This window comes from Salvia hispanica, chromosome 3 (genome assembly GCF_023119035.1).
Source record: "Salvia hispanica cultivar TCC Black 2014 chromosome 3, UniMelb_Shisp_WGS_1.0, whole genome shotgun sequence".
In the NCBI taxonomy this organism is placed as follows: domain Eukaryota; kingdom Viridiplantae; phylum Streptophyta; class Magnoliopsida; order Lamiales; family Lamiaceae; genus Salvia; species Salvia hispanica.
This window is the reverse complement of record NC_062967.1, coordinates 4,942,700-5,078,003: the sequence shown is the minus strand read 5'-3', so window position 1 is coordinate 5,078,003 and position 135,304 is coordinate 4,942,700. Positions and strand designations below refer to the sequence as shown.

At 37.6% G+C, this 135,304-nt stretch overlaps 24 protein-coding genes, 2 long non-coding RNA genes and 1 other non-coding gene across 28 annotated transcripts in view; 14 read left to right on the top strand and 13 right to left on the bottom strand.

Moving 5' to 3' along the window:
- Positions 1 to 3,537, bottom strand: part of LOC125214501 (ABC transporter B family member 4-like) — a 6,006-nt gene extending 2,469 nt beyond the window's left edge. Inside the window, exons 1-8 of the mRNA XM_048115550.1 lie at positions 3,090 to 3,537; positions 2,887 to 2,941; positions 2,605 to 2,780; positions 2,306 to 2,527; positions 1,985 to 2,223; positions 1,321 to 1,846; positions 954 to 1,227; positions 47 to 852 (exon numbers count right to left, since the gene is read on the bottom strand). Of these exons, the coding sequence (XP_047971507.1) occupies positions 47 to 852; positions 954 to 1,227; positions 1,321 to 1,846; positions 1,985 to 2,223; positions 2,306 to 2,527; positions 2,605 to 2,780; positions 2,887 to 2,941; positions 3,090 to 3,359 (2,568 nt within the window). The 5' untranslated portion in view covers positions 3,360 to 3,537. The remainder of the gene's footprint in view (positions 1 to 46; positions 853 to 953; positions 1,228 to 1,320; positions 1,847 to 1,984; positions 2,224 to 2,305; positions 2,528 to 2,604; positions 2,781 to 2,886; positions 2,942 to 3,089) is intronic.
- A 2,903-nt stretch (positions 3,538 to 6,440) lies between these two features.
- On the top strand, positions 6,441 to 6,511 carry TRNAG-CCC. Its single transcript has one exon. It is a non-coding gene; the product is annotated as a tRNA-Gly (tRNA).
- Positions 6,512 to 7,966: 1,455 nt separating this feature from the next.
- Positions 7,967 to 16,380, top strand: LOC125214080. Its single transcript, XM_048114958.1, has 11 exons — positions 7,967 to 10,302; positions 10,477 to 10,716; positions 11,419 to 11,548; positions 12,311 to 12,463; positions 12,558 to 12,799; positions 12,892 to 12,958; positions 13,647 to 13,853; positions 14,364 to 14,596; positions 15,070 to 15,148; positions 15,224 to 15,361; positions 15,626 to 16,380. Exons 1-11 carry the CDS (start codon positions 8,246 to 8,248, stop codon positions 15,815 to 15,817), a joined length of 3,738 nt encoding a protein of 1,245 aa, XP_047970915.1. The 5' UTR covers positions 7,967 to 8,245; the 3' UTR covers positions 15,818 to 16,380.
- Positions 16,381 to 18,760: 2,380 nt separating this feature from the next.
- On the top strand, positions 18,761 to 20,213 carry LOC125211916 (glucan endo-1,3-beta-glucosidase-like). The gene is made up of 2 exons (XM_048111878.1): positions 18,761 to 18,907; positions 19,164 to 20,213. The coding sequence occupies exons 1-2, from the start codon at positions 18,838 to 18,840 to the stop codon at positions 20,099 to 20,101; spliced, it is 1,008 nt and encodes a 335-aa protein (XP_047967835.1). The 5' UTR covers positions 18,761 to 18,837; the 3' UTR covers positions 20,102 to 20,213.
- Positions 20,214 to 23,662: 3,449 nt separating this feature from the next.
- Positions 23,663 to 24,952, bottom strand: LOC125215979. The gene is made up of 2 exons (XM_048117572.1): positions 24,544 to 24,952; positions 23,663 to 24,237 (listed from the first exon to the last, which is right to left on the bottom strand). The coding sequence occupies exons 1-2, from the start codon at positions 24,950 to 24,952 to the stop codon at positions 23,663 to 23,665; spliced, it is 984 nt and encodes a 327-aa protein (XP_047973529.1).
- Positions 24,953 to 29,353: 4,401 nt separating this feature from the next.
- Positions 29,354 to 30,829, top strand: LOC125212421 (glucan endo-1,3-beta-glucosidase-like). The gene is made up of 2 exons (XM_048112595.1): positions 29,354 to 29,481; positions 29,727 to 30,829. Exons 1-2 carry the CDS (start codon positions 29,412 to 29,414, stop codon positions 30,674 to 30,676), a joined length of 1,020 nt encoding a protein of 339 aa, XP_047968552.1. The 5' UTR covers positions 29,354 to 29,411; the 3' UTR covers positions 30,677 to 30,829.
- Positions 30,830 to 31,495: 666 nt separating this feature from the next.
- Positions 31,496 to 33,868, top strand: LOC125213483 (RNA-binding protein Y14A-like). 2 transcript variants are annotated; one of them, XR_007174948.1, is made up of 5 exons: positions 31,496 to 31,822; positions 32,345 to 32,481; positions 32,899 to 33,044; positions 33,548 to 33,647; positions 33,739 to 33,868. XR_007174948.1 is itself a non-coding variant. In XM_048114056.1 (4 exons), exons 1-4 carry the CDS (start codon positions 31,564 to 31,566, stop codon positions 33,591 to 33,593), a joined length of 588 nt encoding a protein of 195 aa, XP_047970013.1. In that variant the 5' UTR covers positions 31,496 to 31,563; the 3' UTR covers positions 33,594 to 33,868. The 2 variants fall into 2 exon arrangements, 1 of the variants encoding a protein (XP_047970013.1); XM_048114056.1 differs by having other exon boundaries at positions 33,548 to 33,868.
- Positions 33,869 to 34,020: 152 nt separating this feature from the next.
- LOC125213482 lies at positions 34,021 to 37,994 on the bottom strand. The gene is made up of 9 exons (XM_048114055.1): positions 37,298 to 37,994; positions 36,937 to 37,031; positions 36,790 to 36,852; positions 36,462 to 36,714; positions 36,197 to 36,377; positions 35,331 to 36,127; positions 34,556 to 35,155; positions 34,398 to 34,463; positions 34,021 to 34,325 (listed from the first exon to the last, which is right to left on the bottom strand). The coding sequence occupies exons 1-9, from the start codon at positions 37,784 to 37,786 to the stop codon at positions 34,218 to 34,220; spliced, it is 2,652 nt and encodes an 883-aa protein (XP_047970012.1). The 5' UTR covers positions 37,787 to 37,994; the 3' UTR covers positions 34,021 to 34,217.
- A 2,610-nt stretch (positions 37,995 to 40,604) lies between these two features.
- On the bottom strand, positions 40,605 to 44,211 carry LOC125210751 (protein RETICULATA-RELATED 4, chloroplastic-like). Its single transcript, XM_048110333.1, has 8 exons — positions 43,589 to 44,211; positions 42,495 to 42,563; positions 41,801 to 41,932; positions 41,657 to 41,710; positions 41,514 to 41,558; positions 41,117 to 41,256; positions 40,917 to 41,042; positions 40,605 to 40,835 (listed from the first exon to the last, which is right to left on the bottom strand). Exons 1-8 carry the CDS (start codon positions 44,129 to 44,131, stop codon positions 40,781 to 40,783), a joined length of 1,164 nt encoding a protein of 387 aa, XP_047966290.1. The 5' UTR covers positions 44,132 to 44,211; the 3' UTR covers positions 40,605 to 40,780.
- Positions 44,212 to 53,290: 9,079 nt separating this feature from the next.
- Positions 53,291 to 55,892, bottom strand: LOC125212905. Its single transcript, XR_007174793.1, has 3 exons — positions 55,800 to 55,892; positions 54,064 to 54,127; positions 53,291 to 53,543 (listed from the first exon to the last, which is right to left on the bottom strand). It is a non-coding gene; the product is annotated as an uncharacterized LOC125212905 (long non-coding RNA).
- On the top strand, positions 54,856 to 56,490 carry LOC125212904. Its single transcript, XR_007174792.1, has 2 exons — positions 54,856 to 55,662; positions 56,367 to 56,490. It is a non-coding gene; the product is annotated as an uncharacterized LOC125212904 (long non-coding RNA).
- Positions 56,491 to 58,418: 1,928 nt separating this feature from the next.
- LOC125215959 (putative late blight resistance protein homolog R1B-23) lies at positions 58,419 to 58,763 on the top strand. Its single transcript, XM_048117545.1, has one exon. It carries the CDS (start codon positions 58,419 to 58,421, stop codon positions 58,761 to 58,763), a length of 345 nt encoding a protein of 114 aa, XP_047973502.1.
- Positions 58,764 to 62,576: 3,813 nt separating this feature from the next.
- On the top strand, positions 62,577 to 65,139 carry LOC125210642 (phenylacetaldehyde reductase-like). Its single transcript, XM_048110193.1, has 6 exons — positions 62,577 to 62,731; positions 63,415 to 63,584; positions 63,665 to 63,856; positions 63,958 to 64,120; positions 64,255 to 64,441; positions 64,766 to 65,139. The coding sequence occupies exons 1-6, from the start codon at positions 62,626 to 62,628 to the stop codon at positions 64,914 to 64,916; spliced, it is 969 nt and encodes a 322-aa protein (XP_047966150.1). The 5' UTR covers positions 62,577 to 62,625; the 3' UTR covers positions 64,917 to 65,139.
- A 435-nt stretch (positions 65,140 to 65,574) lies between these two features.
- On the bottom strand, positions 65,575 to 69,467 carry LOC125214376 (sulfite reductase 1 [ferredoxin], chloroplastic-like). Its single transcript, XM_048115376.1, has 8 exons — positions 69,223 to 69,467; positions 67,635 to 68,417; positions 67,246 to 67,542; positions 66,926 to 67,123; positions 66,594 to 66,728; positions 66,371 to 66,487; positions 66,131 to 66,289; positions 65,575 to 66,055 (listed from the first exon to the last, which is right to left on the bottom strand). The coding sequence occupies exons 1-8, from the start codon at positions 69,403 to 69,405 to the stop codon at positions 65,849 to 65,851; spliced, it is 2,079 nt and encodes a 692-aa protein (XP_047971333.1). The 5' UTR covers positions 69,406 to 69,467; the 3' UTR covers positions 65,575 to 65,848.
- Positions 69,468 to 71,091: 1,624 nt separating this feature from the next.
- Positions 71,092 to 71,649, bottom strand: LOC125215952. Its single transcript, XM_048117540.1, has one exon. The coding sequence runs from the start codon at positions 71,647 to 71,649 to the stop codon at positions 71,092 to 71,094; it is 558 nt and encodes a 185-aa protein (XP_047973497.1).
- Positions 71,650 to 74,786: 3,137 nt separating this feature from the next.
- LOC125212586 (two-component response regulator ORR4-like) lies at positions 74,787 to 75,891 on the top strand. The gene is made up of 4 exons (XM_048112795.1): positions 74,787 to 74,945; positions 75,054 to 75,139; positions 75,264 to 75,341; positions 75,543 to 75,891. The coding sequence occupies exons 1-4, from the start codon at positions 74,846 to 74,848 to the stop codon at positions 75,810 to 75,812; spliced, it is 534 nt and encodes a 177-aa protein (XP_047968752.1). The 5' UTR covers positions 74,787 to 74,845; the 3' UTR covers positions 75,813 to 75,891.
- Positions 75,892 to 76,982: 1,091 nt separating this feature from the next.
- LOC125212585 (uncharacterized protein At5g39865-like) lies at positions 76,983 to 78,686 on the top strand. The gene is made up of 2 exons (XM_048112794.1): positions 76,983 to 77,725; positions 78,252 to 78,686. The coding sequence occupies exons 1-2, from the start codon at positions 77,132 to 77,134 to the stop codon at positions 78,507 to 78,509; spliced, it is 852 nt and encodes a 283-aa protein (XP_047968751.1). The 5' UTR covers positions 76,983 to 77,131; the 3' UTR covers positions 78,510 to 78,686.
- A 4,504-nt stretch (positions 78,687 to 83,190) lies between these two features.
- On the bottom strand, positions 83,191 to 85,535 carry LOC125215929 (rosmarinate synthase-like). The gene is made up of 3 exons (XM_048117510.1): positions 85,161 to 85,535; positions 84,704 to 84,800; positions 83,191 to 83,618 (listed from the first exon to the last, which is right to left on the bottom strand). The coding sequence occupies exons 1-3, from the start codon at positions 85,533 to 85,535 to the stop codon at positions 83,191 to 83,193; spliced, it is 900 nt and encodes a 299-aa protein (XP_047973467.1).
- A 2,477-nt stretch (positions 85,536 to 88,012) lies between these two features.
- LOC125215395 (glutathione gamma-glutamylcysteinyltransferase 1-like) lies at positions 88,013 to 92,171 on the top strand. Its single transcript, XM_048116801.1, has 8 exons — positions 88,013 to 88,136; positions 88,602 to 88,758; positions 89,235 to 89,473; positions 89,762 to 89,925; positions 90,300 to 90,351; positions 90,856 to 91,083; positions 91,278 to 91,685; positions 91,872 to 92,171. The coding sequence occupies exons 1-8, from the start codon at positions 88,062 to 88,064 to the stop codon at positions 91,956 to 91,958; spliced, it is 1,410 nt and encodes a 469-aa protein (XP_047972758.1). The 5' UTR covers positions 88,013 to 88,061; the 3' UTR covers positions 91,959 to 92,171.
- Positions 92,172 to 92,510: 339 nt separating this feature from the next.
- Positions 92,511 to 94,312, bottom strand: LOC125212041 (momilactone A synthase). The gene is made up of 3 exons (XM_048112066.1): positions 94,157 to 94,312; positions 93,904 to 93,969; positions 92,511 to 93,492 (listed from the first exon to the last, which is right to left on the bottom strand). The coding sequence occupies exons 1-3, from the start codon at positions 94,174 to 94,176 to the stop codon at positions 92,688 to 92,690; spliced, it is 891 nt and encodes a 296-aa protein (XP_047968023.1). The 5' UTR covers positions 94,177 to 94,312; the 3' UTR covers positions 92,511 to 92,687.
- A 904-nt stretch (positions 94,313 to 95,216) lies between these two features.
- LOC125215918 lies at positions 95,217 to 96,238 on the bottom strand. The gene is made up of 2 exons (XM_048117498.1): positions 95,951 to 96,238; positions 95,217 to 95,768 (listed from the first exon to the last, which is right to left on the bottom strand). The coding sequence occupies exons 1-2, from the start codon at positions 96,236 to 96,238 to the stop codon at positions 95,217 to 95,219; spliced, it is 840 nt and encodes a 279-aa protein (XP_047973455.1).
- Positions 96,239 to 97,203: 965 nt separating this feature from the next.
- Positions 97,204 to 102,500, bottom strand: LOC125211326 (protein LONG AFTER FAR-RED 3). The gene is made up of 15 exons (XM_048111059.1): positions 102,346 to 102,500; positions 102,044 to 102,189; positions 101,841 to 101,942; positions 101,118 to 101,190; positions 100,737 to 100,843; positions 100,531 to 100,654; positions 99,993 to 100,187; positions 99,712 to 99,797; positions 99,335 to 99,442; positions 99,042 to 99,137; positions 98,843 to 98,941; positions 98,686 to 98,760; positions 98,160 to 98,291; positions 97,948 to 98,063; positions 97,204 to 97,587 (listed from the first exon to the last, which is right to left on the bottom strand). Exons 1-15 carry the CDS (start codon positions 102,434 to 102,436, stop codon positions 97,392 to 97,394), a joined length of 1,746 nt encoding a protein of 581 aa, XP_047967016.1. The 5' UTR covers positions 102,437 to 102,500; the 3' UTR covers positions 97,204 to 97,391.
- A 3,345-nt stretch (positions 102,501 to 105,845) lies between these two features.
- On the top strand, positions 105,846 to 113,115 carry LOC125213294 (sphingoid long-chain bases kinase 1-like). The gene is made up of 9 exons (XM_048113754.1): positions 105,846 to 106,029; positions 107,061 to 107,600; positions 107,687 to 108,043; positions 109,311 to 109,404; positions 109,493 to 109,530; positions 110,091 to 110,237; positions 110,715 to 110,814; positions 111,180 to 112,111; positions 112,576 to 113,115. Exons 2-9 carry the CDS (start codon positions 107,181 to 107,183, stop codon positions 112,723 to 112,725), a joined length of 2,238 nt encoding a protein of 745 aa, XP_047969711.1. The 5' UTR covers positions 105,846 to 106,029; positions 107,061 to 107,180; the 3' UTR covers positions 112,726 to 113,115.
- A 1,015-nt stretch (positions 113,116 to 114,130) lies between these two features.
- Positions 114,131 to 123,880, top strand: LOC125214157 (E3 ubiquitin-protein ligase KEG). Its single transcript, XM_048115059.1, has 16 exons — positions 114,131 to 115,109; positions 115,503 to 115,865; positions 115,967 to 116,194; positions 116,404 to 116,529; positions 116,616 to 116,952; positions 117,157 to 117,314; positions 117,980 to 118,137; positions 118,268 to 118,389; positions 118,523 to 118,657; positions 119,499 to 119,623; positions 119,717 to 119,821; positions 119,939 to 120,187; positions 121,004 to 121,337; positions 121,435 to 121,623; positions 121,712 to 122,017; positions 122,318 to 123,880. The coding sequence occupies exons 1-16, from the start codon at positions 114,352 to 114,354 to the stop codon at positions 123,527 to 123,529; spliced, it is 4,905 nt and encodes a 1,634-aa protein (XP_047971016.1). The 5' UTR covers positions 114,131 to 114,351; the 3' UTR covers positions 123,530 to 123,880.
- Positions 123,881 to 124,057: 177 nt separating this feature from the next.
- On the bottom strand, positions 124,058 to 127,337 carry LOC125214158 (aspartyl protease AED3-like). Its single transcript, XM_048115060.1, has 3 exons — positions 126,775 to 127,337; positions 124,821 to 125,295; positions 124,058 to 124,592 (listed from the first exon to the last, which is right to left on the bottom strand). The coding sequence occupies exons 1-3, from the start codon at positions 127,258 to 127,260 to the stop codon at positions 124,234 to 124,236; spliced, it is 1,320 nt and encodes a 439-aa protein (XP_047971017.1). The 5' UTR covers positions 127,261 to 127,337; the 3' UTR covers positions 124,058 to 124,233.
- A 3,891-nt stretch (positions 127,338 to 131,228) lies between these two features.
- Positions 131,229 to 132,915, top strand: LOC125216671 (NADPH:quinone oxidoreductase-like). The gene is made up of 3 exons (XM_048118429.1): positions 131,229 to 131,393; positions 131,959 to 132,147; positions 132,324 to 132,915. Exons 1-3 carry the CDS (start codon positions 131,297 to 131,299, stop codon positions 132,629 to 132,631), a joined length of 594 nt encoding a protein of 197 aa, XP_047974386.1. The 5' UTR covers positions 131,229 to 131,296; the 3' UTR covers positions 132,632 to 132,915.
- Positions 132,916 to 133,670: 755 nt separating this feature from the next.
- LOC125216343 (sigma factor binding protein 2, chloroplastic-like) lies at positions 133,671 to 134,405 on the bottom strand. The gene has a single exon (XM_048118034.1). It carries the CDS (start codon positions 134,324 to 134,326, stop codon positions 133,859 to 133,861), a length of 468 nt encoding a protein of 155 aa, XP_047973991.1. The 5' UTR covers positions 134,327 to 134,405; the 3' UTR covers positions 133,671 to 133,858.
- Positions 134,406 to 135,304: the final 899 nt, after the last annotated feature.

Here is a 135,304-nt window from a genome sequence, read left to right as displayed (position 1 = left end):
AGAGAGGAAACGTTTTAACAACTGAGCTGTTCTGATCGAAAGTTACCTGCGAGTCGCCACTAAAACCGAGAACGAACTTCATATGAACATATCCATGTAGCCCAATAAGCGGCAGCATCGCCATCACTATAAGCGACAGCTCCCAGCTCGCCTCGAACCCGATCAGCAAACCCGCAACCGCCGTTGCAACATTCTGCACCACCAAACCCAGCGATTCTCCGACCAGGCTCCTCACGCACTTGACGTCGGACGAGAGCCGCAGGCCCACCGCGCCGCTCGAATTCTCGGCCTTGTCGAACCAGCTGATCTCCATATGCGCAACCTTATCGAAGCACATGAGCCTCAGGCGCTTGATCAGCCTGCACCCGGCCACGGCGAACAAGTACGTCTTCGCCGGCGTCGCCACCAGAGACGCCGCGCCGAGGGCGACGAACATGCCCGCCCAGAATTTGGACTCTCGCCGGAGCTGGTGGGGCGGGTCGTAGAAGCTCTTGATGGCGCCGGAGAAGAGGAGGCCGAAGAGGGGGAGGATTATGCCGTTTGCTACTGCGGCGGTGGACCCGAGGATTAGCGCCGGGAGCTCAGGTTTGTTGAGAAGGGCGAGGCGGTAGAGGGACAAGTTAGGCTTTGATGAGCCGGGCGTGGTTTGTGGCGCTGCCTCTGTCATCTCCGTCTCCGTCTCCGTGTTGAACGGATGGCGTGCGCTATTGCTCATTTCCGACGAGGATGAGATGCGGTGGCGGCCGGAGGCTTCGTTGGTGTCGGCCTCAGGGTTTTGTTTTTCAAGTTCTTGAAGTTGAGTTAGTTGAGTGTAGGGTCCGTATGGATTTTGGATTAGCTCGGTATGTGTACCTGCACGATATAAATAAACGTATGAAAAAATTTAATTAGACTGTACTCACGTAAAGTATGTAGCATAATATTTTTAAGTCTTAAAGTGTTACTAATAATACCTTTTTCTACGATTTTTCCATTGCGGATCACGGCAATGGAATCTGCATTCTTCACCGTAGTTAGACGATGGGCAACGATGATGGTGGTCCGATCTATCATGACCTTGTCTAGCGACTCCTGCACAATCTTCTCCGACTCTGCATCAAGGGCGCTTGTAGCTTCATCCAATAGCAAAATCCTCGGGTCTTTTATAATCGCCCGGGCTAATGCTATCCTCTGCTTCTGCCCTCCCGAGAGCTGAGTTCCATTCACTCCGACCATCGTGTCAAGCCCCTATAACATATACACAAAAATCCAATCTGTCCCACATCGACTTTATAAGGTAATCTGATTCTCAATTATTAAATTTATGTGTTTGATACTTACTTGAGGAAGGTTGTTGATGAACTTAGCAGCATTAGCAAGCTCTGCAGCACGCCTGATTTCTTCGAGGGACGCCCCGTCCTTGCCATAGGCAATGTTGTCTCTTATTGTCGAGGCGAACAGCACGGGCTCCTGGCTTACTAGACCAATCTTCCCTCTAATCCACCTCACCTGAAACTCTTTGATATTGATCCCATCAATCAAGATCTCACCTCTCTGTGGATCATAGAACCTCTCAACAAGACTGATAATGGTTGATTTCCCACTCCCACTTTCCCCAACTAAGGCCAGTTTGATCCCACTTGCTACTCTAAGAGAGAAGCCACTGAAGATCATATCATTAGGCCTAGATGGATAGCTGAAATCCACATCCCTTAGCTCTACATCCCCCTTTAAGTCTTCCATAACGCGCCCGTCTCTACTGTAGGGATCGATATCTGGCTTCCTGATTATCGTCTCAAAGATTTTGAAAGCGGCAACTTGGCCGGCCGAGAATGCACTCAAGCATGGGGATATTTGCCCCAAGAAACTGGAAGACAAGATTGCATTTCTCTTTAGTTTTAAATTTGTTATGTTACATTCCACTAATATGAAGATAAAAGTATGAAATTATGTATCTTATCAATCATGAAAAGTAAATGTTTGCAAAATTAGGAGAAAAACTTACAATGATCCCAACAGAATAGCCATCATGATGTTCAAAACATGGCCTCCAGTATAGCCTTTTTCAATGATCATTTTGGACCCAAACCAGACCGCCAACGCGTAACTGCAGTAGAGGGCCAACATAGAAACTCCAGAGCCTAATCCGGCGAACAAGCCCTCCTGCACACCGGCTTTATAAGCTGTATGCAGAGATTTTTCGTATCTGTCAACCGCTCGCCTCTCCCCAGTGAAAGATGCTACCTGCATTCGATACGACAACAATTTTAATGATCCAAATATATAATACTACATGTGATGATCAGAGGAAAATTCTAGTTATTACAGTTCTTATTGAGGCAATTGTCTGCTCAACCAAAAGAGCGGCCTCTGTGTAGGCCGTCTGGCCACGGGATGCCAATCTTGTCAACACAATGGTCATGAAAGCGGCTGCAACGACGAGGACAGGGATCACCGAGATCAGAACAAGAGTGAGAAGCCATCCTCTTGCAAAAGCTATGATGAAGCCTCCAACAAATGATGATAGAAGCTGTATCAGCTTCCCAATCTGTGTGAACACCCCAAACGATGAGACAAAATCGACCATTTACTCTATGATAAGCTATAAATGAGGGTTAATATGACCTTCTCTCCCATAGCATCTTGAATGATAACAGTGTCACTAGACATCCTCTCCACAATTTGTGCTGTGTTTGTCTCTTTATCAAAGTATCCAATATCTTGTCTCAGTATAGCTTTGAGGTATAAGTTTCGAATCCGAGCAGCCTGCCTTTCTCCAGTGATCATCCAGCAAGACACCTCTGCCAATATTTGACAAACAAAAGTAAATGTAGAAATATATTAATTGCTTATTTTGTGTTATATTTCAAATATATACTATATGAACTAATTGTTTTCAATACTTACGAGAAAAAGCAGCTACTCCTGACCCCAAGGCAAGATAAAAGAACCTTAAGGCCACCTACAAAAATTCAGTCATCATATCACTTAACATTGTTTCAAGCATCGGGCCCTAATTTTCCCTTAGGGCCGAAAACGCTATGGCATGATAAATTTGTTTTATCTAATTTTCTTGTGATAAATTTGAAACCAAAGGGATTTTGTAGTACCTTGGAGACTTCATGGACAACGGCTTGGTTACCTACGTTGTGGCCGAACGCGTTGGCTAATTCTCCGTAGAGGAAAGTCATGGCCGGCAACGCCAAACCGCTCGCCACGGATGTTATCACTCCGATCACCATCAGCACCCAATCCGTGGCGTCTGCAAAGGAAAAGAGTTTGTAGTATGCAACTTTTTCGATGGCTTTGCTCTGTTTCTCGGAGATTTCTCTGGCATTTTCCGGCGATTGTTGCTCGTCGGAAGGGCTAACTTCGGCCATCGCTTGTTGCTAGTTTGTCTTAATTTTGAGATCAACACTCCATTTCTAACCTGAAAATGTGTAATGAATTAAGAAAGAAAGAGGTTGATCGTTAAAATTGAATAATAAGAATGAATTAGATTCATGCTTTTGAATCTTTACTGTGATCGATTTTCTTCACGAAAAGTGGTGTGCGTTGAAAAACTATGAAGGTATAGCTTATATAAGGGAGTACAAATATTCATGTCACCATAGTGGGAATTTACGAGGGAAGAAAAGGATTTGATATATAACCACATTTGTTTTAATTAGTGAAATAATACAGATGGAATAGTTTTTTGATTAGTTAAACGGATCAAATAGTTGAACTTTACAGTTAATGAATTGCCAAATATATTAGGTAATCAACTCTATTACCTCCAAATCATTATATAAACCTACATTTTTTATTAATAATAATGAAAGTTAGTAATCGTTATTTAACTCGATTATATTTTTATTGATATACATAGTAGATAAGTAAATTAATTTCTTCATTTATTGATTATGCTATAATGTGCTTGTTTTCTTCAATCACACATATTCTCTTCATTCCAACACTCTCTAAAATTGAGTATCGATTTTTTTTATACTTAACTTGCAACGATGTTCAGTTTGATAAATAGTTTACTCATTTTTAGGAGTTCTTCAATGAAAATTGATAGTTTATGAGTGTGCAATGGAGCTTTGTTATTTTTCATTGAAATTTAAGTTCTTTTCAAGGAGTTTTTGCAATTTCATAGATAGTTTAAGCTTCTATCAAGGAACTCATTGGTATTGGGTTGACGAATTTGACTCAGAGAATTTCAGTTTTCATCACTGATAGTTTTGCTAATATCCATGGGTCACTTCAATTTGAAAATTACAATGAATGAACTAGTCATTATTCATATATTGTTAACGGATTTGATACCATCATAGATTATAGTATACTGCATAAATGAAAATAGTAATGCATAAAATAAAAGACTTGAAACATTGTATACTATTATGTCTGGGTAATCAATTCTATTACATCCAACTCTTTATGTAAACTTCAATTCTACAGAAAATAAATACTAGTACTCATTTCTTACTAGATTATCTTTGATTGATCTAAATTAATTTTTCCCTTTCTTAAATAGCAATTAGCTACAATCATTTACTTCGATCACACATATTCTATTCATTCTAAACATAAATTAGTTGAGACTCTGCTGTGTATTTGCCACTTTACACATGCTTCCATGACAAACAAAATCTCTGCCATATTAATAAGGGACAAACATAAAACCAAAAATGTCACTCATTCATAGCACCAAGAAAGTGAAAAAGAATCGTGTAAGACCAGAATCAGTTACTTTTCATAATGATTAATTAGTTGGGACTATGCATCAAATGTTATATGCCTTGACAGAGAGCTTTGTCATATTATACGTATGCAAATAAGTAGCTCGAATAATTAACTAGAAAATAAAATGTCACAAAATTAAGTTGAAAGTTCAGTCTTGACTTCACTAGCCATTTCTATAGTTTGGACCACAATTTTTTTAGTACCAAATCAATATCATGGCTACGACTAAACAATTTCCGACATATATATAAATCAATATCTCATCTTACTTGATAATGATAATAATAATAATAATATTAATATTAATATTAATATTAATATTAATAATATTAATGTGTACGATATAAATCATAATATGATCAATGCTAAAATCATATTTAATGGCCTTCTCACCAAATATATACTTACTATACTTTTATTCAAACTTGTCACAATGGCCCAATTTTTCTAGAAGATTTTCAATCTATGTATATAGTATAGTAGTAGTATATTTAAAGGGCGTATTTTATTTGACGAAAAAAATGTGAAAACCTAGAGAATATAAGGTAAGAAACCTATAGGCTATATGCCTTTACATGAACAAAAACTAAAGAGCAAGATTCCAACAACAGATGCTAAAAGTAAATCATTGGATCATCAATGCATCTCCATATGAAACATGGAATATATTACTATTAAACTTTTCAAACAATTCGTAATTTTTAAAAAAAGATAGGAGTACATTTTCTTGAAAAATATTCCAACCACCTAAGTGGTCCATTCTTATAAGCTAGTCCCTTCCGGCTCGGGAGCGGCACTATTTTTTTGTTTTATTTCATGGAATTAATTCCAAAAATAAATAAATCATGGCATATATTCAAATTGATATTTTGACTCGCTTTAATGCAAACCCTGTGCATAATTAATTGAGGGAATACAATGCTCGAGGATCACTGCATTTTTTTTGTCTTAAATAACTAGTGAGTGTTATATACGATACCGGTAGCATAATCGAACAGAAAATCCAAATCTGATTATGGTTTTGTCAAGTTTATTTCAAGAAATCGGTTTCAAATTTGGAAATATGATTAGTTTCGGTTGGTTTTTATGGGTCCAATTACTAATTCGGTCATAACCTAATCAATTAGAAGCCCGAAACTCATGTATTACTTTATAGTAGTGTATATACTGATTTGTTGTACATCAGCAAAAGATTTGAATGCCAACAAATATTTAGATATATATTGTAAAATATGATGATGAATTTGTCAAATTGAAAGAAGGGTTGCTATCAGTTGAAAAGTATATAGTACTAGTATTTATTCAGCAATTATTGAAGCCTATGCGTGATTGTTACTATAGCTCGATTTCATTTATTTCATGAACTCTCCATCTATCATTTGTCCTTTTAACAAGAACCCGATTCTTGTACCCTATAATGTTTTATTAAATGCAACCACTTATATTAGACTCGTAAAGAAAAGAAAATGTAAAAAAGGTAAATAAAATAAATAATTGTATTGTTTGATGAGATGAAATACTAGTACTTTAGTCTTTTGGTTCTTTTATTTCATCGTACCTATAAGGCTGAAAAGAAATTCAAATTATGTGCTTTGTAATCTGTAATTCCTCCAAGTTGTTTTTAACGAGTCATTCATCTAATAAATCACAACATATTATTCTTTTTATAAACAAGTGTTCAAATATAATGCTGAGTATAATATATTACCATATCATGAAAAACCAACAAAGCGCATCTGGTGTAGTGGTATCATAGTACCCTCCCACGGTACTGACCAGGGTTCGATTCCCTGGATGCGCAATTTATTCTTCAATTTTGAATTGCTAGAAATCACCAATATAATCCAAAAGTTTTCTCTCATTTAATAAACTTTTGAACATTTTGATTCGAAGTAAATTAGTTTATTATAATTGGCACAGATTTTTTTTTAGGGCAAAATATAGGATGACAAACATATAATGAGTTTCTAATGAACTTGATATAATAGGTTTGTTGTTTCCACAATGAAGGATGAATAAATCTTTTTGTATGTTGTGTTGTACAAAATTGTGTATATTGGTGCAATGAAATGACTACCCTATTTATAGGTGTAGTCCATTGCGTGAGGAGCATGAATGGTCAGTGCATTCATGTCAGATCATCATGGCCGGTATAGTTGTGGGAAGTTACTGACGGTATCGACTGACGTTTGAAGTAGGGATGCACTTGGATATGTGTTCATGCCGATGATTATTCATGAAACATACCTATACGATTATATGTGCATTTGTCAAACAAAAATTAATACAATTTGGCCCAAATCAAGCCCAAGCCGAACAATAAGGCTCAAAAGACAAATTACCAAGTTCCAAGTTGGCGAAAAGAGGTGAGACAGACGACAGAAGGCGACAGCACGCACGTGTGGACTTTACCATTCACCGCATGTGCACGGTGCATAAAATTGTTACATGTAACTATGAAGTATCTCACAACTTCATAATTGTTAGATTGACAGAGACTAGAATTAGAATTAATTAATCTCGCAATTTCATATGCAAGTGTATACCATACTACTAATATTTCTCATGTAGTGAGAATCGATTGAGTATTAATATTAATATATAGACCATATTAAAATGAAGTCGGTCTATAAAACGTTGTTTTGAGGCCTATGGGCCGAAAGTATAGTGGAGGCACAACTATTTATGGCCCAATCACACCCATTGAGTTAATTGAAAAACAATTGGTCACTAATCAATGACTGATTTACTAATTACTACCTAAATTACTACTACTACTACTATCATTTAGATATTGATATTGTGGATACAACAAAATTTAAATTACAATATACAAAATATTGTCATGTTGATTTACAAAATCTTTTAAATATTCAACAGGAAAGAAAACTACCTCACTGCATTAACATACAATCCGTGTGAAATTGGTTAGAAGTTAGTTTAATTTCATAATTTAAATGACAATTACCTTGTTTTAACTTTTAATTGTTGGGTGCATATTTACCGCAGTTATATAAAGGTCAAATCCTCAAAGATCAAGAACATTACGTGCTCGTACAATTATTCTAAATTTGAAGTACTAGTGACAATTTTTTTAGATTTTCAAATTTAAAATTGAGTTTAGAATTTTAAAAAAATGAGTACAATTATAATAATAAGCACATTACGTGTGTTTAATTACCACATATCTCCATTTCCTCAAATTAAACAGTGAATGATTAACAAAAACAAATGATTATACAGAAAAATTGCTTTTCTTATCGACTCTTCTTTGATCCCTAAATAATCATCAAGTTAGCCTCTCACTATTTGATTTTCCCCCAAATTCCTCCACTTTCTTCCTCAATCGGACGACCGCTATTCGCCGATCATCTTTAGCCGTCCGATTAGATGACCTATGACACCAGCCACCGTTGACGCCGAAGCGCCACCGCCGCCCTGTTCCAACGGTCAGATTTTTCTATCCGCATTTCGAGTTATTCAATTGTATCGTCGGCGATAATAGGTTTAGATTCTACCGGGTTTTTGGATCGAAATGGATCCCGGTTTCGGGTTTAGCTCTTCGTCGAAGCCCGCCGGCGGTCCTTTGCGGCCTCCGCGATTGGCCAAGCTCCGGAAACCTATGACCGGTAACCGCCCCAATTTATTCCGATCCGTATCGCAGTTGGGCGTGGGCCAGGAAGATCCTGGCTTTAGCGGAGCTAAACCCAATTTTGAACATAATCAGCAAAATGCGGGTCACGGACATGTTTTTAGGTCGAATGATGGTTTTGTGAATAATAATTTGGAGGAGGAAATGAGGAGGATGAAAATTGATAGTGAAATGGGGTATTCAAATAGTACGAATGAGGAAAGTAGTAATGTGCATTCGAGTTGCGGGGATCAGAGCTTCCGTGGCATTGATGAGAGTGTGGTTTCTGAATTGCCTGAGGATATGAGAAGGCTGTGTATTGAAAGCGAACGTTTTAGTAAATTAAGCGGTGGAATCATGGAGGAGCTTCCCAATAAGATGAAGAAACTGAATGTGGAAGATGGCTCCACGAATAGTAGCTACAACAGAAGTGATAGGACGTCTTTAGGTGGCAGCGCTGATGTGTTGCTCATGGAGAAGATGAAAAGCTTTAAAATTGAAGATCCTTCGTCAGATTCTATGAATGTGAAGGCTGACGATGGTAGCTCTAGAGGCGAGAATGTTATTGTGTTTGAGTTCAGTGGAAATGCCAATCAGCCGGTGGGCTTGAATATGACTAATGCAGGTAGAGACAGTTCTAATCATCTTAAGACTAAAACAAGTGATGTGGAAAATATGGATGATGTGCCAGCTAGGAATTTAGGCAATGTTGGTTCAGACAACAGTTCAGGGTTGTTTGGTTCAAGATTCACTTTTCAGGCTGAGCCGAAGAGCGAGAATAGTGGTACTAATCTGAAGTTTAAGAATGAAAGGAGTACAACATCGTTGCCGATGTTCTCATCCAGTGACATTCATCACACACCACTTGGGAGTGTCCCAGAGATGCCATCTGTGGACGGAGGTAACAGGCCACTTGGTTTTGGTTCTTCTAGCAAACTGGATAATATGCATGCACAAAATGTGGAGTTCAAGACACCGGATCCTAGAGCTCACTCATTATTTGGTATGAGTAAGAAATTAGATGCAAAGAGAGAACCGGTTAAGGACACTGCATTAAGAAAAAAGAAGGGTAAATCTAAGACTCCTGCACAGGTTCCACTGAACTTCCATAGTGATTCTGTCTTTCAAGAAACAATGCATCAGAATACTGAATCTTCTGAGCAATATTCGCCTATGGACTTCTCTCCATATGAAGAAACATTGGCTAGTAACACATATTCAAGAGAGACTTCTGTGGCATCAGAGGAGTCCTCTTGTCATGGTGAAAACAATTCTTCGGTAGACTCATATCCAAATGTTTCGTGTGATATTGCTGCTGAAGTACTGGTTTCGGCAACAGAAAGAATGCATATAAATGAATATGATATGAAAGGCAATGAAGGGCAAGATAGACAATCTGCGTCTCGTGGGAATGATGCTATTAGTGTTGACAGTCATGAAGAAGATGCTATTTCAGGGGCAGAGACTGAAAGCTTTAAGTCTGCTGCTGATGAGTTAGATTATAGCACTGACTCCTTTTACTCTACAGCAGACACTGAAGTGAGCTCCAGTTATAAAATTGAGAGACAAGACAGTGATGGAGGGACTCAGTTTGAACATAGCAAAAGTTCACCGGATATCTTCTCAGGTGGTTTCACTTTTGCTGCATCTTCTGCTTCTTTCAAGGATTCTTCACAATCAATGCGTATCCCAAAGAAGAAGACCCGAAGCAAAAATTCTTTTGATTCATTTAGCTCCACACCAATTGCCAAAGTTTTGCACGGGACATCCCACCTACCCTCATTTCAAGTACCTGGGTCTTCATTCTCATTACACGAGCAAGGCCAGAAAGATAGTTTCTCTACTCTGTTGAAACAGAAAAGTGATAAGTTTGAGCAAGTTCTGGAACTGGCAACAAAACAAGACAATTCTACAGCTGCTACCATTGCAGCACAAGAATCCTGTGAAAAGTGGCGGCTAAGGTACGGATAGTTATGCCCATTTGCTGAAATTTCTATGGTATTGCAATTTGATGGCGTGTGACAGCCATCTTTTCATCTCAATTCACATGATGGCATTTTTTTTTACCTTCAAGAGTTATCTAAAATTATTGATTCATGTTCTTCCTTCTGTTTTTTTTTTTTTTTTTGTGCTAGGGGTAATCAAGCCTATGCAAAAGGGGACTTCTCAAAAGCTGAGGACTATTACACTCAAGGAGTTAATTGTATTTCCCAAAATGAAACATCTAGGAGCTGTCTTAGGGCTCTAATGCTGTGCTACAGCAATCGTGCAGCGACACGTATGTCACTTGGAAGATTGAGAGACGCACTGGAAGATTGTAGGAGAGCTACTGAATTAGATCCAAGTTTCTTGAAGGTGCAGGCTCGAGCTGCAAGGTAATAAAGTACTCTTAATTCTTCTTTGTCCCTTCTTTCCTTTGAGGCACTGTCTGTGTGGTTGTACCATCTATGCAATTTGTATCATGTTCTGTTTTTATTTCTGAATGTTTAGTCTGCCATTAAGGGAGCAAAAGAAAATATATGCATCTATGGGCTAAACCAGTATTCAGTTGAACCCATAAACCCCCTTCACCCCAAAAAAATTAATAAAAACAAAAGAGATTTAGTATAAAACATTGATGAAAGATTTTATACTCTTATCTTAGTCATTCTTTTGACTAACTTCGGTTATGTCAACAAGACAGTAAAACCCAACAACATAGAAATCTTGTTTTGTCCCATTCATAGATCTTGAAGCATAGTTTATTTGAGTTACTTAAAAGTTATAGCTGAAAAGTGATTCCCTAGAGTTTGTAATATACCGTGTTCATTTATGTTTTCTCTACCTTTCTCATTGGATCATAGGTTTTGTTATAACAGTATCTAAATGTACTTTCATCATCAGTGTTTCGAAGTCCTTGTTAAATATATGTTCTCTACAAGTTATTTCACAAATAAAGCCAAACATAATAATAAAAACTCAATGCCTTATAGTTTCTTAAGGAACTGTTAATTTGTTGAGGAGGCATGTACTATTTCTATGCTTCAATCACAATGACCAATATTTCTCTTTGCGTGACTTGTGTTTTGACTATTCAGCTGTTACCTTACCCTGGGGGATATTGAAAATGCAACTGTGCATTTTACAAAGTGTTTGCAAGCAGGACCTGATGTCTGTGCAGACAGAAAGCTTTTAGTGGAAGCTTCTGAGGGTCTAGAGAAGGCAAAGGTATTTAAACTTAAAATTATTCTCCCTCCTTCCACAAAATATTTGCTTCATTGTGGACGGCAGGGGTTAGTAATATGGTTTATGGTGTGTCATGTCTGAGTGGAATAAGGGTCCCACTTTAAATAGGTGGTGAATTGTGTGAGCCCTACTACTATAAATGGAAAGTGACAAAAGTTTTGTGGACCGTGGGAGTAATTAAGATTGTGTGAGGCAGTGTTGCGACCATCATTTGATATTGGAACCTTTTCAGTCATTTGCTGGCTTAGTTTCAGAACCATTTTTTTTGTTCTCCTGGCTTCGCTATTAAGCTAGATATATTCTTCATTTGTGCTTGAAGGTGTCGACTATTAAGCTGATATAAATCTGCAACAGGAAGGTGTTTATGTGTTTTGCTGATTTTTTTTTCATAGAGTGCAGGGTTGAATATCTGTGGGTGTTCAAATATTTGATAAGACTTATAGTGTATTAAGAGCTTCTATCAATCCTCTTTATGTTCATTTGTGAATATATTGCAACTCACACTTACTATCTTGATTTCCGCAGTCTAGATGGACTAGATAAATTGTGGTTGGAACTTGAACAATTTTGCAGCAATATTTTGTTTAATTTTTTTTATTACAACTCTCATTCTCAAGTCATATCCAGTTCTCACTGGATCCCACATTACTTGTGGTAGCATAATTTGGCTCCAGTGTGTACTATTGATTGTGTAGATCATATTATGCACAAGGATCTAAGTTTGTTTGTGCAATTCACTTTCAGAAAGTTACAGACTGCATGGTCAAGGCTGGAGAACTTCTGGGACGAAGAACTAATAGTGACATAGCCTGTGCTGTTAACATTATTTCGGATGGTTTGATGATAAGCTCTTATTCTGAGAAATTGCTTCAAATGAAAGTGGATGCTCTTCTTATGGTATGTACCCATGTTTAAAAGGAACTGGTACATATACCTAAAAGACCTTTGTTTGTCATATCTCTAAATTGCTTTTCTCATATTCCACTAACAGCTGAAGAATTATGAAGAGCTGATACGGTTTTGTGAGCAACTTCTTGGTTCTGTGGAGTCCAACTTTCTGGCACCTGCTTTCGAAAGCCACTTGGTGAACACGCATGGTTTTGACTCGAAGAGAGCTCCTTTCAGGGCCTGGTGCTCGTCTCTTATCTTGAAATCTTATTTCTACTTAGGGAGATTGGAGGAAGCCCTCACATTCCTGAAAAAGCAAGATGAACAATTGTCTCTTATTGAACGGTATTCTTTTAATTTGTACAATACACTATAGGATTACTTATGCACATGGCTATGTTTGATTATAACTATTCTACCAACCTTACTCTTTGCAGTGGCAGTAGAAACTTGGAGTCCATGATTCCACTGGCTGGAACTATACGTGAGCTGCTACACCATAAGGTGAGTAGTTCTTGATTTTTTCCATAAACAATTTTCGACAAGACGCACAAAGTATATGATATGAGTGTGATTTGTTTCTATCTCACCATACAATGGAATCTTGTTTATTCCCTTTCTGTAACAGCATAATAAGAAAAAACAAAAGAGAAACCACTACCCTCTATAAGATGCCAAACTTGAACTATTGTGAATATTTCTAGATTTATTGTTCATGTTAGTGGATCTATTAACTGGAACCTCAAGGGTTTCTGTCAAAAAAGAGCAAATTGAGATAATTAAGAAACTATTATAATATTATTAGATTAACTTACAACAAAATTATGTTAGAACAATCACAAGTCAGAATCTAATGAGGTTGCTTAGTTATTGCTTACCATAGAATTAAAAAATGTAACATCTCTGCATTTTACAGTTTAAGTGCATGTTGACCACATTTTACTAGGATCTGGGTGATAGCATTCCTGCTGTGAACTTTATGTGTCATGTTCTTTTGTCTCCCAGAAACTATAAATTTTTTGTCTCTTATATAAACCTGATGTTAAACTCACTATGATATGAATAAGATAATTAGTCAAGTCTGCCTCTAGCATCTGTCTTGCTGGACCCTGATCTTTTTTCTATTTCTTTGTCCTCTCAGCATGTATATGAAATTCGTTTCTATCCATTAGATTAATTTTTTTCTGTTTAGGCTGCAGGAAATGAGGCATACAAATCAGGAAAGCATTCAGAAGCAGTTGAGCATTACACTGCTGCAATATCATGTTCCGTTGAATCACGCCCTTTCACAGCTATATGTTTTTGTAACCGTGCTGCTGCATATCGATCAATGGGCCAACCTTTAGATGCCATTGCAGACTGCTGTCTTGCCATTGCCCTAGATAGAAATTATTACAAGGTTTGCATTTAAATTATTGATGATGAGTTCAAATTTGTCTGTCGTTAATATTGTCCATTTGATTGCCCCCGTGTATAATGTAGGAATTACATCCATTCATAAATATTTTGTGGTCCGAATTGTAAAATCTACTAGGGAAGGCACATCTATTTTGGTTTGAGTCACAATGCTGGCATGCCTAATTAGGTAATCTAGAATTCCGTACAAGTCTTTACATCAGAATAGTCGTTTTAGCTGAAAATACTGATGTACTAAAGCCCTTCCATATTATGCAACTTTATCTATATTGATAAGCATTCTGGCAGTGCTTTTATGTTAAAACAAAGTGATAATGCATAATTTGGCACCAGTGAACTCATTACTTCAGGAGATGTAACTTGTAGTATAACATTGCTACTACTCATTGACAAAGCATTTCGAAGAGTTTCAAGTTTCAATTTTGATTAATCATTATGAATGTTTCTAAATATTGTTGGTTACCTTATGATAATATTTTTGTAAAACGAGCAGGCCATCTCTAGGCGAGCTGCAATATATGAAATGATTAGAGATTATGGGCAAGCAGTTGCTGATCTGCAAAATCTTATACATCTACTATCTGAAGAAGTGGACAAGAAGATGTATCCATCTGTTAAATCTGATAAAGCTGATCTTGCAAATGAGCTTAGACAAGCTAGACTGAAACTTTTAGAAATGGAAGAGTTCACGAGGAATGAGACTCCACTCAATATGTACCTCATTCTGTAAGTTCTCATTCTTATCTAGTAACTTATTTATTTGTTTTGTGGTTTTAGATTATAGAATAGATACATATTCATTGTTTAGCAGCATATATTCTACTTTCTTGCAGTGACAATTTAACTCTGCCTGTAGAGCTTATTGATTCTTGTTATTAGTTATTACTGACCAAAAGTGAGTTTTTCTTGGTTGGTTTCGAATCATAGAAATGTCAAGAATTTCTTTACCCTTAGGCTCTTTAGTGGGGTTCTTTAGCTCGTTTTTGTTTTGTTTGGGAACCCTTGTCACTTTGTACTCTCTATCTTCCATTAAACTTTTTTATGCACCTGCACTTTTGTGGAATGAAATCATATCATATTTCAGGTATTATGATGTACAGTTGAGGTGCTGAGAAGTGTAACTTTATACTTGTATCTTTTGTAAAAATGAATATAAGCATCTTATTCAATAAATTGACTGATCTCTACTTCAATTCCAGCGGGGTTGACTCTTCTGCTCCAGCTTCCGAAATTAAGAAGGCTTATCGCAAAGCTGCATTAAAATATCACCCCGACAAGGTTTCAATATACCTTTTTTTTGTTTTCTTTACTGTTTTCTGGGCAGATAATCAATTATATTGTCAACTGGTGTAGGCTGGCCACTCTTTGGCAAGAAATGACAATTCAGATGACCCCATATGGAAGGAAATAGCAGAGGAGGTTCATAAAGATGCAGACAGACTCTTCAAAATAATTGGAGAGGCATATGCGGTACTTTCAGACCCTACAAAGGTATTGATTTTTAATATCTCAACTGACTGCTGCCCACATATTTTATCAGTTTCCACGATTTATTTGAATGCTAAGGTCTTCAAAAGAAGTACTAGTTAGGTGTTAAATGTACTGGCATAGTTATCCGTTAAGCACTAGTGGAGTTGTTCTAGATGGGCAGTCATCCTGTATATCGAAACCCTGTTGGCTCTCAGTGTACTGAACTTGTTCTGGGTTCCCACTATTATCTTGAATTTGCCATGGCTTAACGCATTCCACGTGCAGCGGTCACGTTATGATCTGGGAGAGGAGATGCGAAATGCCCGCAATGGAAATAACAGCTCGAAAAATTTCTCAGATTTCCAAAGCCACACATTCGAGAGGAGTAATTCTAGGAGACAATGGCAAGAGGCTGGAAGATCATATGGAAACTCAGCTAGAGGGACCGAGAGAAGCCACTACCATTGGCAATCATAAAGGGACTCCTCTGGATGGAATCAAAATGTTCGAATTAAGGATAAGGGCATACAATTTCGTGCTGGGTTCTTACCAAAGTCCCAGAATACTTTTGACATAACTTAATCCACTCAACAGTGAGGGCTGATGGACTGGATCTGAAATTTTGATGGCTAGTCCAAGTGAGGCTCTACAATGTATAAACCGGATACTGGCAACTCCCGGGTACGAGGAAATGGATGTTTCTGGATGGAGAAAGAACGAGTCCATGTTCTTGTTTATTCACCGTGTTCAACCTTTGGTTCGAACCAGCATACTAACAGTGTGTTGCTTGACTCAGGAATTCGTGAAAGAAAAGAGGTAAAACGTTGGTAGCACAGGAACGAGGTTGAGTGTAGCTAATAATTTGTGTTTCATTCTGCTTGAGTGTATGTATTTGTCATATTCAAAAGCTCCATGTGCATAAGCTCTGATTTTTTTTGTTTTTTTAGATTATGCCTTGTTGAAATTTTTTTCACTGGAAAGAGAATCTTAGAGCCATTGGCTGTGTTGGTACTTTGATAATGGAGTACATTTTTGTGCAATAGTATGGCAAAGATATTTGTTTGTATTTTTTTTGTTGGATAAAAGTTTCAAACCACAAAAGATGGTGAGCATTAAAAGTAGTACAAAGTTTCACTCAGCTAAAAACGAGCTACAAGATTACCAACACAATGATATCTAAATAACAAGATAAACATCTAGCCAAGAATCAAGACAAAAGAGAAGCCCCCGGCAAAACTAAGACCAATGCACCTTCCACTAGCAAAGCAATAAAAAGAGGCAACTAGCAACACTACCACCAAAAGGCGAGAACTATCCCACCCACATGCAAAAGAGGGTAAAAGAAGCAAGATGAAATTCACCTTTGTATGGCTCGGCCAGTGGTATTGATTCTTCGATAATTTTTTGATAACTTTCTAACTTTGACTAACTCATCGCACAATTTTCCTAATATAAAAAGAAAATCCGGACACCACCATCTAAGATATTTGTTCGTATGATGTGTCTTTTTAAATAATCTTGTGGAAAAAATTTAACTCCAAATATGTTTTGTTCTCTAATTTGATGAAAAATAGTAGATATATTTATATTACTCTTTTTAACTTTTTTCACCTGTATTGTAGGGCTGTGTAACTTTCCTTTGATGTGATTGGGAATAATCTCATTCTCCCTTTATTTTGCTTCACCTTATAATATTATTATCACGAGACATTGATATGAAGTATAACCATAGTTACTTATGAGAATTGGAATAAAAGTATTGACTCAATAAGTAAGTGAGGTCAACGAAATCACCGGCATCAAAAAGTCCAAAGGCCAAACACGTTAGGCTAAGACCCACGGTCATAATAAGTCAAGAATTTGGGTCCTATTATTTTGTCATACATAAAAGTATCAATTAAGTCTATTTTGTTTACACTTGACAAATGCATACGAATCTCCATGTGAATTTATGAAGTTGATATTGACTTATTGAGGAGAATATGTTTTTGTAATAAAGGACTAATTGCAAATTTTCATTTATAGAACCCTCTTACATGTTGCAATATGAATCTACGTGTGAATTATGAAGTTGATATTGCCTTATTGAGGAGAATATGTTTTTATAATAAATTAATGGATAAATTGCAAATTTTCATTTATGAAACCCTCTTATACGTTGCAATTGCATAAACGTCATCTCTGAGCACCGTCATTGATTTGATTTATTTATACTGTACATTTTATTTTATAACACAAAAGTTCTTATTGTCGTTATTAATTTTGTAAATTATATCCAATGGCCGATTTGTTCATTTTCTTTATAATTTCAAATGAAAAATAAAGGAAGCATTGATTCTCATTATTACAAATAATGATGTTAATAAAAATTTAAGATATAGATCGTGGATCGGTGGTATGAATCAAGCCAAATCAACATTCTGGTGTCCAAAATGATTTGGGACTAATTCAAGATTTTAATGATATTACAATAATTTGAGATATTTTTAATAAAATGTAGTGGTACTTATAATTAGTTCGTAGAAAAAGTAATCGACATTTAGAAAAAAAAGAAGATCTAGTATACATAACTATAATATAGATTGAGGGCTGTTACTTAGAAACTGTGCAACCTTTATTTATGTATCATATAATTTCTAGATTAATGAAAAAAGGTTGGGTGGTATTTAGCAAGCCAAATCAACATTCTGGTGTCCGAAATGGTCTTAGGGCTAGTTCAAGATTTTAGTGATATTAACAATAATTTGAGATATTTTTACCTATAATTAATTACAAGTAGTTCGTAGAAAAAGTATCAACACTAAGGAAAAAAGAAAACTTGTATACGTAACCATAGGATAATATTGATTGAGAATTGATATTTATGATGAACATTAATCTAGCCGACTAAAAATCATACTACTATAAAACGGAATTGATATAATATAAAATACTCCTATAAAAATAAAATGAAAAAACGATGGCTTTTCTTTGATAATGATATGCATGCACCTATCTCGGAATCAAATTGAGAAAAATGGAATAACTTACAAAATTTTGGAAAAAATGTCCATAAACAAATTGAACTTAACGAAAATTCCATCGCAATGGATGCTAAATAAAATTAATTAATTTACTAAATTCCTGACTAAATCGTACAGGACTTGGATTTTGTAGTGTATTCTAGTTTTTGTGTTTAGATATCTATCCTTTTCAAATTAATATTAAAATAGCCCCAACCTATACGTCGATAATACATGTTGCAATAAATAACGTTGTCTATATTGTGGAAAAATGAATTAGTCTGCTGTACCCATTCAATCGCATTCCACAATTTTATTTTGCAATAAATAACATTGTCTATATTGTGGAAAAATGACTCAGTCTATTGTACTCATTCAACTACATTCCACAAATTCCTATCTTGTTTAACACTATATATACTCTTGCAAATCACAAGTATTACTCATCTCAAATACAGGTTTCTAATTAGTTTCTTGAATTAGCAACACTCAATAATGTCTCGAATATTTATTTGCTTGTTCATCTTGATTGGATCTATGTCTGCAGTAATGTGTCAGCTGCCAGGTATATATTTATAGTAATAGTACAAATTTTTTTTCACTTACAATTATTTATCTTAATTTGCATTTTCAAACAAAATTAAATTTTGCATGCAATTCTCCCTTAATACAAGAAGACGAGACTATGAAATGCAACTTAGTTAATTAGTAATATAAAATAAATGATATTACGTTACTACGTAGTAAGTACTTCATAAACAACTTTTTACGCATTCATTATTTGTTCGAAATCTAACTAAAACACTGCACTGAACGTATAGGTCATGTCGGAGTATGCAACGGGCGACTCGGCAACAACTTACCATCGGAGCGAGACGTGGTGGAGCTCTACAAGGCCAACGGAATCAAGAGAATGCGAATCTACGACCCCAACGCGAACACCCTGGCCGCCCTCCGCGGGTCCAACATCGAGCTCATCCTCGACGTCCCCAACGTGGACCTCCCCTCCCTCCAATCCGACGCCACCCAATGGGTCGAAACCAACGTCCGCCCCTACTTTCCGGCCACCAAAATCCGCTACATCGCAGTCGGCAACGAAATCGACCCCGCCAAATCAGACACGCTAAAATTCGTCCCTCTCCTCCTTCCCGCCATGAACAACATCCACAAAGCCCTCACGAAATTCCAACTACAAAACCAAATCAAGGTCTCGACGGCGACGTATTCCGCCGTGTTGAAGGACACCTACCCGCCGTCGAAATCCGCCTTCAACGACGACAATTTCATGCCTCCGGTGGTGAAGTTCCTTGCCTCGATCGGATCCCCGCTTCTAGTGAACATATACCCTTACTTTGCCCACATCGGAAACCCCTCCCAAGTGAAGCTCGACTACGCTTTGTTTACTGCTCAAGGAGTTGAGGTTTTCGACAATGGCTTCGAGTATCGGAACCTCTTCGACGCGATGGTTGACGGCGTTTACTACGCGATGGAGAAGGCCGGGGGCAAAGGCGTCGGGGTGGTGGTGTCTGAGAGTGGGTGGCCGTCGGGGGGCGGAGGAAGCGTGGAGACGTTGGGGAATGCGGAGACGTACTACCGGAATTTGATCGGACATGTCGGCGGGGGGACGCCGAAGAAGAGGGGGGCGTTGGAGACTTACTTGTTTGCGATGTTTGATGAGAATGAGAAGACGGGAGCAAAGACTGAGCAGCATTTTGGCCTTTTTAGGCCAGATAAGACTCCTAAATATAACCTAGGTTAATTAAGTTGTGTTTTAATTAAGTGAGAATTGTCTCTTATATGAGAGATGAAATATTGATGTAATGTTATTGATTGTTGCCAAAATAATGGACAAGATTATAAGGTTGTTCCAATGGTGTATTCAAAACTTAATTAGTCTGAAAACACTCAAAAATAAAAATAAAAACAAGTAAAAAATTTTTTTACAATAACACATGCATCAAATAATCATTATACTTGGACAAAATTTCACTAACATACTTAAGAAATTATGATTACCTAGATTTTTTAATAAACGTAAATAATGGGACAAAATCAAGTTAGTTGACATTTTATAAATTACTCCCTCCGTCCCGACTAAGATGACACATTCCTTAGCTGGCACGGGGTTCTAGGAGTAATTGATTAATGTGTTTAATTGGAGAGAGAAAAGATGGGTGGAAGTATTAAAATAGAGAGAGAAAGAAATGTGAATATTTTAATAGGGGTGGGAAAAAGTGGTTGAGTGTATTAATTGGAGAGAGAAAGTTTTCAAAAAAGGAAATGTCTCATTTTGGTTGGGACAAACTAAAAAGAAAAACGTGTCATCTTAAGCGGGACGGGGAGAATATATAAGAGGTTGATTTTCTGATAGATAAGTGTAATCACAAAAGAATTGTAGGACATCTTATAAATGAGTAATAAAAATGATAACATCGAGTATGCAGTAATCTATAGAAATATAAAACCACAGTTTTTGCAGGTCCATATTTGCCACCCAACTTCATGGAATTTTTATGAATCATATATTAAAATATTGAGATTTATCAAGAACTATGCATTATGTAAAAGTTAGAAATAATTGCTAACAAAAGATTGATCATTGACGTGAGAAGAGGCAAAAAATGAATAAAGTCATGTCTTGAGCATGAAATAAATCTGACATCTATATCTGTGCTATGAAGTGAGAAAGAGTGACTGCTCTGAATTGAGATGAGTCATATATATATATCTGATAGATAATGATAAGAACTAAAATGAAAATAAAAAAATAAATCTGAAGTTAGCATACCCTCAATATCTGTTGAGCAAAAATATTGGGTTCCTAGAGAAGTTTTGTAGCTTTATAAAAAGCCTCACAAGCTAGCATTGGAGAAAGACCTTTGAATCACATTTCAGGAACTGCATATTCAAATCTTGAGGAATCGAGATCCAAAGTAAGGAATAAAATATTTTGCATTTTAGTGATTTTATCAGTCATGTATTTACATGCATTATAATCATTCTTATATTTACATGCCTTATATTTATATACTGTATTTAGAAAACTTAGTATAAGAATAATTTAATTTGCTATATTCTTCAACTTCAGATATAATGTTATAAATATTGTATTTGGTGGAGTAGGTATAGAGATTCCACATAATTATCCCAATAATTTGCTCATTATCCGCCTTAATTAATAATTTTGAGATATCTACTTGAATTATATATAGTGGTCTACGAAAGTAATTGAAAATACAATATTATTAATAATAAATCTATGTTATTTAGTTTCTAACATTTGGAAGAATTTTCTGTTTAATTTATTATAATTGAATATAAATGATTTGCATATACGTCGACTAACTTAGTAACTTGATATGATATAGAGATATTTTTTTTAGTTAGATTTTAATCATTTGATGCAATATGTAAAATGATTTAGTACTTCTACTTTTTTTAATTTAATATTGAATTAAGTTCGTTGAGAAAGACTATTTAAATGAATAATATTTGTTTCATGTTTAATGTTACTGTTGAGCTATTATTAGAGCATCTCCAATGGTACATAGGCTAGCAATAGGCCAGCAATAGGCTAGTCATTCTCTCCCCTGCCACGTCAACAACACTAAAAAATCTACCTGCCACATCAGATTTAGGCCAGCCGTAGGCTAGCCATAGGCCAGCCGCAATAAAAATAATTCAAAATATACTACATTTACGGAATTAAAATTACGATTAAAATACGGAATTAAATTTACGAGACATATACGGGAAAATTAATCCATTCCATTAAAAAAAAAAGTACAAAGATTTAAAAAAAAAAGTACATGATTTTTTTTTTAAAAAAAAGGGCTTCCACACACGAGCCCCGCCACTCTCTACTCCTCATCGCCGCCGCCGTCGCCGCCGCCGCCGCTGCCGCCACCCGTGGTATCTGAGCCCACGTCGGAACCCGCTAGCCGTGCCCTCGCGATTTCCAAATCAACCCGCATGCTCTCGAGCATCGAGTGAAGAAACATCTTCTCCGTGGGGTCAGTGGCGGTCCTCCAATCTTGGAAGACCTTGTACATCTGATCCCGCGTATGGTTACGCGAATGGAGAGTGTACTCGAGTGGGGCGGGTGGGAGGGCGGAGGGGCCATGTCTTGCTCCCAGGCCCTTCCGGACCTCTTCCCGGCTGAAGTCCTTCCCGTGCGGGCAGTTGCCTCCTCTGGCGGCTCTGATCTTCGCCCACATGTTGACGACCCGGCATTTGGTTGTTCGCAACCGGCGGGCCGTCGCACACCTCCAACCACCCACCTTGCGACAACGCGACGTTCTCATCCTCAAGTCCACTTCCTCCGTACACTGTCGTCAACAAGCGGGTTGCGATGACTCGCCGACCGCCTTGGCCTTCCCCTCGTCTTCTTCTTCGGCGCGGCCAGCCCCGCTGGAGAACGGAAGTGTCCGGATCCCAGAGATCGATCCCCATATCATACAATGACAAAAGGTCATCGCCAGTGAAGCTAACGTCTCCACTTGGTCGGCGTGTGAGGCGAAGCCGTCAAAAAATCAAGCGGGGGCCGATAGACCGTGTCCCCTCCCGGTGACCCCTGCATCCGGGATGCATACCATCTTGCATCCCCCCCTGCATGGCCGCCTCCAATGATTCGGCTAGCCGATCGGCCAGCGCGAAGAATCGGCTAGCCGACCATTGGAGATGCTCTAATTTAAACGGCTTTTTATTAATATTATCTATATAAATCAATAAATATAATTTAGGAATGCTATAAAATAGAGGTTTGATTTTGATTTAAGTTATAGAAATTATTCTATAAACGGAAAAAAAGGAATTCATTATCTATTGGTTAAATTTTGTTTTAAGTTATTCTATAAACGGAAAAAGGAATTCATTATCTATTGGTTAATAAAGAGCTGGCCAACTCTAATCGAACTAATCACAACAATCTTGAGATTGACGAGAGATGAAAGATAGAAAAGTATAAATACTTTAATTTGAATTTCGGGAATACTCCTTCCGTTTTAACAGCACTCAAGAGTTATTTTTGGTTAGTCTAATTCAGAATTGGCATAGTAAGAGTGTCCACTATAGTTGGTCGGGCCTGGCCACCAACGCCTATGTTTTCCACTATAGTGAACATGCTCAAGTCACCAAATAATTTAATTTTTTTCATTTTGTTTATATTTTAATTCTACTACAATAAAAGTTATTGGACTATAATAATTAAAATAATGCATAAAAACTAAAATTAAAACAAAATCTTCGTTGTATTATACAAAGGGGTAAAATTATACAACGAAAATTTTCGACGTCTCATAAACTACATTCCCAATGCATATCACGCTCTACCCCCTCCTCCTCTACGATTCCAAACCTCTTCGACCAAATCAGCCTGCAGTGTCGTATGTGATGTTTCCCTCCGCATATCGGCGAACCGTTGGATCAAGTATGCATTACTACGCGGTACACCCATCTGCAGTGGGGCGATTGCAATACCGTGACTCGTACTAGCACCATCTTCCGATGCCCAGTTCTCTGCAGAATATCCTTCGTCATCTATTATCATATTGTGCAATATGATACATGCATACATGATAGAGGCGACATCATTTTCGTGCCATTGTCGAACCGGGCACCTTAGAATGGCCCATCGCGCTTGGAGGACACCAAAAGCACGTTCAACATCCTTCCTAGCACCCTCTTGTTTGGCCACGAAATAGGATTGTTTCGGCCCAACCGGCTGTCGGATCGTCTTAACAAACACGGGCCAACGAGGATATATCCCATCGGCTGAATAGTATGCCCTGTTGTACTGCGTCCCGTTGGCCATGAATCTGACCGTCGGACCCTCACCCCGACACTCATCATTGAAGAGATGAGACGAATGCAGTACGTTGATGTCATTGTTCGACCCTGCAACACCAAAATATGCATGTCAGATTCGCAATCGGTAGTCAGCAACAGCTTCCAGTATCATTGTTGGGTGTCTCCCTTTGAATCCAGATGTGAACTGCCCCTTCCAAGCAACTGGGAAATTCCTCCACTCCTAGTGCATGCAATCGATGCTGCCCAACATCCCCGGAAAATTATGCACTCTCCCGTGCATATCTATCAATCTCTGGCACTCATCGGCATTTAGCTTCCGTAGATACTCCGGACCGAAGATGGCCTGGATACAATTACAAAACTACCTCAGCGTCGTTAGGGCAGTTGTTTCACCCAACTGTGGGTATTCGTCGAACATATCAGCGGGACCGGCATAGGCAAGCTGCCTAATTGTAGTTGTATACTTCTGATATGTCGACAACCCGGGTCGGCCGCTAGCATCACTGCGCAGTGCGAAGCACTTGTACCGCTGCGCCAATGTAGTCGCTATACAGATGAATAATTGTTGCGACATTCTGAATCGGCGATGGAAAATCTCTGCTGGGTAACGGGGGTTACCGTCAAAGTAGTCTTCTATCAACCGCTGGTCGGCCCCGACATGGTCACGGCGGATGGTCCGCCGATGATAGAACGGGCGAACGAACGCCGCCACGTCCTCCTCTTCTGCTTCCCGTTGCACCTCTTGAGCGAGTTCATCGAACTCCCTATCCACCAATTGTTGGAACTCATCGTCGAAACTCATTTTTCCAAAGTAGAATTGGTGATAAAATGAAAAGAGTGGAGATTGGAATGGTGTACAAAATTGGGAAAAAATGGGTATATATATAGAAATTTAAAAAAATCGTAAATTAGGGGAGCCGCGGCCCGTGGCCGCTGCAATAGGAGCGTCGCGGCTCACGCCCAAGCGCCGCGGCCAGATAAAAAGAAAAGTAATTAAAGTATCGTATGTAGAGAATGAGTCTGATCTCTTTAGAGATTTTTTTTTTTCTAAAAATAAAAATCTATTTTTAAAAGATAAACCAGAATGTAAATGATTTTTATTTTTGAAGGATGAAGAAGGTATAAAACATGATTCTATGCTTTAGATTAATTAACAAAATTATTGAACTTATTAATATTTTCTTCTATACGTAATTTTTATTATGCATATCCATATTTTAATTCAATTTTAAGAATATTATCACAAAGTTTAGATGCACCTAATGAATTTTCGAACTGTTCATCTCCAACCATTTACACCAAACTCAAACCCATTTTTTTGGGGTATACGTCACATCAAAAAGTAGTTTTACTCCAACCATTTACACCAAATTCAAAATTTACACCATTTTTGAGTTTTTGTCTCACAAAAATTTTGAAGTAGCACCATATTTGGTGTTGTTTCATAAAAAAACATAAAAAATGAGTTTGAGTTTTTATATTTTTTTATGTACTACCTATGACCTGGGGTATTTGGAGCATTTCTTTTGGGCATGAGATTTAAGAAATTGATAAAGGTTTTGCTAAAAAAGGAAATGACTCGACTATCTTGGGACAACCCAAAAATGAATACGGCTCAACTACTTTGGGACGGAGGGAGTATATATTTTCTTTTGTTCTTCATTTATGAAATTTTGCTTAGTTGAATATTATAAGTTGCGATCAATTTGTATTGATTATAGTACGATTGCTTCGTACGTATTAGATAATTTAAGGTGTGCTAATCCAACATTTGTTTTTTTTTACATTTATAATTGAAATATTATTTTATTTATCTAATAAAATGTTATTGTACATTTTTTTTAAAAAAAATTTACGCAATGATATCAGTTCTTATTTCCATTGACTTATTGTAAATATGTAATTAGTATGTGAAAATTATAGGATTCGTGCATAGCACAAGTGAAAATACTAATTATAAAAATGGCAGAGCATTTTAAAATTAATAAATGTCGCAAAATAATTTTTTATAAAATCTTATTATTTGATCAGGCGGAACATAATTTTTGCCTAATGATTTTTCTTTAGTATAGAACACATTTTCAATAATAATATTCTATCTACTTTTATTTATTTTATTAATTTTGTATTAAAGTAAAAGTAATTTTTGTGGATGAGTTATTATTAAAAGTTTGTGAGATTAGAAAAAAGATCTTTTACTAAAAAAGATTTTAAGGGAGTACATTTAATAAGTGCTTTACATATGTAGTGGCAGCCCACTTTCCCTCCTCATTTGTACAACTCTCGTTTTTTCTCAAAATCCCCCAAATCTAATACTCCTTGTTAGAGCATCCGCAATGGTGCTTAGGCCAGCCATAGACCAGTCATAGGCTAGCCATTCTCTCCCCCGCCATATCAAGCAACACTAAAAAAACCACCTGCCACATCAGATTTAGGCCAGCCATAGGCCATACCGCAATAAAAATAATTCAAAATATACTACATTTACGGAATTAAAATTACGATTAAAATACAGAATTAAATTTACGACACATATACGGGAAAATTCATTAATTGCATTTAAAAAAGTTACATAGATAAAAAAAAATTACATGCATAATAAAGAAAAAAAACTATCGCCGTGCAATCCTCCGTGCCCACAACTCTTCAATTATATCCTTTTGGAGTTGAATATGAGCATCCACTTGGCGCATGTTGGCAAATTCCTTGAAGGCGGCCGGCTTCATCGAGAGGTACCCCACGTCGTATTACTAGGGGTGGCCGTTCCGTGGCTTGGACCGGCTTCATCGTCACTGACCCAACTAGTCGGGTTGTACGCCTTCGTCTTCGACGATCATGTTGTGAAGGATAATGCAGGCGTACATTATTCGGGTAACGCATCCGACATCCCACAAAACGCGTGGGACCCACTTAATTGCCGCCCATCGAGACCGGAGCACACCAAATGCGCGCTCCACGTCATGGCGCGCCGACTCCTGTCGTTCGCGCAAAGTAGGCCTTCTTTCATCACTTGTTTGTCGGATCGTCTCTCACAAAGACCGGCCCCCGAGGGTATATCCCACCCGCCAAGGAGTAGCCCATATCATGCCGGTTGCCGTTGGCCACAAATGAGACGGCTGAACCGACGCCCTGGCACTTCTCGTTGAAGAGGGGAGACCAGTTCAAGACGTTGAGGTCGTTGTTCGACCCGGCTACTCCAAAATACGCATGCCAGATCCACAGCCGGAAATCAGCTACGGCCTTGAGGATTATCGTGGGGTTCTTTGACTTGTAGCCGGTCGTGTAGGCCCCCTTCCCGGCAGTCGACCGTAGGCCAACTGCCCGATTGCCGCCGTGCACTTTTTGAATAGGGATGTGGCCGGGTCTGCCGGCCCGCATCGTGCACTGAGGCGGAAACACGGGTCTCCGGCGCTCATCGCTAACGATGCGCATAAACAACTCCTTGCGCATTCTAAAACGCCGCCGGAACATAGTTAGCGGGAAACCGCGGGTTCTCGCGAAAAGTAGTCGTCGTACGGCCGGCTGATGTGCGGCTGCGTGATCCGTCAATCAACTGCTCGGTGGTGGACAACTAAATGGAGGGCGAGGTATTGCCTGCTGAGGAATGTCCGGACATCACCTCTAATAAGATATTTGTTCGTATGATGTGTCTTTTTAAATAATCTCGTGGAAAAAATTTACCTCCAAATATGTTTTGTTCTCTAATGATGAAAAATATATATTTATATTACTCTTTTTAATTCTGTTCACCTATTTTGTAGGGCTGTGTAACTTTCCATTGATGTGATTGGGAATAATATCTGAGCATCTCATTCTCCCTTCATTTTGCTTCACCTTATAATATTATCACGACACATTGATATGAAATATAACCATAGTTACTTATGATAATTGGAATAAAAGTATTGACTCATTAAGTCAGTGAGGCATCAAAAAGTCCAAAGTCCAAACACGTTAGGCTAAGACCCACGGTCATAATAAGTCAAGAATTTGGGTCCTATTTATTTGTCATACATAAAAGTATCAATTAAGTCTATTTTGTTTACACTTGACAAGTGCATATGAAGCTCCATGTGAATTATAAAGTTGATATTGACTTATTGAGGAGAAAATGTTTTTGTAGTACTAAAAATAAATTAAAGGATTAATTGCAAATTTTCATTTATGGAACCCTCTTATACGTTGTAATTGCATAAACGTCATCTCTGAGCACCGTCATTGATTTGATTTATTTATGCTGTATATTTTATTTTGATTTTTATAACACAAACGTTCTTACCAAATGAAAAATAAAGGGAGCTTTGATTCTCATTATTATAAATAACGATGTTAATAATAATTTAAGATATACTGTAGATCGTAGAATCAAATTAACTGTATAACATTTATTTATGTATCATTTCAGATTAATAAAAGGTTCGGTGGTAGGTATCAAGCCAAATCAACATACTGGTGTCCAAAATGGTTTTAGGGCTATTTCAAGATTTTAATGATACTAACAATAATTTGAGATATTTTTAATAAAACGTACCTATAATTAATTACTAGCTAGTTCGTAGAAAAAGTATCAACATTTAAGAAAAAAGAAAATCTAGTATACATAACCATATAGTAGTATAGTATTGATTGAGAATTGTTATCTATGATGAACATTAATCTAGCCGACTAAAAATCCTATAATATAAAATATAAAAATAAAATGAAAAACGATGGCTTTTCTTTGATAATGATATATTGATATGCATGCACCGCACCTATCTCGGAATCAAATTGAGAAAATGGAATAACTTACAAAATTTTGGAAAAAATGTCCATAAACAAATTGAACTTCACGAAAATTCCATCGCAATGGATGCTAAATAAAATAAATTAATTTACTAAATTCCTGACTAAATGGTACAGAACTTGGATTTTGTAGTGTATTCTAGTTTATGTGTTTAGATATATATCCTTTTTCAAATTAATAGTATTAATATAGCCCCAACCTATACGTCGATAATACATGTTGCAATAAATAACGTTGTCTATATTGTGGAAAAATGAATTAGTCTGTTGTACCCATTCAATCACATTCCACAATTTTGTTTTGCAATAAATAACATTGTCTATATTGTGGAAAAAATGTCGTAGTCTATTGTACTCATTCAATCACATTCCACAAATTCATATCTTGTTTAACACTATATATACTCTTGCAAATCACAAGCATTCTCAACTCAAATATCAGGTTTCTTAGTTTCTTGAATTAGCTATACTCAATAATGTCTCGAATATTTATTTGCTTGTTCGTCTTGATTGGAGCTATGTCTTCAGTGATGTGTCAGCTCCTAGGTATATATTCATACAATATTTTCACTCACAATATTTATCTTTATTTGCATTTTCAAACAAAATTAAATTTTGCATGTTAATTCTCCTTTGATATATAAAAAGACGACCAAATGCAACTTAGTTAATTACTAGTATAGTAGTAATACTTTCTTTTCCATTTAATAGGTTGAGACTTTGAGTTATTATAAAATAAATATTACTATTACTTTTTGAAATCTAACTAAAATACTGCACTGAACGTATAGGTCACGTCGGAGTATGCAACGGGCGACTCGGCAACAACCTGCCCTCTGAGCGAGACGTGGTGGAGCTCTACAAGGCCAACGGAATCAAGAGAATGCGAATCTACGACCCCAACGCGAACACCCTTGCCGCCCTAAACGGGTCCGACATCGAGCTCATCCTTGACGTCCCTAACGTCGACCTCCACTCCCTGGAATTCGACGCCACCCAATGGGTCGAAAACCACGTCCTCCCATACTTTCCGGGCACCAAAATCCGGTACATCGCGGTGGGCAACGAAATCGACCCCGCCAAAAACGAAACCAAACCATTCGTCCCTCAACTCCTCCGCGCCATGGAAAACATCCACAAAGCCCTCACAAAATTCCAACTACAAAACCAAATCAAGGTCTCCACGGCGACATATTCCGCCGTGTTGAAGGACACCTTCCCGCCGTCGCGCTCCGCCTTCAACGACAGTGGTTTCATGCCTCCGGTGGTGAACTTCCTGGCGTCGATCGGATCTCCGCTTCTAGTGAATATATACCCTTACTTTGCCTACATCGGAGACCCCATCAATGTGAAGCCCGAATTTGCTTTGTTTACTTCTCAACAAGTTGTGCGTGATAATGGGTTGGAGTATCGGAACCTCTTCGACTTGATGGTTGACGGCGTTTACTACGCGATGGAGAAGGCCGGGGGCAAAGGCGTCGGGGTGGTGGTGTCGGAGAGTGGGTGGCCGTCGGGTGGCGGAGGAAGCGTGGAGACGTTGGGGAATGCGGAGACGTACTACCAGAATTTGATCAGACACGTCGTCGGCGGGACGCCGAAGAAGAAGGGGGCGTTGGAGACCTACTTGTTTGCCCTGTTTGATGAGAATCAGAAGCCGGGCAAAACGACTGAGCAGCATTTTGGCCTCTTTTATCCTAATAAGACTCCTAAATATAATAAGCTCGGATTAAGGAGCGGCTAATTAAGTTAAGTTGTGTTTCATCCTTGTCTATCTATATATACTCCATATAGATGGGTTCAAGTGAGAATTGTCTCTTAGATGAGAAATAAGAGATTGATGTATGTTATTCATTGTTGCCCAAAAATAATGGACAAGATTATAAAGTTGGTCCAATGTTTGATTCAAAACTTAATTCATGCTTTTGCAAGGATGCATTCAAAAGTTATTAATGGCGGCAGAAATTCACTTTACAAAAACAAGTTGTCCATTGTCACACAAATAGTGAAATAACTATCGTGCCACTTCGGTTGCCACATTAATAATCTGATTATCTAAAAAAATTCAAAATATTTTATTTCCAAAAATGATACAATAAATGCCACAAATAGACAATATCAACTAAAAATAATACTTCTGGAGATATTGATTGTCACATCAATATTTTAATTGTAAAAAGAATTACATATTTTATTCTTGTAATGATAATTACTTAATGGTGGGACATTTTCAAATAAACATCACAAAACAATATTGTAGTATAAAATTCTACTCTTATTGTCTAAGAAAAAGATCATCTTTATTGGAACAAATGAAATATAAGTAATTTTATTTAATAAGGTAGATCTCATATTTTTACTTACTAATCACTATTTTTTTTATCAATGTTTTTTAATTTTACCAGCTTAAAAATAAAATTTCTTACAATGCTATAATAAGAATATTATTGGTGGATAGATATTTGAAAAATTAGAAGATCTTTTTTTTATATTTTTTTTTTATAACTAAAGTCAAGTACATTTAGTAAGTGGTTTATAAAAACAGTGGCAGCCCACTTTGCCTACTCATTTGCACTACTCTCGTTTATTTCAAAATCCCCAAAATCTAAACCTAGCAAAATTTCCGCGTCAATGGCGAATGCGGAAGCGGAGGCCCTCGATTTCGAGCCGGAGGAGGACGATCTTATGGACGAGGACGTCGGCGACGGATCCCCCAACCGAGCCACCGCTCCTCGCCTGAAGTCTGCCATCACCGGCGGCGGCTCCGCTCCGAAGAAGACCAAGGGCCGTGGGTTTCGCGACGAGGCCGCTGCTGAAGCTGACCGCAATGCTCGCATGTCTGCCCCCTTCGATTCGCTCGATTCAGAAGGCGGCCCTGGCCCCGAACGATGTCAGTGTCCTAAACCCTAATTCTATTTGAATTAATTCGTTTTTTGCTTTTCTGTTGTTTGAATTCACCTTGAATCGAACCGTTTTGTTCATATCTTTGTGCGGATACTGTTGAATTGTTGTTATATTAAACATTTGAAATACCTAATTACCAAGAAAACGAAAAATTGAAAGACCTGTTAGGTTATTTTAGAATCATTTCTGTAGAACTCAAGTTATGGGGCTGCTTACTGAAATTTGAGAATTGGGGTAGTTATTACTGAAGGTTTGGTGAAAAGTGAGCTGGATAATCTCCCGTGTGTTGCTTTATAGGTAGTGTTTACATTTCACTTGCACTCATAGTGTTGAAGAAGTCGGCTTTAGAAGTATGACATAGTTTGCTCGAGTGTTTTAAACTGTTGTTTATTATGAATTCAAAGTGGAGGCGTGTTGATTGAAATGGCACCATTTTTCCTTTGTTGTACAAACTTTTAGTGGATATTGGGATACGCGTTGAGTTTTAGTTATGGTTGCACTTTTGTAGCTATTGAAGGATGGATTATTCTGGTTACTGGAGTTCATGAAGAGGCTCAAGAGGATGATCTACAAAATGCATTTGGTGATTTTGGAGAGATAAAGAATTTACACTTGAATCTTGATCGTCGTACGGGTTTTGTCAAGGTATATAAACCTTGTTTTCTCTTACAAATTGGAGTACAATTTATTGTGATAGTTCCCTGTTACATTCTAATTATGCTGACACTTCATAGAGAAATGCTATGGCATATTTTATGTAATAGCGTTTGTCTGAAAATCTTGTTCATCCACTTTTTACATTTTGTTGTTGTTGAACTCAAAATTAGCTGAACATTTTGACCCTTCTAGCTACCATACTGTGTACATGGGCCCAAAGAAAGATTATTATTCAACCTGAGTTTCATAAACAGCATATTTGTTTCTTCGAGAAGGGATTAGTGAGCATTTTTCTTTTTCTGCATGGCACCCTCGCATTTTTTCGACACTAATCCAATCATCTGTCCCTGCACTATTTGATCGTATATCAACTGTCAACTAAATGCTTTTCATGGTGTTTTCTAGGGCTATGCTCTAATTGAATTTGAGAAGTTTGAGGAGGCACAGAGGGCCATTAGCGAGATGGATGGAGCTGAACTCCTAACCCAGATCATGAATGTTGACTGGGCATTCAGCAAAGGCCCATTCAGAAGAAGGAACATAAGGAGGAGGTATGTGTTCTCAAATTCTCTGAAATGAAAATATTAGTTCCTCTGTTCCCTCTTATAACTGTTGCCCATCAGAATATAGGACTAGGAAAGGAAATATCAGTATTGAACATTATAACTCTTCCATATACTTTAGGAGCCAGAGAAAATATGCAGAGCTTGGGAAAAACTATATTGGTAATGTGGATGTTTCACTTATTACCTTAACGGACAAAACAAATCATTGTAATTTTGATGAAGGTAAGATGGAGCATGCTAAATATTCTAGTTATCAGAGGGGTTTGTAATAACTAATAATTCATTCATTGAAAAATCTTTCTCCACTTTTAATCTGTTAGATGCCTCTCTTCATGTCTATTTTTGAGTGACCTACTATTATTGGCCTCCAATAATTTTGAATTGCTTGTTTGACCGAAGTGGGAACAACCACATTATCAATATGACCTGAATTATCTATCTGACTGTTACTGTATTTTGATTAATCTCTTTATTGGAATCTTGTAAAGATCACCTCGGGGCCATCGGTCCAGAAGTCCAAGGAGGAGATTCTGATCATGGCGGCATGTGAGAACTTTTGGGGCTTTGCTCTAAAGTGAAGATACCAATGTGAATCTTTGTTAACTCTTTAACAATTGTGTACGACTGCTGTTTCTGCTGGCAGTTTTTGTTCATTGACACTTTCTTTTTATGACGTTAGGCTTCTTCGGATTGCTCATCCTGGCTTGCTATTTTTATAAGTTGGTGGTACTCTCTATTTGAAGAATGTTCCAATGTTGTGTTGTTATTGGTTCCTATCAGTGTATTCAGTTGCCTTTTTTTTGTTGGTATTTGTTGCAATGTCTTGTAACATCATAATTCTTTTCTTTATCATGTTACTAAAATTAAATCATGACTTGAAATTTAACCATGATATCCAGTTACACGAGGCAATGATATAACACCAATTCGTTATAAAGCTTAATAATTTTCATCTGTTGCATATAAAACTGCAAATCTCAGTTGTTAAGCTTTAACTCAGATAATGTACATCTGTAAATTTTTGTGTGTGTCGTATATTTTGTGTGTTAACCTATTTTATCTACATTTTCTAAGGTGGAACCTGTTGCCTAATATCTATTCCTTTGAAATGATGTCCTACTTCCTAAATTATTTGTTTCAACACATAGAACCATGCATTTATGTAGCCCACGAACTCCAGAAATTGGCCATGCATAAGCTTGTTGGAGTTCCTATTGTACGTGACCAAATCCAGTTTTTGTTATCTGTCTGTCTCATTTCTCCCAACTGCCACGGATTGTACGAATTAGATAGATAGATACACAGGTAGATAACAAGAGTATCAATTAAACAACTCACTTGGCCATCCTGCAACTCGAAAATGACTGAATCTTCAGAAAATGGAATTGGTCTTGTCGATGATACCTGCCCACATAAATGGTGATGGTCAAGAAAACATAGGGAAAAGAAAAAATAAATTCGAAGATCATACAAATATAATGTGTATGGCATCTAACCCTAGGGTCACAAAATTTGTCCAGGCCATGTAATTTATCTTCATTCTTGTGAAAGCTATCTGCAAAATCATTTTCCACACATTCAACAACTTCACCTTCCCCTTTGCTTTGATCGCCTTTGTTTGGCAGAAAAGGGAAACCACAGTGCCTCCATTTCCACTCTTGCTGGTTGAAATACCTCAGATACACATTCCCATTTGATCCTATCAAGAAAAGCTGAGTCCCACCGAAGCAAGGCCCGGGTGCCCCAATGAGTGTGACACTAGTATGTGGAGTCCCATGCTCAATCCAGTTCCATCCGTCCGTGGGACTCCACTGATACTCGACAAGCCCACCACCCTCCGACAACATGAAGAGCGACCCCCTCAGTGACCCTGCTGAGGGCCTCGTTGCAGTTCCCGGTGATGTTGACAGAACCAAGTGCTGTGACTGGTAGTGCTGGTGCCACACTTGTGTGACTTTGTTGTATTGATATAGCCGCCCGTTCCTCCCCACGACGAACACCACGTTCTCCCTGAACCCCTCTTGATCGACTATGTTCGCAATCTTGACGCCCGGTGGATTCTTACAGTCTCTCCATTTGAACTTTCTCAGTGCTACCTACACATATAGTTTGAAACAGTTCGAACATATATCAGATGTAGTACTCTATCCGTAACATTGTAAGTGGCTCGTTACTTTTGGACACGCAGATAAAAGAATGTTTCTTTTCTGAAACAAGCCACTTGGGACGGAGAGAGTAATTAGTTTTACATGTTTATGACTACTGACTTACAGTGAACTGCAAGAGCCTCCCGGTCGTGCTGACAAAGAAGATTGCATCTTCGATTTTAGCCCTAATTGGCTGGCCGGGGATCCCATCCCACGGTGGGCCACCAACCACCTGCCTACCTTTCCTCATGGCAGTGCAGTTGATCCAAGCTAAATCACTGCTGCTTCTCTCTCTAATCAGCAAGCTCCCCTGCCCATCCACCACAAACAAGCTCCCGTTGTAGTTCCCAACCGCACTGTGGATCCCAGTCACGTACTCATGCCTCAACCAGAACCAGCCACTCTCAGTGTCCAGATACTCAAATGTCATGTAACTCTCTGTTATCAGGAAAAATGACTTCCCTCCCTGCATTAACCGGAGACGAAACAACTTCTTGTCCAATCTCTCACTAACGACACCATAGTCTTCGTCTGATGCATCACCATCTGGTGTTAGGTAACTCTCTTGTGTCCTATAGTCCTTTCGCCACCGTGAGATCGATGACTCGCTCGTCTCCTCCTTGGTGCCTGTGATGCAGTTGGTGGGTCCGCGCTGTTCAATGCAGTATTCCCCGTTCCATCCTTCACTCTCAGGGGCATCAAGCAGTGACCATACATACTTGACTAGGGATTTTTTCCGGCTACTCATTTGAGCGTTGGGGCCTAAATCCTCGCCTCCGAAGCCAGAGAGATGGAGCTCTGCAAGCCTTCCATCATCCAACGGGAAGATCGTCCTCCCGGCTTGGAGCTCCACCCCTGAGATGCCTCTGGCAACTCTTGCATTAGGGGGATGCTTATGGTTTATCCATTTCTCTTCATTTTCTACAAAATTTTCAAGTTTCTTAGCACAATGTTGGTAAACAATTGATGCGGTGAGACTCCCTGGCCTACCTTCGTTCTTGTGGATTTGATATTGGAACACGAAGCCGTCTGCAGTTGTGAGAAGCAGCAACGGGTTCGAGTCATCTTGAGTGGTGCAGGTGATGGAGGTCAGTAGATGGCCTTTGGGATTGCCATGAACCACCCATTTCCACTTCCTCCGGTGCAGCCTCCGCTCGATCAACCCCTCCTTCTGTATCCACCCGAAACATTTTTCCGTTTTTGAACCATCATCACAAACATCACTAGTAGTATAGTATATCACTCATGATTTTACCTTACTCAACAAGAAGAGAGACACAGAGTAGGCTCCAACTAGTCCAGGCACAACACAGGCAGGGGACGACGACACCAAGGAAGTATGAGTACCCTGCCTGTGCACGTGCTTCCTCCACGTAGGCTTTGATACACTATCGTACTCGTACAGATCCCCTGCAGCACTCACAATGAGGAGAAGCCCGGGTCTAACCCTAGCGCCATCGCTCACTGCTGACACATTTGCCCCTGGAGGCCGCCCGTGGCTCTCCCACCTAATCACACAAACGTACAAACATAACATGTCTGATAACCAAAATCCCTCAGAGTCGAGCTATCTAGCTCCTCACCTCGGGGGATCAACCCCAACAAGCTCGAGAAGCAGTCCGCTTCTCGTGCACAAGTACATCCTCCTGAGCCAAAAAAAGGAAAATACTCAAGACACACTCCATATTATTGGACTGGACCAATTCTATACATGGTCCCATATGACTCACTCTTTGTCATCTGTAACCACCCCCGAGGCAACCCCACCGTGCACGGAGTGATCAAACTCCACCCAGAATGGTTGTACGTCATCACTCAGCTGCATCTGTGTCGATCAACCAAACCAAAACATGCACTCGCTCAAGTTATTCTTGACCATATGTGTCCGTTCACTCTGGTGTAATGAAAAACGAGGAATAAGAAATTTCCCACATCTGTATCTATAAAAAAGAATTTCACAGAAAACGAGGAATATGAAATTCTTTTTTATGAATACGGAGAGTGAGAATTTTCTTATTCTTTTATTTTTCATTATAACCAAAGTATGGATAGATAGATAGATAGATAGATAGACAGACGAGCATGTATTACTTGATACAAGGAGCCAGTCTCAGACAGGGCAAGGATACTCTGGTTAACCAAAAACACAGAAACCGCGGGGACGGGCAGGTCATGCGGCGCGATCACCCAACGGAGGCCGTTCCAAAACCTCTCGTATATCGAGCCGCTCTCTCCGGTCACCCACACAGACGCCTCGGACATCCTAGTCAACGAGACTCTCCTCCTCAGAGGGAGAGACTGATGCCGCAGAGGAGTCATCTGGCTCCCATCACCGGCTTCTTGGATCGATGCGACGACTCTGCAGTCGCCGTCGATGCAAGAAACCAGGTCGTAGGGGAGCCGCAGCTCCCCCCAAGAGGCGGACTGCTCGTTGAAGTGCCAGAATCTGGTGCTCTTCTGCTCGAAGATTTGGTCTGGCTGTGCTATGTATTGGTGAATATGGCTGCAAGAATCGCAGGTGGCGACGGCGGCGTGGCATGATGAGGATAGGATTGCGTAGAGGAGGAGTGTGGACAACATGTGTGTGGTGATCAGCTAGCATGAGGGAAGATCATGGATTGATTTGGTGTTGTGTTTTTGGAAAGAATTGAGGAAAGGAAAAAGGACAAAGGAAAGTACATAGGTGAGATTGGGCAAATATGTTGAATCTGCTTGGGGAAGGAAAACCAGACAGACAATGGGGAGAGAGAAAGAGAGGTGAGAGCTAGAGTGGGCCATATTAATATATATGGGGTTAGTAATTAGTATAGTGAGTAGATGGTACATCAATTAGGTAAATACTTAGGTATGGTATTAATTAACATGAAATTTAATTGTATGCTGATTTTTTAGTTTAGACTTGAGAGTGTTATAAATTTAATGCTACAAAAGTCAAATGTGGATGCCCAATGTGATAAAAGTGTTAGACAATGATATACATGAGTCCCATTTTATTTTTGTTGGCTATGGGTTTAAAAAATTGTTTGAATATATTGATTTTAATAAATTATGAGTGAGATAAGTTGGTGGAATATGAATCTGTTTGCTAATAATGGTAAAATAAGATATTTTTGACGAATGGAGGAAAAATGAAAAATAAAACATTTAACGGAAGAAGGAGGAAGTAACTAGATGATTTTTGAGCATCAGATATTTACTTTTTAAATTTTATTTGAGTTTATATAATTTCGATGTGTAACTAAATGCTTAAAGTCGTGTATATCAGAGTGTCAAGTCAGCTTTGATTCGAACAAAATTTGAATTCTGAAAACTTCAAGAAATTATATACTCCATTTTCAAAGAAAATTGATTCATGTATCTCTATAATATTGATTAAATCATGAGATCAGAGTTAAGATTATTATTTAAAAATAGCACAAATTAATATCTAATGTGGTGTTTTGACAACTCGATTATCAGATGGTAACATTTGGCCCATAACGTGTTCTTAACTGCAGTCAAGAATGGGAATCAATATGGCCATTAAATTTCCTGATATGATTTTAATTGAGGAGTAGTTTCTCACCTAATACCGATGACTTTTAATGCCCACCATTAATCTTTTTTACTTTAGGTAAAGTGTTTTGTTTGGTAGAAAATGGAAGAGGTGTATATCACAATTAGAATCAGCTTTTGCATGACCCAAGCCAAAGTCGATATGATGATATATATTCCTACAAATCAAATGCCACAGAACAGACCTGTGACTGTGATTCCATTATGTGTGGTCTATATATTTCCAAATATCATAAGTATGGATGGCTCATTTTGTCCTTGTATTATTGTGTATCATAACAATATTATCCATTCCAGTGTATTATTTGATCATTCCTAAAAATACTTGGGGACTACTACTTGATCTTCATGGTCATGGACCACTCATGGGATGTATTTGACCATTTTGTCTGTGTACTTTTATGATTCCATGGGAACTCATAATTCTACAGACATATAGGTAGAATTCGAACATAAAGACTTTTGATATGGAACATCCACTCAGTACTAGATCGTGGATTACTTATAACTTACCAATCCACAACTAGGCTATTGTTAATAAAATGATACTACTATCTCTTGTTATATCACTCAATATATAATATGGAATTTGTTTATGATGTCACACATATATACTCAAATGTAATGATAGGCACTTAAATGGAGTAAAATAAAAGTAGTCTATATGGCGAGGCACGTCTTTTTGAATTTTTCAATATAAAGGTAACTAAAATTATACACATCACATCACTACTCCACATCATTTCGTCGATATTAAGTAATTTGTTGAATACAACGTGACAAGTTGTATTAAATCCACATCAACATGATAGAGTAAAAGAAAATTATAAAACAAAAAACAATATTGTCAAATCCCACTTCATTTAAAGTGCAAGACCTAGGCACATTGCAGGGATTTAGTATATAAGTATTTAAGGACATGAAATAGAATATTTCACAATCAAATTGCTTGTAAAATATGATTCCAAGTTATTATTGAAAAGAAAAGAAAATGGGGTCCAATACAGTGTAAATTGACAGGAGATTTTTTAATTAGACTTTGGATCCATGGAATCTTACAACTTTCATGTTCCATATTTATTGGTTGAATGGAACATGTCAGTGAGATGATTTTGACTTTTTGAATTTACTTTCTTAATTTAATTTCTGATTAAGAAATTAAAGATTTGCACTTATATAAGTACTTAGTCAAATGAGACGTGCGTTCTAATAAGTAATTTCTATGTACAAATTATGAATTCCAATATAGTATATGTCAACCTAAAGGATTTTGTCAGGCTTTTAAAGATGTTTACATATACTAAATTCCTATTATAACAAAATGACAAAACTATATAAACTAAAAATCTAAATAAAAGCATATACCTAGAAACCAAAATAAGGTAGGAGGCATGAGTATAAAAAATTTTGTACTACTTGCGAATTAATTCTATTGTGGAAACATCATATGATTCGGTCATTGCAAACTCTAGAAAAATGTTTAATTTATTTCAATTTATTGTGACATGTCACCTAAAATTGATCAGTAATTAGGTTTACCAATCCTGACTAATTCGACTGCGTAAATCATTTAAAATTATGGGTTTTAATATTACTACACTTGTAGTTGTATTAGTATATGTGTAGTATAGTCAACGGGAGGCATGCTTTATACATTCCATCTCATTTTCCTAATAAAGACAACCTTTCCGAAATATATTTTGTTGTTCAACTATTACTAAGTATTAAACTCATAGTATTAGATTAAAAATGTAATTAAACTCATACTACTATATTAAAAATGTACTTAAACTCATACTATCACATATGTATGATCTCACACATTTACATTCTGCATAACCCATTGCAAGGCTAACTCAGCCCAAAATGAATAGAAAATTAAAATTTAAAGCAATTCATATCTCAAACAAATTATCAAATAAAAAGGGCATTAAACCTACTCTCAATCAAACTACATACTCTTACCAAGTGTTAACAACGATGTAAGCTCACATTTACCACTTTTCATCTGCAATCTTATCATTCTAAATCTTGAGCCTTTTGGATGCCTATAAGACGAGCATAATCGACCCACCTGCAGATCGATTCAAGAGATTGCGAATAAGTTGGGAGCCGAGAGGACGGTTTAGGGTTTACGGTTTAGGAAAAAACTTACAGTAATGAGCCCAGATACGTGTTTCCAGTTCTCACAGCAAAGCAAAGGGCACTGAGTAATAACTTGTGTTGATGAAGCAAGGGCTCCAGTACCCGTTGTTCGACTACACCCGCCAAAACTTGATATCTGTTGAAGACGCGAGGAAAGTTGAAAAAACAATAGAGAGACCACTAGAAACAGATGTATGATGAGCTACATACCGGAGATTGCTAGATACAGCCATATAGACACCATAGGCGACGCTAGTTGATAGTATGGGAACATTTTCCAGCTCATCTCCGGCAGACTGATCAACAGCCTTACGGGCGTTTATGAACGCATTAGTCACAACCGTACCAACCTAGTCATCAACAAATAATCAAGTTCTGTTTCATAGATTGCAGAAATACACACATCGTAGAGTCAACAAATACGAGTAACTCTACAATTCACAACCACGAAGCTTCTTAGTCGTGAATGAATGGCAAAACGATAGCAAAATCAATATTGAGTCCCAGTAGATATACGTTTTTGGGCTAAGCACCGAACAAATGAGTATAGGTACGAGGTTTTGTTCATCAAGGTATCTACAACGAAGATCTCTACAATGAAAATTACCAGAGATGAAGTGGTGCCCACAGCAAACAGCTTCACTCCATTACGCTGTGAGAAGAGAATCAAAAGATATTAGGTTCCGAGTCGAGCAACTTCATTTCTCTTTTCTTTGTCCTAATAAAAGGAACGTAAGATAGATAACATACCGCTATTGCACCTACTCTTTGCAGCAATGAAAATGAGCCTCCCGGTAAAGCAAGCTGCATAAGAAGTTAAAAAACCATGATTTCGACACTAAAGTTTATATATCTCATGTCATAGTGAAGTAATAAGCAATTCATCAAACTCACCTGAAAGGCATTGTCTGGACAACCATGAAGGAACTTAGCAAGGCGACCAGCATTGAGCGAAACAGGAGGTCGAAGAGAAACAGTAGGAGCCGGAAGGTAGACGAGCATAAAATCAGCTATTATTGCCATCATCTGAGCCAGTAACAAAAATGTCACACAAGAGCTGTACAAAGATTGAGACTAAGAAATGTCGATAGAAGTTATAACACACAATTTGTTTTAGTTGGAATTGATCCCTTTGGGTGCATTTGATATAAACTAGAAGTCAGTTTTGATTCCATTTGCATATATACTGATGTATAGGTAAGGTCAATCATACAAGTACTTAAACATGTCTAATATCACTACCCCATTTAAAACTATATATGTAAGATTGCAAAACAAGAACAATGTTATACTAAAAAGATGGATGTTTCTCCTATGAGGCACCATTTGAAGAGTTAGTATATCACTGCAGATAGAAGATCAAGTGAACCATTTATGAGTTTAGAAAGTTTGTAAAGAAATCATTCCTAAGAAACTCCTCCCAATCACACCTAATGACCCGTCCAACATTCAAGCAACTCATGCAAGTCACGGGAAAGGAATATATGAAGATCATGTTAAATCTTAGAAAGAAATCAGTAGAGAATACACATCACAAATAGCATGTGAACTCAAAGGGAAAGTGTACTCATAGAAGAAGCTTCCATACCACATCAGCAACAACAATCTCTATCTCATTGAAAAAGTTCTCTCTGCGACGCTCGTATTCCGCAGCAGTCTAGAAAACAGAAACAAATGAAAATGTCAAACAGAGAGCTAAGATGAAATTCTTGAGCTAATATAACCTTGTCATCAGAAAACCTCAAAGAGCATGTAATTATATCAGCAAACAAGAGATTCTCCAGAAAAGGTCCACGAGCAGCAAAGAAACCAAGACAGGTCTTCGAAAGACAACGCTTACAATGAAGAAGGATATCATTTTCAAAATTTTCAAACCATTTAAAATCATGTAATCTCAAAGGGATATGCAAACCACAAACCATTGCTAATTGCCAGTTTCAGTAATATGGTATTAGCACTTCAACAACCAGAATATGGAAAGGAAAATGAACAACAGAAAATGAGGAATTATGCAATGATGAGTATAAACAATCAGAAACAAAGCATTGAGCTGACATAAGCAAAGCCATCACCATGAGATAGTTTAGAAAATCATAAATTTTACTCCTATATTCTCTTGCACTAAATTTATATGATTGAAAAAGACACACAACAGAAACAGGGGTTTATCATACATAATTCCAGTATTTAACCAAGTATATAATCTTGGTTGAAAAAACACAAGTTAGTAAGTTTTGGAATTCAACATGAGTCCAATTTTAGCTGGCCGATAACTCAATAGCTTTCTATTGGCACATGTACAAGAATCCAAATTTCATATTAATAAGTAGCAAAGATGTAGTGTTTCATGAAAGCAACTCTCTGGTCATTTTCAAACCACTTTCAGTGGCCAAAATCCCAACTTTATGGCTACCATCGACAACTTTCCAATAGCACCTTCGGATTGCCCATCATACTCCAAGAATTTGAGTTATTGACCAGCAAAACTTAGACTCATGTCGACTTCCAAAACTTACAAAATTCTTGTATTTTTCTGCCAACATTATCTTGTTAGTTAAAAAAAAAACAAACTTTCGCTATAATTCGTGTAATTACGTTCAATTAACCCTAAAAATAAAAAGAAGCTACAAAAAATCGAATAAAATTAAGGCAAAGGTGAAACTAATTGGTGGATTAAACAACCTTGGTGAAAACTCCAACGCCGCATTCCATGGCGAGTTTAGCCAAGAAGAGATCGTCAGCCAACAACCTCTCCTTAAACCCTCCGAACCTCATAAGCCAAGAAAGGAAGCTAGACTTTTCGAGATCGAAATACCTCAGCAAAATCGACGCCGGAATCCTGCCTTCTTCCACGGCGGCTTTCAAATCCTTGGGCAAGCTCTCCAAACTCCTCCCGGCCTCCGCCAGCGCCATTAGGGCTTCCTCTTTGTTGCTCCTCTTGTTCCTATCGTCGCCCCCTTCATTTCCGCCGCCGTCGCCGCCTCCTCCGCCGTTGTTGTTGTTGTTGTTGCCGTGGCCTCCGCCGCCGGAGAATTTGGAGGTGATTTCGGTGTTGGCGGCGGCGGCACTGGTGGATAAGGGGCGGTGGGTTAGGGATAGGGAGAGGAGGATGGGGGTTTGGGGAGTGAGGGAGAGAGATGGAGGGGAGAGAAAAGGGGTGGGGTGGTGGAGAGAGAGGAGGCGCGGGAGGGGTGGGGTGAGGGTGAGAGTGGTGGAGATTGGCATTGCGGCGGTGGAAACTGAAACTCTGTTTCTCTCTCTACAGTTTGGATTTGGAGTGAGAGAGTGGAGGTGGAAGATGGTGGCGCAGTTCTTGTTGAGAAGTGTGTCAGGTTTTGTGTTTCTAAATTTGGAATATTTTTATTTTCTCTTAAATTACTTAAATTGGAATTTATGAATGAGTCTATGCAAGATTACTACTCCTATTAAGTATGTTTATATTCCATTTATTGATTTTATTTATAATTTCTAAAATTAATTTTCCTATGTTTCTAAAAAAGTATAAATTAAATCCTTTTTATTCCGTTCCCAAAAGGTTTATAAACTTTTTAATTTTAGAAACTTTTTTCTCTCTAGTGGAACTTATTCTTTACTATTATTATTTTAAAAATTATTCTTTCTATCTCTCTTATTTTTTTTAATTGTAGGAGTACATTAAAATTGGTGTCAAATCAAATACTTATATTCTTCGATAGACTGAGAGAGTAGTTAAAAAATCTACTAGTTCATTAAAATGTTTTTCTTAGAGTGTCCAAATAAGGTGGACACTCCGATGGACAAGCCACTTTTTTTTGTCCACAACAATAGTGGACATGCTCAAGCCACAAATCACATTATTTATCAATTATTGGCATAACTTATCACAAAAAGCTGAATAAAAAAAGTTTTTCGTCCGTCGTGTCCACGCCGACTACTCGGCAGTGGTCTGTCCGCCCCTCCCCACTGCGACTGATGTGTCCACCGCACTAGGGAGCCGTGGAGTCGGGACATCGGATGTCACCTATTGTGGACAGTCTTGCGCATGGCAGGGAAGACTTTTTTCAGTCTAGAGATATAGTTACCTAGAGAATTGTGTTCAATCCAAATGTTTATTCTTTTTGTGATAAAAACGTGTCATTTTGTATAGAATGAAATAAATTGGAATACGTGCAATGAGTAATGCGACAAAATTGTTAAGATAGTATTGAAATTATAATCAGATATTCAACCATCATAATACGTGCACTGAATAATGAGAGACAAAGAAGTAGTCCTAATTACTTAATTGATATATTCAACCTATGTATATACTCCATATTACTACAAATTTGGACTTGAAAAATATTTTACAACCACTTGAATATTTATATTACTACTATTAAATTAACTCGAATGGGATTTAGAAATTAGAATGGCAAAAGTCTCAATATTCAATATACTACTGTAGTTTGTACTACATCCATATTTCCCGTGTCAAGTGAGGCACTTTTTCAGCACATGATTTTTAAAAAATTTACTCCTATATTTAGTTAATTTAATGGAGAAAGAATAAAAAAGTAAATGCTGTAAAAATAAAATAAGAAATTAAAAATAATCATATTTATAAAAAAAAAAGAATATGATTCAATTAGAGTGAAAAGGAATATCAAACAGTTAATAAGAGACCTTATATTGCAAAAGAATCTTTAAGAGCATCCACAATGGGGCGAACGATGCGACGGACGATGCATCGTCCGCCCCTTAGTCCTCCATTGGAGCAACCCGCCCTAAGCCCATTCCTTAGTCCGCGGACTATGCACACATTTTTGCATAGTCCGGCCTATAGTCCGCCCCATTGCAGGGGGGACGGACTATAGGGCGGACTATGGACACATTTTTCTTTTTTTTTTTTTTTTTTATATTTTCTTCTATATATATCACCAATTTTTTTACTTCATTTCACACATTTCACTTTACTCTCTTCCCCATCTCAATTTCTCTCTAAATTCAATAATGAATTCCGACGATTTTCATATTTGCAAGCATAAAATATAAAAAATAAAAAATAAATACTGACAATAGGATATGCCTTTAATTTGTAGTGTTTTTATATTTTTATTCTTGCTAATTGATATATTTGCAAACATAAAAAAATAGGATTAATGAATTTTTGTAGTGTTAAAATATTCAAATAATAAGTAAAATGCTTAGGGCGGGCTATAGTCCGCCTCATTGTAGGTGGAAGAGGCGAAGGATAAAATGCTGATGGGGCGGTGTATAGAACGGGGCTTAGGGCGTCGTATAGTCCGCCTCCTAAAGCTTCTTTTTTTAAGTTCGTATTGTAAGATCTCAATTTCTTTTATTTAAGAATATAGTTGTTTCGTCACTCATATGCTTTTTATATACAGTTGATGATTATATATTAGTAGTAAATAAAATCATATTTTATATTGTAGATTTTGTGGTAGATTTGTAATAACATAAATTACATATGCACATAGCTAGTTTGTCGCATTGAGCATATATGTTACTACCATTTTTATGCAGTACTTAAGTATTTCGTAATTTAATTGTTAGAAATTTGGGCTTCCACATGACTAATTTAATGTGTATGGCTATCTTTCAGTTGCCCAATTAAAGTGATCCATTAAAGATTAAAGTTTGGGCTAAAGTGTATTTAATTGTTATGGAAATAAGTGTAGATACCATAAAGTGATTTTCTATTTGATGAGGGACCGAATAGAAAATAAAGGAGTTTATATTTAATATAAATATAAGCTAGGGTTATGGTCCCCAGCACGTCAGAAGAACGTTCAATATCTCTGTATTCTCTCGGCAGACTATTGTGAAGGACGTCTCTGATCGTTTGGAAGATCCATAGCCGCTGCAAAGCAATTCCGCCTTTAATTCGTTATGGATCAAGGTACGCTTCCGCTTTATAGTTTATGCTCCTTCTCCGTTGTTCTTGGTTAATCATCATAGAGAGCTTTTAAGTAATTGTTCACTCAATTATTCTAACAAGTGGTATCAGAGCCACTCTATTGATGATTCTCTGAGAATTGGGAATAAGGAGAATTAGGTTTTAATTCTTGCTTGCCTTGTAAATCCATAAAAATTAGGATTTATATTTTATGGATTTGTTGGTTTTTTGGTGTTTTGCTTTTCTCGATTAAGGATTGTGCTTTCATGTTGGTTTAATAAGAAAAATTGATTTTGCACGCATATCGAGCCTGTATTAATTCAATTCTTTCTTATGGTGTATCGCCGGATTGTTTATGGTATTTTTAATTATGTGCATATATCAAATTGACTTTTGATGATGAATTGAATAATTCAATTCTTGTATACATGTGTAAAGACCGAGAATTGTGAAATCTAATTAAGGAATATATATGTATATGGAATCAATTCTCGATGAATTGATATTTTGTCTTTTCTGTTTACCAATTAATCTAATATTTAATGTATCTAAATTTTGATACTTTCTGGCGAAAATTATTTGGTCAACAGATTGATGGTTAACTAATAAGGTTTTATTTGGTTAACTAATTTGGGATGAATTCTTTTGAGAGTTCAATTAAGTTTTAAATTCAATAATTTTGGTACATCTCATGTTCCTTTATGTTTTACTAATGTTCAAAATAAGTCCGAGACAAGACGTCACAATGACCTCACGAAGTATAAGGCCAAGGGCAACATAAGGAGTACATCATGCAGAGTGTTCATATCATCAACTGAAGGCGCATAAACTTGAAGTCCTCATGACTTACTTGCGTATTTGGTGCTACTCTCTTCCTACACACCGCCAATTTAAGGTCATGGCACACAAAAGGAGTGTGCTGGTCTCTAATGAGCTCATTTCATACTCAGGTACAAGAAGAGGAGAGATCAAGCAAGACAGAAGCCGAGGTTGCCTTTAACCGGCTACTAGCTCAAGCAATAAGGAAAGTGGGCTTGAAGAGAAAGCCTACTGAGAATGCTATGATGATATGATCACAAAGAAGTTAAACATATGGAAAATGGTTGCTACTGCGTGGTAAGTCTGATCATGAAGAAGAATTTGTACAAGATACGTGATGGCGTGCTAAGAAAGGTATGATTCTTGCTTTGTCCTGTTTCGGTTAGTAATTTTAGCTTCACTCAGTGATATTTGTAGATTCGTGCTACTACTCACAAGTTTATCAATGCAAAAGGGTTTGTTCTGAGTCACTTAAAGCCAATTGATGGTGAAAGATACATCTATGTGGGAGATGGCAACTCCAGAAGTTGAAGCTATTAAGCATTGATTGTTGTTAAAGACTGAATTTTCCGGATTTGAAAGATACTTTTATTATATCGCCATTTACTGAATTTGGTTTTATTTCTGCATTGGACAAATTTGTTTTTCTTGTTCATTTGGAAATAAGCTTATTTCAAATAATTTTGGTATTGTAGGCAATCAAGTTCTTTGGCGCATGTATTTATGTTCTTTACATGTTGATTCTATTACTTCATATTCAAGCTTTTACATGCTTCTAATTAAAGTGACTAAGCTAAAATTAAATAATGAAAATTCGGCAAACTTACGGCACAAGCGTTTAGGTCAGCATTCAAATCAAGAATTGAGAGATCAAATGACGTGGCATATTAAACACACTTAATTTTTCAGATCTTGATGTGTAACTTTCAATGTATCAAAGGAAAACAGATCAAAACAAAGAAATTAGGTGCCAATAAGATTAAGACGCGCTCTAGAATTGATACATACGGACATTTGTGGTCCATTCTACCGCTGAATGGCAACAATATTTTATATCATTCATAGACGACTATTCTCGCTTTGGGTACCTATATTTAATCCATGAAAAGTCTCGAGGCTCTAGACAAGTTCAAAATATTCAAGGCTGAAGTTGAGCTCCACCTCAACAAAAGCATTTTAAGTACAAAGTCAAATCTGACTCGTGTATAATACTACGTAATGACGGCTCGTGGACAACGTCAAAGACCTTTGCCTCTATCCTGGAAGAGGTGAATCGTCCTCGCACACAATGCCGTGGTCGCCAGTATGAATGGTGTAGCTGAAAGACGAAATGAATCCTTAGAAGATATGGTGAGGAGTATGATTTCTCACTCCTCCTTACCACAATCACTTTGGGGAGAGGCATTAAAGATCAGTGCAAAGATATATTCTCAATAGGGTACTCAACTAAGCAACATAAAACACCTTATGAGCTTGGAACGGGCTAAAGCCTAACAATCACACTCACACTGGGGATGTCCAGCTGGGCTAGGCTCATGTCAAATGAAAGAAATTGGACTCCAAAACAAAGGATACTTCTGCTACTTTATCAAGTTATCCGTAAAAGTCAAGGGGTTACAAAATTTTATGATCCCACCACAAAGAACAATTTTCGAGACGGGAAATGCGGTGTTCTTTCGAGGATGTTGAGTCAGTGTTAATGCACATGAACATCACTTTTGAGGAGGAGTCTATAATGATTCATGCTATCGCCCGACAATGCCGATTTCTATTCCCGACATTTAAGAAAGAAGGTATCAAGAACCTCAAGAAAATGATGTTATAATGCACGATTTCCAAGTTGATAATCTCAATGAGGACCAGCCATTATGTTGATGAGATTATTCAAGTTCAACCTCAACAACCTCAGAACCAATGCCAATAAGGAGATCCACTAGAGAAAGGAGAAATGCCATTCGGATATGATTATGGTTTTTCTCAATTAAAATCAGGATAATATCGCTCAAAAAAACAATGACTGCCATCAAGTAAGCTCAAGCAATGAAGGATCCTCATTATAGCTAATCAAGCCTTAGATGAATATAAGTCAATGCTATTTAATGACGCTTGGGATATTTACCCATTATTCTGGCGGTGTGAAACCCATCGCTGGTAAACGGATTTTAAGCACTGGTGCGGATTCAAAAGGTAATGTGGATAAATATAAGGCAATGCCTTTGTAGCTAAAGGCTTCTTTGATTTTAAGGAAGGTATCGATTATAAAGAGACTTCCTCTCCGGTTTCTTCGAAAGACTCATTTAGAATAATCATGGCATTAGTAGCACATTTTAATCTTGAGCTACATCGCTGGATAAGACAAATATTTTAAATGTGAATTTTTGAGGAAACGATTTATACGAGCAAATCCAAGGTTTTGTGGTCTGAGACCCGTGCAAAATGGTTTGCGTATCAGCACAAAATCCATCTATGGGCTTCTCAAGCAGTTCTTCGCCAATGGTACCATAAATTTCATGGAAGCGCTTCTCATTCCTGGTTTCAGCAATGTTATCGATGATCGCGGTATCATATGTTCAAATGGGAGTGTATGGTCTTCTTTGTGTTATATGTCGATGACATATTGACGTTGCCACAAATGATAAAGGCGAAATGTTGTATCAATAAGAATTTTCTCTCAAAGAAATTTGAGATGAAAGATCTTAAGCTCTCTTGTATTAGGACTCAGGATCGCTCCAGATCGCCTCGTGATATTCACGATTGTCACAAAAGGCGATATTGAAAAAGTGCTAAAAAGGTTTGAGATGCATGGTCATAAGCCTCTAGACACCCCCTCGCGGCTGGTGTCGAAGACAAGTTTGGTCTTGCTCAATCCCCGAACAAGTCTTGAGATTAATGAGATAAAAAATTTTCCCATAGCGGGTTTGGAAGCCCCATGTATGCCTATTACTAGACCCGATTTTTTTATTTTAAATTTTAAGGTATCCAAACGGGAAGGATCATTGGAAAGAAAGGGGTTATGAGATTTCGGAGAACAAAAGATTACATTTTCCATCGGAAAAAGGGATCTTTTGGGAGATCAGGGTTTTGATTGATTTCTTGGATAAGAAAAGGAGACCCATTTTGGGGTTATGTTTTTCGGGGGGGGGGCCCATATCGTGGAGAAGGCAAGGGGAAATTTGGGGCACCTTCCACTATGGGGGCAAAAATTGTAGTTGTTTGAGGCATCTTGTCATGGTTTATTTAATTTTGTCAGGGTGTATTATTCAAGGAGTTGAAAGACCCTTAAGTTTTTTTGGAAAAACTCCAAATGAATACTCCAACAAAATAGAATCCCAGTAAAAGCATATTGAGATAAAGTTCCTAGTTGAAAAAGAAAGGGTTAGTAAAAATTTCTTAGGCAATGGGACGTGAAAAGTATTAGAGTGTTGTTACTGCATTAAGTAGATATTATCAGCTCAGGCACTTAATGAGCTCGAAAATGATTATGATACAAAAACTTTATATGATTACTTAATTTTCAGTATACTGAATGTGTAAGTGTGACCAATATTCAAAAATATAATTAATTAATTGAAATTGTCGGGAACCTTATTCAAGTTACAACAATATGCATGTCTCTGTACTATTTTGTAAACTAGTATTAACAACCGTGGTGCGGATCACCTACTACTTATGTAACACCCGTACATAACATAAGAAATTCAAATAATGAATATAAAATATAATGAATATATAAAAAATAAGAATTCAAAGCAATGTGAAGATTTAAAAAAAACAGAAATGTACTTATCTTGTCTCATTCTAAATATGAAATGAAGAATTTACTACTACCTAATGAGTGAAACATTTCAAATTCGACAAACGATTTTATACAATTTTAATTTATGATCTACGTGGAGTAAAAACAATAAAATTAATTACAAAGAGAAGGTGTGTGACTAATGATTAAAGAGTATGAGTTAACTAGAATAAAATAGAAAAGGGATCGTCTCCTTCGCCCACACACAAAATCAAACACACATTCTTGCCGTCAATTCCGATCGCCCACATAAATCACAAATCGAAGACAAAGTTTACTCCTCACCTTCAAGTACGAAATCACCCATACACATCACCGACGCAGAACCTCCTACACACACTCGGCGAGTGAAGAATTTGACCAAAATTCTTCAATCGCCCACACACAAACGATCACCCACAAAAATAACCGATCGGTGACAAACGTCACATATCGGAGTTTGAAGAGCCGACGACGTGCTACAATATTTTTATATCGACAACTACAATCTGAAATCAAGCAATGTACTAAGAAAAAGGTTAATTGAAGGATTTTGGTGAAAGATCGAACGATTTTGAATCCAAGGTAAAACATCAATTTGAAATTTCATCGATTCCATTTACTAAACTGTTAAAAGTTTCATAATTGAACTACTTCTCTAGAAATAATATCGATTATAATTCTAATGTTTTGCATGTCTATAATATCGATTAGAATGGTAAAAACATGCATATCTATAATTAGTTGTTGTCAACTATTTTTTGCAGAAATCAATACAGAATTGATCAAAAGCAAAGGAAAGAATATCACAATTTAAATAGATAAATGTTTCATACTCAAACATTTCTTATGCTCTCAAATGGTTTTTATAAATTTGTAGTTAGAGTTAGTAACATTCTTCTATTTTACAGGTAAATAATAGAGAAGAATACATCACCAAAGAAAACATAAAAATTAAATTTACATTATATAGCAAATGGAGATGATAAGGTATAATATATTTCAACTTACCTGCAGTAGCTTATTTCTTTTTGTGTGATTATTGATCTTATTGATATTTGTTCTCTCTGTTTTTTTATTGTGATGGTTTTGGGTAAAAACTTGATTAAATTATGGTTTCCTCTAAATGGAAAACTTATTGTTGATTTTATGTACTTTACTTATGATGGTTTTATTGGATTATGACCATTTATGATGGTTTATGATGGTTTTATTGGATTATTTGGATTATGATGGTTCCTCTAAAACTTATAGATACTGATTCTATGTGTTTTACTTCTTTAATTATTTTATTTTGGTATAACTAATGATCTAAATGTCTCTGGTTCTATATTTTATTCTGCAATTATTATTCTAGTGTTACTACATGTGCTATGCACGGGTCTTATGATTTTAAAATGAATGAGAAGGAATTGTAAACAATTGCGAAGAAATATAAATTATTATATTATGTACACATTAAAATGTGGATAGCTCTATAATCGAATTTTAAGAGTATGATTACATATTCGATACACAATTCAATATATTTTTAATTTACCAGATGAATGGAGAAAAGTTGACACGTTGTGTAGACGAGTGCAAACCAGGCTAGAGCTATAACAGAAGGTCTTGTGGAAGTGGCCATGGTTAAGTTGAAGAATCAAGTGTTTGTGACTAAGATGCTTGAGATTCTTGCACTCCTTTCGACCAACTTGAATTCCATAAAGGAATGGTTGAGATGGATGTCATCCCGTCCTTTTGATGTCATTAATCATGCTTTGATGAACATACAAAAACGAAAATGGTTCAATTTTATTGGAACAGAGCGAGTGTCACGACCGCATTTTGCTAAGGATAGCGAAAGCGGGTAAACCGCGACTAATAAGAGGGATTTAAGAAGCGGGGAAAGAAAAGGGATAGAACTTGAGAATTTACACAAAGACTAAGTCAATTGATATCATAGAAGCCGAGTATTTCATTACATGGTCTTGAAAACAGAATGAACGTCTCCTCAAATAAATCAAAGTTGATGGTGAGATTCTACAATTCTCACATCACAAAAACACAGCGGAATAAGTCCTTACTAAACGACTTCGTGTATGAAGACACGAACCGTTGGGAGATCAACTTGATTGTTTAGCAACATCGACTCCGATCATCACTTCATCCTCTTGACGTTCAACCTACACATTTATAAATACATGCAGGGCTGAGTACTTGGTGTACTCAGTGGACACGTGCTGAAAACAAAACATACATTATATAGTTGTCAAGCCATCACAGTAACACACGGGGGTTTTTCTTAAAAGGCCCGAGCTTACTAAGTTCTTTTGTGAGCTAAAAGTTCGTCTCTAGACTAAGTTCTTTCATAAATCCTCATTCATCATTCATCATTCCATTCTGTTTCACTCATCATTCATTAATCATCATTCATCAATCATCATTCATCACTCATCATTCACCATTCCATTCCAGTCAAGTGCCGCTCCAACGGTCACCCATCATTCCATGACAGTCCATGACAATCCGTGACAATCCATGACAATCCATGACAATCCATGAGAATCATCAAAACAAAACATTTATGGCATGACAGCAATTTGAAAAGAATCATAGCTCCATTTTGAGAAAAAGATGATTTTTCATAATTTCGCAAGTATTTGATTTATATCCACACTAGTGTGCTGGATAAAGAGAGCCCACCTGGTATGCTTATTCTTCAATTCAATTATTCTTTTTGACCTCACTTGCCCTTGAGCAATTTATCCTTTGAAAATAAATAGTGTAACGCGCTAATTAGTACTTGAACTATTTCACCGTAGAAGAATGCATGCATCATATTGGGTAGCACTTATATCTCAGTCTCGGCTTATAGGATTTTCTAAATCCCACCTCGGCTTCATTACTTTGTAGAATTTATTAATTCACTTTACTAAGTTCGGAGAAGTTCCATTATCTTTAAAATAATTACTTGAGCATTTAATATGGATTCTTGGAAAATCATTTCTTAAATCTTTTCTTTGAATTTTCTTAAGGCCGCCCATTGCGTCGCGGGGCAACGCCGGTCGGCCCTTCGCATCTTCAACTTTGACATTTTTTTAATCATCGGGAACTTAGTTTTATTCGGAGATTAATTGAGTTCCAACTCATTCGTTAAATTAATTCCAACTTCTCGTAAATAATTCTTGGCTCAAATTAGTTAGACATGTAATTGGTGTATTTTTCTCCATAAAATCATCGTCCCTCTTATTTAATTCATCTCTGAGCCCAACTAATTAAATTAGGCAGCCCATCTCTTGTTAGTTAATTGGCCCAGAACCATAGTCCATTTCTTAAATAAAATAATACTTGAACCCAACTCTTAATTAAAAACAACCACTCCTCTAATTAATTACTAGAGCACAATATTATAACCTCTAGGCCCAAATCTAATTAATAGAAGGCCCAATTTATACTCCTTCCCCCATACGTGACTTTCCCCATTCACTTCCTTCTCAAATTCCAAATCCCTAAATAAGAAAGCATGGCAGCTTCTCTCTTTCTCTTCCTCTTCCTTGGCGGAAATCTCGCCTCTCCTCTGCGTCTCCGGGCCAGAGCTCCTCTCTCTCCACTCCCATTCTTCATTAGCACTACACATTCCGAAATCCCTAATTAAGAAGACATAGCAGCGGCACCTCTCTTCTCTGGCGAAATCGCGCCTATCTCGGCAGGAATTTCGGAGTCCCGTCGGTGGGAACTCCCTCATCCATTGTGTTCGCTCCCTCCGTCAAGTTCGGAGGAGTCCTCGGCTTCTCGACGAGCAGGGCTGCCGCCTGCTGCGTCGCTCGGCGTCGGCTCGAGTGGACTAGCCATCGCCGCCTGTTTCTCCGGCGTCCTCACTCTCCGTCGTTTTCTCTATTCGGTGAAGTCCTGGTTAGGGAGAAGGCATCGCCTTTCCCCTCCGCCGGTTCCTCTCTCGCTTTGTGAGCTCACAGCTCCGCCGCCGACGTCACTCGTCGTCGCCGCTCCTCTGTGTCGCCGGCCTGCTTCCTCCGTGAGCGCACAACCGAAGCTGTCTGCCAGCATGGAGCCCGCGCAGTGGCCTTTCGAGGCTCCGTCGTCAACCGTTCGTCGCCGAAAAGCCTGCCGGTCTCGGCCTAAAGCTAAGTTCTTTATCCTATTACTTGTTTTGTTCGTGGTTCTTTAATCGGCAATAGCTATGTGATTTGGGAATCTTGATGTTGGGATTTCACAGTAAGAGCTACTACAGTGTTTGCATGTCTTGTGAAAAGTTTGAGTTCTTAGTTCAGGCAGCCCCTCATGGTATGTCATACTAGATTGAGCATTTTTGTTGTTAAGAGGTTTGCTATGATTTCGGATTTAAGGCATACCTAAGTTCTTGAGCTATCTATCGTGGTTGGTCTACATGATGCGATGGAGATGGGTGTTGAAGGGATTACCTAGTTTTGATGATTCCTCTTGGAAGGGACTGATGTCCTGCCTCAACTCCTCCTTGCTCCTCCTCCACTTCTTGCTGCTCTCTTGAATATTTGGTGATCTTATAGTGTTGAGAATGAGGAGAGGAGAAGGAGATTGAGGTTGTTTATATAGTGTTCTATCTTTGGCCTTTTGTGCTTGATACTTGGAGGCAAAGGCTCCTATTTTGGGGCTGCCAGCTCCACTACTTTTGAGCTTGATGTTCATGCTATCCTTACTATTTTGGTGTATGTACGGTTGTCTCTCTTGGCTGTTTCCTCAGCCTTGATCGATGGGAAAATAAGAATCTTGCTCATGTCTATATTGGGCTTGTGTAGAGGCTCATTCTACTATGCTCTCTTGTCTTGGTTCCTCTTTGATGCTAGTTGAGAATGTGACAAAAAAAAATAGGCTGCCTTCATGCTCTAAATGGCAGCCTCCTAGCTGCACTATTTTCATCTACTACTCCACTTTCCTATTTGAGCATGTGCCTCCCTTTCTTGTTATTTGTGAGTCCTCTTCTAATCCCATTTTTGTGCTAACTTGGGCAGGTACCATAGCTGGAAATTTGGAGCTTGTGGAGGTGGAAAATCGAGGGAGAGAAGAAGAAGAAGAAGATCCTTGCTAGCCATTGTCTTGTTCATTTCTTCCTTTGACTATCCCCAAATTTCTAAGCTAGAGATAGATATAGTTGCACTCTCATTTTCATGTAATATTAGACACCGGAGCCCCTAAAGTGGAAGTGTAAGCATATACTATTTGTATTTAAATTACTCCACACATTTATTTAATAAAAGCATAGCCTTTACTTTTAACCTTGAAGTGTAAATTTTCTTGCTCCTTAATTCCAATCGTCTTTTCATCGAATTTTTTTTTATATACTCTAAAACTAGCGCATGAAAACTCGGGATGTTACAGCGAGTATTTAATTATGATTGTCAACTTCCACCGGAGAGGTTGATTGTCAACTTCCACCGGAAAGGTTTGTTCTCCACTATAAATTATACTCACTCCGTCCAAAAAAATAAACAAAGTTGTAAATGACACGGATTTTAATGTATAACTAATATTAACACCCGTGCTAAGCCTGCCCAATCAGAGTGACTCCAAACATCATCAAGGACGATCAGGAAACTTGTTTTCTCAAGAATGTCAGCATAAAGTGTTGAGATCGGTGTTTGGCTTTAACGTCGCTAAAAGATTTTCCAAATCTTTTCCATCAGTACTGTCAAAAGCATTTATAAATAAAAACAATAAATTCTATAATTCCATCAAGTCTTCAAATGCAGTGTTTAGAGTAAATTCTATTCGATTTCTCGTCGCTGCTGATATCAGTTATAATTAGAGTAAATTCTATTCGATTACCTCTGATTGTCCTTGTCCGAACTGCCCTTGTCCTCATCGCTGCTTATATCAGTGAAATTTTTCATCTGTTTAATAAGATCTTCAAGGAGTGGAATCGCATTCTTCACTTTCTTTCTAACAGCTGAGTTTTTCTTCTCTAAGAAACTATTATTAATCTCCGAAAGAATGCAATTAGTACAGCTAATGTCAAGATGCAGATTGCTGATCAACTCATTGTCGATTCTTTTGACCCCACTAGGTCTCTCATCCCTTCGCATTTTCAATTTATCCACCGTCACCTTCACCTTCTCCTTCACCGGTATCTTTTCATCATGCTGTTTATTTTTCCGGATTGAAATATAGGACACACTAAACAAATCTTCATTATCCAAAGACTTCATATAGAATGTCTCTAACTCATCCGCGGTTGGTTGCATGAGTGATATCTGCAACTGCAAAAAAATTTCAATGTAATATTGGCCAATATCATAAATTTATTTAAGCAAAACTTATGTCTGTCTGATCAAATAAAGATCCATAAGAACCATATGGGCAGATCCGTGCAGCCCTTTCCCACCTCAAACATCTCGGATGTTTGGTATCGCTGACTTTATTTCCAGCAAAACCATGGAGACTGGGAAAGGTCTCCAAACTCCAAAACTGAATTGCCCAAAAGGGACCATACATACGGTATGTGTTTACGCCTTCTTTCGGTCCAGCGTCTTTTATGTAATCCTCTATCATCTGGAAGGAGTATGCTCCCCATGGGAAACGAGACCATGCCGTTGGATCTTCAAAAAAGGCCAATGCCCAATCGTCGATCGTGCAATCCTCTCGGCACAGGATGCAATAGTAGCAAATAAGCAGATTTGCTGCTTTCACATAATTTTCAACCTCTCCTAACTCTTGATGCACGAAGACTGTTACCAATTCTTCCAGTCCTAACTTTTTACCCTTTGACATATTCAAGAGTTTAAGAAAAACACTACTTTCAGGTAAAGTAGGATTCTTGAAGTTCGGCAGTATTGGGTTTTCCCAAAGCTGAGCCTTGTGATGAGGGCATACTCTCTAGCCGTAAACTTCACTTGTTGGCCAGATATCTGAAACCAAAGCTCGTGTCGAGGGATTTTAGGACTTTTTATCTGTCGACAAGTTTCCTGATCGTCTTTGATGATGTTTGGAGTCACTCTGACTGGGACAGGCTTAGCGTTGCTATACCTCAGAAAAATAACAAGGGTAAAGTACTTAGCACTAGTCGTATGGAGGATGTTGGCGTGTTTGCTAGTTGTCCCAGACAGCCCAACAAGTTGCATTTCTTTACTGAAACTGAGAATTGGGAGCTGCTCCGCTGGGAGGCTCTCCTCAAGCTGGATTGTCCTCCCGAATTGGAAATTGTTGGTCAACTGATTGCAAGAGATTGTGAGGGACTTCCTCTTGCAATAGTCGTCATTGAAGGCATCCTTGCTGCAAAATTCTCAGCCAAGGACTCAACTGAAGTGAGAAAAGCATGGGAAAAGGTATCCATGAGGGTGAATACATATCTTAGTGAGAATGATTCTGCAAATCGCATGAAGAAGTTTATATCTCTAAGTTATGATAGATAACCTTACCACTTACGTGCATGCTTTCTTTATTTGGGAGTGTTTCCTGAAGATTGTGTGATCACAGTTTCAAGATTGGTCCGCATGTGGATCGGAGAAGGACTCATTTAGAAAAATGATAACTACAACTTGGAAGAGGCTGGAGAGATGTATTTGGAGGATCTTTGAAAGAGCAGGTTTTCGGTGTTGTGTTAATTTAAGGGTGTATCCAACTGATCAGGATAAAAATCCCAACCTAGCTAAGTCGTTGGCACGACGACCGGAACCTGGTATCAATAAAATTCCTCAACTCACTTCTACTGGCTAGTATAGTGGAGGTAAGGGTCGAATCCCACAGAGATGGACACGTTAGGACAATTGCGGTGATAATCTGGAAGGTTTTGGTTAGCTACCACGCCTTTGGGTTGAGACTCTACCTAGACAGAAATTAAAAGTGGTACTCTACTGACTGGGTGGCGTGAAAGTGATCGACATGTGGTTGTGTACGTGAGAAGAGGGGACAAAGTGTTTCAGAGACATGTGGAAAGTAAAACAGTTACTAAATAAGGCAATATGGAATAACAGAGGATATGTGGTGGTTGTGTGGCTACTCTGACAGATCTGTAGGGTACCAACTTAAAAGCAAAGGACAAAAGCAAAAAGCAACTCAAAAGTAAAAGTGGTCCTAGAAAAAAGTGGATTGTGATGTTTTCTTCTTCAACAAGTATGCACAGAAATTATATGAACGCAAACTCCATGGATGAACTCAGATTTGCAACTTCAAACATAAGACCCATAAATTAAAAAGCTTAAACTCAAAGATTAACGGATAATAACTCCAGATTAATCCTATTGGCTAACATGCAAGGTGGCAACAGTAACATAGAACGAAAAACTCATGCACAAAACCTTAAACCGAAACAAAGAAACTTGAATTTCCAGTTAATAAACCCAGATCTAGCCTACTCAAATGAAAAACATGCGTAAACACTTAGAAAATAAACGCGATAACTAGATCTAAGCTATCTAGGCAGAATGAAACAGATTCGAACCAAAAAGAGATGCGTAAAACAAACTTCATAACTAAAACGTTTGGATCTCAACGAAATACTTCAAAAGATAACAAGAGTTAAGTTGTGCAACATATCCAACGAAAGAAAACAAGTAAAGATTAAGCTAAGAAAGCGATAAAAGATTGTTTTTGCCACTCCGGACGATAAACTGCTACTACTACGAGATGAACTGGCTGGAACGGTGGATGGTGATTCTCCGGTGGACGTTTGGAACTTCAGGTGACCATGGCTGTGGCGAGGAACGAGAAGAATGTGGACAATGCTGAAGGAACTGATCTTTCCGAGAGAGAATTCTAACTAAGTGTAGTGGCCGAACTCCTTCTCTCTCTCCAAGTGGCTTCTTTTATAGGGAGGCTTGCCCTTACTTTTAGGGTAGACTTCCTTCGCGAAATGACTCTTTTGCCCTTGTTTATGGTTGATCATCCCATCAATCCTTCTTCTCCATCTCGAGCCTTCTTTCTGGCATGCATCCTGGTCAGTATTGCACACTTCTAGCGTTCTTTTCACCTAAGTTGTCTGAACCTTCTCCTACTGACTTGGACCCTTTTTCTGCACACTTAAGCAACTTCTTTGCGGATAACATATGTAAATCACGGCATACTGACCAGTAACCAAGGCTTAGAATACGACTTATCAATAGGAACTTGGTCACAATTGAAAAGCTTAAACCTAATGGTAAGGTTAAAACATGCCGAGTTCATGACGCCTTGCGTGATTTCTATAGAACTGAAGCTGGAAAAGAAAATGAAAATTTCCTCCAAGAAATCAAGTATAACAGTGGGACATGGGCACCACCAGTTTCTGACTTACATAGCTATCGACGTCTTTCTATTCATTCTAACTGTTTGGACTTTATTGCTTTAAAACCTTTGGGTTATCGTGTCCGCTCATTTGTTTGCTTTTGCAAAGATGAACTGGTCTTGTGAGCGGATCTTATTCCACACCTCCTGGGAGCTTTCAAACTTATCCGAGTCTTGGGCAAATCTAATAACATATTATAAACGAAAATATATAAGGGATTTTTTTCCCCATTCATGCGTCGCCTCAGCCAAAACCTCTAGGGCAAATCGCGCCGCTCCACCACCTCCATTGAAAAAAAAACTACACCACATATTAGCGACAACTTCATCTACTCATCGGTCGTCTTTATTCCATGTTAATTTCGTGGCTATTCAACCACCGCCCCAGAGACAAAACCCTAAATCTCAATCATGCCATGGCACAACTGGTGGTTACACTCTTTGAAGCTGGTGACTTGGCTCCCCTCGTCAATATGTTGGAGGACGATAGGGATGAATTTGGAATGAGAGAGGCCGCGACTGCGATTAATACGTTGTGTAGACTGAGTGCGAATTAGGCTAGAGCTATAACAGAAGATCTCGTGGAAGTGGCCATGGTAAAGTTGAAGAATCAAGTGCTTGTGAGTGAGATGCTTGAAAATCTTGCACTCCTTTCGATCAACTTGAATCTTCATAAATTTAGTTTTTTAGAAACTGTATTAACTGTTAGTTTAGAAAATGTCCTTTTCAGTGACACACACTATTTTTTAGGAGTCAAATTACATTTAATACGTTCAATCATAGAATGAGAGATTTAATATATGAGTTAAAATTTTTATAATATGCACAACTCACATTTTATTAAGTTAGGCGCCAAATATAGTCAAGAAAAACTGTGGCTTTATATATTTATAGATTATAGATAAGCATTGGTCTTACCTCATAATTAAAATAATACTAGTAGTAGTTATGTCATTCAACGAAGAAAATAAAATACAACTGTGATATGTTTCAAGGTTTGCAACATAAATAAATATACACTATTAACGGTACTTAGACGTGTGATTCACCTAAATCCATGCAAATAATATATAGATATACATGAGGTAATAACCAAATGACTATGTATACTAAAGTAATTTAATCATTATGAGAATAGTTAAAACAAATTCTTGAAAATTTTAGTTGAAATTTAGACTATTCAGTCATGCACCACATTATGAATCGTGCTTTATTTCAAAGTGATTCACAACATGAGTGAAATGCTCATGTAAAACCTATGACTAGGTCCAACTATATAGTTGAAATTTTGTATGTTTTTGTCTTTCTTTAAGAGGATCTCTTTGTTATGAGCCTTTCGAATTATCGACAATGATGGATCTATTACTCTTCAATTCTTACATCTACATATAAATCTACAATGATAATGTGCAAGTCTAGATTTTTAAGTTGACTTGACCAAAGTGAAGATATTTGAGGTACTAGATTATGCTTTGTGGTAGCAATTTGAATGACATTAATATTGTCCATCGATGAAATTATTTTGTCGGTTGAATTAGCCAAACAAAAACAATTGATTATTTAATAACTTTTATTAATAAATTTAAATGATATTTGCCCCACATAATAAAAGCCAACAACTTTGAAATTGAGAAGTGATTACCGACACATTTTATAATATCTGAGGCTAAGCTTAGCTACCTCACTTTATATGCGTGAGTATCCACTCCACCTCTTGAAAAAAGACACCTCATTTTTGTTGATTAGGTTCCTTTTCCATTTCATGCCTAAAAATTAAACATAAGTTTATTATGTTTAAACATACGAACTAACTTCCTAAATTGGTGTACTTAAATTTCCTTATGGAGTAGTCCAATTAATCACAATAGTATTATTTTGTCGTTTCAATTAGCCGCCACAATAATAATAATCACCAAATAATTCCAGTTAACAATGATTGAACAAGTTAATTAAGCTAAAGTAAAACACACCTATATAAGCAAATAGAGGTCCACACAGTTGCACAGTTACGAAATGAGCAGCGTTGCAGTAACCGGAGCATCGGGCTACGTCGCCACATGGCTCGTCAAATTCCTGCTCCAGAAAGGCTATACCGTCAAGGCATCCGTTCGTAACCCCAGTCAGTTTCCTTTCCCCTCTCTCTCTCAATTTTGATTTTGTTTTTGTTTGATCCGATTTTCTACCGGTTTGAATTGATGTTCTGTGATGTTTATTTCTCTATCGCATTCAGTCGAGTCTCCATTTGTAGCTGATTGTTTAATTTTTCATGTGGAAAGGTTTAATTCTGGTGAACTCTTTGTTGACCACTTGTTATAACTATTATATCCACACACATGCATAGAATTTATTCGTGTCTTACTTTTTATATTGATACCTCCATTTTAATCGAATTAAATTATTAAAATCGCAATAAATTTAATTAAATTAGCAGTAATTAAAAAGTGTTATCTTAACTTATAAAATATATTTTTGATTTTAAAAATATAAAATAAATAATGAAAGTAAAAATCGAAAAATGAAGCATAAAATATTAAGGTATAAATCGCATTTAGTGAATTATGACTAGTTATTTAGTGGTCCTATTTATAGTAATTGTAAAATATTTATTGGTTTAAAATAATTTTACTAGCTCTAAATTATGTGTTCCTTTTCATCATCTAAAGTCTAAACCTGTATCATTTTTTCACTTTGATGGATTGCTTTTAGTCTTATGCTGTGGTGGCATCTCCTGATCTTTATCCATTTTCTGCTGATAAGCTATGATTTATATGAATGCCATCTGACAATGAAGAAATGGAACAGATAATGCAAAGAAGACTGAGCACTTGCTTGCACTTGATGGAGCCAAGGAGAGACTTCACTTGGTGAAAGCAGATCTACTGGAAGAAGGCTCCTTTGACTCTGTAGTTGATGGCTGTGAAGGTGTTTTCCATACTGCATCTCCTTTCTTCAATGACGTCACCGATCCACAGGTTTCTTGTAGGCTGCTCATGGTTCATTTGTTGATCGTTTAGAAAGATTTTGTTGATCACATCACTTTGAATTCCATCAGGCAGAATTGATTGAACCTGCAGTGAAGGGAACACTGAATGTTCTTGGGTCATGTGCCAAAGCGTCGTCTGTGAAAAGGGTTGTTTTGACATCGTCTATAGCTGCAGTTGCATACAATGGGAAGCCTCTCATACCTGAAGCCGTAGTTGATGAGACGTGGTGGTCTTCACCAGAGTATTGTGAACAGCTGCAGGTAATGTTCCAGTTGAGAGATACTATGTAGTAATAGCCATTGTCCGCCCTTCTCCTTTCACTTACAAAGCACGCTAAATTCATCAACTTTGCTTCTGCTAGCTGTGGTATGTTCTTTCAAAGACACTGGCTGAGGATGCTGCTTGGAAGTTCGTCAAAGAGAAAGGTATTGAAATGGTTGCCATAAACCCGGGAATGGTGATTGGTCCGTTATTGCAGCCAACACTAAACGAAAGCTCTTCAAATATATTGAACTTGATAAATGGTGAGCATGGATGCAGAGAGTGTACTTGCAACAATAATTCACAAGTTAGCCTCTTGGCATGGTGTTGGCTTTCGTGAGTCAGCAGCTTTAGAATTTCACGTTGGCACAGTAATGCTCTGTCGTGCAATATGCAGGTACAGAAACATACCCAAATTCTACTTATGCATGGGTAAATGTCAAAGATGTTGCTCATGCACATATTTTGGCGTTTGAGAATCCTTCAGCAAGTGGAAGATATTGTTTAGTGGAGAATGTTGCACACTTCTCAGAAATCGTCAAAATACTACGCCAACTCTACCCTACTTATAAACTTCCTGAAAAGTAAGTCCTTCTGGTTATTATCTCCATTGGAGTACATTTTATGTAAAAACTTTCAAATTTCTTATTTAGATGGTTCTCCACTTAAGTGTGATGTAGAAACAACTAAAATGATCATTGGAAGTTCCTGTCCCAACCTTGATGGGGCTTCCAACTGATTGTTTATATATGACCAAATGCCCTAGTAAAATTAAGTTCTGGATTGGCCTTCTTTTGGTTGGTATATACATACTTCTAAACTTGCATAGTTTTAATAAATTTGTTAAAAATATGTACCTTCAGTGAATTTCTTGATTTTTGATTGTTTTCGGGTGTGGCCTCTTGCAGGTGTGCGGATGACAAGCCGTTTGCACCGACGTTCCAGGTCAACAATGAAAAAGCGAAATCTTTAGGCGTCGAGTTCACTCCGTTCAAAGAAGGAATCAAAGAAACCGTTGAAAGCTTGAAGGAGAAAAATCTGTTTAAACCTCCTGTCTAAATCCCCTCTTCCTCTTGTGCTCAAGGCTATATTTCTTACTATATGTGAGTATCCTATCCTATGTTTACTAAGCAACATAAAACCCTCAAATTTCTACTTGTAATATAATGTAATAATTTGAATTTGGGGGTTGAGCATAATGTTGTTGTTGGGTTGTAGAGATTAAAAACCGCTACGAATATTGATAGCCTTGATTATGTACTATTGTTTTATTTTGTTGTGACATAATTATATTTCTGGTAAAGAATATAGGTTACAGTATTCGGTAACAATATTTTTTTTTCAAAATTCTTATTTTCGGCTCAAATTGATTCCAAATTTCTAATAATTTCTATAGGGTCTGTGATATATTGTTTTGCACTCTCATATTCCTTCATATTTCTAAAAACTCGAACCGAGTCAAAACGAGATATTATATCACAGACAAGGGAAGCATATATATAATTATTTTCAATGATATTATATTTTAATAATTCTAGTCTAAGTAGTACTACAATGTAAAATGATTAAAAATTACATTTCGGGTTTTCTGACTTTCTGAAATTTGTATTTGTGGACCCAGATTTTAAATTTCCAAATATTTTAAAATTCGAATTTCGGATCAGTTGTAGTATTATGCCAAAATCCTAAACAACCACAAAAAGCCTGCTAGAGAAAGTAAGGAAGCAAGTTCAACTTTCATTGAAAGAGATCTCACAACTTCTCATCTGAAGAGAATTTGGAAGTTGAGAGATCCACCAAGGATTATTTCTCTCAATACACAACCACAAACTAAAACCAAAACTAATCCCAACCTCAACTCGAGAACAACAGCCTCTAATGTTGGAGACAGAGTTACTTTGTTCTCCACAAAAAAGAAATAAAAGAAAGAAAGTTGCAACAACACTCGCAATGCAGAGAAGAAAAATGAACTTGATTGATTCCATGGCATCTCACTCGATCTTACCGTTTTGGTTCGAGGCCACAAAGTTGCGGATTATCTCCATCGCCAACTGCTGAGCACTCTTGTCTTGAAGTTTCGCTATCGCATCCACTTTTTCATACGTCTCCTTGTCAGCGAAAAGCTTCAAGTTATACTGCGATGGCCCTTGTGGTATTCCTTCCCATTTGTCCACCAGCTCCAGCATCTTCTCTTTGCCCTGTGCAAGAATTCACAGATGGCTTTTAGTTTTGTGTTTATTGTATACATAGCTTTATCCGAATCAATTTCGTACCATGCGGTTTGTGAATTCTCCAAATGATTCTTTGGCAAGCCGCTTTCGCTTCCAGTGATAAAACAAGGGTTCTAGAACTTTCTCAAGATCATGGATCTTAACCTTCTCCTTGAACACTGTGGCAAGTGTGGTTTGGTTGGGTGTCCCTCCAAGCCAAAACTGTGACGTCATGTATAAGCACTAAATCAACAATAAAGATCACTAGCATCGTAAAATTTCAAAGCAGGCATTCGACCTTACCTGATAACTATTTGGACCATCACCAACCAAGCCTAGTTCAGCCATGTAAGGTCTTGCACAACCATTGGGGCAGCCAGTTATCCTTATAACCACAGACTCCTTATACTTCAGGCCAACCTTAAAAAATACGACAAGAGTTGCCATCAGCAAGTATCACGGAGCATCTCAAAAACGGAAATGAAATCTTTCTAGTATTTATGTTTCAAGAAATAAAAAGTTATACCTTCTCAAACACAGCTCGAACTCGCTTAAGGATGTCGGGTATTCCACGCTCAGCTTCTGCGATTGCCAAAGGACAAAGTGGCATAGCTGGGCATGCCATTGCTGTCACATTGAGAGGATCCACATACCTTGGTTGCTATTCAAAGATATGGGTCAAATTAGCGTCTTGAATATAAAGAACCGGATTTATTCAAAAGGACTTGACATAATTAAATGACCAAGACGTATTTCTTTAATCAAATGCAATCAACTCTAGGATATATTGCATTCAGAAGCAGCATTCTTAATCTCTTTTTACCTAGATTATATCTATATTCTTAGCTAACATCTCACCAGTAAACCACCCTGAGCTAGAACAGTAGTGATTGGGCGCTTCCATGCTTGACGAATGTCGCACAAAATGATGTTCTGATTTGGGGTGATGCGGACATTCAAATTATACTTCTCAATTACTTCTCGTAGTGTCGTCTTCATTGCCCCTTTGATTCGACCACTATCAACATGGAGGCCGCAAAATAATCCACCATCTCCCTATAAAAACAAGCATTTGTACAATAAACCAAAGACAAAGATAAGCTTATGACGTAAAGAAATCAATGAAAACCTTAGGAAAATACAAAATGTATCAAGCATAGTTTATCTATAAAACTAACCTGCTCATGCCAACCCAAGTAGCTTTCGAATTCCCACTTAGGCAACTCATGGCAAGGTTGAAACTTCTTTCCATAGTACCCCTCAACAACAGTCCTGAACTTCTCAATTCCCCACGAGCTAATTAGATATTTCATTCTGCTATATCTACGATCATCTCTTCTTCCATTTTCTCTTTGAGTGACCACAATAGCCTTTACAGCATATAATATATCCTCCTTTGGCACATAACCCAATGGTTCTGCAAGCCTAGGGAAGGTGTTCTCCATTCTATGGGTTCTCCCCATACCACCACCAACCTTCAATGATTATTGTATCAGAATTAGCACTGTTGAGTTTCAAAGATAGCATGCTATTAAACAATTGCAATATGAAATAGAAATCCACTTACATATATGTTAAAGCCCTGGGGTTCACCATTAGCATCAGACACAACTACCACACCAATATCATTTGTAAATAGATCAACAGAATTGTCTCCTGGTATAGTTACTGCTATTTTGAACTTCCTCGGTAGGAATTGAGTTCCATAGATGGGCTCAGGTGAATCAGTAAAATTTGTACCATGGGAATTATCATTTCGAGCTTTCACTACTTCAGGAGGCTCTGCAGACATAACTTTTTCTCCGTCCACCCACATATCATAGTAGAAACCTGATTGAGGAGTTAAGAGTGCAGCAATATTTTCTGCAGTTTCCTGGGCAAACAAATAATCTTTTCGGTGGATTGGGGCTGCTGGAGCAAGAACGTTTCGGTTCAGATCACCACATGCACCAAGTGTAGAACCCATGCTTTTAATGATCGTACTCATTACTGTCTTCAGGTCTTTCTTCAAAACACCATGAAGTTGAAAGGTTTGCCTAGTGGTCAAACGAAGTGTTCCAATCCCAAACTGATCGGCTAGATCATCCATGGCCAGGTAAAGTTCGTTTGAAACCTTTCCACAAGGGTTCTTAGTACGAAGCATAAAGGAGTAAGACCTCCCACCACGTTCATCTCTATTGTACTGCTGATAGCTACCATGGAACTTGATCAATTGTATGGCAGACTCATTAATGTTGGGGGCATCAGTTAACAACTCCTCATTGAGAGGATATCTTATAAAGTTACTGTGCTCTTTGATTATTTCGACCTTACTGCGTTTCTGCTCAACAGGAGCATCTGGCTTTACAGGCTGTGAAGAAATACAATATCATCAAACGAATGAATTAGCTGAAAATCAATCGTACTATAGCACTTTATGCTCAACCAAAATTTTGCAGGTGAGTACTAAAATTTAAACAACAGTGAGGAGGTTGAGATCATCAGTAAAAAAGCTAACTTGCTTGAAATACAGCTTACTAATAAAAAATTAAGGTAGTAGCATAAAACTGGGTATATATGAGCAGCATGATGTATAGTAATAGGGGAACATATGAGTGCATCGGAGACCTTTATTATGGCAGTGAAGATGGCACGGCATGGTAGGGTTCTTGATTAAGTCAACAATCAACAGAAAAATGTGAATGAACTGGAAATCGATTCAGTCAACAACACAGCATGAAGCTTAAAACTCGATAGATCCTCAAGCTTTAGTGTGAACAAACTGGAAATCGGTTTTGTAATTATTTTTCTTTTCCATTTCATCATCAATTTCACTCCTTTGAATATAGTATCTGCCATTTTCTACTACCAATGAATTTAGGGATTTTAAAATAACAAATATATAACCAAACAGACATTCATGAACATTGTTAAAATAATAAACAGAAAAAAGAGGAATAAAAAATGATTATTTAAACCCGATAGATCCTCAAGCTTTAGCGTGAACAAACTGGAAACCGGTTTTTTAATTACTTATTTTTCTTTTCCATCTCATAAGCCGTGTATTTGCCTTTGAATTTAGCAGCCAGTTTTGTACTACCAGTGAATTGAAGGAATTAAAAATTACAGATACATAATCAAATAAACATCTATACACATTTTAAAATAAAAAATACCGTGGAGACAGCTCTGATTAAGGAGGGATGCTGAGCGGCGGCGGAGGAACGGAAAAGCTGCGGGCGTTTACAGAGCAGAAGAGAGGTGGAAGCGCTCTTCAAGCCACTGAAGCTCGACGGAACAGTCGGGATCGAGGAATCCTTGGCTACGGCAGCAGCGGCACCCGTAAACGACGTCGTCATCTAGCGACTAGAAACACGGTGACGCAGAGAGCAGAGACAAAAGAATTTCTACTTTTTTTTTAGAGTGAAGATAGAGAATTGAGAGTGGATGATGATGAATATGAAAGCGAAGCGAAGCAAAAAAAGAATGGTGCGTAGGAAATTAGGGGTTGGTGGTGGTGGTGGCGATGAAGAGAGTGTGTGTGAGTGTGTGTCACGTGCCTACCACAAGACTCCTAATTGGGATTTGTTAGTATCACCAAAAGTGAAATTTTTGTCGTTCACTGAACCTGGACGCATTTCTGGCGTTACGAAAGGCCGTTTTAATAATAAAGGGTTTTGTTTTGTAGACTGTGGGGGATGAGTCAATTGACTGGTGCGGTCAAAAGGTCACACAATTTATAAGTGCACACCAAAAATACGATACCAACACGAAGGATTAATATCATTAATATTAAAATTTATTAGTTACCGACGAGAATTGAATTGCATCGTATGGTTATAAACATGTACTACGTGCTTATAGACCTTCTATCGAGTTTGTGTCCATGCTCAGCAAATTTAATCTTTGTATTTGTGTTTGGTACTATAATCTTGATTTGATAATCACTCAATCCAATGTTTTTTTATGTTAAAGTTTATAAACCATCATATTACACATACCAAGGAATAGAAAATTAAATGTATGATCTTATTACTTGCATGATAAAAAATTATACATATGGCTAACCAGGACGAATCCAGAAAATATCATTGCAGGGGAAAAATATATGTGGGGACATTTAAAGTATTTGAGGAGGGGCATTTAAAGAAGAAATTAATATTAATTTATTTCTACAATAGATTTTATACATAGATATGAAATTTTGAGGGAGGGCATTTGCCTCTCCTGCTTGCACATTATATCCGTGCCAGGCTAACTGTCAAATTTTAAAAACAATAACAACAAATGAGAAAATTAAATGTATAATCCATTATCCATATTTACAGCCAATTGTTATTTCGCAGTAAAAAAAATTATGTTAATATAAATATGGAGAAATATCATACTTATAAGGTTGGAGAGACAGTTTTTCTTTTATACAAATCCAAAAGGAGTATTGCAAAATGAACACGCACTTCAAATTTGTAGTACTATGTTGAACAAAATTGCTGTAAGTCTCAAATTTAATTAATAAATAAAAACACAAAATTTCATGAGTTTTTAGATTCATCCAAAATTCTGATTTCGAGTCTTCAACCACAAATGGGTTTCTCAAAATAACAATAACAATCTTAAATAATTACTCCCTCCGTCCCAAAAAGATTGTCTCATTTCTTTTTTTCACATTTATTTTGCAAAAATAATAATAAATAGTTAAAATACAGAGAGTAAGTAAAATAGAGAATAATGTAGAGAATAGTTTAACTACATTATTCTTTTTATTATTATTTTTGCAAAACGGGTGCAGAAAATGAACTGAGACCATCTCTTTCTGGGACGGAGGGAGTACATTGCAGTAAATTCCGAAAATCAGCATAGCAAGAATAGGGAAACAGTCGAATTCGCTGATAGCAAGCAAGCATCATTCAAACAATACCATCAATGGCAGCAACAAACTGAAAGATTTAGTAATTCACAATTACCAAATTGAAAAAAAAGTAAACAAGTTTCCCCAAATTCACAACACTTACAATCAGTCAATCACGACACCTGAATTCTAGCAATCAAACAACCTCCTTCGCCAGATCATCATCAATCAATTTACCCTGCGCCGGAATTGCAACGTAACCGATCTTGGCGACGTCATCGTAGTCGTCATCATCGTCGGAGGACGAGGACTCGTCGAAGTCAACGTGGTGGGGATTGAAGAGGCTCCACAGTGAGAACATGACGGCGGCGGTGACGGCTCCGCAACCGACGCCGAAGAGCAGCGCCCAGACGACGCTCAGGATGTCCATGGTGCGATCGCGGACGGAGCTGGAGACGGAGGAGTGTAGCTCGACGGGGGATTCGGACCGCAATGATCTGGAGAGTTCATTGAATCGGTTGAAGTGACGGGTTCGGAAGCGGGGAGAGGCGGTGGTGAAGATTAGGGTTATGTATTGGGAATTAGCGATTTGGGCGGAATTGGGGTGGTTAGGGTTTGGATTTAGGGAATTGGAGGGGTAATAGGTGGTTGTGGTAGTGGCGGAGAAATAGAAGAGGGTTTTGCAGGGGCGGGCGGAGGAGGTGGCCGTCAGGAAGGAGAGGATGAGGAGGAGCGGGAGAAATGAGGTCGCCATTCGCGCAATTCTTTGAGACTGAGAGAGAGAGGAAACAGGGAGTAATTTTCTTGGTTTTATCGTTTATGAATTTTTTGCACGACTATTTTTGAAAACCTAAAACTTTCAAACTTTAAAATTTGATACTACTAGGAGTACAATTTATTTTTTTACCCATAAGTATACTTTTAAAGGAATCCGACTAATTCTACTTGATCGATCTACAAATTAGGAATGAAAGTCATTAAGCTAGTAGCGGCATTTGAACTCATGACCTCAAGGTCACCACAATTCTGCGCTAACTAAAATTTGATACTTCTTTATTATTTTAGATTATTCACAATAATGACTGACAATTCAGTAATCTATTTTCATTTTTCTTCTGTCACGTCATCATTTTATTATTTGGCCTAAATTTATACTAGCGGTCCTTTTCCATTCACCACTTGTGTTTCTATAATTCATTTTATTTGTTAGTGTTTATCAAATAAAATAACAAAATAAAATTGAAGGCAAAAGTATAGAAAAACAAAATATACTTAATTTAAATAAAAAAAAAAAACATGCTACAATTAAGAAAAAACACAGAAAAAAAAGCGACTGAGACACACATCCTCGTCCAAATGCCTTCACTCATTTCAATTTCTCTCTTCACCTGGCGGGGTACCAACAATGCTCGGCTGATAAAGTGCGTCTAACTACGGGCCATACCCTCGTCTGTAACAAAACTGGTAGCAGGCATTTGCTATATCAGGGTTGAAAGGTCTACCACCACCGACGTTGGGATCACCGGAGTAAAGGGAAACTGGTGTATGGGGTACCGCCGGAGTACAAAGGGGAGCTGGGATATGGAGGTCAGGGGACTTCCATCGGGATTCACTGCTAGAGAGAAAATTATTTTAATGAGAATGGAGATGGGTGAAGTAAAAAAAGGGTAAAAATGGAGAATATATAGAGGTTAAATAAAATTTTTAAAAATGGAAAATTATGCGCACAATAGGAGCCGATCGACGCGGTGATCGCGCAATAGGCGCCGATTAGACCGCCGATTGATTAGGCGGTCGACGATATCATTTATGTGCGAAAGTGAAAGATCAGATATCATTTATGTAGTTCACTATATACTGTAAATTTAATGAATCAAACTCTATAATCCAAATAACTTTCGTAAATATATACTCCACTATTTTTATTTTTTATCTATTAATACATATGAAAGATTAGATACCATTTATGTGCGAAAGTGAAATATCCGGTATCATTCATGTAGTTCACTCACTCTTTTGAAAATTGACTTTTATCTGACTCAAAGTAAGAAATAATAACAAAAAAATTCATTGATGATTATCGATTTTTGCATCTGAACATTTTATGTTAATGTATTAGAGTAAAATATTAGTACCAAGTACTAAATAAATAAAAAATTAGTACTAATTTTCAAACATGGAATCGTGATGAGTAATACATTTACATCTGGAAATAATTACATTTACATCTGGAAATAATTACACTCCGTATTAAACACTTTTTAAAGAATACAAGTTTTGGCTCATACGCCCCACTGACTATCGGATCAATTCTAATTTCTATGGTGTATGGGGTATTCAATTACTATCAGATCAAAGTTCATAATTATTTCAATCATATTTAAGTCCGTAAAAAATACCAAATCTTATATAGTTATTTACAAGTATTTTATTTTCTGAGAAATATTTTTCACATAATATTTTATTCGTGTTACGATACTGTTGTACAGAGTCAAAGTACTATGTTCTCGGTTCTTGCATGAAAAGATTGCGTTTGACAATATTATATTATTATATTGATATGTCTGAACAAAATAAAACAATCAAATTTATTCGTGTTACGATACTATTGTACAGAGTCAAAGTACTATGTTCTCGGTTCTTGCATGAAAAGATTGCGTTTGACAATATTATATTATTATATTGATATGTCTGAACAAAATAAAACAATCAAATATGCATGTTACCGGATGACACATTAATTTGTTGTCAATTATCATATTCTTTAACTATACTGTATAAAGATATCGAATTAGGATTTTCTTGGAATTAGATTGATGATTGATCTTTAGAATATTGCAATGAAGTAGTACTCCGTAGTCCGTATAAATTATTGTTGCCTTGTTGGAGTATGACTTTGAGATATCTAGATTTATATTGTTTGTCAACTAGGACAGTAGTATATAACATTTGTCGATATAAAAATATTTAAAATGTTATATTCCATTATGCCTTATTTCTGTATGAGTCGGTTATTTTCAAAGAATATTTTATTCGTGTTACGTTGCTATTGTAAAGTATTCCTTATAAGTACTACTATATGTAGCAGGAAAAGATTTCGTTACACACATTTTTATATCGTCACGTCTGAACTAAATAAAATAATCAAAATTTGCATGTTACATTTAGTTGTCATATTCTTTACTAAGCAATTTCCTGCTTTTTCCTTATGTTAAAGCACATCTTTCATTTAAATAATCTATGTCAAGGGAAGGGAGTGAACCATTGCTAACTCATCATTTAATTGCTAACTACAACTAATTTAAGATCATAGGATTTTAGAAAACGTGTGATCTACAATTTGTCACGTGTAATTTTCGTTTTTATTAATAAAATAAAAGAGATTAAAAAAAAACTCCAAATTAGGGTCTTGGATGAAAATATCAATATAGTGTTTCGAAAATATCAACACAATGTTTTACGAATGTTAACCCATAATAATTCTTAAGTTATTATAGTTAAAATATAGTAGGAAAGCCAATAGGTGTGTTTCCAATAGACTAATTAGTATACTTAACAAAAGAGGCAATCACCACATGACCACTGTTCTCAAAGGGCTCAGCTATCCAATTTCTTGGTTTATTTAATACACAATTCAAAATAAAATGATTGATTCTTCCAAGTAAAGCAATAAAAATATAAAAATGAGAAAGTTCATTGCTTCTTCTTCAATTCAAAAATCAAGAAAATCCTGGAGATTCTCAATAATATCTGCTACGATTTCTGATCTTTCCAAACTGTCCAAATCTTTTGGTATCTCCCTTTTCTATCTTCAAAATCCCAATTCACATTTACACTTTCATATATATACACACACAATGAAAATTGAAACCTCATCACATTCATATCCACTATACTCCTATATCTTCATTTACTTCTCCATTCTTATTCAAAATTCTTAGCAAAACGAGATGATGAATGCAGAGACGCAATTCCATGTATTGGCAGTTGATGATAGCATCATTGACAGGAAATTGATTGAGAGACTTCTCAAGACTTCATCTTATCAAGGTAACTTTTTTTAAAATGTAGTATTGTTTTTCATATATAAATGTAATTGGTAATTTAGTATATTCTCAAATTTAAAAAAATAAAAATTCTGTTTATGGTGTTATGCAGTTACTGCTGTGGATTCTGGGATCAAAGCATTGAAATATTTGGGATTGCTAGATGATGACAATACAAGCACAGACACAAATAGTCATGTAACTATACATTTTTTAAATTTCATGTTTCAGCATATATTCATGTATTTTTATTTAAATAATATTGTAGTACAAACTAAAACCAATTAATTCGATCTTACATTATTATTTGAATCATGTGCAGGAAGTAGAAGTAAACTTGATCATCACTGATTACTGCATGCCCGAAATGACCGGCTACGATCTTCTTAGGAAAATTAAGGTATATGTCCTTGTATTATAGGAAAAGATAATAATTTATTAATGTAATAAAATGATTTAAGAAAACTCGAATAAGGGCTAAATTTTGAGTTTGAGATTTAAAAAAGACAATCTTATCACTAGGTAGTCTCTAATAATTCACACAAATTAAAATATCTCGATAATTTCTTTGTTCTGAATTAATCAGCATTTATTTTTTCAGGGATCGACATCGTTGAGGGATATCCCCGTAGTGATTATGTCGTCGGAGAATGTTCCGGCAAGGATAAACAGCTGCTTAGAGCAAGGAGCTGAAGAGTTCTTCCTCAAACCAGTTCGACAATCCGATGTGAATAAACTCAAGCCACGTTTGTTGAGAGGAAAGCATGAGGATTTATTGGGAAATGTTGAAGGAATCAACAAGAGGAAGAGTGTGGTAGAATGTGTATCACAAGATAGGACTAGAGCAAGATATAATGACTTGGAACTGTAGTCCAATTTTATTTGAAAGAGCTAAATGTAGCATGAAAAACTTGAAGATTAGTTATTTATAATTTTATCTTATTTTATTATTATTTTCTAAATTGCTATTTTAAGTGTTAATTCCTGGTATTTTTTTCTCAACTTCTATAAATTATTTCAGTTGAAAATAAATAAATAATTAATTTTATGGGAGTATAATATGTTTCTATGCAGATTAGCATAGCATTAGGGTGCAATGAAGTCAAATTAAGTCTAGTAACTTCATGCTAAAGCTTAATTCATTTTTAATGATCTTAGTTTATTTCAATAACTTTGACGCGAGACTATTTAAATTTTGATATTCACACCCTTTTTTCAAAATATATATTTTCATGGCTATTATTTTGATAATATGAATCGATTTATCATATATTTTGAATAGAATAAGGAATATAATGACAATATGACATCCATATTGTTGTAGCTATCCTAATTACATCCATATTTTTTCGAACAAGCTAATTTGGCATTTCACCCCGTCTATTTATTGCAAAGGAAAATGGATTTCGACTTTTAACGGTTGTTGGGCTTTGATTTCTGCATTGAGTTAGTTAGAACTAATAAATTCAATAAACTAAAATGAAGTCAAGAATGAGCCTGTTTGTAAATATAATTGGACCATTCTCCATATTATGAATAATTTTATTACTACCTCCGTCCATCAAAATTTGTCTCACTTTGACCCGGCACTGATTTTAAAAAATATAATAGAAAGTGAGTTGAAAAAGTTAGTGGATTGTGAGTTCTACTTTTATATATTAGTTATATAATAAAATATGAGTACAAATGAGTTAGTAGAAAATGGAGCCCACTACTAAAAATGATAAAAGTGAAATGAGAAAATTTTTAGAGGACGGATGAAAATAAAAAAATGGGACAAATTTTGGTGGACGGAGATAGCAAAGAAGATTGCAATCATTTCATACTCCCAATTTTTGCACCTACTATATATTAATAAAAATATTATTTCCCCAATGCAATTTATAGACACAGCTCTTCACCACCACAAAATTGGTCAAAATAAAAAAAAAGGTAAGAATATTAAACAAAATTAGAAACCTTTAAAATTACCCGCCATCTCCGGTGTCATATAAATTGATTTGTTATGGTTGCAACGATACTTCTCCTCGTTTCTCTCTCTCCTTAAAGCCATTCTTCCCTTCATTCCCTTCCTTCCACTTCTTTTTCCCATACCACGCACGCGCCTCCCTTCGCCCACCCCTCCGCCGCCGCCGTCTCCCGCCGATTGAAACCACCCCCCCAATTCCCCACCACCAACACCAGAATTTCATGTCTGATCTCAAAAATCAGGGAAATGGGGGGAGGAAGACATCCCATTCCCACCTGACCATCAAAAGCAACCCTTCCTTGGTTTACAATCGCTCCATGACGACCCTAACGCCGTCGTCCGCCGCGGGGGCGGTGGCCGCGGAGGAGAAGCACCGCAACCCCCGGTCCTACCAGCGCAACACCTCCATCAATTTCTTCAGCGCCTCCAAATTGAAGGGCAAAGTCCGCAAAATGTGCTCCCTCTTCGAATCCCCCAAACACCGCCCCTCCTCCGCCCTCGAATCGCCCTCGCAATCCCCCTCCCAATCTCCCTCCCAATCCCCGACCTCCAACAAATCCTCCTTCTCCCCGCCCGATTCCCCTAATTTGTGGGACTTTTCCCCAATCCGACTCCCCGGCACCGAGGACCGCGTCGTCATCTACTTCACCAGCCTGCGCGGAATCCGCCGGACCTTCCACGACTGCCAGAGCGTGCGGATGGTCTTCCGCGGATTCCGCGTCAATCTCGACGAACGCGACGTCTCTATGGACGTCGCGTACAAGAACGAGCTCCAGGAATTGTTTGGAGAGGACGAGGTCGTTACTTTGCCGCAGGTACAGGGCTCTTCTATCTCGATAATCAAAGGCAAACTCTAAATATTGTTCAAACTTCAAACTATGATCTGGATTGTTAGAAAATGTCAACAAATGACAAAATAGTAACAACAGAAAATGTCCACACAGTGTCAATGGTTGATGCTGTGTTGATATTGTGTTGACATTTTCTGTTGCTACTATTTTGTCGTCTGTTGATATTTTTTAACGATCATAATTTGGAGTTCATACAATATATGAGTTTGCATTTAATCACTACCCTGCTATGGAGTAATAATAACAGTGGCTTAAGTCTCTAGTGTTTCTTCTCGTGTTAATGATTATATGAGTATATAGGTATGATCAAAACAGAACATTAGCAAAATCAATAGTTGATTGAGTAATTTAAATACATATTTGGAAGTTAGTTTACAAAAGTTGGAAAATTAGGAAAGTTTAGTGATTTAAAAGTAACTTGCCCTATGGGCCTATTAGTTGGAGATGAAACGTCTTAGCAATTAGCTCAGCTTCGTTGTCTTTGCTGCAGGTGTTCATAAAGGGGAAACACATCGGCGGGGCAGAGGTGGCTTTGAACCTCCTCGAAGTCGGGGAGCTCGTAAGGATGATCAAGGGGCTGCCGTTCCGGTCGCTCAAGCCGTGCGACGTCTGCGGTGACATGAGGTTCATTGCCTGCGTGAACTGTGGAGGGAGCCGGAAAGTTTACGACGAGGAGAAGGAGCAGACGAATCAGTGCACGGTTTGCAATGAGAATGGCCTCATGCGGTGCCCCCTTTGCAGCTCGTGAATGACATTTTGTGATTTCCTACACATTTTTAAAAGAAAAGAAAGAAGAAAAGTAAAAGAATCGGCTGTGTGTTTGTCATATCCTTTTTTTGGTGGTTGTGGCTGGTCTCTTACACGTTTATGGATTGATGGGTTGTATATTGCTTAAGCTGATTAAAAAAAATGATGATTGAGTGTACACTTTGAATCATCCATATTTTGCTTATGCTTTCTGAAACAACGAAAAAAAGGTGTGAAATCAACGAACATTAATCAATTAAATGAATCACACACCACATTATTGTAGTAGTAATAAAAAAGAGTGTTACTCCTATTACATAACCAATCTAGTGCTCAAATTTTACTAATGATGCCATACTCATCATAGAGAAGCTTTGCAAAGCTCTTGATATGTTTTTAACCCAACGTTATCGCAATATAGATGCTCCCTTCATTTTCCGGATAAGAATACAGATAGCCCCTTCCCTTCAAACGTAGCCACACCGGCTCCAGAGAACACGGGCTTCCCCCATCCGAAATCCACTTTGTAAAACGGGAAGCGCAGCCAGCTCGTGATCCCGACGTTGGGGCATTCGAGAGTGACCGCAGTGCCCACAATGTCGTCACGATGCAGCTCCATGTAGTCGAGAGCCGACCTCAAATACTCGTCGTCCATCCGCGCGATCGCGTCGTGCACTCTCCCCACCGCGAACGCCAAGGGCTCCGTCACCAGCTCCCCGCACAGGGCGATCGCGTCGGTGTAGAAGATCGCGTTGCCTAGGCATCCCGGTGGGAGGTTCGGCCGCAGCCTCGTGCGCGCGTCCACGGGGAGCTGCAGCATGGTCTCCTGGTCCCCAGGCAGGCCACGTGCGGCGCTCACGCAGTGCCACACGTGTCCTGTAACTGTTAGAAATAAAGGGATAAAATTCTCAAGCCGTTACAGGCGGTACTCTAACTATTATAATCGAATGAAGATAATAACAATAAGTGGAATGAAAATTACAACGGAAATAATAAATTAAACCGAACTATAAGTCGAGTCGAGGGAAGCCCTCTTTCCGCAAGACAAATTACGCCTCGGCTAGTGCTCACGGAATGGCGTATTATCCCCAAAGATAAAACGACTTCCTCCTAGCGTGTAGAAGCACCTCAAACCCGCTAGGCACCGGCGAACTTGATGAAGTTCCGAGAATCGAGCTATGCAATGCTACTATGATGTAGAGAACTAGAGAGAAGAGAGAATGCTTTTTGTTGGTGTATTCTCCACTCCAAGATCAAGCTTATATTTAGGCTAGAGAAAGCACTTGAAAGGCCTTGCAATCAAGATTATCTCTTAATGCATTTGGGGGTTACCTAAGATGAAAGGCCATAGGTCTTGGCCACCTCAAAGGTCTCCCACATTTTTCACATGTTTTTTTCCACAATCCCCCACATTGGTTAGAGCACTGCAAGCTCAAACCAACACAAGACGTGTATGCATGCATGCAGACTCTTTGCTCAATTCTCGAGAAATAATATTGCATTTGGAATAGTAGCTTGGGGCTTTGAATTTTCCATAGTCAACACTATCGGGCATACCGGCGGCCTGGTGGACGTGATGCCTTGAACCATTCCTCCTTGGTGTATACCGAGACAATAATATTGACACAATACTATTTACAAACTCATCAGTTCTCACGTTTGTGTCCTTTACTGGCCATGGAACACCACTTTGGATTCATAAGTGATTCACATGTTGAAGCGGCCCACACTTCTTCACTTACATAGGTGATTCTTTTCCAGGTATCCTGCAATACCCACCTCCTCGAGGCTTCTAAGAATCATTAAAAGTCAAAACTTAGCCTCTTACCACATGCAGGTTACAACACTCAATGCTTTCAAAAGAATGGGCGAAGATAAAATATCTTCCGAGTGTTACAACTAGAGTCATATAGCTTTGTTTTCCCATTGAACCAAGCCCATGAGATCTCCAATCGTATGGTTGGGTTACCACTATAATCTTAAAATGTGGTTTTCAGTCCCATTCCTTTTATCAATTCATGCATTTGATCACGGTTTAAACTTTTCGTTAATGGATCCGCTAAGTTATCCACTGACCTTACATAGTCAACTGCGATAACGCCACTTGTGATCAACTGCCTCACGGTATTATGTCGCCGACGAATGTGTCGAGACTTACCATTGTATAAGCCACTATGTGCTCTCCCTATAGCCGCTTGGCTATCACAGTGTATCACTACCGTCTGCACTGGCTTCTTCCAACATGGAATATCTTCTAGGAAGTTTCTAAGCCACTCGGCTTCTTCCCCTGCTTTGTCTAAAGCGATAAACTCAGATTCCATGGTGGATCTAGCTATACATGTCTGTTTCGTTGACTTCCACGAAACAGCTCCACCCCCCACGGTGAACACATACCCACTCGTCGAGAACGAGTCTTTTGAATCAGAGATCCAATTTGCATCACAATACCCTTCAAGTACTTGGGGATATCTTGTGTATTGCAGCTCAAAGTTAAGAATATACTTCATGTATCTCAAAACCCTACGCAGAGCTTTCCAATGTTCCTTGCTTGGGTTGCTCGCATATCGGCTCAGCTTATTCACCGTACACACAAGATCTGGTCGGGTGTAGTTTGTGACAAACATCAAACTCCCTATGATCCTTGCGTATTCTTCTTGAGCTACAGGTTCTCCCGTGTGCTTACTCAAATGCACATTGGGTTCCAATGGGGTCTTAGATGGCTCACAATTAAAGGAGTGAAACTTCTTAAGCACTTTCTCAATGTAATGAGATTGTGTCAAAGCTATTCCCTCAAGATTCCTTTTAATCTTGATTCCGAGAATCACATCAGCTAGACCCATATCTTTCATGTCGAAATTTCTCTTCAACATATTTTTGGTCTCGTTGATAATGACACTATTGCTGCCCATAATCAACAAATCATCCACATAAAGACACACAATAACGAACTCATTATTTGTGTTCTTAATGTAAACACACTTATCACACTCGTTGATAGTGAACCCATTTGACAACATCACATTGTCAAACTTCAAGTGTCATTGCAACAACGCTTGTTTTAATCCATATAGAGACCTCACTAGTTTGCATACCTTCCTTTCTTGGCCAGGTACTACAAACCCTTCAGGTTGCTCCATATAAATTTCTTCCTCCAATTCACCATTTAGAAATGCAGTTTTCACATCCATTTGGTGAATTTCAAGATTGTGCAAAGCAGCAATCGCAAGAAGCACCCGAATGGAAGTGATTCTCGTAACGGGTGAATACGTGTCGAAGAAGTCATATCCTTCTTGTTGCTTAAAGCCTTTTACAACTAGGCGAACTTTGTACTTTTCAATAGTACCATCAGTTTTATATTTCCTTCTCAGGATCCACTTGCACCCTAAGGTCTTACAACCTTCTGGCAACTCTACTAACACCCATGTGTTATTTCTCATAATTGATTCAATTTCACTATTGATTGCTTCTTGCCAGAATGGCGCATCTGGGCCAGACAGCGCTTCCGCCAACGACTTTGGTTCATCATCCAACATAAAGGTTATGAAGTCGGGACCAAAAGTCTTAGCAATTTTAACTCTTTCACCACGTCTTGGTTCTACATCCTCAGGACTTGACCTCGTCCTTTTTGGAGGATTAGAACTAGTGGATTCATCCATCATTCTTTCACTAGAACGATCCTCCTGCCTCTTGTAAGGGTAAACATTCTCAAATAATATAGCATTCCTTGACTCAATCGTTGTTCCTTCAGCCACGCCAGACACAACTGACTTATGGACTAGGAAACGATAGGCACTACTATTAAGTGCATGGCCAATAAAGATGCAATCAACTATTTTAGGGCCTATTGCAACTTGCTTCGGAGGTGGCACTTCTACCTTCGCTAAGCACCCCCACACTTTGAGGTATGAGTACGAAGGTTTCTTGCCTTTCCACAACTCATAGGGAGTCACATCCCTACTTTTTAGTGGAATCTTATTCAGGATATAATTTGCCGTTAACACAGCCTCCCCCCACATGTTCTGGGGTAAACCTGAATTAATCAACAGAGCATTCATCATCTCTTTCAGTGTTCGATTTTTGCGTTCAGCAACACCATTCGATTGAGGAGAATATGGAGCCGTGGTTTGGTGAATTATACCATTTGCATGACATAATTCTGCAAACGGCGCCACATATTCACTACCTCTATCACTTCGAACACACTTAATTCGACAATTAAGTTGATATTCGGCTTCATTTTTGAAGTCTTTAAACGCTTCAAGTGCCTCATCTTTTTACTTCTTAATAAGTAAAGGTAACAATACCTTATGCAATCATCTATAAACGTGATGAAATATTTTTTACCACCTCTTGTTTGCACAAATTTCAAATCACATACGTCTGTATGGATCAACTCAAGAGGTTTTGTGCTCCGCTCTACCGAATGGAACGACAGCTTAGCCATTTTGGCTTCAACACACACTTCACATCTTTCTTGTGAGTTAAACTTATCAACTTTTAGTAAATTAAGATTTACTAATCTTTTTATAGCATTTAGATTTACATGTCCCAATCTATTATGCCATAAATCAGAGCTCTCAAGCAAATAAGAGGATGTGTCATCTTCCTTATTGCATATTCCTTTTCCACGGTGAATGACCGTAACATTCAGCTCAAAAAGCCATTCACTAGGTGGCCTTCACTTATGAAGGGTTTTTTCCACGGTGAATGACCGTAACATTCAGCTCAAAAAGCTCATTCACTAGGTGGCCTTCACTTATGAATTTTCCATTCTTGGTCAATATAACCTTTTCACACTCAAATTCTAGTGAAAATCCATGATTTACTAGAAGTGAGTCTGACACCAAATTATTTCGGATGTCTGGGACATGCAGCACATCCTTAAGGGTAAGAACCTTTCCAAATCCTAGTTTTAGGAACACATTACCCACACCAACTACCTCAGAAGAGGCTTGGTTTCCCATGCGTACTTTTCTACCTCCAACAGATTTGTAAGTAGAAAAAACGCTTCTCTCGGAGCACACATGACATGTGGCACCCGTATCAACAAACCATTCATTTGGATTATTACCATGGTCCACGTCGGAGACCATTGCGACCACCTCATGATCTTTGTTGTTTATAACAACACGTTCAAATAATTTGCACAATATTGTCTCCAACAATAAGTACACAATTATATTGAACCATATGTGCATTGGTATATTCAACACCAAATGCATCCCAATTATTACTACCAAGTCTAAATTGGTCTTGCTTGTCAAATGACAAACGATAAACACATTTCTCAAGAAAAAAGATCTCAAGGAATTAACCACTTCATTGCGCATCGACATTGCGACTGTTCGTTTCTTCATTCTAGCTTTGGAGCTCATGTTTCCTCCAACTTCGATTGGTATAACCCTGTCTTAGAAGAGTACACTAATTTGTCTTGCGATTGTTAGGAAATAAAGGGATAAAATTCCCAAGCCGTTACAGGCGGTACTCTAACTATTACAATCGAATGAAGATAATAACAATAAGTGGAATGAAAATTACATCGGGAATAATAAATCAAACCGAACTATAAGTCGAGTCGAGGGAAGCCCTCTTTCCGCAAGACAAATTACGCCTCGGCTAGTGCTCACGGAATGGCGTATTATCCCCAAAGATAAAACGACTTCCTCCTAGCGTGTAGAAGCACCTCAAACCCGCTAGGCACCGGCGAACTTGATGAAGTTCCGAGAATCGAGCTATGCAATGCTACTATGATGTAGAGAACTAGAGAGAAGAGAGAATGCTTTTTGTTGGTGTATTCTCCACTCCAAGATCAAGCTTATATTTAGGCTAGAGAAAGCACTTGAAAGGCCTTGCAATCAAGATTATCTCTTAATGCATTTGGGGGTTACCTAAGATGAAAGGCCATAGGTCTTGGCCACCTCAAAGGTCTCCCACATTTTTCACATGTTTTTTTCCACAGTAACAACCTCGTACGTTGTAAATTTCGAATTGTTGTTGCAGTTGCATTTTTGTTTGAGGGAGTTGATTTGGGCGAGGGTGAGGTTGAAAATGGAGAAAGTGGTGTGGCCCCTGTGGGGGGGGGGTTTGAGAGAGGGAGGGGGTGGGGGGAGCTCGGGCTCGGGGGCGTGCGGGAGGCGAGGAGGCAGCGGTCGAGGAAAGGATGGACGGAGGGGGTTAGGCCGCGAGCGATCTCACCCCATGACTTGTTGAAATGTTGGCCGGAGGTCCCATCGGAGAGATGGTGCTCGTTTGCAAAACCTAAGCTCACTCCACCGCATTTGAATCGAGTTAGCTGTATCAGAGTCGTAAATGAAAATTTGTTAGTGAAATATGAGGGTCATTATATAGTACTCCTAAAATTAAAATGTGACAAATTTTGTTGGATAGACAATACTATAAAAGTTGACACACTTTGACCTAGTACGGGTTTTAAGAAATGTAATGGAAAGTGAGTTGAAAAAGTTGGTGGATGTGGGTCATACTTTTAAAATAATTAGTTTTATAATAAAATATGAGTAGGAATGAGTTAGTGAAATATGATGCTATAAAAAATGGTAAAAAGTGAAGTGCGTCAGACTTTCAGGGACGGATTGAAATGGTAAACTATGTCAAACTTTCAAGAACAGAGGTAGTACTATTTATAAAAAATTACCTGCACCAGAAAGAGGGGGAACGTGGAAATTCCCCTAGAGTAATCGACGGTGGGGACAAGGCTGGAGTTAGGCTTGGAAGCGAAACCGCCCAAATCGTCGAGGGTGGCGTCGCACTCCGCCTCCATAAACAACACCCCTTCGGCGTTGCAGTTGATCTCGATGCGGCCGCGATTATCGTCCCTTCTCAGCCTCCCGGCGAAGGGGTGGAATTGAACGAGGGCCCGGCTGAGCGCGGCCTTCATCAGCGCCGCATTGAAGAAGTCGACAGCGGCGTCGCCGCAGCGGTAATAGAAGATGTAGCGAGTGTGGAAGTTGTCGGGCATAGCTAAGTCCACGCTGGAGAGCCACAAACTGCCACTCGGCGTTTTCTCCATTGGTTTTACAATCGTCGATTCCTTCACTGTGATTTTCATGCTTCTCAATGTGTGTGTGATAGAGAAAAAAGAAAAGAGAGAAAGAAAGGTGGTATTGTACAATCTCTGTCCACGAATAAATAGAGTTTTACTAAAAGGGGAGTAACTTTCTTGTATCTTGAAAATTGATAATTTTAAAACGACAGAAATAATGAAAGAAAAAGTGATTAAGTATTATTAATGGAGAATGAAACTCATTTAATTATATAAGAAAAAAAGTTTTGTTTAATTTATAATTGGTCTAATATTAATAAATGATGAAAAATACTTCTTACATTCTATAATAAGAGTCACATTTGATTTGGGTACAAGTTTTAAGAAATGTAAAGAATCATGAGTTAAAAATTTAGTGGAATATGGAAGTCCACTTTTTTGCAGAAGTATTAGTTTTATAATAATAGAATGTGATTGAATTGAGTCAGTGGAGTGTGAGACCTACTTATCATTTATGGTAAAAATGAAATACGACTTTTATTGTGGGAAGGATCTAAATGGCAAAATATAATTTTCATATTATGAGACGGAGGGAATAGTTGTTTTTAGGAGATCGGTATAATACTAGATTCTACTGTATAACAATGATTTAATTGAGTTTGAATTTTACTTATTAAATATATAAAATTTAAAATTTGGACATATTAAATAAGTTAAATATTATTTCACCATATACACAAACAAAAGCAATAATTAATCGACAGTTTTAGGGATGGTAGGATAAACATGATAATCAATGTCGCATGGCTATAAGATAAGAATAGAGATGAGTATGGAGTTGGGATTTAGATGTTAAGATAAGGATAACAAAGAATCATCTTATCTCTGTTAGATAAGAGTATGCATTCTTTTAATATTTAGTTTATCCTATAAAAATATGCACTTTATAATTTTAGAAAAAAAAAATTTTATCTATTGAGATGATGCTGATTCTCTACTAATAATACTGTAATTGCTTTTTCTTTCTATTTCTTTCTTACTTTAATAAATGTACATTAAAACTCGTATCCAACCAAAAGTGTATACTCTTATAGGACGGAAGGAGTACTAAAATTTTACAGGTTTTAAGATAAGAATAGAGATCAGAGTGAAGTTAGGATTTAGATGCTAATATAAGGATAACAAATAAATCTTTCTATTTCATTCAAGGTGAACATTTTCCTTTTTTTATTGTCCTAATTAAGATGTGAACTTTCTATGTTTTTTTTAAAATAATTTCTCTCTCTTTATTCTCCTTATTAAAATATTTAATTACATTTTTCTCTCTATTTTATTCTAATAATTTTGTCTAAAATTTCGTATCACTCAAAAAAGTAATCATATTGAATAAAACGAAGTGAGTACTAAAGCTTATTGGCTTTAAGATAAAAACAGAGATAAGAATGAAGTAAGGATTCAGATGCTAAAATAAGGATAACAAAAAGTAATACTAAAGTTTTCATAAGATGGCTTATTTTGTGGATTGAAATTAAAATGTCATTTTATCCTTGCAAAAATTTGAATGTAAAACCCTAAGGGTGTGTTTAGTTGTGCTAAAATGACAAGATAGTACTAGTAAAATTTATTTGTAAACGTTTTTTATGTAATACGAACTGTTAGTAGGAGCTTTTACATTACTACAAAGTTTGCATAAACTGAATTACTCTATAAGAACTAAAGAAAGAAAAATGAAAAAATAGATTTATTAGAGGCTAAGCCCTAATTCATATACGTGTGTCTGCCATTAATTTCGGTGGCAAAGAGTTTGATTCATGCAAGCCTGTTGAATGAGCATTGTGCCGCGGACACCTAAAGGCTGGAACGCGCAGTTTATTTGTATGGAGAAAGATACCTAACTCATTTTTGTTTAAATGTTTTATAACTAAAATTTATGTTTTACTATTGTATTTGTATAAATTAATTTATAGTAATAATTCGAATTATTATGTTATGTAGTATTGATATCAACTTATACTCATTTTAGAATGGGCTATTGGGCTTAATTGGGCCAGAAGAAAAACATGGGCAATGAATAAAAATTTTATGTACCAATAAGAAGTTAATATATCTGCTTTATCTAATCAAATCAAAAAACGAGGCCCGAATGATTAATACTGTAATGAAAAAACTAATCAGTAAAAATGATTGACTAAAAATAAGAATAAAATAAATAATTAGATATGTAGCAGTTATTTCATTATTTGAATTTTGAACCGAGCCTAGAGATTTGCTTTTGTCTTTTTGTCGTAAGTATTCTTTTGATCTTTCAAAAAGAAATTAGAATTTCACCTCAGAATATATTACTCTCTTTTTTAAATGTTCGAATTATTCTCCATCTTTCGGCCAAATGCTAATATTACATTTTTACCCCTGCCAGCGCCAGATGTCTGCTTCTCATTGGTGGCCTGCTATATGCGCAACTGGAAGCTTTTTAAAAACTGCTCGTTACGCGGGTTTTGGGATTCACGAAGAAACTGCATTTTCGCACACAGTGAAGCGTGTTTGTGCGTTAAAATGGCGGCTGCAGGATTCTACCGGCGCTCTCTTCCTTCTCCCCCTGCCGTTGATTTCTCTTCTCCTCCAGGCAAGGTATGCGATCTCACATCTTCTTCCTTACTGGAAATGTAAAATGAATGTATATTGATTTTTATACTTACTTACATATTTGAAATCTGAGTCACAAAGTTGAAAAAATCTGAAGTTGTTTGGCATGTATTATGTTGACGATGTGAATTCGAGTTATCTGAAACTGCTGGGTTCAGAGTAGCTCAAACACGAATTCTTTTCCCATCAAGTTCTGGATTCGTTAGTGTAATGAGAGTTAAAATATTAATCTTATTAATATTTTCAATTAATTAATTGTTTGGCAGTATTGCTTAGAAATATATGTTGCTCAATATTGTTTCCAACGGTAGCTACTAAGTAAAATGGACTAAGAAATACTAGTGATTTTTCACATGAATTAACAATTCTGTAACTGAATAAACAGCTGCTTGCTTTGGCATCCTTTACACCAACGTCAATTATTATTTTCTTTTCATTTTTCCCTTGCAGGAACTGTTCAAAGAGGCCCTTCACAATGGAAATATGGAAGGTTTTTTCAATTTGATCTCTCATTTTCAGACGCAATCAGAGCCTGCTTATTGTGGTTTGGCGACTCTTGCAATGGTCTTGAATGCTCTTGGCATAGATCCCTGTAGAAAATGGAAAGGTACCTAATTTTCATGTTTCGAAGCATACCTCATGTTATTAGCATTTTCTTAATGTTTTAAACAATAGAACATGGGCTTTCGCTTTTCTTTAACGAGTAAATATTACTAGTATACTTTAAATACCAACCTTTATTCATTGTCGTTCCGTGTCAACTCGAAAGATACCATGTCATCTCAGTGTTGGTGAATTTTTGGTCGTATTAGTGTTAAGATCGAGCATATATCTAACTGGTCGGGTCGTTATAAGTCACCATGACAATGATCTGATCCACATGATTTCTCAGCCCTAGGAGGTGGGAGTGGAACCTCATGTGTGAAAAAAAGAGATTATTTGCATATCGAAAATTTAACGTCTTTGCATTAATCTTGACTTCTACATTCATGTTTGGTTGTAAATATTGCCTGAATGATGGATACTTGTTGTTTGATAGCTCAAAAAGTATATAGCTATGATTTTACTGAACTTGAATAATAGGGCCTTGGAGGTGGTTTGACGAAACCATGCTGGACTGCTGCGAGCCATTGGACAAGGTTAAGGCCAAGGGTATATCATTTGGGAAGGTAATATGCTTGGGACATTGTGCAGGTGCTAAAGTTGAATCTTTTCGCACAAATCAGAGCTCTATTGATGAATTCCGCAATCATGTAGTGGCATGCTCTACATCTGAGGATCGTCACATTATTGCATCATATACTAGAAGAGCTTTTAAGCAGGTAGATTGCAATTGACTATCTTTTCTAGTTTGTTTCTTCTTAATTGTATATAATTATGCATCTCTCTTACATACATCAACTATGTTATAATGACCTTTGGATGTTTTCGATATGGACAGGGTTTAAATTTATGGAATGCATTAAAATTTATATATTTAGGCACCAGTTTTAAAGATCATGGAAAAACCAGCCAAGCACTCTAAAAAACCACCAAAGATGAAAATTTCTTGGATGTATATAGACTTGCCTTATTTGATTGCATCTTGATAATTTACTTAATTGTGTCAGACTGGAGCAGGTCATTTTTCGCCAATTGGTGGATATCATGCTGAGATGGATATGGTACTCATTCTGGATGTTGCAAGATTTAAATATCCCCCACACTGGGTTCCCCTCACACTTCTTTGGGAAGCCATGGACTCCACTGATGAAGCCACTAAACTGAAGAGAGGGTATGCTTGCTCTGATTTGCCACTACTTTCTAAGCTTTACTTGCATGATGGTAGCTTACTTATTTGCTCTTCTCAATCTTGTTGTAATCTCTTATACAAGCACTTGTCCATCTTCTGCTGTGTGTGTTCCGACTACACCCATGGTTGTGTTTCTCGAGTTTCCCTTCTGGGCATATGCTTGAGTAAATTGCATGTTTTTTTATTAATAGATGTTTACTTTGATGTGAAACATGAGATGAGATTGTGTAATTCAAGGTTAAACAAGTTCAAAACTATGAAGTCCATCAAGATAGTAGTGGCTTGAAATTTTTTTATTTATCCTTGTTATCACTCAAAGTAAATGGCTTCTTATTGTCTCAGTTACTTCCCTTCAGGTTCATGCTCGTGTCAAGGCGCCAGAGAGAACCAGCTTTGCTCCATACCCTGGTACAACCCGAATTACTTTCACTCCATTTTCAAACCTTCTAAGAAAACGAAAAAACAGATACTTCATCGGTTATAATGTCCTGCGCATATAGTTCATTTGTATTTATAGTCTTGTCTAGTTAGTAAGTTTTAAATCAAAGAATGGCAATTGATAGGTAAAGTTTGCTTGTTTATGTTTTCCAAAATATGTTGCTTTTCATTATGTTGTATCCCGATTGGTGTAAGGCTATATAAGGGAGTGTTCTTTTTTGTTGCAAAATATATCATAAGAAAATTGAGGGATAAAAGAAGATTAAAAACTCTCACAGTTAGTAGTCCTCCCACCTTCCCTAGGGCGTAAAACATAAGAAATGTGAGGAAAATTTGAGTGAAAATGAGGGGAAAGGGGTTGCCTGGAAAAAAAATTCATCATGCTTGGGAAAAATTCTCTCTTACAGAGCATGTGAAGTGAATGGAAAATGAATGAAAATATTTGTATTTCACCATTAGTACTTATTTTTGCAGAGCTGCAAACATGATGGTTGGGCCAGTATTGGGAAATACTTGACTGATGATGTCCCGTTGTTGCTAAGTTCCCGTAGCATCAAGGATGTAAGAGATGTCATTTCCACTGTTTTCTCTTCTCTACCTTCAGATATCACAGAATTCATTAAGTGGGTGGCAGAGGTTCGCCTTGCGAAGGATGGTGGTCTACCTCTAAGTGAACAAGAGAAAGTAAAACTCGAATTTAAGGTAAGGAAACAAATATTATTAAAAACTGACGCACCTAAACACTTAGTTGGAGCATTTACTTTTCATGATTGAGTATTTTTATGTCAATTACTAGGATCTCTCCAATTAATCTATATAGGTTAACTCTCAAAATTAAATACCCCATTATCATCATGTGCTTACCTAACTTGAGTGAGACTTCCAACTTTTTTTAGGAAAAAGTGTTGAAGCAAGTGCAAGATACTAGCCTTTACAAGCATGTAACAGATGCATTGTCTTCAAAGAATTGCTTTTGCAAGAGAGAACAAAATTCTTTGCCAAATACTGTAGCAAGTGCTTGTTGCAACAATGCAAGGGAAATGAGACACACTGTTGATGAGAACAATGCTTGTGCCACGAAAATCTTGAGAGCAGAAGCAAACGGTGCTGGAGAGGTCGCAGTTGATGTTGGTTTTGAGTCACATTGCTACTCCAGCATGCCCCAGGCAAGCAACCATGTGTTGACGGTGCTTCTCTTTGCCTTGCCCCCGGAGACATGGCGTGCTGTTGTAGATGAACAAGTGTGGGAGGAGATATGTGGTCTTGTTTCAATTCAGAAACTTCCTCCACTGCTTCAAGATGAGGTATATAGAGTTTATTGTAACGCTCTCTGTGTTTGTGAGCTGTTAGTCACAGGCCGGAGTATGTTTTTGGAAGAAATAAAAGTATTTTAGCACTCCTTGCTGTTGGAAGAATTCGATTTTATCTTCGTAAAACTAATTTTCTGCGTATGCCCCTGATTAGCGATTTCTTCATGGTTTTGTTTGCAGGTTTTGCACTTGAGGGGTCAACTCTTTGTGCTCAAGAGATGCAACAATGACTGCGTAGAACATGATTTAGATGCTCTCCTTATCTAGATTTTGTTATACATATTTCCATATTAAAATGTTGTAGTAGTATTTGTAAAAGGTGATATACATGAAATAAGGGCCCTAGGGTCATCACCTGCCAAGTTTACTATTCAGTAAACTATCCCATTATTGAAGAACAAATTATGTGAAGAATTGAAATACACATACTCTGGAATCTTGTTAAATTATGTAATAAGATACAATTATATTTCTTCTATACTCTAGTATTTAGCTCCTGTATCAACTCATTTAATTGATTTAGCTTGAAAATGTAATAAATTTATTAGCTTGATTCAATTACACTTCCTTTTATAATTAGTAAGAAGTGATTTAATTTTAAAATATAGATTTATCTACTAGTTACAATTATATTATCTATAAATAACATAATTTTATGAAATTATAAGAAACCAATGAATGAATCTATAGTAGTATTATTGAGGATGAAACAATCCATTTAAAATTAATATTTTAGATACTAATTTTGAAAGTTCGTTTGGGCCCAAAGAGCTCATAAGTTCGAAATATTCGATAAATAAAGTTAGATACTAAGAGATCTAATCTTCTAAAAACAATAATTTCTCATAAAGACTTGCCACTAATGAAACATATTTCAATGCTCACTCTTATACCAATTGAGAATCTCCTTCATCAATCATTATCAATTTCACTAAAGCAATAACAACTCAAGAAAGAAAAAAAAAAGAAAAAGAAAAAAAGGTTGGCATCTTTGTTTCATGAAAGCTCATCTAGTGTAGGAAGAGTGAGATTCTTAAATGCTGTGAAGCCACCATCCACCACAAGATTATGCCCACTAACAAACTTTGCATCATCAGAAGCCAAAAACAAAGCAGCATTTGCAATGTCACTAGGCTCACAAGCTGCCCCTTTCAGTGCACTAAAATCACTCACCATCTTCGCCAGCCGCCCGGGGTCGACCCCCGGGTAGTACTCCCGTATCTCGTCCATCACAAACGGGGTCGGGATGGCCATCGGGGATATGCAATTGATGCGTATCCCGTGCTTGCACATCTCCGATGCCACCGACCTCACCACCCCGATCACCCCACTCTTCGACACCGAGTAGGTGTGCTGGGCCAGCCCGCCCATCATCCCGGTCACGCTGGCCGTGCAGAGGATGCACCCCCTCTGCCTCGGGATCATGACGCGGGCCCCGTGCTTGATCCCGGCCACCACCCCCCGGACGTTGATCGCCATGGTGCGGTCGAACGTGGCCATGTCGAGGTCCACGATGCTCGGGGGCGTGCGGCACGCGATGCCCGCGTTGTTGTACATGATGTCGAGGTGGCCGAACTCGGACACGGCGAAGTCCACCGCGTCCGAGATGTCCGATTCCTTGGTGACATCGCACGGGACGAAGGCCGCGTTTGGGCCGAGATCCCGGGCCGCTGCGCGGCCCGGGTCGGCCTGGATGTCGGCTAGGACCACTTTAGCGCCATTGTTGATGAATTTGATTGCTGTTTCTTTACCTATACCACTTGCTGCCCCTGTGATTAGAGCTACCTTGCCTTCTAGTTTCCTGAAAATCAAATTAGTCATTTAATTTTGAGTTAATTCATATTTTGTGTTACCAGTTTTACACTCTTTTTTAGAAAATGTCCACAAGATATGGATCATATTTTCCCCAGAGTTGAAAAACACAATTCAACTCAATTAAACTATAATTCATGTCAATTAAACTATACTCTGCCTAAGAACCAAAAACCACCTCATTGGCCAAAAAAACGCATCTTAGTTAGTGTTGAATAAAACTATAATCCTTCTAAAAATCTACCCTAATTAAACTATATAATCCACCTAAGAACCAAAAACACCCACCTCGGTTAATGTTAATTAAACTATAATTTGGCTAATTTTTAAACTATAATCCACCTAAGAATACAAAGCATCACCAAATTATGACAAAGGGGAAAAAATAGAGCAAATTTACCTTGTTTCTTGAGAAAACCATCTCTGATAGGGTGGAGTGAGCAAAACTCTTGAAGCAGTCAACTTTCTGTGTCACAATAAACCAAACAACCATTCAAAAAGTCAGAATTATTAAAGCATTATTGGAGAGAGAAAAAAAAAAACAAATGCAAGATCTTTCAATATGAATTAAACTGTAAAATGAGGAAGAATCTTTTTAAACAAGAACATAAGTTAAGATATTAACTTTGAGAGTGAGATAGAGAGAGAGAGACCTGAATGGAGTCCTCAACATATTGATTCAAGGGAGAGATGTGAATGAGAGAAAATCACAATGCATTGAAACAAGAAAGCAAAGTCAGGATTTGGCCCTCAGAGTAGCAACTTGTCAGAATATGCTAGCGTCAATAAATCTACCAAATTTAATACAGCTAAGAAACAGAAAGGAAGAATCCTTTTTTAATTTGACTAATATTTAATTTTTTAATTTTTGTTTTGTTTAACTATACTTATCATAGGGTGTATAATAGAAATGCTAGTATTATTTTCAGTTTATTTTATTTATACTTTATTCTCTTCACACTTAAGATATAAAATCTCGTAGGGAATAAGATATGCATGTAATTAAATGGGACGAAAAGTATTTTATTGGTTCCAGGATTCCTGTTTTACAACTTTTAGATCTAATTTTTTTATATTTCACTGAGAATAAGTACTAAGTACTCCTACTATTCTTATTCTCATTGCGTTTTTTTTCTCCTTTTGCGTTTATGTTAGGACTTAGGAGTGCATAAGGGTGTCCACTATAGTTGGCCGGGCCAAGCCACAAGGTGTGGTCAGGCTACCAATGCCCATGTTTCCCACTATAGTGGACATGGCCAAGCCACCAAAAATTTTATTTTTTCCATTTTGTTTATATTTTAATTCTACTACAATAATAATTGAAAAAATGCATACGAACTAAAATTAAAACAAAATCTTCGTTGTATTATACAAAGGAGTAAAATTATACAACGAAAATTTTCGACTTCTAATAAACTACTTTCCCAACGCATATCACGCTCTACGCCCTCCTCCCCTATGATTCCAAACCTCTTCAACCATATCAGCCTGCAGTGTCGTATGTGATGTTTCCCTCCGCATATCGGCGAACCGTTGGATCAAGTATGCATCACTACGCGGTACACCCATCTGCAGTGGGGCGGTTGCAACACCGTGACTCGTACTTGCACCCTCTTCCGGTGCCCAGTTCTCTGCAGAATATCCTTCGTCCTCTATTATCATATTGTGCAATATGATACATGCATACATGATGGAGGCGACATCATTTTCGTGTCATTGTCGAACCGGGCACCGAAGAATGGCCCATCGCGATTGGAGGACACCAAAAGCACGCTCAACGTCCTTCCTAGCACTCTCTTGTTTGGCCGCAAAATAGGTTTGTTTCGGCCCAACCGGCTGCCGGATCGTCTTGACAAACACGGGCCAACGAGGGTATATCCCATCGGCTAAGTAGTATGCCCTGTTGTACTGCGTCCCGTTGGCCATGAATCTGACCGTCGGACCCTCACCCCGACACTCATCATTGAAGAGATGGGACGAATCCAGTACGTTGATGTCGTTGTTCGACCCTGCGACACCAAAATAGGCATGCCAGATTCGCATTCGGTAGTCAACAACAGCTTCCAGTATCATTGTTGGGTGTCTTCCTTTGAATCCAGATGTGAACTGCCCCTTCCAAGCAACCGGGCAGTTCCTCCACTCCGAGTGCATGCAATCGATGCTGCCCATCATCCCCGGAAAATTATGCACTCGCCCGTGCATATCTATCAATCTCTGGCACTCATCGGCATTTGGCTTTCGTAGATACTCCGGACCGAAGATGGCCTGGATACAATTACAAAACCGCCTCAGCGCTGTCGGAAAGCAGTTGTTTCACCCAATCTGTAGGTATTCGTCGAACATATCAGCCGGGTCCGGCATAGGCAAGCTGCCTAATTGCAGCGGTACACTTCTGATATGTCGACAACCTGGGTCGGCCGCTAGCATCATTGCGCAATGTGAAGCACCTGAGACCGCTGCGCCAATGTAGTCGCTATATGGATGAATAGCCGTTGCGACATTCTGAAGCGGCGACGGAAAATCTCTGCTGGGTAACGGGGGTTATCGTCAAAGTAGTCTTCTATCAACCGCCGGTGTGCCCCGACATGGTCACGCCAGATGGTCCGCCGATGATAGAACGGGCGAACGAACGCCGCCGCCGCCGCCTCCTCCTCTTCTGCTTCCCGTTGCACCTCTTGAACGAGTTCATCGAACTCCCTATCCACCAATTGTTGGAACTCATCGTCGGAACTCATTTTTCAAAAATAGAATTGGTGATAAAATGAAAAGAGTGGAGATTGGAATGGTGTAAAAAATTGGGGAAAAATGGGTATATTTGTAGAAGTATTTTTTTTTAAAAAAAAAATTCGGAAAAGGGGAGCCGCGGCTCGTGGCCAGTGCTATAAGAGGGTTGCGGCTCGCGCCCAAGCACAATGCCGCGCCACGGCACGGTGGCGCCCCACGTCCACCCCCCGCCGCGGCTCGCCCTATAGTGGACACCCTAAGACCATCTCCAACTATTTACACCAAACTCAAACTCATTTTTGAGTATACTTCACACCAAAAAGTAGTTTTACTCCAACCATTTACATCAAACTCAAAATTTACACCATTTTTAGATTTTTCTCTCACAAAATTTTTGCAGTAACACCATATTTGGTGTTGTTTCAAAAAAAACCAAAAATGAGTTTGAGTATGGTGTATGATTGAAGAAGATTTCTACATCAAAACTCATTTATGGAGTACGATTGGAGATGGTCTAAGGTTTTACTATATTTCACTAACCTTGTCTTTCTCTTTCACATGATAATATATTAATACTGTTATATTAAAATGATATACTATTAGAGTATCTATAATGTGTAATTTTATTTTTTGAATGTTTTCATAATTTTCATATTTAATTGATGTGATTGGAGTTAATTTGGAATAACGATTAATATAGTATAATTATGCTTCGTATCATGCACCATTTCAAATGTATGGTATACATAGAATCACATAAATTTGTGGAGTACTAGTCTATATGAGATAAACTTCAATATATATCGGAATTTTTATTTATAAATTTAAAATAAACAAGTTATCGCAGTACTATTATTTTACAAGCAAAATTTGGGGAACCTTAAATTTGCAACAAAATGAAAGGTCGTTGCTTATTACAACGTTTAAATTTGAAGAGATTGTATTCACAAGTTTCACAACACAAAATGAGTGAAAATTAACACGTTAAATCAGCAATTAATTAATCCAACAAAATAAACAAAATAGCAATATTACATCGTTGAAAGAAAACGATTGAGAATAACCCCAAGGCTAGATAGAAACATTGACTACTCGTACAAATGAACCTGTCATATGCATATGATGCATTGCAACTCAAAAGCTTTGTGATTTTGATCAATGCTACTATGAATCTTCTATGAGGTCTCGGGCATATGCTCTTACTCCACCAACGTATGTCGCTTCAACCGATGCAGAAACTTCTGCAGCAAACTCATCCCATGAATCCACGGACAGAACCACAAAGTCAGCCATTTTACCCGGTGATAGAGACCCGATTTCTTCATCAAGGAAGCACGATCGAGCAGCAGAAATGGTATACCTACCGGATTGTGATAAATAAATGGGTTTAACTGTAGTTTCACATAATACACACATCATAATGCGAGCAAGAAAGTGTGGATTGGGCCATTGTTGCAGCTTCCGTGAAAGTTTGGTCACTTTCTTGCATTTTCGGGCCATTTTTGCATACTGCTCCAATGTTCTTGCTATAAACTACAGCTGACCCTAATGAATGATGACTACTCATTGACAAGGCAAAGAAACATTAATTACTAGTACATGAACTCTGAAGAATTTTAGCTGGTTAATTGGCCTATGATAATTCATGTATACCACAAAATTGGTGAGGTCTGAAACTTAAATCTTTGAGCAAACAAGAACATGGGGTTGTAGTGCATACCCGTTCAATGCATCGTTTAGATCAATGCATTCAGACGAAATCCAAGCATTCCCCCAACCATGAGGCACTCTTCTCATTGATGACTTTATGCTTCTCAAAGGATTTATTTCGACAACCTATAGTGAGATAATGAATGAGCAACGTTCAAACAGGTAGCATGAAATTTTGGAATTCTAGAGAAAAGAATTGATTAACTAAAAAAATGTTCTTACTGGCCAGTCAGAGCCAAGAGCCAACTGTGCGTCCCCTGCAAGGAGCGACTTAAATAAATATGATCCTCCATTTGCCCTTTCCAGACCAAGTTTTTTTATAGCGGAGTCAGCATCATATAATAAGTGATCAGGCTGTCATGAAATGGTATTAGAAAGTTAAATCAAGAACTTGAATAGAAAGAATTATTCCATATATGCTAGTAAGCAAACAATGGTACCACGATAAGCCGATTAGGGATCTGAGGACTTCGAATTCACATTAATCACAATGTTGGTATTTCAAATTTTCCTAGTATTTATCTTCTATAATTAAAAAATGTGCATTACAAATTATTAAAAACATGTTACTTATTGTTTAGTTCTTAAAAACACATGTTTTTGTGCTGGTTCTCTTTCGGCCTTCCCATGCGTGCACAGGTGGGCAAGGAACACACTCGTTCCCACAAGTTTAACTTTAAAAATCACTTTTAGTGGTTATTTACATTTTTCAACCTTGAAATGCATGCATTAGGCAATTACACAAAACCTGCACGGAAGCAAAAATTTCTTGTTCACCAAATCTGGGTGCCGTTCCAGGAGCCAAATGCTGTGCGTGCTCGATCTGCAAACCTTTGCTGAGACAATTATGAGCAATACTCGGAACAAAGGTTAAAATTTTGAAGCAACTGAACAGCTCGACTTACCCTGAATCTTCGATCTCTGATTCCATTCTCAGTAGCCACTGATTTGTACAAGTCCAAGATCACGTCGTTGGATCTGTCACCTATGGCGTGAATGGCGACCTGAAACGAATTATGAATTCTGCAATATATGTATCTGCAGATATCTTGATGGTTTTTGCAGTAAAGAAAGAAAACGTTCGTGTAGAAAATGCAAAAGCACCTGAAGACCGGCCTTATCAGAAGCGAGAGTTAAATTGTACAGCTTATCTATGTCTGTCACTTGCAAGCCATGATTGAGTGGTTCCTCGACATACGGCTACACAAAACACACACACACCACACACAAAAGTCTCAATACAATTAACTGGTTCAAGCTTCCAGATTTGAAATGCTAAAACTGGATCTTTACATCACTTCATTGTCTTAAAAATAAGAGTTTTTCTGATTTACAACATGGATTTTACTTTTTTATAAAAGAAAGAAAAAGAAAAGAAAAAATATAACTATTCTCACCTCATAGAGTAGTGCACTACTAGAACCCAATGATCCATCAGCAAAAGCTTTTACACCACCTAAGTAAAGCCATTCGCTCAACTTCCTACCTACTCGATTTATAAGTTCCTGTACAGGAGAAAAAGGGCAAAATGGAAGTAATAATTAAGACGTTACAGGTTCAAATCAAAGATGATGCATAAAAGGAAACAATTCCAGTTGAAGTTAATTTTGGCCGTACGAAAAGTGGAGCATTGTTTGACAATAACTGACACAAATCCTACGTCCCTTTGGTCATATCTTTGAAGTTCCATATTTGAACTAAAAACACCAAGCACACAGCAGTTGTCTGAACTACGAACAAATTTACGCAAAAAGGTATGGTGAAGCTGGATTACATGTAACCGAGCCCATGTTTCGATTGGAAAAAATAAGCAAACCCTAATCTTCATCTTTCCTGATAGGTTGGCCCATTTGTAGACATCTGCAAGGACCAGAGAATGAGATTGAAATAAGAAGGCATTCATAAATTGTCTGTTAGCTTTTGTTTGAACACTTTGAGGATCAAGGAATAAACTACAAGCATTATTAATGGCTCGTAATTTGTTGGTCTTAACATACATGTCGGAAAAAAAAATCAAAACTGCTACACTTATCCTTCAGTACATCAAAGCAGAACCTGAGAAATCTTCCCAAGAGAGCTCTGTTGACGCGCCAGGAAAATATCGCCCCATATCAACAACTGTTGTGACGCCTTTGCTTAAGGCATGATCACTAGCTCTCAAAAGAGCTTCCCTCTTATCCTCCACTAAGACCTCCGGGATGCAGGAAAAGATGAGCTTCATGGCAGAATCAATCAACAGACCAGTAGGTTCTGCATGCAATAACAAAGCCAGAAGGCAATCAGCTTAATCTATATCCAGAGAGATAATTGCCCCTAAATACACCAACTTTCACCAACTCCTGGTTTTGCACACAAACTAAAAATTCTGCATCATAATACACAAACTTTAAATTTTTATGATTTTTCACACGATTGTCGCTTGCCTCCACATTAATGTTCAGATTCTCCTAGATAAAGTTATTGTGCAATGTGCATTGACCAATACAATATAAATCATCCCAGGTAAAAAAAGGATAATGTGATTCACTGTAGGTTCAACAAAGTTCAAACTTGATTATAGAAATAAAACTAGAAACAGTATGAAAGAAGGAACCTCCTAGACTGTTTCTCATGACAGTTCCACCATCAGGATCCGTCGTGTTATTAGATATTCCAGCAAGTTTTAATGCTAGAGAGTTAGCCAAGCCCATGTGACCATCCATTCTTGACAGCCACACCTACACATTAAGTTACCTAGAATCAGCTACGCGTTATTTAACTTAAATCGAATAGCACATTAGGAATGGTGACTACACTTACAGGATTCTGAGGCGTAATATCATCAATCCATGATGCTATTGGAAGTTCTCCCCCCCACAGATCATTGTTCCAACCACCACCCTGCAACCAAGTTCCAGGTGGCTTATCTGGGGAAATTTTGAACCAGACATTAGATAAGTAATCGTACTTTAATATGCTAATAAAATAAAAATAAGCTTATAAAAAATTGAAAAGGTGGCAAATAGTTTCCCCCTCAAGCTAATCAGGACAAGGAAGCACACATCTAATAGAAAAATAAACATTGAGGCCATCAAAATATCTGACAATAGGGACATTAGAGTGCAATCAGCACTTGATGAAGTGTTTCTGCTGGAAGTAGGGAAAAGTGTTTTCTATATGCATAATTAAGATAGAACTTACTTGATACTGCCTCTTTAACCTTGTTCACAAAGTGTTCTTTTCGGCTGACGCCATGGAGTTGAACTTGACCCATCTGTTTCGATTATTAGCTCAAATCCATCATATGAAAAATGGTAAAACTGTCATATTGCAGTCTAATACCACTTTTATTAAATACAACTTTTCAAGGTTTAAGTCAAACATACAACTTTTGGCTCTGCCCAGTGAACCAATCAACAGTGATTTTTTCTACTTGTTGCCAAGTTCCTCATCCATAAACATATTCTTGACACAGGTCAAGTTCCAACTTTTTCATCTGATGCAACCCAACCCCATCAAGTTCGGTTTCCCAACTAAATACTCATCCCTGCATCTACTAAGGGATGAATTTTACAGAAGGTCTATGATAGCTGTTGCCAACATCAGCTGTTCTAGTAGAGTTTTTGAAGAGACTTTTATTCTAATGAGTCTAGATAGAAGAACTCTGATGCTAAATGCCAGGTAAGAATAAAAACTCAAATCAGTACAGACATTCAAATATTTTTCATGTATACATACATCCACTGAAGAAGAAAACTGATGTTACTTATCGAAGAATGACAATGTGCAAGCAACAACTATAGAAAGGTGACAGTTCAAAAGAGATGGATAGAAAGAAGGATGCTTTTACTAAAGCTTATGAACCACAAGTATTTTTCAGCCAAAGTAAAGAGCAATGAATGCCAAAATATGCATATCCAGGACCTGTAATCCTCCAAAAAGGAAGTGCACATGTGAGTCAATGAATCCAGGAACAACCACTTTCCCCTGTAGATTCTCCATCCTAGTCATGGACCCAACCGACTTCTGCACTCACCCGTGTCAAATGTGTCATATAACAAATTCACAATTTGCCCACATCGAAGACAAATTTGGGGTTATGTGTATTCGATAGAGCAGTAATGCACCTTAATGGTGGAATAATTTCCAACTCGGAGAATCCGGCCGCGACGGATGGCCATTGAATCAGCGAAAGGGGAAGCGGCGTCGCCGGTGTATATAGTCCCATTCATCACAACCAAATCCGCCGCGTCTCGGCCGCGCAGCCATGGCTCTGTCATTGATCAACGGCACGCACATTTCAAGTTTCTTTCAAAGTGTAAATGAACGCAAAAGTAAGCTCTTTTAGCAGAACTTTCGAAATGGATATGCCCTAACTTGAGCTGCGGAAGCGTGAGGGGGAAATTAGAGAGTGATTCGTTGGACTTACGGTACAGGAAGTGAGGGTGGTAGATGGAGGAAGCGACGGCGAGGAGAACCACCAATGCCGCCGCCGTGGCGGAGAGTGACAGTGGCTTCATCGCTGCAGGGGAGATTCCTTTAGAGAATCGAGAAAGAGGGAATCGGAATCGGAATCGGAATTAGTGCTCCATTTTCTTTAGTCAAAAACTAGCAGAGTTTCACTTTCCTACTGCCACGAGTCACGATGACGTGGCTGTATAAAACCACGTCGTTTTACGCTTAGCTTCTTTTTTTTAAATCAAACGGCTTCACACCACTGCTTGATCTTGTCGCCTAAAATGGGGTCCACCGAGGCGCTGCTGGAGAATTGGGCATGTGATTTGTTTTATTCAATTCACGGTATCAGTCCACTTTCGTATTGGAATAAAAAAATCAAATCGATCTTATTGTTCGCCATTTTATAGGTGGTCATAATTGTCTTCTCAAAATATCATCTCTCATAACATTTGTATTTACTTTATCGTAATAGGCTTGAATCATACAAAATGTGTGATTAAGGACACATGTTGGACGTACCTCGTATCTGTTCTCAACTCTATCACGATTGCTTTGTGCTTTTTGTTGCCGACAATGAGATATACGCTGATATCCTCTCAAAATTCAAAGATTTGCATGTTGCGTACCTATGTAAGAATCTCCACTTCATTGTAGGATTAGTCGATTTGGATGTTATCTAGATTCTAGGGAAATAGGAAGTTATAGAAATGAAATGTTGGAAATATGAGATGTGTGTCATTTAAGTTGGAATTTGAAATAAGAGTGTGTAGGGGAAGTCGTATGTTGTAAACCACTATTAGAATTATAATAAGTCAAACTTAGGAGGGGAGGAGATAAGAGTATTTGTAGGTCAAACAAAGAGAATATCAATTAAGATACTATGCGTCCAGCCAATGTGTGCGCAACACATGAGAGTAGCTGATGCTCGTGCCTGGTGTGGTGACCCGCAACTTGTTGTCACGCCTCTTATTTCCTTCTAAGAGTATCTCAAGGGAAAATGGTACATGGAGGTATAAAGAGAAATAACTACCATATTTACCTCTTATTCAATAGAAAGGGTATTTGATGATGTATTAAACCTTCTTTAATTTTGAAAATGTATCTTAACTGTCTTTTCACACAAAAGGTAAAAGGTTGAGTTATTTTTTGGTACCAATTCAGTTTAAATTCTTCACTTCGAGTTGATTAGTACTCCACTTTTTAGGAATATATAGTTACCATTTTAATAAGATAAATGATAAATATATCTTGTCAATTAATCTTTTCCCCTCGAAGATACCTGAAGACATTCCACCGCTCTCACGTGGCCTAAATGCTAAAGCCCATGAAATGGCCCAACTCTGGGTATAAAATGGCAACTTAGTAGTAGTTCAAGACTGATTAATTAAACAAGAATTTGCATCTATCAAAATTCATAAATTCCTGAATCCATTTTGTCATTAAAATAGAATTTAAATTAATTAGAACTTTTATAGCTTTAATGTAGCCGTATGATGTTGTTGTATTAATCATTTGGTCGTGTCAGTCTTAATTGCGGGAACTTGTACACGTATGAAATTGCACAAATCTTAAAATCGGGTTCAAAATCGAGGGTTGCCTATAGTCTGTGCATTTAGTGAAAATCATTTATTTTTAAAATAATAACTCAGATTTTTTAATCCTATATAGATAACCATAAATTAGCAACAAAAATTCTAAAGAATGATTTAGGATCGTATCATGACTCGTGACTCGTGAGCTTAAGAAATCGAATTTTTCCATAAAGTATTTCTTTAAAAAAAAGTTGTAGTAGTAGCTTTTTAACTTTTTCGCCTTTATAAAAGAAGGAGAAAAGAATAATAGATTTATCTCTCTTGACATTATTGATGGACTTTGCCCACTTTTTAATATAAAAAACATAAATTAGTATCAAAGCTAATTGGAATGGTGCTTAAAGTTGCAATAACATCACCATCAATAACTAAGTAACTTTATTAAGGTTAGGTCGAGTTAGACTTCTAAGAAACGTGTCAAAATCAACCATGTTTTTTATTTAAGTTGTAAGTATGCTAACTTTATCTTGAAATCATTTTTGTTTTTCTCTAACTTCAAAGACAAGTATACTTCTTCAGCAATTTTAGTTTTATGTTCAAAATTGGTGGTTGTCTCCTCCACGCCCAATTAAACTATACTAATACATACTCACAATTTTATTTTTGGCAAAATAGAAGTTTTTGAAGAGAAAACTGAAAAATAAGTATTTATATTTTTGAAACATAAAAAATATATTTTAACTTTTATGCTAGATATGGGGGGTTGGCTTTTTCGGAATATTTTATTTTTAGGGCTCCAAATTTATCTCCAATAATTGTGTACCTATAAAAAAGTTGAACAGATAATCCAAGGAGAAAGGATAAAAAGAAACAGATAATCCAAGCGACAAAGTTGACATTTCGATTGATAATGTTGATCAATGAATTTTTTTATTTATTTATTCCAACTACTCCAATTTATATTTTTCCCTTTGCATCTTACTAAAATTTTGAAAATATTCGACTGTTGATATTAAAAAAAAAAATCTATAAATTTAATTAAAAAAATTACTTACTTGTTCCAAACATGTTACATGTGTATTATACTTTTCCAGGGACCATTCACATTTATTTTTCGTTAAGAAGGCTTTATACTTTAAAAACGATATTGCAACCACCATTAATTATGTAATAATGAGAAAAATCACGAGGCATCTATACTAACATTAGGAAATTAAAATAAAAAAATTAATCACATAAGCATAGGACTAAATTAAATTAAGTTGTAACAAACATAACACAACATAACGACGTGGATTTATTTATTTGACTTCGGGTATTAATTTGCCTCTTCTCCTATTAAAATCACATTGCTTCAAAAACTTCCACATCAATTAAAAACGGCTTCATTTATGTTAATTCTATATGGTTGCCAACATTACTATTTCATACAAAAAGGATTAAAATAGCCTATCTTCCATCTATATCGAAAATACGATCTATTCCCAAAATAAGAAAACGGTAAAAAATGTTACTAAATGACAATGTGACATTAATTCATCTCGAAATATTTAAACATACGTTTCTGGATTAAAGTTGAAACTCACCAATTTAAAGATTGATCAAATTTGTCCACTTACCCAAATAGAGAATCTATTCAAAACATAATACTGCGAAATATAGGAATGCAGTGTTGAATGTCTCAAAATTTTCAAATTTGTAATATCATCCCAAAATAAAGAGAACAATTGAATTTCCTAATGAGATTAGACTTATCCAAGTGTATACTGATTTAGCTACATCCGATTTTCCTATTAATCTGGATTGGGATCTAAAAACCAGATTATTGTGTCAAATTTCAATATATGGAATAAAATAAAAGTTCTGAAATACAGCCAAAGATATTAACTAAGCTTGCAGCAAATATCCAAAGGAGAAAAAGAAAAAAGAGTAAACGAAAATAATTGAGAGAAAGAGAGAGAGAGAGAGAAAATATTGTAAAATACAAAGACAACAAAATCAGTCTCTGGGTTTTGCTCGTTTCTCCATTTCTTATTCTTCATCCAAACCACTCCCACCCACCACCGATCTCCGCCGCCGCCCGCCGCCGGGGGAAATCTGTGGATTATCTCTTAAATAAAAAGGCAAGTCTTTTTTCCCAACGTAGGAAGTTTCAACTGGAATTCATCTGTTTGAATGAGTTGTTGCGCTTAAAGCTCGATTTTTGGGCGTTTTCTTGCAATTACGAGTTATATTGTTTCTGGGTTTTTGTTGCGGGGCTTGATCGGATTGTCCTGGATGTGGATTGAGTTGATTCATTTTAAAATTTCAATTGAGGGCCTAGTTCATCTTCTAGTTATGCTTAGAAGTTCAATGTGAATTGCATTTGGGGTTTTCTAAATGGTTGACTAGCTTCTGTTTTGGTGTGATCCAGTTGAGATTTTTTCCTTTGGGGAGTGGAAATAGGAATGGCCAAATTTGTAATCAGCTAGGAAGAAAACGCTTTTTTTTTTTTGCTGTAGTGGAATCAGGTCCTACGCTGGTTTCTCCTTGCTGTATGTAGTCAACAGGGTTCAGTGTATTTTCTTTTGATTTCTCAAAATGTTTGAAAAAGTCAGAATTTGCGATTTCTCTACGAGGCTGTAGTGTTGATTGAATCGTGTAGCTGGACTGGGATTTGGTTCACCCAGAATTTTCAATTGCTCTATGAGGTTATAGTGTTGATGCAGTGGAGTAGCTGGACGGATATTATGGTGAACCCAAAATTTGCAACTGCTCTACGAAGTTGATTAAATTGTGTAGCTGAGCGGCAATTTTGGTGCACCTGGGGACATGTTTGTCTGATCTTTTGGACATATATACATGTAGCTATGTTATATATGTTGTTACTTGTATCTATTCATGTAATTAGAAGTACAAGATGAGCTCGAGTTGTCTTACTGCATTTGAGCAACTGATTTTATTCTTTGGCTGTTCTTTTGCCTGTATTACCTTGTTGTGACCTAGTCTTCCTTCGATTGTACTAATAACTAGGCATTTAGCAATGCTAAAATGATCAAGAATTGTTTAGTCACTGTCACCAACAATTTTGCAATTTGGAATGATTGAAGTTAGATGGGATTTTTAAAAATTTTCATTTTATTTGGTCGATAATTAAAATTTTCTACTGATGCAGGCTGAGTTACAGTCAATCCTTAATTGGACCCTGGATTTTATGGTATTTGTACCATGGAGCTTGTGTGTGAGTAGATGACTTTTTCTTTTATTGTCCATCGCTTTGTGCTTGAGAGTCAATATGCAGAAGAGTGGGAGTCTGTCCAAGCATAGTTCTTTGCGACTCACAACTCAGCAGTCACTTCGTCGTCTCGGTATTTGTTCTCAAGTTTCAACGGCACAACAAACATCGCCTGTTGTCTTTCCAGAAAAACGTGGTAGTAGAGGGAAGGCCACGAAATGTGGTGAAATCAGTGTCAACAATGATGATACAAATGGGGCTAAGAGGACAGAACACAGGATTGATGTTGGAGATGAGCAATCTGATTTGCTTGGATATGAAGTTTTCACTGGAAAACTTGCCTTGGACAAGACGAAATCCAGTAAGGATTCCGTGGTACAAACTTCAGAGAATTCCAACTCGGATGCAGTTGATGCTAAACTGACAAGCAATGCATTGATTTGGGGTTCTAAGATGTTGCATCTGGATGATGTGATTTCGGTAATTCCTTTGTGTCCTTTTCTAATTCTTTCCTGATTTAATTTAAATGTAATATCTTGGTCCTGATTTCTTTTTACATTTGGCAGTTGTCCTACTGTGTTGGGCTCAGACATTTTACTGTGCATGCATATCCATTTAAAAAGGGTTCATGCCTTTTAAAGAAAAGTGGGAGAAGTCGGAAGGACTTTCGTTTTTTTGCTTCCACCCCTGAGGATGCAATCCAGTGGGTCAATGTATTTGCAGATCAGAAGTGCTATGTGAATTGTCTGCCTCACCCTATGGCTTCTAAGAAGCAGAGTTCAGATTCAATTTTCAATGAGTTTCCTCCTGAGTCATATATAAGATGTAAAAGTCCACCGAGAATGCTCGTCATTTTAAACCCTCGTTCTGGTCGTGGCCGTTCAAGCAAAGTTTTCAATGGATTGGTAGAACCTATATTTAAAGTAAGTTTATTTATGGTGCTTTCCGCTTCATATTTTATTTTGTTATGTTGTACAACAAACATAGCTTTTGGTATGGTACGAAATGAGCCAAGTTACTTGTGAGCAATTCAGGTCTTAATTCAATGAAAGCTTGCTTGAGATCGTCTAGTTAGACTTGATCAAACAAATAAACGAATCACTGGCTTGGGAATATTTGGCTTGTTGGCACATGAATATCGTAAACTATAGATATACCTATTGGGTACTTGAGACAAATAATTTATATACATGCACCTATGGTAGATGTAAGTGAACATATTATCAGAAGAAATATCCTTTAGAATATGTAATATGCTTGATATTGAATGTATAATACTTCAATTAATAATATATATGTATATGTGATTATATATTTAAAGCTTGTTTAAGCTTGGTTAGGCTCAAATAAGCTCGTGAGGCTTGAATACATTGTAAATTAGGTGTGGAGTTCAACTTGATTATAAAGAAACCAAACAAATCTTTGGGGTATTCGGTTTGGCTCTGCTCAACTACACCCTAGCTTTAGGTTGTAGACTCATAGACATAATTGTTAACGGTGCACCTAGCTGCAGGTCACTGAGTAGTTGTACAACAGTATACGATGGACACATTTTTCAAACAACACTCAAATTCAAGGCTCATACACCTAAATAATATAAACTCAACTCGTGGAACTTTTTTTCTCCCCTACCCTCTTGTTTAGTTTCTTAACTTTCCTTCTTTTCATGATCCATACATGAAGATCTGCTTCCTGCTAATGTTGCGAAGTTTTCTTCAATATGATGATAGGTTCTTCATGGAAAAGAAATAAGTAGGTAACATATTTGGAAGTTTAATTGATTCACATTAGAAGAACATAAGGAAGTTATCTCTTATTCAATTTTGAAGAAGTTTATAAAATTGGCTCTGGCTGCCCTTTTTTATGGAGAAAATTTAGTGTGTCCAGTTTCATACCTCTGGTAATTTAAGCCAGCTGGAGTGAAGGTTCCAGGAAACACTGTTTTAAAAAAAGCTGTTTGGAGATGAGTTTTACAGTTAAAAATGTTATATATGGTCGACTGCTGGTAACATTCTGGATTTGTATGCAATAATTGTTAAACTCCCTACGTCTCCCAGATGACTGGCCAGACTAAATTGGTTTTGTTCTTCATTAGTATACTATGCTCTTAGGTAATTGGCTAGCTGCCATATCTTTGTTGTTGTCATATGATCTGTAACTGTCCTTTTCTTCTGATGGGTTAAATTGCAGCTTGCGGGATTTGAGTTAGAGGTTGTCAAAACAACATCTGCAGGTCATGCTAGAAAGCTCGCAGCGAGTGTTGATTTCAGTACATGTCCTGATGGTACATCTTGCTTTTATATTCTATAATAATTAAGTACTGCAATTATACTGCTCCTGACTATTGTCTCCTTGACTTTTACTCCTTGTAGGTATTATATGTGTAGGAGGAGACGGAATCATAAATGAGGTTTACATAGTCACTATCTTCTCGTCCATTCGTATTCCTCGGACAATGATAGATACCTTATGAAGCGATCATGCTGTATCATTTCTTCAACATGTTTGTAATTGGATGTTGTTGGATTTTGGGTTGATTTCATTGGTGCACTGATGAAACAAATGCTTGTTTCCTTGATGTAAATACAAAAAAACAGTCCCAGGAAGAACTTTGAAGTTGACACACAAGTTGGAACATGCAATTTTCTAGACATGTCTGGTGATAGGGAACAGCCATAATTCCGTCACATGTTTTTGGTTGCTAAACAAGTGGCTTTCATGCATTTCTGTTGTTTTTTCAGCACTTATGAATGTGTGCTGTTACATTTTTCTTTTACTTTTACAAATTCATAGCTTTGCGTTTGACCATTGGTTCACTTGTATGGTTTATGTGATCTTAGGTCATGTGGTCCTATGCGGTTACTGTTTAATTGTCCTTCATACATGTTCTGAAGTTTGGGTGATATATTTTTGTTTTGTAGGAGTATGTTGTTTCTTAGTATCTTTAATATTGAGATCTCAATCGTGCAGGTTTTGAACGGATTACTTAGCAGGGAGAACCAGAAAGAAGCAATTTCAATCCCAATTGGCATCATACCTGCAGGTTCTGATAATTCTTTAGTCTGGACGGTTCTTGGGGTCAGAGATCCGATATCTGCAGCAATTACAATTGTTAAGGTAGTATTTTTATAAAAATTTGGACGTTCTTACATTATTTTGCTTTTTTTTTTTCTGAAGTAGGGATAGTATTCATTTTCATTATTTCAATTGCAATAGAAATGTTGTTTCATGTATATGTAACTATTAACTTTCTGTTGATGTGAGGTTCTAGACACGGGAGAAATTAAACGCTACATTTAAATCAAAGGGTCAACTCAGTGGTCGACTCCACTCATGAAGTACAATATGTTGCATCAGTGTGAAAAATAATGTCTATCACATAGAAATATCCTTCCCTGAAATCCTTTCTTTTTTAGTCATCCAAATTTGAATGACTGGAAATGATTCTTCCATTGATTCTTAACAAGATCCTAATCGCTATTTATATATGCAACACGTTGAATGAGTTTAAATGCTGAGTTCATATCTATATCTTTGTATTATTCTGTAGTCAGCCAGGTTTATATGTTGGAGTTTCTTTCTGGTGGATTTCAGGGAGGTCTTACAGCCACTGATGTTTTTGCGGCGGAGTGGATCCATACTGGAGCTATCCACTTTGGGATGACTGTTACATACTTTGGTTTCATTAGTGATGGTAATTAGCAGTTTATGTATTCATCCTCATTCAAAGAATTTCCCCAATTTCTCCAACATGAATGATTTTATCCCCTCCTTTTCTGTTTGGATCTTTATATGAAGCATTAGACAACAGTTTTATCCACTCTTTGAAGCTTGCCTATGATTACAATTGAGTGTTTGATGCTCTATAACCTACTTTACATCAGTTGAGTCTGACTGTTTCTCTTACGTAGTTTTGCTTTTGTTTTTTCTATTTTTGAATGGCTCATAAAATATTTGTTCTGTCAGACTGACTTTCGGATGAAGCTAAAACGCATTTAGTTTTCTTTATCCCTGTATCAGCCTTATTTTTGAGTCCCATCTTCTCTGTATTTGCTGTAGTATTGGAGCTCTCGGAGAAATTCCAGAAGCGGTTCGGCCCTTTGCGCTATTTTGTTGCTGGTTTTCTCAAAATTTTCTGCTTGCCCAAGTACAATTATGAAGTGGAATATCTTCCAGTACGGACTGGCTCCGGAGATGGAAAAGCTTCTGATGGTCATGAAACCTTGGAAATGTCAGAGCTCTACACTGATATCATGCGTAAATCAGGCAAGGAAGGTCTTCCTCGGGCCTCCAGCTTATCAAGTATAGATTCAATAATGACCCCAAGCCGAATGTCTGGAAATGATTTTGATACGACCTGCAGTAGCATTGAGCCATCAGACTATGTGCGAGCCATTGATTCAAAGTCGAAACGACTCTCAGTTGGTAGAAGCAACGTGACAGCTGAGCCAGAAGTTATCCACCCTCAGCCGCCACATTCGGTCACTCCAAACTGGCCCAGGACGAGATCCAAGTCGAGGACGGACAAAGGCTGGACTGGCACAATCACCATAAATGATTCCACCAGATGCTCCTGGGGCAATGCAACTACTTATGATAAAGAAGATATCTCTTCGACATTGTCGGACCCTGGGCCGATATGGGATGCTGAGCCTCGATGGGATTCTGAGCCTACCTGGGACGAACATCCTATTGAATTGCCAGGGCCGCCTGAGGGCAATGAAGCTGTTGAGGAAAAGGAAATCACCCCTCGACCAGAAGAGAATTGGGTGGTTGCGAAAGGTCAATTTCTTGGTGTCCTTGTATGCAACCATTCTTGTAAAACCGTCCAGAGTCTGAGTTCGCAGGTCGTGGCGCCCAAGGCAGAGCATGATGACAATAGCTTGGACCTTTTACTGGTTCGTGGTAGTGGGCGATTCAAGCTGTTGAGATTCCTTTTGTCTCTGCAGACGGGTAGTCACCTTTCCTTGCCATACGTCGAATATATTAAGGTAAAGAAGCTTCTCCTTACCTGCACAAACACATATCCCAACATGATAGATGCAATGAATAAAAACTGCAAAAAAAAAAGACTTTACATTATAAAAACAAGAAAGATAAAGAAGTAGAGGTCTCTCCTGCATCTGTTGAAAGATGTTAGGAGGGTTCTAAAAAGGCTCACTATTTAATAATACTAAGAAAGTTGAGATATGGTGACTTCTTATTGGTCTGAATATAAATTGCATGTACTTACTCCTCTGTTCACAACAGCCCAAGTCACAGTTTCAGGAAACTCAAGAGTTTTCGTTGTTTTAAAAAATAGTGGTATCAAGGTTGTTTGTAGGCATATCATTGGTTTTGATACCTTATTCTTGAACACACATCAGCTCAAGCTAGCTGGATAGTGAAATTTAGAGTGCAACAGGTGCTAATTTGCTTGTATTGAATTGACCTGGATGGATTCTGCTATATGCAGGTGAAGTCTGTTAAAATTAAACCCGGGAAGCACACACACAATGGATGTGGCATTGATGGTGAGCTGTTCCCAGTAAACGGGCAGGTAATCTGTTCACTACTTCCCGAACAGTGCAGCCTCATTGGCAATCCGTCGTCTTCTAGCCTTTGATCAGCAATCCGTCGTCTTGAAGAGGTGAAGGCGATACTTGAGAGACTTGGTTTTCGTTGGTGCATGTTTGGTTTTTCATTTGACAGAGTTTGAGGTCCCTGTAGATTTTAGTCGATGCTTCATTCTTTCTAAACTAACTATCACTGTATCGGGTCGTATGTACCCTTGCCCAGTTGCCTGGGGACGTGCTTATACACGCCTAGCTAATAGGAATGTAGGCCTAAATCCTTCAATCTCATGTATTTTTCATCGAATTGCCTCACATTCCAGAGTTGATCTTGTTTGTAATTTTCTCTTCCTTTTCCCCATGAAATCCTTATGCTGTATAGATGTGCTGAGGAACTGTGATGTTTGTATTATATTATATTGATATTTCCTTTTTTTGATGAACTCCCAAATTTACTGCTCCTAGTCGTATTCATTTTTCGGTTGTCCCACGGAATTTGAGTTATTTTCTATTTTGGCAAAAATTGAGATTTTTAATACCTTATTAACATTTACCAATTGCACACCTTATTACTCTAAAATTTTATTTAACTCTCTCTTCCCTCTCCCCTCTGACTCATGACTCTTGCACTTCTTCTTCGATTTCCTCTTCGGCCTGCCTTCAGCTTCCTCTGTGGATGTTGCTGACCTTCCTCGTTGATTTTCCGACATGGTTTGCCGACTGAAACCATTGTACATCTCTTCTTGCTATTTCTCTGTTTCCAATTCCTAAAGAAATCCAAATCTCCAATTAATTAGTTGAAAGTAGAAATATAGTAAATTAAAAAAAAATTATAAATTAAATTTAAATATTAAATAAAATGCTCCACAAAATAAATTATTTTTTACAATCAATAAAAACAAAAAGCAATCAATATTCCGACTTTTATATGCACTAAAACTTACCCATTCTATTATCAGTTCATATAAAAATACTAAAACGCCACCTCATACTGAAAAGAAATACCTAACTTTGGCGGGACGGAAAATGTATTTGTTATCGTATTATTGAAGTGATGTATGTAGATTTACTTACCAAGAATTGTTCCAAATGTGTTGTAGTAATCTTATTTGCATTGACTAATAAAGAATTAATGCATGATAATGTGTCATAATCTACATGCATTTAGTGAAGTACACAACAACAAACAAATTCACAAGAGGATTTTATTTTTAAATATGTCAATTGTCAACAACCAAATTGTTGAATATGTTATCCTTTGCTAATTAATTAGTCTAAACGCAAAACTACACAGTTCAAACAACTTAATCATATTATATCAAATTATTTCCACCACACCCACCTAACTAAACATTCTTATAAATTTATACTGAAAATAAAAAAAATTCTCACCTCAGTAAAAATATGTTTCACACAGGGAGAGAGAGAGTGGAAAAAACGACGGCAAAACCCAACTATCAAGTTTTCACACTGGAGCTCACCTTCCCAATTTCCTACCTTTCTCTCTCTAAAACTCTTCCTTTTTCATGGATCTGCGCTTCTCTCTCTAAAAACCAGCGATACTCGCCGAATCTTCAACTCAATTTAGCTGCTTGCTGCCGCGATTCTACCGGCGAGTAGAAAAATCAGCATTGACTAGGGGGAAAAAATTTATATATTAATTAAAAAATCATTAATTGATGAGGGTGCCGTGTTGCTCAGTTTGCCAGAACAAGTACAACGAGGAGGACCGGTGCCCTCTCCTCCTCCAATGCGGCCATGGCTTCTGCCGCGAGTGCCTCTCCAAGATGTTCTCCGCCTCGCCAGATTCGTCCCTCTCCTGCCCCCGCTGCCGCAGCGTCTCCACCGTCGGGAACTCTGTCTCCGCCCTAAAGAAGAATTACGCCGTCCTCTCCTTGATCCAGGGCGGCGAGGACGACGAGGATGATGAGGACGATGAGGATGACGAGGGTAGTGTTAATAGGGCTTTTATTAGCAACAATTTGTGTGGGAATAGTAGTGTTGTAAATAGTAGTAGCGGCGGCGGCGGTGGTGGTTGTGTTTATAGCAATGGGGGTAGGAGGGTTGGGGAGGGTTCTAGAGGGGGGAGGATTGATTTGGGGGTGCATAAAGAGGTGAAATTGGTTAAGAAGATTGGGGAAGGGATTAGCAGGAGGGCGGGGGTTGAGATGTGGGCGGCGATTGTGTCGGGGAGGGGATGTAAGCATAAGGTGGCGGTGAAGAAGGTGGTTAGTGGGGAGGATACGGATGTGGTGTGGATGCAGGGGCAGCTTGAGGAGTTGAGGAGGAAATCGATGTGGTGTAGGAATGTTTGCACTTTCCATGGAGCTATGAAGATGGAGAGTAGCCTTTGTTTAGTGATGGATAGGTGTCATGGGTCTGTGCAGACGGCAATGCAGCGGAATGAAGGGCGTCTCACGCTCGAGCAAATACTCAGGTTTGCCATTGTTTTTTTAGTGAATGCAGCAGCATAGGAAATTTGGTCATGTAATACTGAACGTGGTGTAAGTAATTAGGTTGTAGGTTTAGCTATTGGTCATTTATTTTAAGCCTGGATAAGGTATCAAGGTTTGAAAGCTCGAATATTGCATTTCCGCAGTTGCTATCTCGTCAATTTTAAATTTTGATGCAATAGGTAAAAATGTCTGCTGTTTTATAGCATTAAGTTTTCTGCTTAAGTCAAACAGACAATTTCTCATCAATTGTATTTGCAAGTGATTATGCTGCACAGTACCACAGGGAGCTTAAAGACTATTTTTTTAAACTTTCAAGCCATGTAATTGAGAATTATCATAGCTTTTTATTTACCTATAACTCTTTTTTTGCATAGATATGGAGCAGATATCGCCCGGGGAGTTGCTGAACTTCATGCTGCAGGTGTTGTTTGTATGAATATTAAACCATCCAACCTGCTCCTGGATGAGAATGGTCATGCCTTGGTCTCTGATTACGGGCTCCCAGCCATCTTAAAAAAGCCTGATTGCAGAAAATCCGGAAAAGAATGTGAGCCCTCAAAAATTCATTCATGCATGGATTGCACAATGTTGAGCCCAAACTATACTGCCCCTGAAGCATGGGAACCTGTGAAGAAGTCGCTGCATCTTTTCTGGGATGACGCCATTGGCATATCTCCTGAATCTGATGCATGGAGCTTCGGTTGCACATTGGTAGAAATGTGCACGGGTACCATTCCGTATGTTGAATTGTTTAATATATTCCATGGATACCCTGTTATTTTTGTTTTTTAAAATTTTGAGAATGAATGGGAAAAACAAGTAGGTTTCTTCTATACAGGTGGGCTGGTCTAAGTGCTGAAGAAATCTATCAATCTGTTGTCAAAGCCAAACGACAGCCTCCTCAATATAGTGTAGTTGGTGTTGGAATACCGAGGGAATTGTGGAAGATGGTTGGTGACTGCCTGCAGTTCAAGGCTGCAAAAAGGCCAACTTTTCATTCAATGTTGGCAATATTTCTTCGTCATTTGCAAGGGATCCCTAGGAGTCCACCAGCAAGCCCAGACAAGTAAGAAACTAGATCAAATCATGGAGGTCATATTGCATGATATTTGTGTGCAAATAAGTAGAAAAAAGTATAAAATGTTTGCTACAGATTTCCTCATAGTATCTTGTCCCTCAGTATCTTTTGGTATTTATTTATAGATAACCCTGTAGTTGGTACTTCATTTCATGTTTGATTAGTTTGACGTTAAAATTTACTCATGTTATGACCAGTGACTTGCCTATTACACCTGTAATAAATGGGATTCCTCCCTCCACATCAGCTGAGGTGGAGGTTCAGCTAGCAAATCCCAACCTTCTACATCGACTTGTCTCTGAAGGAAATTTCACTGGCGTGAGGTGAGGCATATTTCCGTTATTCGTGATTGTAATAGCAGATATAGTGTCTTCTTTAAGATACATATTTCACTACCCATCCCATGCAGAGAGTTGCTTGCAAAGACTGCTGCTGCACATGATCGTAATATTCTACATTCACTTCTAGAAGCACAAAATGCGGATGGCCAAACTGCTCTTCACCTGGCTTGTAGGCGGGGCAGTGTTGAACTGGTTGAAGCTATTTTGCAGTACGACGAGGCTAATGTTGACGTCCTTGACAAAGACGGTGACCCACCTCTTGTTTTTGCTCTGGCAGCTGGGTCACCTGAATGTGTTCGAGCACTCATTAAACGCAATGCAAATGTGAGGTCCCGGTTGAGGGAAGGCCTTGGTCCATCAGTTGCTCTTGTCTGTGCCTACCATGGCCAACCAGATTGCATGCGAGTATGTCTCTCTGACCCTTTTAACCTATTTTCGTGGACTAAATTTGGAGAAGACGTAGAAATGCAAAGCAGGATAATTTAACTACATAAAACATAACCCAGATTTTTCCAAAATTTCATGCGACATGTTTTTGTTTCTTAATCTTACTAACTGTTGCTTTGTTTGTTCTGATATTTATTATTTCTTACCCTCGTTTGCCAACAGGAGTTATTATTAGCGGGCGCTGATCCAAATGCTGTTGATGATGAAGGTGAATCTGTACTTCACAGAGCTGTTGCGAAGAAATACACTGACTGTGCTATTGTTATATTGGAAAATGGAGGATGTAGATCTATGAGAATCTTGAATTCTAAACATCTGACGTAAGTGTGAATTCATTTTCAAGTAGCATAGATGGGATTTTTTGGCTAGTCATATGGAGTACTAGGGTAGAGAAAAGCAAGTTACGAGAAACGTTTTTCCTTTGAAAGTCAACATGATAAGTAGAGTCCACTTTCCATTTGACTTTATTATGACTTTAGTGTAGGAAAACATGATATACAGTATATTTTTACCTCAGTAACTTTGGGTAATGCATTTGTCTTAGATTTTCAAAGAATTGAAAAAAAAATTGAGATTGAATGCTTATAATTACATACATAAAATTTAATGTGGAAACGTGTTTGCATGCTGTGGCATCTCTATACTATTAAGTGGGCTGTGGAGCAATAGATAAACTTTGAAAATGCACTATATGACAGAGGCAATATAGTTCAGCAGGCTATTCTTCATTAATTTGTTCCTGTGTTGGTACAAGTAAGGCTGCAATAGCATCCGTTGTGGAATGCCTTTGAAAGTTATGTATCTAGTTTGGTAGTCACTTTTATTAGTTTGGATTGAATCTCTGGTTCAATGGTGTAATTATCTTTGATTGTTTGTGATATAAATTAATATGAGGTTCATAAGACTCAAAGCATCTGTGTCTTTTATTGTTTGTGGTAAAGTTCCCATATGCTGGTGCATGCTATAAGGGCATCTTATTTGACAGGCCTCTGCATTTGTCTGTAATGACCTGGAATGTAGCTGTTGTCAAAAGATGGGTAGAGCTTGCATCTGTGGATGAGATTGAAGAAGCAATAGATATCCAGAGCCCTGTAGGAACAGCTTTGTGCATGGCAGCTGCCTCCAAGAAAGATCACGAACCTGGTATAAGTTGGGCAATTGATTTCAAGCCTTTTTAATCTATGCTTCTAATAGGTTTCAGAACAATTTCCCCCTTAATGCCTGCAAGTTCTGTTTCTGGCATTTACATTTTCAGTTTTCTGTAATCCTGTAGAGGGTAGAGAGCTGGTGAAGATACTGCTGGCTGCCGGAGCAGATCCAACAGCTCAAGATACCCAGCATGCCCAAACCGCGCTGCACACTGCTGCTATGGCTAATGATGTTGAGTTAGTAAGGGTAGGCCAAGCAATCACTTAATTACACCAAATTCTATTCCTTTTGGATCAATGCTAGAGCTTTAAATGATAAAAGAAAATTGGACAAGATGTTACTAGGTGTAAATACTTTATTGAGAATTTAACCGGTGCAGATCATATTGGAAGCTGGCGTGGATGTGAATATAAGGAATGAGCAGAATACCATCCCTCTCCATGTAGCACTGGCCAGAGGTGCAAAGTCTTGTGTTGGATTGCTTCTATCAGCTGGGGCAAACTGCAACATGCAGGTTTGATAACTTTGGGTCTTTGGTCTGAGTACTTGGCATAAGTTCTAGTCCGGGGAAATCATATTAAGAAAGGATAACATAATTCAAGTGATCTTTGCTTAATTGTGGTAAAAGACACAGTGCTTTTGAAATTTTTAGATCAATTCAACATGTTTGAGGACAGGGGCGGAGCCAGGATTCTAAAAATGAGTGGATGGAATTATGTTTTTGCTTTTAGGAACAAGATTAGAATGGCGAAATTATAATTCAGCACACAAAAATAAAACACAAAAAATGAAACTTAATCTCGAGTTGAGTGGAATGTTTACCAACATAATGAATGGGTCTTTGGTACCCATGAATTAAACCGAATCTCTAGTTGAGTTGACCCCGCCAACCCTTGTACTTTTTTGAATTTTCAATTGATCATACTGAATGTGTCTTCTTTTTCCATCAATGAAAAAGCTGTTCCAAATTAGGATATCATACTAATAACTCAAAAGAAGAGTCAGAAGATAAGTGATTGTGGAAAAAAAGTTCTGTCACTTCGAGTATATAGATCCAATGGCATGTTCAAGAAAACCCGTCAAAATTTGTTTGACAAGCTTTATGTAGTTATTTTTAAGTGTTTTCTGGCTTGAACTGAGCTAATTTTACCTACAGATCCTAACTTGATGTGTCTAAGTGTCTGCCACTTTAAGGAGATGGTTGAGCATACTTTTAAGTTTTCAAGATATTGGACTTGTTGATAATTGTGTACAGTTTAAATTATTCTATTGCTTGTCCTGCTACCTTTTAAAATTTCCATCGATCATCACTGAGAATATAACTAAGATAATAGTCCTACACGCGTTATCTTCAGGATGATGATGGTGACAATGCATTTCATATTGCTGCTGATACGGCAAAGATGATACGTGAAAATCTGGAATGGATCATTGTTATGCTTAGATATCCTGATGCTGCAGTTGATGTTCGGAATCACAGGCCAGTTCTGATATCTCTGAATTACTTTTCTATGTAAAGTTGTTCATGTAATGTATGGCGTAGTATAATAAATAAATGTCAAATGATTTGCAGTGGTAAGACATTACGGGACTTCTTGGAGGCTCTTCCTAGAGAATGGATTTCTGAAGATTTGATGGAGGCACTGGCGGAGAGAGGGGTCCATATGTCTCCTACAGTGTGCGTAGACAACAATATCATTACTTTGTGGTTCTAGTGTTTATCTTATAGTGTATTTGACGTTCTTGGTACATATTTTCTGTATGAGTAGTTTGATGCTGTAAAACGTTTTTGCAGATATCAAATTTGTGACTGGGTAAAATACAGACGAAGCATAACGGAACCAACTTATGGCTGGCAAGGTGCATCACACAGGAGCGTAGGCTTTGTCCAAAGTGTCCTGGATAGTGAAACCCTCATTGTAATATTTTGTTCTGGAGAAGCTCAAGTACTAGCAAACAAAGTACTAACAAATGAAGTCATAAAAGTAATTCCACTTGACAGAGGGCAGCATGTCAAACTTAAATCTGATGTCATAGAGCCAAGGTATGACCTCTCTGACATGGACATAAACCTTTTTAGAGTTTTAGGTATACTTACCAACTTTTGAAATTACTTCCAGTATATTTTTCTTCATTCTTAAGCTATGCTCATCAATTATTGAATACTGCTTCAGATATTTGTGTCATCTTTATTGTCAACTTGATGCGTCGCACATTCCTGGTTCTCTTGCAAAACTTTTAGTTTTTTTTTCTGAAGTAGATAGCTCTATCTTTTTTGATTGTTATTTATTTTTTCTCTCTCTTCCATCTCATCTCTTGATGCATTAGTATCAGTTAACCCAGTTTATATATTAGACTAGATAATGCATAACTCTGACTGTTGCTTATTCAATCAATCCCTTCTAGTAATGTAGTAATTTTTTGAACTCTCAGATAAGACATAATTCTTAGTCACAAATATAATGTTTATTTGTAGTATGCTTGGGTTTTGAAAATTTGTTAAGGTCGAACCAAACTAGACAGATTGTCCTCCATCTATTCACGTGCATTAGTTCCGTCTAGTCCATGCTTCTAAATTTGCAGAGACTTTCTGGAATATGAGCATCTTTGAACTAAATTTTGTTCTTAATTCGACAATATGACCTGCCTTTGGCCTGTCTCTAGAATTTCCATTTTGCTCTCCCTTCATCCATTAAAACATGGCATGAAAAGTCCAATTTTGCTACCACCTGCTGGGAAATATCAGACCACTTTTGGTTGTCCTTAATTTTCACTAATAAAGTTAAAATATAGGCCATATTTCTTATTAATTTCCTGTGTGTCCACCGAACTCGCATCAACTCTCTTTCTGTTAATGCAGATTTGGTTGGCGGGGTCAGTCACGAGATAGCATAGGAACAGTTTTGTGTGTTGATGATGATGGAGTCTTGCGTGTTGGATTCCCTGGAGCATCTAGAGGATGGAAAGCAGATCCTGCAGAAATGGAAAGAGTTGAAGAATTCATGGTTGGAGACTGGGTTCGTATACGCCCAACACTGACTACAGCTAAACATGGACTTGGAGCCGTGACTCCAGGAAGCATAGGTGTAGTTTATTGTGTTAGACCCGATAATAGTCTGTTATTGGAACTAAGCTATCTTCCTGCTCCCTGGCATTGTGAACCTGAAGAAGTTGAGCATGTGGAACCATTTAGGGTAAGGGCATTTCAGTTGTAATATATGAATTTAGTTTCCTTGTTTCCCGAGTTCATCTCCTTTGGTTTTAGTTACAGTAATGTCTTATTTTAACCAGATTGGTGATCGAGTTTGTGTAAAGCGGTCTGTTGCTGAACCTAGATATGCATGGGGTGGTGAGACACATCATAGTGTTGGAAGAATTAGTGAGATAGAAAATGATGGTCTTCTGATAATTGAAATCCCCGATCGGCCTATTCCATGGCAAGCTGATCCTTCTGACATGGAAAAGGTGGAAGATTTTAAGGTAAACCTGTCTTAGTTATTGGTCTATGATCTATCTGACTGATGTAAACGTCTAATTCTATTCACTGTCTAATTTTCAACTTACGCAGGTAGGAGACTGGGTTAGAGTAAAAGCTTCTGTTCCCTCACCGATATATGGATGGGAAGACGTTACAAGGAACAGTATAGGTATTATCCACAGTTTGGAGGAGGATGGTGAAATGGGAGTTGCATTTTGCTTCCGAAGCAAGATTTTCCGCTGTTCGGTTACAGATGTGGAGAAGGTACCTCCTTTCGAATTGGGTCAAGATATTCATGTGATTTCTTCTGTTACTCAGCCTCGTCTTGGATGGTCAAATGAAACACCTGCTACTATTGGAAAAGTAGTGAGGATTGACATGGATGGTGCCCTGAATGTAAGCTTCATTCTGTTCTTTTCTATTTTATTGTGTCCAACTCTCATGTGGAATAAGTTGGTTGCTGATTGAATAAAGAGTTTCTTCTTGGAGGACTGTGCCCTATCTTTTTCCTACACAGCCTCCTGGATTCAGTAAAGGAAAAAAAAAATATACACGAATAAAACCTTGTGGTATTGGAAAGACTGAATCCATTGGCTCTATTTCCTCTAATAGTGATTTCACTGATCTCCGAACATTTCTGTCTTGGCTGTGTCATGAGTTATGCCACTGAAGTATCTTCCCAATTATCTATTTCAGGTGAAAGTTACTGGGAGACAAAGTTTGTGGAAAGTTTCCCCTGGTGATGCAGAAAGACTTCCAGGTATTGAAGTTGGTGACTGGGTGCGTTCAAAGCCAAGCCTGGGTACCAGACCTAGTTATGATTGGAACACCATAGGTAAGGAAGGTTTGGCAATTGTGCACAGTGTACAGGATACTGGTTATCTAGAGCTAGCTTGCTGTTTCCGCAAGGGAAGGTCGAGTACTCATTATTCTGATGTTGAAAAGGTCCCAGCATTTAAAGTTGGACAACATATAAAATTCAGATCTGGTCTTGTTGAGCCAAGATGGGGTTGGAGAGGTGCTCATGCTGATTCTCGGGGTGTTATTGTTAGTGTAAATGGTGATGGTGAGGTGAGAGTAGCGTTCTACGGTGTACCGGGTTTATGGAAGGGGGATCCTGCAGATATAGAAGTCGAGAAAATGTATGAGGTAGGGGAGTGGGTTAGATTGGGAGATACTGCTCCTAGTTGGAAATCTGTTGCCCCCGGTAGTGTTGGTGTGGTACAAGGGATTCAGTGTGACAACAATGAATGGAGTGGAAATGTTTTGGTTGCATTCTGTGGAGAGCAAGAGTTATGGGTTGGCAATACAACCAATCTTACTAAAGTCGACAAACTAGTGGTGGGGCAGCGAGTTAAGGTTAAGAACTCGGTCAAGCAACCGAGGTTTGGTTGGTCGGGACACAGCCATGCAAGTATAGGGACTATATCAGCTATAGATGCAGATGGAAAACTCAGAATATACACACCTACTGGCTCTAAATCATGGGTGCTGGATCCTTCGGAAGTGGAAACTATTGAGGAAAGAGAACTTCATATTCGAGACTGGGTAAGGGTCAAGCCAAATGTCATTCCTACTCATCATTGGGGAGATGCAACCCATTCAAGCATAGGAGTTGTGCACCGTATAGAAGATGAAAACATTTGGGTGGCGTTCTGCTTTATGGACAGGCTATGGCTCTGTAAAACTCACGAGTTGGAAAGATTAAGACCATTCAGAGTCGGGGATAAGGTAAAGATCAAAGACGGGCTGGTGACGCCCCGGTGGGGATGGGGCATGGAGACTCACGCAAGCAAAGGTGAGGTAGTAGGAGTCGATGCGAATGGGAAGCTGCGGATCAAGTTTAGGTGGCGTGAAGGGAGGCCGTGGATCGGTGATCCTGCTGATATTGTGCTTGACGAGAGTTGAACGCTGTGTGCCTAACATTTTCTACCCATACTGAAATCTGAGGCGTCTCGACCCCATTGAGGTAACAGCGCTCTGCATAGCTATCAAATTGGAGTTGCTTCGCGGCGGAGGAGACGCCATATTGATTATATAGCCGACGATAAACTTATAGAAGAAAGGGATTGGGTTGATGGTGTGCTCAACCCTAGCTCAGCTTGCTGACCTTAATATTATTGAGTTGAAAATTTATGTGAAGCTATTTGAGCTGTAGACTACATACAAATAAAGGTATGGTTGTGGTTTATTCGTTTGTATATTCGAATAACAGAACAGTTTCCTCGTATGAGTTCCAGTGATTTCAGATTTTTTTAAGTGACCAGATTTTAATCAAGACTAACAATTTGGCCTGGAACCGGAACTGTGTCTGCACGGTCGAACCGTAAACCGTTCTCTTGGTTCTATTAGGCCGGTTATGGTTCATCTTAAATCAGAACCAGAATTGCCGGTTTTCGATTTGGAACCGGAACAACTTTTCTTGAATCGAGAGAGTTGCCAATCATCATTCCATTTTCAACTCCAATTTACTAAAGTCTCCAAATTTAGTTATTTGGATTGTTACAGCCCAATATCTGCTTAAACATACAACTCCAAATTAAATTACACATAGCTAAAAAAAGATACAAAATGTGATATATAATCACACATCACTCTCTCTCTCTCTCACTCTAAGTGCATGACTCACGCGCAATGCCGAGCTTAGAGTTGGCAACATCGATGAGAACGCGGCGGTTCTGCTGCTGGAAGGAGGCGATGACGTTGAGGACGGAGTTGACCCCGGTGTCGGGAGCTGCAGCCATGGCGAGGCAGGAGGTGGTGCCGGAGCTGCTGCGGATGAGGAAATTGTCCTGTGGGAGGCTCATGTTCAACCCCTGAAACATAAAGGTTATGGTAGGCACTGTGACCGGCACGGTGTAGCACGTGTCGAAGCCTCCGAGGGATGACACCGTGGCATTTCCCATCTTCCGCCGAACCTCGTCTCTCACCGCTGTGTAGGCGGGCTTCACAAGTACGGTGAACACCGTGCCTATCAAGGAGGTAATATCAGTTCGATCGGAAAGATAGATAAAATAAATCATGATAAGAACACACATTTTAAACTGTAATCGATGATTTATAACTTAAACTTAAATTAGTTGCTATATAAAAAATGAATTAATCAGTACTTGTTAGCGACCGTTTTAATAAATTATTGTGGCGTTCGCACCATCTACATGGTGCGGATGCCACACGAGTTCCAACTCAGAAAACTAACCTGAATCGATAACGGTTCCAGCCCCAGTAGAGGGATCAAAGGCAAATGCAGTAGGTGGGATGTTGACAACACTTCTTCCAACCCTAATTCCCATGAGATTGACATAATAGAAAGAGGATCTTCTTGGATTCTTGAGCAATGGAGTGGTTTGAATTCTTATGGGCTGGCTATTGGGCCCCAATCTCAAAGATCCACTAAAACTAGTGGATTTGTAGCCCGGCAAACAATATGAGAATATGGACTGGTAGAGGCTTGATGTTTGGGACATTAGCGATAGTGGGCCTCGGCCCAGGCCCAATAGCCCCTGCGACGGGATTGACGTTCCTGTCGCCTTCGTGATGCACCCGAAGGTGTAGCCGGGGATGGAGTCTGTCGCGAGTGTGATGTTATCCTGACCCAGGGTGGCGGCAACGGTGGAGCCGCCGTAGGTAAGGTTGAAGCCGCAGGTGGCGCCACCGCAGCTTGGATTTGGCACCTTAGTCATAATGCAATTGTAGATATTTAGTGAAAAATCATTGATTTGAGAGTAACTATAAGATGCAAGTACTACTAGTAGTAAATATGGATGAGAGAAAAAATAATACTTTATTAAAAATTAAATTTTGTTGGTTGACATAGTTAACTGATAAACGAACTCGAGGAACAACTTTTTTATCAAACTAAGAAAATATCTTGGTGTGTATTTAAATTAATAAGTTCTTCTATCTTGGTTACCAACTTTCTTGACATCTTTTTGCAAGGTTTTGTTCCCTAATTAAATGTGAGGATCTATACAATCATGATATGGATGTCATTACTTGATTTCTTATTTCTAGATAAGTGGCTTATAATGGATATCCAAGTAAGTGATGTGACAAACAATTATTGGACCTAATATGGACAAAAGAAAATGTAGAAAATATAATATATATCTCCAAAGTAGCTGGTATGCTCTAAATTCAAATCAAAACTCTTGTATAGAATCATCAAACACGAAACTTGACATGATATGTAAATATGTAATGAAAAAACATGACATGATATGATGTTATTGGTCATATAAAAAAAGTGGTGGAGTGAGATGGCATGGGTCAAGCGGGATTGACTGACCGACCCCATCGTCAGTCCATGAGAGCTCATAAATTCCATTAAATTTGACATTTAGAAACAATTTGAAACAATCCCATTATATTGAATCTAGTAGTAGTACTTTCTTTTTGAAAAAAGTATACCCAATTTCTCTAGTAGTTGTTGAAAATTGAAATCAATCTAGGATTATAGATGAAAGCAATATGGTTCACGGGTGACACTGCACTTCCACAAATGGACAACAGAGAATACTCACACTATATACAGTAGCAACCACGTGAAGAGAAAGAGACGTGAGATCCACTTTGGTAAATTAGATGTACATATTTTAAATTTTATACCTATTCTTTAGTCTACATCCAAATAAGTAGTGAAAATTGAATTAATTATTTACCTGTTCTAGACTTCTATCGTGTTATTTAAAGTAAGCGCCCCTTATATTTTATAATTATATTTTATCATCTAATTAGTTACTACTAGTAGTTTTTTTTATTAGGACTAACAAAATCCAAAATTAGAGTATACACTAGTATTTTTATAATATAGTAAAAGTTAAGTAGCTCATAATACCTCGATTTATAGCATATAAAATCCTCAGTAGATTAATTCAATTATTTTTATTCCTATTTCTCTTCTAATTATACTAATTTTATGCAATTATAAAAAATCATTTTGATAAAATAACTACTACATCCATGAAAAATAATCATTATTTATTTATAGTAGGTTTTTCTATTGAAAAAGGCAAGGCCCATTTTTGGATTAATATTTTAACCATAATTTTTTTTTCCAGTATCTCTAACTTTATGAATTTTATATTAAAATCTTAAGTGACAAAAAACAATCACGAGCATCAAGACTAAGCAAGCGAAGCCTCCGTACATACCTGAGCGCACTGCGCGGCGCCGCAGCTCACGGGCTTGAACGAGGCCGACGCAGCCGGGCTAAAACCCGCGGCGGCGGACGAGCATCCGACGCAGCCGGTGCAGGGGACCCAGGCGGCGTCGTTGCTGGTGTCGACGGCCATGAGCAGCGTCTGCGCGGGGGTGCCGATGGCGGCGCGGACAATGTAGGTAGGGTTCTGCGTGACGGCCCGGCCGGAGGCGATGGGGGCGATCCTCTTGCCGGTGGTGGCGGCGAGGAGGGTGGAGAGGTATTGGAGGCGGGCGGCGTCGTTGGACTGCATCCGGAGGACGGAATCCTGCCAGGAGAGGGGTGTTTTGGGGCGGAAGGGAGAGCATGGGCTGTTGGCATGGAGGAGCTGGAGGGTGGAGGAGTCTAGTGGGGGTGGTGCAGGTGCATGGCAGTTGAGGGCATGGGAATGGGATAGAGAGAGAATGAGGGTTACTAGAGGGAAGAAGAGAGTGCCCATTTTTGGGTTTGGGTGGAGATTGGTGATTGGGTGTGGTTTTTTATTTATAGATCATCAACTGAAGGACTCTTAGTTGAACTTGAAGTGTGTGTTTTTGGGCATCTAAGTTATAATCATAAAGTTTGGTCCTCAATTTTGTTCTTTAAAATCTAAATAAGAAAAATTTTGAGTAACACATTACTCATGCATATATACATTAAAATCTATGTTGTTTCAATGTGTTATACTCCCTCCGTCCCAAGGAAAATGACCCCTTTATTGAGCGGCACGAAAAATGCAACTTTATTTTGTGTATTCGTTTTGTAGATAGGAACAAGTGAGACAAATATTTTTATCCTCAATATTCTAACCGTTTTGTAGCCTTGACAACAAACCAAGTTAAACTTGGACATATCTAGTTTGAAATCTTTTATTTTACTGTTGAAATTGGAAAATAAATTTATCCATATGCCTCGAAACTTTTAGTCTTCCGAAGCGCTTCCCAAAACAGTGGGCCCATGTATCTAGTCTACAAAACACTAAACCCAATTTAGACTTCTTCTACTGTAATCCATACGTCTATATCCTAATATAGTTTTAATGTTGGCATATCCTAACCAGCCTACAAAATATGCCCTAAATGGATAGAGTAAAGTAAGAGAGGTGGGATAAAGTAAAGATAAAAGGGTTTCCATTTTAAGTAATGGGCCGCCTCAGTCCTCACTATCTCCATTTCAACCCCTTGTCTCTTTGAGATATTCTTCCAACCTTTCTCAATCTCTTTTAATTTCTTATCCTCTCTCTTAATCTTGTGATGTTATTGCTTTAGATCTACAAATTTTCGATCTATTAGCAAGTGAGTAATGATATTTATTTTGAGGGACTCTGGAGATGGTGATGAAACGATGCAGTGGGAAGAGATTACATAGTTGGATCTGAAAGTAAGCTGCACCGGTGGTTCCCGACGGCATCTAAATCAGTGATTTTCAGAAAAAGTTCAAAACACCGGTTCAACCGGCCGCCAGTTTCCAGCCCAACCAGCCGGTTTATCCAGTCCAAAACGGTCTAATTGCTCAACGGTTTAAATGGCCTAATCGGACCGAACAGCCTATCGGTTTGCAGCTGACCGATCGGTCTGATCCGGTTTTTAAAACACTGCTTCAAACTTCAAAGTAAAATAACAAGTGACCGATTGACGTGTCATGATTGTTAGATGTTTGAATATAATTGAAAAGGTACACTAGAGTTGATTTCTCTATTCTTTTCTACAAGGCTAGGTCTAGAGAGTTGATAAGTCGGTAGCTTAAAGAGGAAACTAATAAATTCTACTCACTTTTGTCATGTTCTCAACTTGTGATTTTTATTGCTTATTTAGAATATAGAATTGTGGATCGGTAGGTGGCTGTGTAGGCACATGTTACAAGATTGTGATTTCCATGCTTTGGTGAGGATTTCATAAATTTTAATTTAAGCTTCGTTTTTATTGCAAGATATTCGGTAATTTTGTTTTATTTGCAAATTGGAGAATCAACATAAGAAACAATCAAGAAATATAGTTCTAGTGGCTAATAGTATATTACTTAATATATACTATAGTAGTATAGTAGTAGTACTATATAGTTTTATGCGATCCAGTGAGAAATTCATGATGGTTTTATGTGGAGAGCTATCAATTTCAAGATCTTCGTTGCAAGAATATTCTAGTGGAAGAATAATACACTTGCTTTCCCACTTGAGATAACACACCCATGTAATATAACCTATAACGGTACACGTGTTAGTTCATATTTGAGTTGTTTTTGCACTGGTAGATCACTATCTTTTTAGCTATTACATCTGTTTTGAGAGTCGATCGAATCATTGTTGGCTCATGTAGGCCGCAAAACTGAATTAAATTCGATCTTTTGAGTTGTCGTCAATTTCACAGTGCGATCACTCTACATTTAGCCATTAGGGTTGGGATTTGTTTGTTCTTTGTCTGTCATTGCCTATAACATTCGCTACATAGCTTCTACTATATTCTGAATTCACGAATTTCATTTTCTGGATCCATTTTATCCATTTCTGCATTGCACATGTAATTGGTCATACAACTCAAAAACTGTCGGTATATATGGATATTATTTGATACCAGACTGTAGTCCATTTAGTTTTGTTGTATAATAATAGCATTTGAGTGGTTCATATTGGTCCAATATACATAAAAAAGAGAGACATGGAGGTGTGATCACTTTTCTTATTTAATTCAGTGAACAGCTCCATTAGTTGTACATTTTGTTTCCTTCCTTGTGTTAGTGTGTCGCAGAGAATGTGGATTTGGATTTTTAGGATGTAGACATGTATAATAAATTTTATCATAAGGGCCAGGTACAAAGGTTTTGCAAGAGGAACACATGCATGTAGTATGAGATTTGCAAGAGGGAATATATTTCAGGGTCATTGGAATAAACCAATGTGATTAAATAATTTAGAAATTTTAAATAAATAAAAGGGTGTGATTTGGGGTGTCATCGACCCTCGAATCTTGTGTGTGTGCGTGAGTGTGCCCGTGTGAGATAAAGATAGAGAATAATTGTTATCGATGGAATGATATGGTAATTCGATTTCGATTATAAGCCACTTATAAAAGTACGACTAATGCTTCGCGAGCATTATTTTCAAGATTGTCGCAAAAATCATGAAATTTTTCATACACAAATTCTCAATTATCGTATGATTTTGTGAACCTTAATTTGAGAAGGCGTGCGCTTGTGCCCGCGAGCCTAAATTAATTTTTAACGAAGGCCCAGATCAAAAGGCTTAAATATTAATTAAATAGGCCCAATAATAATCGAATAGGCCCAAATGTAACCCTATACATGTGTTCAAATATAAAATCAGCCCATAAATATGATCCCTCATTTTACATGTGTGTTTGAACTTTAAACAAAAATATCTAAACGCTCTTGCTATATCTCCTTCACAATTTTCGGTCATCTCTCTCTATTTTTCTTTAAATAATATATATTGGAAATATGTCATAAAATCTGAGGTAAAATTGAAAGAATCGACACAGAGGTATAAATCCTGTCTATTACTGTAGTAAGCATATTATGATCACTTTAACTAGTTCTATAATGATTTCAATTTTAATAATCTAAAAATGATGATATTTACTTCATTAGAAAGGAAAATAGCAGTGGTGGATCTAGGGGGCGGTCGCCCCCTCTGTACGACTAATTTCTTCTTATCCGGACGTAAAATTACCGTGTCCGCTCCCTCCATTTGTCCCGACGTCGCCCCGAAAATCGAAAAAAATTATCATTTTCGCCCTAAACCAACCTACTAAAATATATTTCGCTCCTTCCGTTTATCAATTCTGGATCCGCCACTAAAAAATACTCCCTCCGTCCTAGATTTATAGTCACATTTAGTTATGGCACGAGTTTTAAGGAATTGGTGGAGTGTGTAATAAACTAAAGAGTAAATGCCAAAATTGGTCCTGAACATATTGTCATTTTACGTTTTTGGTCCGAGATGGTGACGTGAGATGATGGAGTGTGTAATAAATGAAATGGGTTGTTGAAGGTGGGTCCCTTTTTGACTTTTTGGTTTTTTATTTTTGTTTTGATTTATTTTAATGTAGATAATGACATTTGAGTGTAATTTTAGTGAATAATGGGGTAAAATATTATGTCCAAATATAGAAAATTCTAAATGTGACTATAAATGTGGGACGGACTTTTATAGCAAAATGTGACTATAAATCTGGGACGGAAGTAGTAGTTTCTAAAATTAAAAAATGCATATTCTCGTGGGAATAGCTAAAAAGGAAAGAATATTTGTGGGAAGAACTAAAATAGTATCTAAATTTAAAAAATTAATTATTTTCTAAAATTACTCCTATAAAATAGTTTCCTGCTTAATATACTTCTAAAATGCGTTTTCTAAAATTAAATTTTATTGAATGGACCCGATTTTACGTGTGGAGTAGTACTAGATTTCTTCAACTCGTTTTCCTCGTAATCGACAGAGCCACAATAACCACAGCATCTCTGTTTTCTACTCATTTCCATCAATGGCTGCTGCAGCTATACCTTCGTCAGTGATCAAAGTCGCTGCTCTCTGCGGTTCTCTCCGCAAAGGTTCCTACAATCGCGGCCTCCTAAATGCCGGTATTCGCTTTTTACTTCTCTCTTTACTTTTTTTCTGCTCTTCTGCGCTCATTATTGCATCACATTTCGTTGCAAGGAAGCGATTTTTGCTTTCTCTACCAATTTCACTCTCATGTGCTACATTTTTTACCTAATGCTAATTTCCGAACATTGCATGGTGGTAGAAGATTGAGTTTCGGGTTGTGTTTTGTGAGTTATCTTTTGCTGTTGAAGTGATTGAAGATCATATTAGGATTTTCTGGGGTAATGTATATGTGTTTTAAAAATTTATGGAGTATTGTTGAGTTTTGGAAGTTGTTCTATGAGTTATATTTGCTATTGAAGTAATTGAAGAACATATCAGCATTTTGTAGAGTTAATTTTTCATATCTATAGTATTTTAGGATTGATTTAGGATCACTCGTGGAAATTAAAAGGTTTCTACTAATTACTATGGCTATCCAAACACCACATGTTAGAAGATTGAGTTTCGGATTGTGTTTTGTGAGCTATCTTTGCTGTTGAAGTAATTGAAGGTCATATTGTGATTTTGCTTTTCAATAATTTGTTTTGGAGTGATGAGCAGCGATCGATCAATCAAAGACAATCAAAGGTTTGGAGGTAGAGTATGTGGATATATCAGCATTACCATTGTTGAACACGGATCTCGAGGTGAATGGAACGTATCCGCCTGCTGTGGAGGTTTTCAGGGAGAAGATTGCTGCTGCTGATAGTCTACTCTTTGCTTCACCTGAGTACAACTACTCTGTCACTGGTATTCTACTGTTCTTCCTCTAACGTATTATCTTCGAGTTTATCAGAATTTTGTAAATAGCTAGTGTGTTTACATCTTTCATTCGGATTTTTATGCTTTTGTGCTTTCCTCTTTGAGTCTTGAGGTCAAATAAGCTCTTTTGTAATCAACCAGCATTTTGTTTCCGATTGTCCTAGCACCTCTGAAAAATGCGATTGACTGGGCATCTCGTCCCCCAAATGTGTTGGCTGATAAAACTGCTGCAATTGTGAGCGCGGGGGGAGGTTTTGGTGGAGGGCTATCTCAATATCATCTCCGTCAGATATGCATTTACGTTGATGTTCACTTCATCAACAAACCCGAGTTCTCCCTGAATGTGTTTGCGCCTCCTGCTAAGTTTGATAGCGATGGCAACTTGCACGATGATGCAACCAAGGAAAGGCTGAAAGCGGTTCTCTTATCCTTGTATGCGTTCACTCTCCGTCTTCAATGTAAGTCTGCGTAATCCCTCACTGGACATCTGGTGCTAGCATAGCACCTTAAGATATTTGCACGATTTGTGTTGTTTTCATTTCGCCTTTAATGTCATTCAATGATTCAAGTATTGTCTAAGTTATTGCTATTCCTCAATTGCAACATTGAATGTGGAACATTGTTGTGTGTCATTGTTTGTGAGAGTTCAGGAAATTTTTTAGTAGTAATTGATCACTCTGATGTTGTAACAGTATGTAGTGTTTCAGATCGTGACACTTGACTGCAAATTTGGTAATTTTGATTCTTTCTATCGAATTAGGTTACTTCTTAAGTTTACAGATTTCTACATTTTAATAAAAAATGTAAAATATAATTATAAGAGTCATAATCTTTGGCGATTTTTAAAATTTATCAATTCTATGCAACCTATACTACCTAAATCAGTTTTTTCACTAACATTTTCAGTTTATTATCATTTGAATTTGTACCAATTTAATTAATCGCTTTTAGGTAGTTATTTCCAAAATATAAATGTTAAAATAAAATATTGATATATTTTTGTATACAACTATATTTTGGAGCAAAGTAATAGTAGGTCATTTTCCCTCATGCACGTCACATCTCAACTCAGCCTTTGTAGTGAAAATTTGATACTAGTAAAATTGCTGCAAATTGCAAGGATTAGGTTACTCCATAGATAATTAGTTGAAAATATTGAATAGTAAGTTGAAAAGATAAGTTGGAAAATAAGTTGAAAAGGCTAGGATACAAATCAACTAATCAATAACTACATGTGATTAATTACTTTTATTAGTGTGCAACGTGGTCATAATAGAGATTACATGTGATAAGAACAAAAAAATAAATTGTGACTATAATGTATTTTAATATTTCTAATACTTAGATGAAAAAGTGCACAATATCCATTTTGAAGGTCTGGTCTATTTTTTTAATTTGCAAAATTGATTGATATATACGATTGCGTGTTGTGTTACCACACTTTGATAAGATATCATAACATTGCTTTCGGTTGCAATATGGAGAAAAAGAAGAAAAAGAAAAGCAACCAATGATAGAAAAATTTTGATTCTTGATATTTAACTAGAGAAATAAGATATCATTCATGTCTCAACACAAAAACACCTAATCTCATCTACTCTATCCATAAATATAATAAATAAATACATACTAAGCAATATTCCTCTACAAGGTTCTATAAACATATGATACAAGACTTTTAATAACAATACTAAAAATTTTAACTCCACATCAACTCATCAAAGCTTCCAAGAACATCAAGATGCAAAGGGTCATAAAACGAATTGGACGAAAATGCCCCTTGAAGTTGCTCGCTCATTTGTGAAGTGAACACACTAATGTCCATCTGCCCTTGAAATGAGTCGGAGCTAGTAGGGGTATCTACGGTAGATACCGACGAATTAGTCCGATATTGGTCGTCGCTCGTCTCCTTTGCTAGAGATTGATCGTCACAATCAATCTCGTGATAGAAGTCTTTGGCTAGATAGTCTGAGTTGTCGTCCATGTATTGCGACACGTCGGAATTTTTACCCGTGAGTTCTTGCACGAGTGACCTAAATCTCGTGGCACTCGTCTTGACCTTCATGGGGCTAGAAATGTACACCACTTTGAGTGGATCACTCTTCTTTCTCTTGCCTTTGTAGCTTTTTTTGAGACTCTTCACCAATCTTGGATCACCGCCGTTCATTTCTTATAGGGGAAATAAATTTTTTGGGCTAGTTTTAATTTGATGATGTTGGGATGAAGATTTTTTTAAGTGTTATGTTGGATTAAGGGGTGGTGTATATATAGGTACGTAGCTATGTGTGGATGTAAAAAAGGCAATCCACAAAAAGGGTGTTTCTTGGAAGGTGAGATGAAGAAAGTGGGAAATAAAATTGGATTGATTAGGAGATAAGAAAGTTGGAGGAAAAAGGGAATAAAATAGAAGTTTCTCTATATATATGTATTTTATTTGATTTCATTAATAAGTGAATTGATAAATATCTATTATACGAATTGTAAAGAAAAATTTACAAACTTGTCAGATTTTGCATGCAGTAATTCACAAGATCTTAGTAGTAAACTAGCCTTATTTTTTGGAACAAATTATTTTTTATGTATATAAATCTTATTTTTGTCTATAATTTTTAACCACGAATATTCCTAGTACGTCCCTAAAAAATACTCTTAGGAACTTTTAAAACCTTATGGGTTTTAATAAAAAATCGATAAAATAAAATAGAGATAAAAAGAAAAGCGTGATAGTAGAAAATGGGTCTCACCTCATTAGAGAGAACGAAATTTCTTGAATGTTTTTATTTTTATGGAAAAGAGATTATAATGTTTATAGTTTTTGACATTGAAAGGGCAAAATTGACTTTTTTAGTAATTCAAATGACTGATATAGTTTCTTATTTAGTTGATTATCGTTCTTAGTATCAGACGCATTGTTGTAGGAAAAAACTAATTAAGCTACTCAAATAAATAGGTGTATTTGCGAGCTCATATTACGCAAGGGGCTTTAAGTTCCTATCATTCTTTTTTTTTTAATTGTTATTTTTAATTTTATAGAAATGTTCAAATTTATTCAATTTTTTATGTAAAACCTTATATCAACGATCTAATTTACATCATAATTTTAATTTTGAAAACGTAATTTCTATCATTTTTTTATGCGTCCATA

Excerpts from the sequence above, each read along its gene's own strand:
- LOC125214080 (XM_048114958.1), top strand. The coding sequence starts at position 8,246 with ATGGATCCCGGTTTCGGGTTTAGCTCTTCGTCGAAGCCCGCCGGCGGT. Across the intron at positions 12,464-12,557 it reads AAGTGGATGCTCTTCTTATG|CTGAAGAATTATGAAGAGCT; the intron begins GTATGTACCCAT and ends TTCCACTAACAG. Across the intron at positions 14,597-15,069 it reads CTCAATATGTACCTCATTCT|CGGGGTTGACTCTTCTGCTC; the intron begins GTAAGTTCTCAT and ends CTTCAATTCCAG.
- LOC125215929 (XM_048117510.1), bottom strand. The coding sequence starts at position 85,535 with ATGGAGAAAACGCCGAGTGGCAGTTTGTGGCTCTCCAGCGTGGACTTA. Across the intron at positions 84,801-85,160 it reads TCCCCCTCTTTCTGGTGCAG|CTAACTCGATTCAAATGCGG; the intron begins GTAATTTTTTAT and ends ACTCTGATACAG. Across the intron at positions 83,619-84,703 it reads ACATTTCAACAAGTCATGGG|ATCATGAGGTGGTCGCAATG; the intron begins GTGAGATCGCTC and ends TAAACAACAAAG.
- LOC125212421 (XM_048112595.1), top strand. The coding sequence starts at position 29,412 with ATGTCTCGAATATTTATTTGCTTGTTCGTCTTGATTGGAGCTATGTCT. Across the intron at positions 29,482-29,726 it reads AGTGATGTGTCAGCTCCTAG|GTCACGTCGGAGTATGCAAC; the intron begins GTATATATTCAT and ends CTGAACGTATAG.
- LOC125216671 (XM_048118429.1), top strand. The coding sequence starts at position 131,297 with ATGGCTGCTGCAGCTATACCTTCGTCAGTGATCAAAGTCGCTGCTCTC. Across the intron at positions 131,394-131,958 it reads TCGCGGCCTCCTAAATGCCG|CGATCGATCAATCAAAGACA; the intron begins GTATTCGCTTTT and ends AGTGATGAGCAG. Across the intron at positions 132,148-132,323 it reads GTACAACTACTCTGTCACTG|CACCTCTGAAAAATGCGATT; the intron begins GTATTCTACTGT and ends CGATTGTCCTAG.
- LOC125215979 (XM_048117572.1), bottom strand. The coding sequence starts at position 24,952 with ATGAGTTTCGACGATGAGTTCCAACAATTGGTGGATAGGGAGTTCGAT. Across the intron at positions 24,238-24,543 it reads CGACGAATACCCACAGTTGG|GGTCGAACAATGACATCAAC; the intron begins GTGAAACAACTG and ends TTGGTGTTGCAG.
- LOC125212585 (XM_048112794.1), top strand. The coding sequence starts at position 77,132 with ATGTCTGATCTCAAAAATCAGGGAAATGGGGGGAGGAAGACATCCCAT. Across the intron at positions 77,726-78,251 it reads AGGTCGTTACTTTGCCGCAG|GTGTTCATAAAGGGGAAACA; the intron begins GTACAGGGCTCT and ends TCTTTGCTGCAG.
- LOC125214157 (XM_048115059.1), top strand. The coding sequence starts at position 114,352 with ATGAGGGTGCCGTGTTGCTCAGTTTGCCAGAACAAGTACAACGAGGAG. Across the intron at positions 117,315-117,979 it reads TTGAATTCTAAACATCTGAC|GCCTCTGCATTTGTCTGTAA; the intron begins GTAAGTGTGAAT and ends CTTATTTGACAG. Across the intron at positions 119,822-119,938 it reads GTCCATATGTCTCCTACAGT|ATATCAAATTTGTGACTGGG; the intron begins GTGCGTAGACAA and ends ACGTTTTTGCAG.
- LOC125212041 (XM_048112066.1), bottom strand. The coding sequence starts at position 94,176 with ATGTTGAGGACTCCATTCAG. Across the intron at positions 93,970-94,156 it reads ATGTTGAGGACTCCATTCAG|AAAGTTGACTGCTTCAAGAG; the intron begins GTCTCTCTCTCT and ends ATTGTGACACAG. Across the intron at positions 93,493-93,903 it reads TGGTTTTCTCAAGAAACAAG|GAAACTAGAAGGCAAGGTAG; the intron begins GTAAATTTGCTC and ends TTTGATTTTCAG.
- LOC125215959 (XM_048117545.1), top strand. The coding sequence starts at position 58,419 with ATGGAGGATGTTGGCGTGTTTGCTAGTTGTCCCAGACAGCCCAACAAG.
- LOC125213294 (XM_048113754.1), top strand. The coding sequence starts at position 107,181 with ATGCAGAAGAGTGGGAGTCTGTCCAAGCATAGTTCTTTGCGACTCACA. Across the intron at positions 108,044-109,310 it reads TGGTAGAACCTATATTTAAA|CTTGCGGGATTTGAGTTAGA; the intron begins GTAAGTTTATTT and ends GTTAAATTGCAG. Across the intron at positions 109,405-109,492 it reads TTTCAGTACATGTCCTGATG|GTATTATATGTGTAGGAGGA; the intron begins GTACATCTTGCT and ends TACTCCTTGTAG.
- LOC125215395 (XM_048116801.1), top strand. The coding sequence starts at position 88,062 with ATGGCGGCTGCAGGATTCTACCGGCGCTCTCTTCCTTCTCCCCCTGCC. Across the intron at positions 89,926-90,299 it reads GCCACTAAACTGAAGAGAGG|GTTCATGCTCGTGTCAAGGC; the intron begins GTATGCTTGCTC and ends ACTTCCCTTCAG. Across the intron at positions 91,686-91,871 it reads CTCCACTGCTTCAAGATGAG|GTTTTGCACTTGAGGGGTCA; the intron begins GTATATAGAGTT and ends TTTTGTTTGCAG.
- LOC125213483 (XM_048114056.1), top strand. The coding sequence starts at position 31,564 with ATGGCGAATGCGGAAGCGGAGGCCCTCGATTTCGAGCCGGAGGAGGAC. Across the intron at positions 31,823-32,344 it reads CGGCCCTGGCCCCGAACGAT|CTATTGAAGGATGGATTATT; the intron begins GTCAGTGTCCTA and ends GCACTTTTGTAG. Across the intron at positions 32,482-32,898 it reads GTCGTACGGGTTTTGTCAAG|GGCTATGCTCTAATTGAATT; the intron begins GTATATAAACCT and ends GGTGTTTTCTAG.
- LOC125211916 (XM_048111878.1), top strand. The coding sequence starts at position 18,838 with ATGTCTCGAATATTTATTTGCTTGTTCATCTTGATTGGATCTATGTCT. Across the intron at positions 18,908-19,163 it reads AGTAATGTGTCAGCTGCCAG|GTCATGTCGGAGTATGCAAC; the intron begins GTATATATTTAT and ends CTGAACGTATAG.
- LOC125210751 (XM_048110333.1), bottom strand. The coding sequence starts at position 44,131 with ATGCCAATCTCCACCACTCTCACCCTCACCCCACCCCTCCCGCGCCTC. Across the intron at positions 41,933-42,494 it reads AGATTGTTGTTGCTGATGTG|ATGATGGCAATAATAGCTGA; the intron begins GTATGGAAGCTT and ends TTACTGGCTCAG. Across the intron at positions 40,836-40,916 it reads ACGTATCTGGGCTCATTACT|GTGGGTCGATTATGCTCGTC; the intron begins GTAAGTTTTTTC and ends ATCGATCTGCAG.
- LOC125214158 (XM_048115060.1), bottom strand. The coding sequence starts at position 127,260 with ATGGGCACTCTCTTCTTCCCTCTAGTAACCCTCATTCTCTCTCTATCC. Across the intron at positions 125,296-126,774 it reads GCGCCGCGCAGTGCGCTCAG|GTGCCAAATCCAAGCTGCGG; the intron begins GTATGTACGGAG and ends ATTATGACTAAG. Across the intron at positions 124,593-124,820 it reads TGGAACCGTTATCGATTCAG|GCACGGTGTTCACCGTACTT; the intron begins GTTAGTTTTCTG and ends CCTCCTTGATAG.
- LOC125216343 (XM_048118034.1), bottom strand. The coding sequence starts at position 134,326 with ATGAACGGCGGTGATCCAAGATTGGTGAAGAGTCTCAAAAAAAGCTAC.
- LOC125213482 (XM_048114055.1), bottom strand. The coding sequence starts at position 37,786 with ATGTTGTCCACACTCCTCCTCTACGCAATCCTATCCTCATCATGCCAC. Across the intron at positions 36,378-36,461 it reads CTCTCTTCTTGTTGAGTAAG|AAGGAGGGGTTGATCGAGCG; the intron begins GTAAAATCATGA and ends GGGTGGATACAG. Across the intron at positions 34,326-34,397 it reads TCGAGTTGCAGGATGGCCAA|TTGGGAGAAATGAGACAGAC; the intron begins GTGAGTTGTTTA and ends AATCCGTGGCAG.
- LOC125214376 (XM_048115376.1), bottom strand. The coding sequence starts at position 69,405 with ATGACGACGTCGTTTACGGGTGCCGCTGCTGCCGTAGCCAAGGATTCC. Across the intron at positions 68,418-69,222 it reads TAATCAGAGCTGTCTCCACG|CCTGTAAAGCCAGATGCTCC; the intron begins GTATTTTTTATT and ends ATTTCTTCACAG. Across the intron at positions 66,290-66,370 it reads ATGGTCCAAATAGTTATCAG|TTTTGGCTTGGAGGGACACC; the intron begins GTAAGGTCGAAT and ends ATGACGTCACAG.
- LOC125211326 (XM_048111059.1), bottom strand. The coding sequence starts at position 102,436 with ATGAAGCCACTGTCACTCTCCGCCACGGCGGCGGCATTGGTGGTTCTC. Across the intron at positions 98,292-98,685 it reads AAATTTTTGCTTCCGTGCAG|CCTGATCACTTATTATATGA; the intron begins GTTTTGTGTAAT and ends ATTTCATGACAG. Across the intron at positions 97,588-97,947 it reads CTAAACGATGCATTGAACGG|GTATACCATTTCTGCTGCTC; the intron begins GTATGCACTACA and ends ACAATCCGGTAG.
- LOC125210642 (XM_048110193.1), top strand. The coding sequence starts at position 62,626 with ATGAGCAGCGTTGCAGTAACCGGAGCATCGGGCTACGTCGCCACATGG. Across the intron at positions 62,732-63,414 it reads GGCATCCGTTCGTAACCCCA|ATAATGCAAAGAAGACTGAG; the intron begins GTCAGTTTCCTT and ends GAAATGGAACAG. Across the intron at positions 64,442-64,765 it reads ACTTATAAACTTCCTGAAAA|GTGTGCGGATGACAAGCCGT; the intron begins GTAAGTCCTTCT and ends GGCCTCTTGCAG.
- LOC125212586 (XM_048112795.1), top strand. The coding sequence starts at position 74,846 with ATGATGAATGCAGAGACGCAATTCCATGTATTGGCAGTTGATGATAGC. Across the intron at positions 74,946-75,053 it reads CAAGACTTCATCTTATCAAG|TTACTGCTGTGGATTCTGGG; the intron begins GTAACTTTTTTT and ends GGTGTTATGCAG. Across the intron at positions 75,342-75,542 it reads ATCTTCTTAGGAAAATTAAG|GGATCGACATCGTTGAGGGA; the intron begins GTATATGTCCTT and ends TTATTTTTTCAG.
- LOC125215952 (XM_048117540.1), bottom strand. The coding sequence starts at position 71,649 with ATGGCGACCTCATTTCTCCCGCTCCTCCTCATCCTCTCCTTCCTGACG.
- LOC125215918 (XM_048117498.1), bottom strand. The coding sequence starts at position 96,238 with ATGAGTTCCGACGATGAGTTCCAACAATTGGTGGATAGGGAGTTCGAT. Across the intron at positions 95,769-95,950 it reads CATTGGCGCAGCGGTCTCAG|GCCATCTTCGGTCCGGAGTA; the intron begins GTGCTTCACATT and ends AATTGTATCCAG.